The following is a 144,179-nucleotide window of genomic DNA, read 5'->3' as shown; positions in this document are numbered from 1 at the left end:
CAGTTGCCATGGTTACCTACCATTATCTTGCTGTCTTATCATGAGCTAGCATTCTGTTAGCAACCAGCAATGGGCTCTTTGCACCTGCCGCGCTGACGTCACAACAGCATGCGCAAATACGGCTCTCTTTTTTCCGCTTTGACTTACCATGACAGCTAGAAAAGACAAAGTCGTATTTCAGACGCAAATAAAACAATAATATGCACTTTGTTGTCTTCCTAATATAATGGGCTTTTAAGTTTTAATGGATTTCCAAACGGTCCTGAATTAAGAAGACAGTGGCTTGTAAATATTCGTTGCTACCAGTAAAAGCTAACGCCGCACAGTTTACAGCCTTCACTTCACTCCGGATCAGCTTCTTCAGCCTAAAGAAGGTAAAGGAGCCGTCCTGTGTTATTTCCATGGAATCACTTCTGTATTCAACCTGAAAGCGCGAGTGTATGGGAACAGAGCAGACCAGAGCCAGAGAGCCGAGCAACTGATCTGCCTGTACACTCTGCTGTAAACACTGTCCTGCTTCACAAGAAGCATGCAAAACTAATAAAGTGAATTAACACAGACACCTTACGGAACACGGCCATATTTTTCTAAAAGAAACAACTTTGAACCTGAACAGTAAGCTGAGCTAGAACTCCGACACCAGAGCTGCTCTACTGTTAAGCTATGGGCTTGTTGTGCTTCCTCATGCTTCAGAAGCAAAAAGCCCGAACCGTAAAATCCCTCGTTACTTGGTCTCTGACACTAACGACAATAAACACACGTAATATACTTGAACATAAGGTAAAAACATTGTCCGTTAGAATGGATGAAAAATGTTTAGATACTTAAATAGCAAATTTTTACAAGAAAAATGTCCGAGAATATTGCCTACTAGCATAAGCTAAAGCTAATGTTAGCCACAAAGTTTAAAGAAAGTAAAACAAACCTTCGTATCTGTGAATGTATAACGAGACGTACATCTTAAAACCTTTCTCCAGCTTACTTGTTTGGGCTTCGGATTGATGTACATTATTAATTGTTGCCTTGGACAAGCCCTGCAAATACCCAGTGTAAAATGCCATTTTCAATAGAGCTTTGGAGCTGACGTCACTGCGTGTGACGTTTACGTCGCTCGGTGCCATCTTGTATGGCCACATACCAAAACAAACTTTTTCAGTGTTTTTATTGCGTTACCGCTGTATCCTCCTCTTCCATAATGCTGAAAAGCAGTTTGAAACATTGTGGGCTATATCACGAAAAGCTACTCCCAGAAGCCAAAAAACGCTAAATGGAAAAAATAGCTAAAATTGGACATGTTGACCCGTTTGAAATAAAAAGTTGAAGCAGAGACCCTGATCATTTACCTCATTTGACATTCCCAGACATATTTGCATACCTGGTCTGTGGTGTCAGTGCTTACACGGCGAATCAGTTCAAGAATTATAAGTCAATGGAGGAACATGTCCAGTTTACGAATGGCTGGGTACATAATTTGGACATTTTTACCCCCCCGGATTGCGAATACTTTGTGGTTCGAACAAAGGTAAGTGCTGAGCTCCTTAATTTTATATACATTCTTAATGTACATTATTTTACAATCAATCAGAATGTTGCTTGGTATGAGTATTAAAAAGTGTGAACGGGTTATTATTAAAGTACTAACTGATTTGCGAAGCTCCAAGTTTGAATTAAATTATGGCAGTTCCACCTCATTTTTATTTCCTTTGAGCTTGTCTAATAACAAGATAGAAAGACTTAGAATTAATTTGTCATTTACACATGTACAATGAAAGAAAATCCAGTTGGAAAAAAGTGCAAATAAAGTATGAAATATGTACAATATAAACCTAAATATACGACCGCTGGAGATACATCAGCACCTCTCGTGATAAGCGTGTTAGAAAACGGATGGATGGAAACCCAGCACACAAATAGTGTTGCACTCACGAAACAGACTCTTCTTCAGTTTCGGCAACTTTATTTGCCCATGATGTGTGTATTTCCTTTGGGGGTAGGGGATGCCGTTACAAAGTTTCTTCTTCCAGAGCTACAACGTTTTAACTGACTACTGACACTACTTCCACTACCCAACAAAACAAAACACTGACGTAGCACGCAGTTCAGATTCTGTAAAACCTTTCCGGCTGAACAAAAAAAAAACTAGGCAAATAAAATATATTAAATAAATGAATAATGAGTGTTTTATCCATAACTTAATTTTTAAAAATAATTTCAATAAAGTACTTCTAAGATGCAACATTAATGCATCTGTGAGTTCAATGTGTTTATTGCCTTTGGTGCACCTGCAGCGTCTCCCTGAGGGCAGCAGGTTAAACAAACTTTGATTATTTTACTTCACAATAATCAGATAAATTGGGCTTAATTGATGAAATATTGTAATTTTTAAATAAGTAGTCCACAGATGCTCAAGGAAGTGAATAATTAGGTGAAGTATGCATGTAACCAATTCCCGATTTGGAAGCTACAATCAGAACCCAACTTCAGCTTTGTAACTGATAACCTCTTTGAAATTACAATGTCATGGTTATTCTTCTATAATAATTGACAATTGAAATAACTGACAGTTCAACCACCTGTACAAATGTATACATTTTTTAAATGTTTCTGTCTTTTCATTCACCATTGTAATTGCGTGTTCGCAGATTATACACTCTCAGAGACTCTCTGAGCCACCGTTATCACCGTGGGTCATGCTGAGCAACACTGGCACTGTTGAGTGTGCACATTGCACCTGCATGGCAGGGGTAGCAGAGACCTGCACCCATATAGGTGCCCTACTTTTTAAGGTGGAAGCAACAGTGAGGATACGAGGCACAAAAACTGTTACAGATGAGCCAGCATACTAGATATTACCTGGCAATCTGACAAAGATTCACCCAGAAGTTGGCCATAAAATTGACTACAGTCAATCTTCTCAAAAGAAGATACTTGACAAAAAAATCCATGCTGAAGTCTCAACACCAGCCAGAAGAAGCCATCCACAAAAAACGAAGAATCCCACCTGCAAATCTGGAAGATTTGGATCCTCTCCTTGACACGCTATTAGAGCACAGTAAGGCTGTTTGTAACCCAGTGTTAAAAACACAAGTAAAACTTAATTGTTAAAAAGTAGGAAAGTTGAAAAATAAGTTACTAAATATGTTCATAGATGTAGGTTGAAAGTGCTATTAATCTTTAAAAACTGTGAAATATTCCTTTAGATGATTACCGTTAGTGACGGGTTAAACAACTAATGGCTGGCACAGTCTGATTTCACGTGAGCCAATGAGGTTGATTGTCCCGCCCCTTTCAGCTGCTGTGCTTAGATTTTGCTCAGAACGCGTCAGACACGCTCGAGAGCTCACAGCTGACAGTTGTTTCCGTGAAGAGCTTGTCGAAATTTGATGAATCTGGAAATCGGTAAGAAAAACTATTAATATAAATTCGCAAAATATATAATTAAAATAGTAAATCCGCTTTTGTTAGATCTCGGAGGGTTTTCCTTGTGAGCGACTGAAGCCCGGAGAAAGCCGTTGGTAGCGTCGGAGCATCGGTGGGTGACCGCACGCGCTCGGCAGTTGGCTTGGTAAATTTGTTGAAAATTGGCTAAAATACGTAATATCTGATCAAATTTATTAAAAATATTTTTTTATTGTAAGATTTTGTATTATTGTTATTGTGGGTGTTTTTTTTTCTTTGTGTAGTTGTACTTGTTTTTTTATTATTAGTACATGTTCTGGTATTTTAACGGTGCTATTTCAGTTAAGTGCTTTATAAGTGCTTTTCCGTTGGCATTGCAGGGATCTTCTAATGTTGTAGATGTTCTTCATTGGTACCTTTGGATTTAAATATATGTTACTATTATTATTATTTTCCTTTACCACATATAAACTAATTTCTTTAGTTTGCTAATGTGTTGGTAACATTGTATTCTGAAGACTTGGATATTGTTGTACAACATGATGAAAAAAAACTTGAGAAAGTATGCAAGATCTCTTTAACTATAGCTTAAGCTTTATTGATATTGGCATTTCATTTTATATTCTAAGATGTTTTACTTTGGCCTTGTTCCAGGTCAGGTTTTTATTTTTGCCATGTTATGGTGCAATTTCTGGCCTGTGGTGACCAGAGACCCAATGATCATCCTCATCTGAACTTAAAAGGCGAGCCCCAGCCCAGAGAATCAAGAGAACCGGTAGACAGTGACCCGACTGGTCACTAACTGTGAAACGTTGAATTGACAGACACATTGGAAAAGACTGTTATTTATTTTATTTTCTCTTTAAAAAGGACGCAATTTTGATTTGTTTATAAATTTGGATCCACAGCTGTTATTATATTAAATGCTGTATTTGCCACCTGTTTGGAAAGCCCAGCACTAACAGTTGTAAAACAGGTGTGCAACACCGTGTCTACAGTGCAAACAAAATGGGGTATGAATCATGAGGGTGATGCACAAAAGGCCTACATTAAAATTAGAGCTTGTCACAAAAGTCTAAAAGTTAAATCATGTGGTTTCATCATAAACACTGACTTCCCTGAACTTGGAGCATCTCCTGATGGACTCACAATGTGTGACTTCTGTGGGAATGGCTGTCTTGAGATAAAGTGTCCTTACAAATACAGGACATCCTGCATCCAGCAGGCCGTGGATGCAAACGACAAAAACTTTTGCCTTCAGCTGTTTGGCAATGAACTTCAGCTGAAGAAACATCATCCATACTATACACAAGTACAAACTGAGATTTTTGTGACAAAATCAAACCACTGTGACCTTGTGTGGACCCAGAACGACATGGCTGTCGTCCTCGTCTTTCCAGATCAGGAATTCTGGGAACCACGTCTACAAAAAGCACAAAGCTTCTTTAAAAATATTTGCCTTCCAGAGCTTGTAGGTAGATATTTTTCAGAGCACACCTATACTCCAGCGTCAAGGGAGACATAATCTAACTGCATGTAAATCATGCAGTTAGACTAATATTTGCACTTAATTTTGTGTAGCAATTTTTCTTCATAACATTTATTTGTCACCTTTATTGTTCACTCTGAAATGTTTAATTACACATCAAATGTTTAAAGCTGGGCTCTTTCATCTGGTTTGCTTGTTACATGAAATTTACTGCAAACTGATTTTACAAGCGTTTACTTTAATCACATAAAATGTTTATTTAAAAATGTAATCTATTTCATTCCATGTATATTTATTATATGAAATATTTTAATTAAATTTTTACTTAAAATGTAATCCATTTCATCACCTGTTTACATGCAATTTGAAGTGCTTGAATCAAATGTTTTACGTTTACCACATTAAATTATTAAATGAGAGAAAACAGCCACTCCTATGTTGTTATTCAATTCTACACATATTTCAATACAAAATCATGAATGGAACAAATGCAATTTTCTTTTTTACTGTCTATATTTTACATAAAACAGTACTGACTGTACAAATATTTCAAAAGAATGAGTGCAGAAAATCTTTTTTTCAATCTGCATTTTAATTAATATCAATGCAGCATTGCAGTTTCATATTAACACGTGCAGGTTTCATTTGCATTAGGTTTCACAACCACACTAGAACACATGTTCACTAAGCTGCAGCACACATACACAATCTTGTCAAGACGTGTCACCTCTTCACCCTCACATGTAAGCAGCAACTTGATTGGTATAGTTCTGTGTAACATTTTGTATTTGTTCCTCGTGCAACCGATTACTCTTTCCACATGAATTCTGAGGTGAGCTAAAGCTCGTGTGTCTTCGACATCTTTAGCATCCAGTTGACATCTCCCTTTAGTGAATGACGGCATTTTAACCTCAGCACACATCATTCCTACACTGTCTTTAATATCAAAGCCTCTGTCCGCTAACACAACGTCCCCAGGTAATACATTGGAGAGAAGGCCACAGTTTTCTGTTATGTGCTTGTCTGATGCACGCCAGCCCCATCCCTTAGAAATAAAATAAATCGACCCATGTGGTGTTATACCAATAAGGTATTTCATAGTGTGTCTGCCTTTGTATCGGGAGAAGGATTGGTGCTCGTGCTTTTAAATTTGAGGGTCTTTCTGTGCCTAATTCAAAACAGTCAACAATAATTGCTACACGTTTTCCAAATGTTTCCAAAAACTGAGGAGGCATTGTAGCTTGTAAGCAATGCCTCTCAGGCCAGCTTACTATGGGCTTAAGGCGTGCATACAGCACATCAAGGGTGTCAGCAAAGGCATTAGACAGAGTTTTATGTGACACATTAAAAAGATGGCAAAGATGCTGAACAGGTAGATCAAGTCTTAGACGCATTAATGCAAGTAAAACCATTTGAAACTGGGAAAGATTTTTTGATGCTGGCAGAAAAGGCCTAACGTGTTAAACAATGATAACAAAATGACAAAGCAAGGAAGTCCTGTATAATATTTTACTTTTTTTGTGTCATCTTTGAGAAAATCTGTGTCCAGCTGTTTTTTATTCAGCTCTGACCTGACCTGTTCTCCTGTAACAGGCGGTTTATTTCTTCTCTTCTCTGTTCACACAAGTGACATTCTATTTGTTGCCTTTTTGCTGCTGGTTCATGTTGCTCTTCAGAGTTTGCACCCTTGCTGAGCTCCTCTCCTGGGGTTTCCTGTTCAGCCTCTCAAACTTGCTCCTCTTCTACAGCCTCCGCTACTGTGTATTTATTAATTAACTTGCTCCACCACTTGTTGATCTACCATGGTTTTTGCTGCCTGGCCTTCAACTGCGCTGCTGTATCGCCTCTTTAATTGACGCGCACGTCGGTCCGATGTTGTGGCTTTTACTTCGCAGTGACCCATATTGGAACCCAGTCAGGATTGAGCTCATCCATTTCATAGGACAGTTTGCCGTGAAGAGGACATATTAGAACACACATCAGTATTAATACTGTAAATTATAACACTAGAAAACTTAAATAGTTTACTTTGTAAAAATGGAATAACCCAAATATCCACTGACAAAACTCGGACTATGCTACATAAAAAATATAAGCCCGACCTAAACAAGGTTGGCCCACTTAAATGAACTCAACGTAACTGAGCATGAGTACACCCGGACAAAATCATAGCAAAAAATTATGACACACCAACAAAGCGAATTTAGACACTCACCAGAATGGAAATGTCTGGAGCAAACTTTTAGGTATCTTGGGATGTTGGAGAACGTAATATCAGGACGTCTCACCGCGGATACCCAGGACATTCGTCTCCTTCTCGTAAGCTCCGATAGCTTAGCCCCCTCGCGTTCTTTCCAGGCAGGAAAACCGTGAAACGAAAGTCCGTTTTCCATCGTTGTACCTTTTCGGTCGTGTGATCGGACATTACACCCAAATACGCAGCAAGTTTGTACCATTGCTAAATAATTTTAAGTAATTTATATTCAAAATATCTGTGAAACAGTTGTTTTTGTCGGTTGTGTTTATGGCCATGCAAGATGGCGCTCATATCCCTGCGCCTAGAGCAGTGACGTCACGTTCCAAAGCTCTTTAGATCGGAAACGATTGAGCCCCCCCCCCGAACGCTGAAGCTGAGGTGCAAAGAGTCCATTGAAAAACAAGCAGTAATTCAAGAACCAGTAACTCCAGAACAACTAGTAATTCAAGAACAACCAGTTAAACCAGAACAACCAACAATTCAGTAATTCAAGAACAACTATTAAGTCACAAACAACCAGTAATTCGAGAACAACCAGTTAAACCAGAACAACCAGCAACTCTAGAACAACCAGTAACTTAAGAACAATCAGTTAGAGTAAGGCACCATTTTACCAGACTAACCAGTGGAATTAAAAGATCCAAGGTGGCACCCAGTATCTAAGCGTTCCTGTCTGGTACATTGTCTTTAAAGTGGTACCTACGCTCTTACCGAGTTTTCTCAGAACTGACTGTGGTTGCTGGTTCTCCTCCTGTTCTGGTTCACCCAGCCTTTCTCTGAGCAGAGCATTTTCCTTCATCAAATCCACATTCTCCCTGTACAGGTTCTGGATTTCTTTACATGCTCTCTCATGTTGGCTATTCAGATGGTTCATTTCATCCCAGATATCCTCCCTCTCTCCACACTGTCGGTCCATCGTCGTCTGCGCCTTTTTCAGGTCTGTCAAAAACTCCTGGAGTTTTCTCTTGAGAGATTTTTGGACGACTTCATAAAAATGCACTTCATTTCTCGCATCCTTGTATTTGCGCTCTGTTCCATCAAGCTCTGCTTGCAGGTCTGGTCGCCTGCAAGCACTTGCCCGAGACTTGGAGCGCTTGATCTTAGATCGGAGACATTCAACGATCTGCTTCAGCTCTTGATTTTCTTTCTCCATTGTCCTGTCCATCCTGTTATCAGAAGTTTTTTCTTTTGAAATGCCGTCAAGCTCGTCAGTCACAGGTGAGTCATTCCTTTCTTCAGCCATTTTCTTTACTCGTGTTGCTGGAAGGTTAAGATTGCTGGTCTGCAAAATCGAATACTGTTCTTCTGACATGGAGCGCAAATGGATTGCTCTGGAAGTTGGGGTTTAAGGGAAGTGGAACACAGTCATCAGTTATATCATAGAGCATGAGTGAAATCACTGGTTCATCAAAGCCACTAGAAGCCTGTTGTGTGTGTGTGTGGGGGGGGGGGGAGGGGGGGGGTTGTGACAGAGGGACAAAGTGAGCATTTCTACACTGTGTGCCTTTGTTGAAGTTCTTTGGGCAACCAAGCAGTCACAAATAGGGTAATTTGTCTGATCGGCCTGACTGGTCTGCAGCAAATAACTCACTACAAGATTAGGGGAGTAATTCCTGGGAAAAGAACAAAAGCTGGAAGTGCTGGTCAATGAAGCTGACTCACTGGCAGGGTGACATTTTGGCTGCTTGACCACTAATGTATGTCAGAGAGAGAAAAAAAAACAAGTAAGTGTGCACATGCCCATCTGTGTTTATGCGTGTGCAAATTTGCTGAACTTGACAGTTAGGGCTCTTTCCGAACATAATGCGTGATTAATGAGGCTGCTTTTAGAGCATCCAGCAGGAGCGGGCGGCGTGGACAAGCCAACGAGTTTGGGGGCATGAGCGGGTTCCAGAGTCACAGGAGCGGGACAGTATTGACATCTCCATCATTTACTGAGTGATCAGTAAAGCCAGAGGGCTGCTGATTATGTTGCACAAGTCCTTAGCAGAATCTATCTATCTATCTATCTATCCAACTAACTAACTAACTGTACTTGTTCCTGATCTTTTCTTGGATCTCTGACTCACCGTCCCTCTCCGTCTCTCAGATCGGCGTCTCGTCTTTTGGCAGACATTATCTTAGCTCTGTTTTCTTTGCCTGCCTGTGATATCACGGGGGGATTCTCGGGGGATCCCATGTTCACATCACTCTCCTACCACATGTTCAACAACAGCGACTTCTTTGTGTACAAATAAAAGGGGGATGTCATTTTCATTGTTTGCTGTTGTAAGTGATGTTTTCTTCTGAGCTTCTCGCTCCTTTTGATTCCACGTTGCCTGACTCTCCTGCCTTTCAGCTCGTCTTTGTGGTTTCCTGTCCTTCGTATCCCCTGCGGATTCAGCCTTATTATGACTGTCTTTTCTCTCTCTCTTTTTCATTGGTTCTCTTTGACCAAGGCAGCAGCCTCGGATGTTTGGTAATGGCCACTTAGAGTAATCAATGGGCCTCTTTGAAGTAGCGAGATGAAAGCAGAGTTTGACAGCGAATGTGTGCCTGTCCTGTGCCGTGAACGGCATGACAATACATGCTTTAAAGGCACCAGCATGCTTGACGTCCAATTCATCTGACATAAACTTACCTGGGTTGGAGGAACGACGGAGGCGCAAGACTTTGCTCTTTGACTTCCTTCTGCCCAGATGTGGGTCTCTGCCCTCTTGTCCCACCATTCTTCCTCTGTTTTACCTCAGATTATTGAATTGACACAGCAGTGTACCACTTATAAAGCTCAAACCAGCTCCTGCCTTATGGCCTCCCTCAGAAATCTGCTCAAGTAAACATTTCATGCTTGAAATACTAAGAGGAAGTGGCAGCAGCAGGTATGTGACGGGCAGAGAACTGTCTGTTCTCAGGCCTGCCGATGTCTTCTTCTTGCTCTTCCGCTTTTATCTTGTAACTTTTCAACACAGGGGAAATTAAAAAAAAAATTCTACATACCCCAGAATGCTGGGTTATTGTAATTTAAAAATGAAACCAAAGGAAAAGATGAAAGAATGCAGAGAGCTTCCAAAGGACCGGAGGGATTTCTCCTGCATGAGTCAGGAGAAGGGTACAGACAAACGGATACAAGATGGAACGCGGCTAAGAAAATCATCTTCGAGTGAAATTTCCAAAAACTGAGAGTCCCGCCAAAACTGAAACCAAAGACGAGTTAGAGAGGAGGCCAAGAGGTCAACAGCAACATCAGGGAAGCTCCAGGAAATTTTGGCAAGTACTGGCTGTGTATGTGACACACTGTATGTAACACACATCTCCCTTTCTCTTTATATGTGGCAGGTTGACAGGATGGAAGTCGTTTCTTATAAAGAACATCATTAAAGCCTGGCTAAGTTTAGCAGAAGTCTCCCTAAAACATGTGGGGGAATGTGCTGGTTGGATGACCCAACCATAATTACCAGTGTGTTTGACTCACGAACAACACAGGACATAAACAAAGGAACACCATATGTTGAAGCATGGTGAAGGCAGCATCATGTTTTGGGAGTCAAGGCTGACTGAACTGGATTGAAGTCAAGCTTAGTCATCGTTGGTCAAAGTGGAGGGAGTTTTGAGCAGCTCCAAAATCAGTCTGAGTTGGCACAAATCCTTTATGCTTTTGCTTGAAAGCTGGAGAGGAGAAGTTTCATTATTCAGCACAAGAACAAACACAGCATACAGACTAGAAAAGAATGGCCTGGTCAGAAGTTCACATTTCCCAGAACGGAAATCCTTAGAAAGTGTTTGGGGTGACCGGAAGGCAAACATGTAGAGGAGATGTCCTCACAGGCGGACAGACTTATAGCACTTGTGCAAATAAGACTCGGCATACATTGAGAACTTATTTTTCAACTTTGCTACTTTTTAACTCTTAAGTTTTACTTGTGTTTTTAAAACTGGGTTACATAAAGATAACATTTTACAAGATTTGTAGTTTTAATGATAAAAGATGGGTCAACCAAAGTAAACATTAAAATTTTAGAAAACCAAATCTGACCTAAAAACAAATATTTCTTTTTTTGTTTTCTTGCTTTTATCTTATTGACTTGTGTGGGATTGATTGAAGCACAATTAAAAGCTTGAATCATTTAAGGTCAAAACTACAATATAAGCTTTTATATTGGATTTTGGGTCCTACATCTAAAACTAGACGAGTCGTGCCTGGCCATGCATGAACGTCACCGCACAGCACTGACTCTGAAGGTCAATAATTTCAAGAAATCTGCCTTCATGGTGCCTATTTGTGGTTGGTTTCCATTTTTACAATTTGTTTTCTGCTCATTGTAAATAGTACAAAGTCTTTCTTCAAGTGTCTAAAAACGGCTCAACATTGTTGGTGCATATGAAAGGTCAAATCTGCTGTTTTGTGGGACTTGTGTTAATCTGTGAAAACTTTAAAGACTCTTATCAGAAATTCTAGTCCACCCCCACAATAAATAAAAAAGTAAATAAAATCTGTGTCAAAACATGGCTGTATAAGCTCAGTTTAAATAATAATAAAGAAAGAGGAGAGAGAGTGAAGTGAGACTTTTTGGTGTTCCTCTTTTCTCTGCTGTTCTTAATCAGAGCCTCTCTAAGTCATTGGTTTGATCCAGCTCCACCCACCACCGCCACCACCCTCTCTGGTAAGCTCTGCTATGTAAAATATCTCTGCGCCAGTAACACCACAAAGGCTTACTTATCTAGGCATTACCTATTAAAGGTTTAAACCCCCGCGTCTCTGATAAACACTGCCTATAAGGCTTTTATCTCCCCTCGGCCTTATCACGCTCTTGAAGGTCCTTCTCCCGAGGCGCGGTAATTTGTTTAATTAAAGTGTCATTTTGGGAAGGAAATATAGCCACAGCTACGGGTGAAAGATGCAAAGGAGTTTACAAGTGCCACAGATGTGGAGCTATTCTCTACTTCACTCTGACTGCTTTTCATTCTTTACGCCACTCGCTTTGTCCAGGGCTTAGATTTAGATTAACTAACTGGAGTGTTTCTTTTTTTTTTTTTTGATTATGATGATACTTACAGACTAAAAGTGACGACCAGCATTGCTGAAACTTGTGAAAAAAAAAGAGGAAAGAGAGAGCCAGAGCCGGCTCAGCTTGTGTCTAAATGGGGTCCTGAGAGGATTGACTTTCTGGCCCTGGAGCTTGTGTTGTCAGCACTTTGAGCGCTTTGTGTGTGATTTCATTAGAAACCCAAATAACAGGCAGATGTAGAGTAGAGACAAGAGCATCGTATGCAAAGCGGTAGCGCATTGCTAAACTAAACATTGCGTGCACTCATCCCAATCTGTCTTGAGTTGGTCCTGCCTCATAAGAGCACATGAAGCAATCCGTCACTGCACACATGACTTGCAATCATCTGGTAATATGAGAATTGGTTTGTGTGGGTGTGGATATGCTACCTGCAGTCAGATCATGGGAAGACTCAACAGAATACTAGAACATGTAATGTAATGAATCGTTTGCTGAATTTCCATGTACTCCCTTTTTTTTTTTTTTTTGCTCTTAATATTGTTGACGTTCTCTGCATCAAATTGGAAAAGAAATGTTGCAGAAATGCACATCAAATGCACCAACTGAGGAGATCTCAAAACTGTTTAGTCATGTGTGTAGAATGAAGAGAATAGATGATAAAAAATAACCTACAATAGTTTCGTTGAAGTAATATGAAGCTATATAATGTGGTAAAAAGTCATTTTTGCTGCTAAACTATTGAATAAATAGATATGTATATATTTGTTGTTTTTAATCTGTTATTTAGTCATTTATTTTTACTCAACCTTACTCAGCCATTGACAAACTTAAGCAGGCTGTCAATATTTTCCATTAAGGTGACATTTCTGTATTAAAAACTTAATTTTTGTTATTGGTCAGAAATAATATTCTAATTTTAAATGGCTTGTTTTCATAAGCTGTAACTAGAAAAAACATCATAATTAACAGAAACAAAGTCTCTCAGTGATCCAACTACGTGTTATTAGTCTGTAAGTCTTCCACTTAGTGATAACGTTCTTGAATGAGTTCTTGAACAGACATATACCCCAATAGAACAATGTTGATTTTTTTGAGTGTTTTGCAGATTTACTAATAACAGAAAATCAGACAAAAATCACATTTATATGAGAATTCACAGCCTTTGCTGATGAAGCTCAAAATAAAGCTGTTTCCACTAATCATCCTTGAGATGTGTCTACGGTTTCAATGGAGACCACCTCTGATAAATTCCATTAACTGGACCTGATTGGGTTCTACAGGAGAGGAGCCTGATAACTAAAGGATCTCCCTCTCATTCTATTTGTAATAATTCTTGGAATCAGCAGTAAGCCTGCAGTGTGGGGGCTAACGCCTTGCCCCACATTCCTAACCCTTAACCCCATGTTTCTAAGAGGCAGGCTGGAATGTTTACAGGCATACTTAGAAACCCAGCTGGAAGACGTGTGCTTCCACATGCAATATGTTACAATTACCAGTGTAACATGTTTTAATTGCTTCTTATATAGCATGTTTGGTTAATTGTTGCTATTAAATTATTTCTCTATTGAAAATGTTTGTTTGTTGCCACAATCAGGATGTGATTTTAAAATTATTTCTAAATTATCTAAATTATTATTATAAGTATATTACCAATGCATAATAAAATGTTAGAGTAATAGATTTTTGCTTCTCTAGGCACATTTTCTTTTGCTTCCATAGCAAGCATAATGTGATGATGACATCTGCTGCAGAACAGGAAATGGTTTACTCCACACATAGGGACATGTTAGTCAGTTACATGGAGTGTCCCGATTCTCAGTGGAACACTTTAACCACAAACTAAAGTTAGCGCCAAGGGGTAGGAAGAGAATTGAGTTGTAGCAGAGGGGAAAACTCTAGCAAATAGGATTCATCCTACATGAGTCAGAGTAAGAGTAAAACAGAAACTATTAAACAACTGATCGTTACACTGTAAGAGTGGCGCCTCTCTTGTGTCAGGAATGTGACCGGTCCAATAATAGATAACATGTTCATGCACTTTCATACTGGCTAACATGTCAGCATTCTTTTTTTTGTTATGGCTTAGCAGACCTGAATATTTGTTATGATCAACAGCCAGGAGATAAACTTTGAATTTCTTGAGTTTGATTTAATTTCATTATGGCTTTATGTTTTATGTACAAAGTTTGATTTGAGGATTTGAAAGCAAGCAAACTGGTGTGAAAGTCTAAATTATAGAAGAAAAATAATTAAGCCAACTCATGCGAGCGTGAGTTAAATAAAAATAGATGTAGAGACATCTTCTAGTGATTGGCTATCTTACACTGCATGTTTTTAATGCAATGATGTGTTATTAATAAAACAAACTAATAGAAATAACACTGAAGTTATTTTTCAATTAGGCTCAGCATCGCAGCAATCTGCAAAGTGTGACATTAATTAAAAGTTCAATGTCCAGGATGTTCATCTGAGCCACGGACTTATTTATGGAAATCTGCCCAACTTGTTTGGGCAGATCTTGTTTTCTATGTCTAAATGGAATAAAAAAGGGAGAAACATTTGCTTTGCATCCTGTGTTCCCTCTGACTGACAGACAGACATGGACAGAATTAGCTGCAGTGTGTGTGTGCGACTTTAAGGCGGTGAGGCGGGGTTATCTGCAAAATCCATTTTTCTTCCCCCATTTCATCAAACTTTTCAAAAGGGATAGAAGTTTCATTGACCTTAGTTCAGCACTAATTCTGAAAGAAAAGTAAATACAAATAAAATAGCTTTGCATTTTTTATTTTTGGTATCATAATTATGTAGTCTCTTGGAGCTTGACAAGCCTTCTAATGAGTTCTCTCAGGACCTCGCTTTTATTTGTTCGCTAGTTATTTTGAAGCTTGATTAAGTCCCCTTGTATTTAGCAAGCACAATCAAATCAAAGGGGAGCATGATTAACTGTTTGCATTTCTGCAGCATCTTTCTGAAATTATAGTCACTGACTTTTTCTTTTTCTTTGTTTGTGCGGTCCATAATCTATAACACTTCATTACTGGAGCAACTAATACCTTCTTGTCTGCTGCCATAAATTTCAGTTGGATCTACTTTGACAAGTTGGAAGATAAAGACAAAACACATGCAATTACTTAATATCTATGTCTTACAGGAGTTTAGAGGTAAAGATTTAGATCATCTAATGTCTTAAACTACTGAGTCCTAAACTCTTTTGCAGGTGACTACCAGAGCAAAGTAGGCAATTGATTTTTTGGGTGTTTGACTTCTCTGCACCCAACTATTGACTGGCAGTGACCTTTCATTGAAACAGAAAGAAGAGAAGTAAGGCTACTGACCAAATTCAGAATTCTGCCTTTAATTTTCTGAGATAAAAAGTCTAAATTCTGAGAAAAAAAAAGTTTGAATTCTGAGAAAAAAGTAAAAAAAAAAAAAGTCAGATTTATTTTTCTTTTCAGTGATTCTAGTTTACTATAGAAATGTGGTGTTGCAATGATGGAATGGTTAAATGGCAATGGCGTTTCCATGGCTCCCACCTCCACAGGCGAAATATCCCATCGTGGAACCTACATCCAATGAGCCGCTTTTGACGTTCAGAATGACATTGCAATCGTAACAACAGCACAAATGTGCACAACAGAAATGCAGCAGGCAGGACAACCAAGTTTGTTTTCTTTCTGCGTCTGTCATTTCTGTCCAGTGGGAGCCATGGTCGTCAGCGGTGTGGCTTTGTTTTCAGTCCACTTGCAAAAAAAAAAAAAAACACAATGTAAAAGCAAACAAAATAAAATCTACTTTTGGGCCAGACCAAACAAGCCAACCAGAGGACTTTCCTGATGTGAATACACTTTACACATTTATCTGAAATGTGGTGTGGCAGCTCAGTCGGATCTCTCTTCAGAGTACAACCCAGTGAATCACAGGCAGGAACATCCACACGAAACAAGCCAACGACGCACCGCCGCATGTAAAGCCCTGTACACGGCAGACAGCTTCATTCCACTGGCTGCAGGTAAAAACAACGTGATACAGGATTTAAAAAGAACCTGGGAACAAGAAGGCTTGAGAACAGAGGAGAAAGAGATGTATTAAATGATTATAATGATTGATGGTAATATCTATTTCGGCAAAAGAAATGACTCCAATAGTGTAATGGTCAAATGGTAGGTGGGGGTGACAGAATTATTAAAAGAAAAAGGATTGAGTAATTTCAGCACATTTATCAGTCTGCACATCACAGCTTCACTCTTGGTTAATACATACTGTAAATCGCACCGATCCCGCCGACTTCTCCTTTTATGTGATTCTTATATTAAGTCATAAGCTTGAAGAGCAGAGTTGATTTTAAGTCCAGGATTGCAACCAAAAAAAGAGTGTGACACATTATTTTTATTCAGTTGAAAGCAGAAGTTTTCATACGGAATAAAAGAAGATATTCACCATTTCTTTCTCAGTGTTGGATGTTAAGTCAGAGCAAACTTCTACTGTTTTACGTCAGTAAGACTTTATCTGTTAAATCTCACAATAATGAGATTTAGTAGCTAATATGTCAGAGATTTATTTATTAATGTCTTCAAAATCAGAAGTTTACATACAGAATGACCACTGTCTCTTTAAATAATGAGGGGAAAGAGCCCAGATGATGATGTCTTTGCTTTAGAAATTTCTGATAGATTGTCTTACTGAGAAAAAATAAATCAATAAATAAAATGTAAAACAAGAACAGCTGAATAGTCAGATTTACTTTGTTACATCACACAGAAAGTTGACTCAGTGTCTAAAGTGTTTCAGGGTTCCAAGGTTTTATGAATCCATATCAACTCTAAATCATCTCACACCATGAGTAAATTTAACCAGACGTTTTTGCCTCCGATATGCTTTGTTTGAGTCTCACCTAAAGTAGAACTAGCGATTTATGTCAAGTAAAAACTGGAACTCCCTATTTTAATATTTCACACATTAAATATACACTATTATGCATAAATGCACACAGTGGAAACTGTCTCAGCACTACTATTGAAGCTAACATCTGCAGTCTTACCCATTTCCGCTCTTGGGGATACAGCCAATCAGTGTCAAGGAAAATAAATGGCGCTCCTGGATTGGCTACTTTGCAAACTCCAGCCAGTAGCGTGTCGAGCAGCAGTGTGCTAAAGCATCTCAGATTTTCTTTTAAAAGTCTTACAATTGTGCTAAAAACAACTCAGTCAGTAGGCAGGGTTTGAGTAAATAATTTGGAGAAGTAAATTATAGAAAGATGAAGAAAAAGGTTAATACTGAACCTTAAATAAGTGGAGGTCCACTTGATGCAACTTTACAAAATAAATTTTGCTGCCATGTTCTTTCTAACACACCAGATGAAACCTTAACCAGGTGAATTTGGTCCAAAAATGATAGTTTGTCTTCCTGCTTTAGTAAATATATCGTTATAAACACATTCTTCATCAGCTCTTTGTGGTTTTGTTCTGTCCATCTGTTGGATTCCGTCTCTCCGTCCTCTCCACAGTATACGGAGGCTGTAATAAAGGTGGTCAGCCGTGGTTCTCTCTCAGGATCCGAACTGACCTGAAAATATGGCAGCCAGGAGAGGAGGTGGCAGATGGCTGACAGGGCATTTTTACCCATAACGCTCCAGTAAAACTTTAACTCCTAAGATTTAGTGCTAGCCTGCTGCACTTAGCAAACTGCAGCTGCTGCCATTTTTTATTTATTTTTTCAAAAGTTCCATACTGATAGTTTTGCAGGCTGTGCTTAAAGATGTTTTATGGATTGCTCTGTGAAAGACTCAATGGGTCAGTATCATTTCATGCAAAATGTTTTGGCAGACAAGTAAAAAATAAAAATAGCTTTTACACCTTAACAGGCATCATAAAGTAAAAAACAAAACAAAACAAAACATACAATAATGATTAAAATTTTCCATCCACCGTAATACTGACTGATGTTTATGGTAGACAGTAATAGGGCATTTAGAGGTATCTACTCAGCCTTTCATTCACAGTTGCACCCGTGGAGTGCTCCATCGTAGTCCAGTCTTTGAATATCCCCGAGGCAGTAGCTCAATCTAATTCAGCTTTTTTATAAATGTCAAAAGAGAACTAATGCTCATAGTTCATAGAAAGTTTTTTTTTTTCCCCCATTGATATAAAAACTGGAGTAGCAACAAATTAACATCTGGTGTTTAAAGGATGCCTCAAGTCCTATTTACTAAAAGTGAATTTTTTGTGGCGATCTGTATTCTACTCACTCTGAAAATACAGTAGCACCAAAACATGAAAATGCCCCTCTTAACGCTAATGGATGGGAGAAGATAACTACGCTGATATGCTTTACTAGAGGTTATATACTTGATTCTACATGTGGGAAATTTCAATCTTTAGGAATGGCACCCAGATACATTCAGAAACAAAGGGCAGGGAGATTCTTTCTTTGTGAATCAGAACTTCAAGATCCCTATGAGACAGTGTGTGTACTGTAGCCTGGTACAGAACCAGGTTGTGATGGAGTGTTGAGAGAGTGAGTGCGGGGGGACGGGATTTTTATATCGGTGTAGTTTTATTTACCAAACACACCTGCAAATATATACAAGGGGCCCATAAAATGTTTAGACAGAGCAGCAGGCGTAAGGCGGAACAGCAGACAGAGATAAAGAAACTTCCAGAGTGACTCCATGAACTTCTCCCTCTTCATCTGCTGGCAGCTGTCTTTATGTTGAAGAAGAAATCAAAAAATCTAAAACCTTTGATACATTTGTAGGGATGGACAATGTTTTAGTCAGTACTAGAGCTAATAATGGATAATATGAAGAGAAAAGAGATGAGAGGCAATGGTTTCTGTAACTGACACATCAGAGAGAAATAAAGTAGATTAGATAGTAGTATGAGTAAATGAGTTGTTTTTGTTTTATCTGCTCCTTATTTGTCCTACACTGTCGTCATTAAAAAATATCTCCTGTCATTGCTATGCAGATGATATCCAGTTGTATCTTTATTTTCTTCCAAATAAAGTTTTGGAATTGCACATCTTACTAGAATGCACAAAGTCTACTAAAGGTGTAAAACACTGCAAAATTCACCAAATGCATACTGTTTACCAATCTATGTAGTAGCAATAGAAAACTAGAACTAAAAGAAAACAGAGAGAACTGAAAGAGTTTTATAAAAATATATATATATATATATATATTTTTATTCTTGTGTCTATGAAATTTCTGTCAATGACAGCTTTGTATTTACAAGTCAGGTGTCTTCAAATCCTCTAGGGCCAGTGTCTGGCAACTTTTAGATGTCTTTCTTCCTCAACACACCTGAGCCAAATAATGAGGTCATTAGTAGGACTTCAGAGAACTTCACTGCATACTGAACAGGTGATTCAGAGCAGGGAAGCATGTAAAAGCTCCAGGACAACGGCCCTGAAGGATCTGGAGACCTCTGGTCCAGGCTGTAGTTCTATACATATGAAATACCACAAAATTCCCCTTGGGCACACACGTTTCAAACCTTTAGCTTGTGGTTGACATTTCTAAATGAAGATTTTATTTCAGTCTGATGTGATATTTCAAAGGAACATTGAAAACAGAAATGTTTTCAATGTTCAAAAGTAATTCATCTTTCTTTTGTTGAATTACTTGTGGGAAGCCATTCATGTCTGGGGTTCAAACCTGAGAACCTTCTTTTGATTGATAATCAGAAAAAAACAGAACAAGGTCCTTCATTAGGTGAACCCAGCACCCACTTTACCAAAGACAGTTTTCACATGTTTGCTAGGACTGAGCAGAAAACAGCACAGAGTTTCAGGATGAACACCGTGGCTTTATTGAGCTTAGAGCTCCATCTTGTCACAGCATCAGGTTTATTAATGAACGAGGACACTGACCCTGTCAGCCTGACAAGACTGGCAGCTTAATGTGTTGGAGAAAAATGCGAAACTATAACTATATAAATAAATAACTTACCACAGTGAAAAGGTCCTGTGAGGCCCAGCTAAATGCAAATCATGGCTGATTAATCAGGTCGTATTTCCACTGAACCAAATACGCTTACCAGTCAATTGTGTTAAAGTAGCCCTTTTCTCACATGTGCCCAGTACATTTAGTGATGCCAGGACGTTATGATGCAACAGTAACTCAAGAAAGTTTAGTCTGAAAGCTTACAGCTGTCATGGTGGACGATTCTCTTTCAGGCATGGCTGTATTCTCTGAGGTCGTCCTACAACACAGGTTCAACATATTCGGGGTAACTGTAGAGAACGTTTTAAATACCCTGAGCAGAGAACATACAGTAGCTAAACTCATGAAATCAAGAGTTTAATCCTTCTTGGAGTTTTCTAGACAATAGTGGAACACACAAAAACATGCACAAATTACTAACGTTTTTGGGTTTTTTTGTACTGTAACCATTAAAAAATCTCCCCCTCAGTTCAACCTTACAAGTGGAGACACATTGTTGATGTTACCATTATAAAATAGTTTACAATTAAGTATTGGCAAAGATCAATGTAATTTTCACAGCGTTGTTGTTAGCAGCTGCTGAAAGTATCTAAAAAAGTTTAATGTAACTTAGTTACTTTCCAAATCAAGTAGTCAGTAATCTAACTGAGTTACTTTTTCAAGGAGTAATCAGTTACCGATTAAAGTTACTTTTTCAAAGTAACTATGCCATCACTGATCAGGACACAGTATGTTACTGTTCTGTGACATTGCTGCCTTCTGGGATGGAAATTTCAGTGATTTTTTTGATTGGTCAAAAATGGTCTGAGAATTATGAGTAGAATTAACCAAACAGTAAGTGATCAACATCTGTAGTGATGGTGGACATCTATTTACAGTACAGACCAAAAGTTTGGACACACAGTTGTGTCCAAACTTTTGGTCTGTACTGTATGTTCCTATCATGAAAAATGTATCATATCATTTTGATGTATTTTAACATAGTTAAATCCACATTGATGTTCAAACCCCCCAAAAAATATTGATAGTATTTTTGGGATTGTTATTTTTCACTATTACTGTACCTACAGCTGGTTTCATGAAAGCATCAGCAAATATCAATGAATTTGAAAACATTATTAAAAGCAGTAACTGTGTGCAGCTTGGTGACAGGAATCACTCTTTGTATCTTGTTGGTGTCATAAAGATGTTTTTATGAAATAATATTTTAAGTTTGTTGACTGCAGTGATATGCAGTTATCTGAAAACAACTGAAAATATTTTCTGATAATATTATCACTGTTACTGTTGTCACAATACAACTAAATATTGTGATAAAATTAGTTTAATTCTAAGGTGCATACCACCTATTCCTAATATGTAGCAGCCTGATTTATATTAGCAGTGTTTTATGGTTCAATACCAGTTACTATTTGAATTATAAAAACATTCTTAATGTGGTTCTTCAGATCTGAGATTAGTTAGAATTCTAACCTTTTTTCTCATTTTAATTTTAATCCTCTTCAGTAGATGGGAGGATGAAACAGGAGACGGATAGATGGACTGGGACTGCATTTGCAGTAAAGCTGCTGCTCTTGTCTGTCATGGTGAAGAAAGAGCTGAGCTAAGAGCAAAACTTTCAGCTTATTGGTCCATCTACATTGCAATGCCTCAATTATGGCCATGAGATATGGATCATGTGCAGAAAAATAAATAGATCTTATATGCAGCTGAAAAGGGTTTTTTTCACAGGAAAACTTTGCCTGGTTTGATTCAGTTTGCTTTGTCTTTGCAGGAACGTTGACTTCCTTAATTATTTTTCACATTTTTCATTTTCATTGGGTGAATTTTTACCTTCTTTATGTAGCTTTAGATTTGTCTTTAAGTTTTTATAATTTATTTTCCTTAATTGTTGCCAAAATTGTGGACAAAATAAAATAATAATAAAACAAAACCTTTTTATTTCAACATATCTTGTACGTATATCTGTGTGCTTCTGTGGGTGTGGCGTCAGGTGTGTCCTAAACTAAAATTGAATTGGTGTGTTCACTTTTGTTTATTTGGTAGCTGGTTTTTCTCCATAAGCTTTGTGATTGTACTGTGAAGCTAACTAAAAATGAATAAGTAAGCAGAGTTTTAAATAGTTAAATCTTGTTCAAATTTTTGCTAAGAAGAGTAAAAATGGCTTTCTCTGCTATTTATCAAGCCACTTACCGTGCCTTGCAGTGTGTACCTACACGGATCCTTCCTGTTGGTGTCCCTCGTCCCACTGCAATCCTTTATTCATATAAACCACTCTTATATATACAACGTGTCTGTTGCTTGCATCAGAGTCTAAGACTCGCCTTCAGACATGACAGAATTAAGTTTAATGCCACCATAAAATAAAAATCATTCACATTTTCATACTTGAGTGACATGACTTGCACAGGGTCAGGATTTAAAAGGGAACTTCTTGTGAATTGCAAAAAATATCTTAAATTATATGAGAATATAATTATTTTCCCAAACACCAGGCATGAAACTGTACACAAAACTGTCCAGCTGGTTGTCCAGTGGATAAAGCTAGCTAACTGGAAGCATCTGAATGTTTGCTAGCAGTGATATCCATATATTTATAGATATATATATGATTTATTTAAATAAAACAAATTAAAGCCAGAGCATACATGATGGTAGAATATTTAAAAAAAAAAGAAGAAAAAAAGATGTTAGAAGAAGGTAAAGACAAAAGAGAAATACTTTTTTTTAATCACTCAGATTTTTCACTTTAAATTGCATCTACTGAAAAACATCATAAAACATTACAGTTGTTTTGCATGTACCTTTATGCCAACTTTTTAATAAATCTGCACCCGTGATGTTCAGAGTACAACAGATCCGGATCCACCTGAGAGCTGTAGAGAAGCAGTTATTTTCCGAGCTTTTTCATGTTCATTGTTTTTCCATTTTGTTTCCCCTTGCCTCGCTTCTGCTTAATTAAACAAAGCAGTTTGCTCCCGTCTTTGTGAAGACGTACCACTTTGCACTTAAACCTGTACCCCTACTGGCTGGCTCCGTCGTCCGAAGCACATTTGCAGCAAACACTTCAGCACTCTCTGTTCACTTTTTAATGGCCTTCTATCCTCTGTTCCTTGCCGGATTTTATTTCACACAGGAGACAGGTGAAGAGTCTCCTCAGCATTTTTGCGGCTCCTTCCCTTAATCTCTTTGTGCCTAATTCTCTTTTAACGGTGTTCACTGGAGTCATTAACTGATTAAGCAGTTTAATTAGGCCACGCATTGGAGACACATGGACGACTCAGTCATGACTGAAACAAAAGGACTAAAATCTTTAGGAAATTAGGATTGACATAACTCTAAGACAAAAATACAACATTCTTTTAAGCTGGCAAGGTTTTACAGTGCAATTGTTATATTTACAGCACATATTATGAGGGAGATGCTTTTTATTCTTAATGGATAATGAAAATATTTAAATTTATTGTGATGTTTTATATATATATATATATATATATATATATATATATATATATATATATATATATATATATATATATATATATATAACTAATCCTTGTGTTTGTGTGGGGGTTTTGCAATTTTAGCATAAAGTATAAAATATTTTGGGTCAGTCTCAAAAAATTCATAAAATCCTCATCATATCTCTTCACGAGGAACCGTTTCCCACAAATGTCCATCCAGCTGCTGTCAGCTGGATTTTGTCCAGATAAAATACTAGAATACATTAGAATGGACCTCCAGTCCATTTTGCTTCAAAATTTAAATGGTGTAGGAGTTTTAGTAGTTTAAGAAGAATTAAAATAAACATTAACAGATACACACAATAACTTTTTGTAAGTACAAATACAAGTTCATCTCAGTAATTAAGACACTATTAAAAAGTTGATCTATGTCAGTAACTTGGTTGTTAGTGAGATCCATTATATGTTCCTGCAGACTGTTGTCAAATCTGTATTTCTACTAATTATGATGATTTTCCACCTACAGCTAATGAAACATGACATGTAAGATTAGAATATTACATCAGACCAATAAAGAGAGAAATGTGGGCTTATTGAAAAGTATGTTTAATATTTTTTTAAAGGATGTTACTTTGAAAAGCTCTTAATCTGACAAACAAGACTCTTTAGAACATGTTCTCTAATTTACTGACATGCCTGTCATACAGTATGATATTGTACTCTAATTCTTGTTAAATCTCAACTGAATCATTTTCCACAACTTACAGTTTCTTGAAAACAGAACCTAAAATGCTGTGAAAGTCTCTGCAGAATCACAAGTAACTCCATTTTATGGCTGTTTTTTTTTTTTTTTTTCACGAGTCTCCCAGATCATCAAACTAATTATATCAGGCAAAAATAATATGAGTTTCTTATTAAGGAAAGAAAAACTATCCAAACTATACTGGGGCAAATTCAGTGAAAAAAAACAAAACAATTTTTAGAATTATAGATTTTTTTACATATTTTTTTCAATCTAAGGCTTAAAGGTCTGTAAATATGTTTCCAGACATTTAGAGTTGAGACAGAAATGCCACGCCCTCCCCACCACCAGCTTATCACACCTTCAGCAGGGCTCCAGCCTCAGGCTGCAGGCGGCTGGTGGAGGTGAAACATCCTGGGTCAGCTCAGGATCTGGTGCCAGATCACCAATCAGAATCCCATCAACATACCAGGAGGGGGTCACAGAAGAAAAGCTGCTCCTCTCCAGCCAACTTTCACTCACACCAGTCCTGCTGTGCTGCTTTAAGGAACACTTTTAATTGAAACACGGCCTTTAATCAAGCTAAGCTAAGGTAAGCTCGTGATACGATTTGTGACACACAAATGCAATTCATTTTGTTTTACAGTGTTAAAAATTCACTGGAAATGTGATCTCAATTCAGTTTGCAAAAAAAAAGCAGAACCAAGACATGCCTGATAAAATTCTGAGTTCAAATTGCATTTAGAATCAATCCAGTTCATTAAAGCAGTCTTACAGTCAGATTAAAATACATTCATTTAGACTCCAACTCAGTCATAACTGAGAACACAAATTCAGTTCATAATACAAATGGTGCAAAAATGACTCAAGAAATCTCAGCTGATCACAATGAATCCATCCATCATGGTGTCCAAACACATGGCGACAGTGGAGAGGAACAGTTCTCTTTTAACAAGAAGAGACCTTCAGCAGAACCCGGTCCAATGGAGGCCTTCATCTGTCATGACCAGAACACGACTGGATGGCTAAGAAAAGAAAAAACACAGAAGCAGTGAACCAGGAAAACTTTCTATGCTAAAGAAAATTTGCATAAATATCAACAACTTGGAAATTGGATTTATTTTAAAGCGTTCCAAAAACTTTGATGAAGTCTGAAACTGATTTCATTCTTGATTTAACTATGAATAAAGTCATTAGGTAGAACTGTAAAAAACATAGATCTAAATTGTTTAGATCTGCCTGACGGTTTGTCCACCCTGATTTGATGTTTGAACTGCAACATTTCCTTGTTTAACATAACCCTTCCTCCTCACACAGCTGTGTGTTCCAGGCGGTCAAAAAACCCCAAAAAAACACCTTTTATTGTTTCTGTTGCAGGCGATCGGTTAATCAGGTGCATCTGGGTAAACCTTTCAAAACACCTGCTGGCTATTTCCTTTATTACAGCTTATGGAAGCAGCAACAGTGTAATTAGTTTTAACACAAACATTCACCATTTGACTTAATGTTTGCTTAATGAACGACAGAAGCAGAGGGTGAGTTTGAACTCTTTCATTTAGGGCTCTTGAGGTTAGATATGAATCATATTCAAACTTGTGAAGACCAAATCTTTTTTTATGTTCTGAGTGTAACATTCATAATTCTAAAACGGCATATTTTTGTTTTTCCTGCCTTTTTTTTTCAAAGCAAATATTTTTTAAAGCAAATATGGATATTGTCACCTGACTAAAATAAGTCATTTTTTGCCAAAAGAGTTCAACAACAAAAAAATCACCACACTCTTTCTTTCCACAAGAAAACCCACTTATGACAAAAAATGACATGGGCCATTATTTTAGGAAGGTGACAGTATGGAAATGTCATTTAGAGTTTTAAGCTGTTATTGCTGGTAGGTTTCGCAATTAAAGTTATTTATTGAAATAAAAAAAAAAAAGCCAATCGTACCCATTGCTTAGACAGGAATGCCTGGCAGAGTGTCGGTTTGCTGTGGAACTGGGGGATGTTGAACATATCTTCCCATTTGCTGATTCTGTGATTCCGGCTGCATGTTTGATTCCAGCAACGGCATCAGGGACACAATATAATTTATGGTTTCCATCTTGCTGCAGATGAAAAATAATCAAATCCAAATAAAATGCAAAGAGGAGGAAGTGATTATCTAAATGATGGCTGCTGGGCTCGGGGAGTTTTATCTGACAGCTGAGCGCACCGTCTTTATGGACATCTGGAGGATCCAGGGAGGAGAGGAGGGGAGGAGAGGCGGCGGCAACACAGGCACAAAGGGGCGGTTTAGGGATAGGATGGTGGAGGGGGGTCGGGGTGGGGCGCACATTCGAGCACTTTACAAGAGGAAAAGATCAATTCCACAGGCATGCATACACACACACACATGCACACACACAATTGCTGTGACAGCCTGAGACAGAGCATGACATTTAAAAGGAAAAGGCTGACATTGACTCCATCACTGTCAACCTGACTGCCATAAAGCAGCTGCAAATATTAAAACATTTTTCATCTGTGCCGCTCGGGGTTATTGGCACCAGAAATTGTTTTCCTCTCCGTCTGCTGCTGGCCTGTTCTGCTGCAGCCCTCCCCCGAGACCCTCGCCTGTTACCGCCGCTGCACAACATATTGGCAGTTGATGTGAAGCTATCCATGTACACTTGCCACTCACAGAGTCTTTATCGCCTGCTACTCCCCCCTCTGCAGCAAAGAAAAAAAACAAAAAAACCTCCTTTGCTTGGACACACATAAAATGAGCAGAACACACACACACACACACACACTCACCCACATTCATTCTCTGCTTTCTGGAATAAACGGTCAGACAATAAAAGTGTAATTGAATCACTCAGATGGGAAGCGTTTTCTGTGTATGTGTGTCTGTGTTGCTGACTTGCATGTTTGATGATCCTGGTAATGATGCCGTTTTTGGCAATCAGCAAACTCCCTAAACATTCTGACTGATTGCTTTTGTTTCCAGTTTTGGGCAACATCTGTCCTTGCAGTTGTGTTTGATGTAAAACTTGATACACAGTTTGATCGCCATTTGCCCACCATCTCTATTTTACATTTGCCAGAAAAACTTGCAGGCCAGCATGCTGTGTGCACCTTCATATATTTTGTGCTGCAATGATTTTCTTATTAAGTGTAATTCAGTTTCATTGGTTTGTGAGCAGAATGGTTCAATGTCTCTTCTTTGATAAAAGTGTTTGCTCTTTCACAGAACCTCTCACATGTGACTGTTATCAAGATTCTCTGACACATTTTTATTTATTCATTTTTTATGAAACATACTAAAGTAAATATGCTCATGTAAAACAGTCTTGGTAAAAATCTGTTAATGACCAAAAAACCAATGGTCAATGACTATTGGTTTTTTGGTCATTGACCACATACAACAAATGGTAACTGGAGGTCAGGAATGGCTGAGAGTGGCTCATCCGTTCATCTCCAAAAGTTAATTCCTTGAATAGCATGATAGTTTATTTACTGCTGCAAGTCAAAACTTCTTCTATTTTGTTTGGTGCTATCTGAATCTGATCAGATGTCCATTTTTAAAGGGATACTCCTTGTTATGGATTGTGATCTACTATGGGCTTCATTGTAAAAACCCAGTTTTATAAAAAAAAAAAATTAAAAAACCTGTAAAAACATAGAGTGACACGAATTTCAAGCTCACATCAGATCTGTTTGCTGAAACCCCCAGGAGATCTTTGAGACTCGAGTTGTTAAGGATTGCTAAGAAAGTTTCTTGCTGCACAGTAAAGATTATTTGTAATCTCTTAACAAAACCCTTGTGAAAAATCTGGTCCTTCACTTAAACAGATTTTATAGGAGATTCTACAGCTGATTTCAGTGGTCTTCCACTGCAGTCTTGCCATGACCTGCAGGTGTTTAGCTGGTATGAGATGTAGCGGCAGCTAGCACATGGTGGTCATTCTCACTCAGCCTATTGACTCTAAATTTGCTGAGTTGGCTCGACCTTTCGCCTAAGAGAAAACGTAAACCCAAATCAATGCACCCTATAAACACTCAGCAGTGAGACATGTGCCGTTATTTCAATATAAGCCCAGAGATAAAATGACTTATTCACCTTTTGCGTTTTACCTTGATCTTTATAAACTATTAAAGCTTATAATTTATTCTTATGCTGTTTTAAGGTTCCTTTAAGACAGTAGCTCAATCCATTTAGTCACCAAAGTCAACAGCTTACATCACCTTGGACCCAGTAAGGAGCACACATAACGCTGCTCTCTCTCTTTAGCCCTTCAGGCTGTCTTTGGACCTATAGGAGATATGTGCTGCTAATGCTCACCAATGAGAGGTCCAAATGGTCTTATTACAGCAGTTCCCACAGCTCAGGCCGTACATCAGGTAGAAACACACTGCAAAATGGAGACCGTGATTGTTCTGGGAGCAGCAGCGCTCATTACTCAACATGCCTCATGCTTCCACAGTACATGCAAGTCTCCTTCTCTCACAACCCCCAGTCCCTATCACACGTCTTCTTTCTCTGCCTCTGCTTGCTGTTTTTATAACTTCCAATTGCATTTAGTCGACATGATAAGGCTGTCTGCAAAAGGAACTGGCAAAAGGAATCCACCATTGAATTATTTACATTTGTGAAAATGGCCGGTGCATTGATGCATTCCTTGCACATTCCTAACCATCTAAGTAGAAGAACATTTAAGCAAGAGAAAACAACTCAACCAAATTTGAAGTTTTCTTTCTTCCTTTCCTTTGTTCATTTGTTGCTGTGCTGGTGACCTCTGGCATTTTTCACATTCTTTCACCAATATTTTTAGACAAATCATCACAGTTAGGAGAGATGCCTCCACGCTGGTGTCTACAGTACAACTGATAATACCACCGTTCTTTTCAACTGACTGTCTTAAAAGGTCTGATATTGTCAATAATGGCTCATAGTGGAGATATTTTGTGATTATCTTCATATGCTCTACTAAGGTAAATTTGAAGCATAGGAGATGCACACACTGTTTTGTCCTTTAATTTTTGTTGTTTCATAAAAATTAAACAACTATGAAAAATAATATCATTGCTTCGACACATTAAAGAACAAAAGTCTGAGAAAATTTGCCTAATTACGGGAGAAGAAAGTCATTCCATCAAAGCTGTTAGATGATGCATCACCAAATGTGTAAAAGTTTGCAAACATTTTGTAAGGAGGCTAATCGCTAACCTCAACCACAAAATCCAATTTGGCCTCCATATGTGATAACTCTGGAAATTAAATATTTCTCGACTGTTCAGGAAGTTTGTGTATTAACAAATCATTCACCCAGAAAGAGACCAAACCCTGTTCTTCATGTTTGAATATATAGAAAGAAAAAAGAAAAGACAAACTGAAGACTAAGCTGTGAAGAAGACTTATCGACTAACAACCCTTACTTGCTTTATGTGCTACCACGACCCGGGTTTGTTTTTCAAAATAATGCTCATGTCCTTTCATTTTTTGAAAGAAAAACCTTTGCAAATTATCCTAAAATAAGCAAAGAACTGTGGATTCATTCATCCTTTAACTTGGCTGCAGTGAGAAAAGGTACAGAGATGAGTTTGAAAAGAGAGTGTTGGTTTTCCATCCTGGTGATCTTCTGACCAAATCACACCGCACGCATTTTCTGAAAAACCACTGACAATTGTGCCAGTTTAAAATAGCTCAGGGCATTTTCTTTTCTCTTCTTTTTTTTCATGTGTTCAAAGGGAAATCTTTTGTTAGAAATTAGACTGACTCAGTAATTTACATACAAACAGTCTGTACTGACTGACTGCTCTCTTATCTCTGCTGCCAGGCATGTTGGTAATGTGACAAGATAAGTTTTGCTGACCACATGTCAATCAATAAAAGTCAAAAAGAACATACTGAAAACAATCATTTAATAGTAATGTGCAGGAGGTGTGTGTGTGTGTGTGTGTGTGTGGGTGCGGTTAGTCCAAGACAACATAGCCATGAGGACGCCCTAGTAATTAATCTCGTCCAGCTGGTAGATGACCACCGGCGATTCACCATCGTCCTCTACCTACGAGCTCACACAAACAAATGTCCAGAACTCCATCACCAGAGGTTGCATTAATGAGTGGGGGAACAAATTTGATTAGCGTTGCATTAGATACGGGAAATGATTTCTGTCAAAGCCATCTTTATCGCAATTATGATATGATAATTATGTGATTCACTATTGATGTAGGAAAGATAACAATACTCGCAACTGAAGAAAAGAGAGAAGCAACAGTCCAGGGTAGGTGGACAGCACGGAAATTACAAAACTAAAAAGATGTGAGGGTGGTAATAAATACCTTTACTGCAAAAGAAAACAATTTCTTAAAGGCAGAAATTGTCTTTAGAAGTACGGTGACATGCAGTTGTCAATTTCACTGTGTGTGTATTAATTTAATATTACAAGCTTGGATTTCTGTAAGTTGAATAATAATCACTGATGAGGGTAAGTACATGTGAATTAAACATTATGTCTTCATTGAGAAAAATTCTCCGTCTCTTTTCTGTCCTGATGGAATCTCTCCTCCTGCTCGTCACTCATTGATCAGACTCTCAGGAAACTGATCTAAATGTGAGAACAAGTCATGCATTTTGATGCTCATGTTGCTCCATAGTTCAGAAAGTTGACCTGATTGAGCAAAATCAATAGGATTTTTGGATTCAGCAAATCAAAATGACCCTAAAAGAGTTGAAAAACCACAGACAATTCTTTTGGTTGTTGAACAGTGTTATCTGTGGAGAGCAGAACTACATGACAGACAGGTTTCCAGTCCATCACAGGGCAAAGTTTCAACATAAAAGTTCATTTGTAATCACCAATTTAATTAACAAGTGTGTTTGTGAACTCTGGAGTACCCAGAGGAAACTCAAGCATGCACAGGGAGAGCTGTCCCGCAGTCAGGTGTCCCGGCAGGGTTCCGGCCTAAAGTCGTTGTCAATGTAATTAAAAAGCGCTAGCCAATACACCACCATGCAGGCACAGAATGAAATCTCATGCCACCCAAACACAGCTAAACTTGTGTTGGACCATCAGCAGCTGACAGCCTCGGCTCCCTGTGGAGTTCAGCAGTGGTTTAGGGAGCGGTATATTCCAATTACCTGGCAGGATTCCCAAGCTATGGAGAGTATTCAGAGGGAGTCACATTCAATTACAGTCTGTGTCCTCTGTGGACATTGTGTGTTTTTTACCTGTCCTCATGCATAAAGCAAATACTTCTGCTCCCGGGTGAACTTGTGGGTGTGTGTGAAGGGTAGTTCTGCCCAAATAACTGTATTTATTTTTATCTGCTTGCATTTATAGACTTCTCATCACAACATCCTTTACATTAAAGAGGCAGTATTATGCAAAGTTGTCTTTCATGAGCTTTGCGACATGTTATCATTTTAATCCCTCATCAAAAACATACCTGGAGTGTTGAGTTGATTCTTTTATTTATGTTTGAGAAATCCTTCAATCTCCATAGCAACCATTCAGCTGTGCAAATCATCCAGTTGGACCTAGCACCGCCTTTGAGGATGAAGTTCTTCCTCAGAGCTGCAGGCTCCAAGCTTCTGAGTTTTGGCCTCAAACAGCAGCCCTCCCCCAATCCTTCAGACTATCCTGCAGCAATTAGCAAACACCTGTTCTCAGTTCAATGCTGGTATGCAGATGAATGTGTAATCTACTGTTGTTCTAATTCAATTGATCAGGCATCCAAATGTCTACATGCTTAATTATTCATAAGGAGATTTCTTTTAAACTTCATGTGAAACATATAATCTCCAAATTAAGGGTGAAGTTTGGGTTTTCACTACAGAAACAAATCTTGTTTCTCCCTCAGAGCTCAAAACCTTTTGATCACAGCTACTTTTTTTTGCATGTACCTGATTATGGTGTCTAAATGTATGCTTCACACAGCTGTCTGCAGTCCTTGACTCCAGTATCACTGTGCTTTAAGATGTATCACTTCTTGTTCACCCACCACTGTGATCTGTACTCTCCAGCTGGCATGTCTTCTCTGCATTATTAGGTGATATACACACTGGAGATGACTCTGGTGGAAGAGTCTCTTATTGGCCTGCTTCCTAATTATGTATGCACTTTCATTCTGAGAACAGACAGCACTCATGCCTTACTCTCTAAGGATTGTTTGCACCTCTACGTGTACGAACAGAAAAAGAAAAGAAAGATTTTAGTTTTTCTGCCTCCTCTACTTGGAACGACCTGCAAGCTGAACTCAAATTGTCAGAGTTTGTTTCACTGAACTCTTCTTACAACCCTGACTCTAACTGAAGTAACTATATTCATAGTTACTTGAATATGCCATGAAATGGCCATGCTGTACTATGTGCCAGAAACACATGATACTTCTTCTCTAAAAATAATGCCAGCTACATGTGTAAGACCTTCAGTCTGCAGACTACATGCAGAAATGTCTGCCTCTTGTGAAGGAAGGTCAACAAACTGTATTACAGCTTTTCTTCAGACATGTAAGGAAAACCGGAAGCCAAAAAAGTATCTTTGTTACTCCTTTGCTCTTAATAAAAGTTTGAAATTTCCATTCAACAGAGACGTTGGTTTCTGAAAAGACATGAGACGGGCATCTCTCAAAAGACAATGAACAATGTGAAATGTTTCTGGTTTCATTTGCATTTTATTAAAAACAGAATGTTGAAAAACAGGGGAAAAATAGTTTTGGATTTGCAACAATCAAAATATTTTTTGTGCCTTTTTTCACCTGTGTTTTGACGACCTATCGTTGGCAATAAGCTGCAAGTCTGAGGGTGGGAGGCATCTTTGCCATTGCACTAATCTGTTATTCCATCCACAAATTCTCAACTTGATTTAAGTACAGACTCTGGATGGATCACTCAGAAGTATCAATATTACTTCTTGTAACAAGAAAAATGTTGGTTATGGTGAATAAAGGCTATTTGCACAATAAAACCTTTACAGAAAATACTTTTGCTCAACACTTTACTGTTGTTTCTTGATCTTTGTTATCTTCAATGCTATTTAGAGATTCAGAAAATAAATAAATTGGAAGAGTTTTTGTCTGACAGTAACAGAGTTCATAAAGAACGTTTATACAATTTAGTTTATGTATAAAGAAAATACCAAATCACTCAGTAGCCTGTCTGTCCCCAAATGAATCATAGGTCAGACAAACACACACATTCACCTCTGGCATTTTTTGCTATTATGCCCAAAGTGTAAATATGCATAAATATTGCATAACAAATGCTCATGGTGAGATGTGGTTTATTACAATTATACACAGATCATCCTTAAATTAATGACTCAAGTCATTTTTTGCTAAAAGTGATTTTTTTTTAACCTAAATCATCTTTTGGCAACAAAAAATGACTTATCCCATTATTTTATGAAGATGATCATTTTACAAATAACTGCTTCCTCTTTAACAATCTTCTACACTGCTCCAATGTTACATGCGTGGAACATTACATGCATTTCATTCTATAAAATGAACTGGTTGTGAGCCAGTGATCTGTGACCTGTCCAGGTTGACCTCGCCTCTCGCCCAATGACCGCTGGAGACACCAGCCCCTCATAACTCAGCAAGGATAGCTGTGTATGGATAATGAATGAATGGGTTTACTGGGGCAATGACGGTCAGAAATTCTCATGTCTATTATTATTTGTTTTCCAGTATTTCCATAGCTTTGAATTACTGCCACCACCTTCCCTCTCTACTTCTGAACTTGGAGCAAAAGCAGTTTAATTCACAGGGCCAAACTTTCCCTTCTCCAATATGTTGATTTGATATACTCCAATAGAGCCTTTCTCCCAGACACCATCAATTGCCTATAGATTTTTCTTAGCTCTCTTCTGAAGAGAAACAAAAGCAGACCCTGAAAAGCCTCAGGCCTAAGAGGGTTTATTGATATCGATGTTGGGAGAATATCGCCTATTTTCGCTGGGGGATCAATCAGGCCGTCACCACTTGCTTTACGATCGGCAGACTCTCTGCTTGTGGGTTCATGGGGTGTGTGTGTGTGTGCGTGTGTGGCTTTGTGTGAATGACTGCTGGTCTTTATGTGTGCTTCCAAATCTGTACACGAGTTAGACACAGATGGAGATGTAGTTTTCTAAATAAATTTAGGAGTTTGGATATTAATAAAGAATAGATATGATTTTCTATGGTCTATTCTACACAAAGTCTTACATTGTCAACATCGAGGATCAACAAATGTGAAGAAATTGGAGCAAAAATTAGGGTGGGGTTGTACTAAAAGAAGCTGAAGGGCACAGTTTAAGTAATCAGGGTTGGCCCTGCTGATGAAAACTTTCTTCAATTTTAAGACGGCATCTCCCCATAAATAGACTCAAACTGTAAGTGATGCACTTCTCAGTGCAAAAACATTATGTTCAGATCAATTAAAAGCAAACATTCAGTATTTAGTCCATCTAAAGTATGCATTGACACATGCTAACATCATGGTACAAACGATAAAAAGAGAGTTCAAAGAAGTTCTCAAAAGCAAGGAGACAAGTAAAAACCAGATCATAGTTGATCTGGTAGACGAGAACTTCACAGACCTGAGAGGTGAAATAGCAGGACCACCTGGTATCTGGTGACAAAATAAAGATAGGCCTTTATTTTGACCTAAAGGCCTATCTCTCAGAGAGGTTTAATTAATTCACAGCTGAGCATTATGGGAGCGACACACAATGCCATCTTTAAAAGGCTGGAAATAAGTGACAGAGGAAAAACAACACAGCCTTCAGTTACATTTGGCTTGAGTGCAACATGTGGCCGTCTATTGGCAAATTGTGCCCACCTGTGTAAATCTCCACCCACAACAAGAAGTCAACAAGAACACCTACAATAAGCTTCAACAGGGAGCAACCAACAATAGAGACAAGGGAATTTTCTGAGTGGACAACAAAAGTAGAACATTTTCAACTTTCTCATGTTGCTTAGGCCTCGTTTGCACATTTATGTGTACAAGCTCAAAATTTCACATATACCAATTACACCAGTCGCTTGGCTGGGTGAGGACAAATGATTGTCACCTCACAAGTTCCATAGGAAATGAATGGAAAAGGACATTTCTAATTTACTGATTAAAACAAAATAAATTCCTTTAAACCTTCCTGAATATAAAAACCGGGAAAACTGAAAATCTTCAGACATGTTTGGTTTGAGGAAAAAAAAAATGCATACAGTGGCAGTTTTTGATATGGGCAGTTGCCCAGGGCAGCAACAGAAAGGGTTTGAGGCACCCAAGAACTGCAAAATAAAATATATCTTATCTGTCAGTTCTCCCATGAACAAGCTTGCTGCTACAAAAGATTTTTTTTTTATTGTAGGAGGAGCTTGTACAACTACAGTATATATATATATATATATATATATATATATATATATATATATATATATATATATATATATATATATATATATATATACGGAGTAGATAACATCTTTAGCAGGAAGGCAGACCTATTAAAATTTGTATGAGCGCATATATTCACAGAGCACTGCCCCCTGATACCAGTTAGAGCGACAATGACTGTTGGCTGTTGCTTTTCCTGCCAGCTGGAGGGTGCTGATGGAGTTTGATTGTGTGTGCATTTTGTGCGAGAGCGTCTGCGATAAAGAGAGAGAGTGAGAGTCTAAGGGAGTAGAGATGGGGGGAGGTCATTTCATAGGAGTAGACAAGGGAATGGAGGAGAGGATGGTTGCACACCTGGCATCTGCCACAGATGGGCATAATCATCCCCCTTGCTAACCACACCCAACGAGCCCCCTCAATAAACACACACACACACACACCCCTACACACACACACCCACACACACCCACACCCATGCACGCCTCTGTGTGTTTGGGATAATCACACACACACATATCCCCACTGTCAACTTATACACTCTGATTTGAACAGCAGTCATGCCACACTCTGAATTGGTCCAGCTGACAAAACCAATTACCATCCAGTAGAGTTAGAAATTGTCATGTTTGTTTGGAATCCAAATTAAATGAAATATTTTTTTATAGATTGTAAAAGATTGTTTTTGTGTGACAAGTTGTATGTCTTAAGTTAAGCTAATTATCTTAAGTCATGCAAGTATGGCTTTGAGACTTGGTGAAAAGCTTATAGCTTAATGTAAAAAGACAGTGACAGATTTGCACAGTTAAAATACAATTATTTTAGACAGATATCAGCAAATCAATTATCAGACATTTCTGGCAGCAGTAAAAACAAATCAAAAAGCAAATGAACACGATTGACTCATGTTACTCTCTGTAACAATCTTCCCTTTGTGTAGATGCAAACACTGACATTACAACATTTCAAGTTTTTGCTTTTGTTGGAAAGATCTTAAACATTAGCATTTGCTAGTTTTGTGTGTTCAGTAATTGACAGACTTATGAGATGCTGGAGAGGCTGCAGCCATCTTGAAAATTTACTCTGACTATTTATATGTTAAGCAAGACACCTTTTTGCAAAACAATATGAATAACAAAACAGAACCCATTAGAAATAGGCACTGTTAAGCCAGATGAGTGATTTTTATACATCAAGTAATACCCTGTTTCTTGTCCATTTGAAAACTGACTCCATTGATTTAAAACCAACTGAAATGCATCCATCCATTCAGTTAGGAGGCTGGGCATTAGCTGAGTGTTCATTACAAATGTGTGCAAAACTTTGTCAATATTCCGCTAGTGCCAAAAATACAATTTTGCAATCATGTTGTTCCCATTAAGTAAGAACTTATAGTTTGATCTTGTGATGAGTCATTAAAAATTATGCTCTGCCATGATCCTCCTACTGCTTCCTGTCTTCTTCCTCCTTGTTTTAACCAGCAGTACAATCAGGTTGTTGATCACATGACTTGTGTGATGCAATAATAGTGTATATAGTTCTCTGTGGTACAATAAACAGTCAGATTGGTAACGGTATTGTCATAAGGCAATAGTCCAAAATCCATGAGGTTGTAATCAGAATCAGTTAACAGGAGACAGTAGAGAGACTTGTTGTAAGTCTTTGAACATAGAGAAAAAACAACATTGTTATAAGCTAGTTGAGCTAAATGCAGCTATCCTGGATGCCGAGTCCAACATTTAGCTTTCTACGAAAATACAGTTAAACAGGGAATAACAGAGTGCAGGGTTGTTAATCCATTTTGCATAGGTGCAATGAATAAACTGATCAAGCATGTACTGTACTGGCTAGGATGAATGCGAGATAAAGCAAAAAGTTTAATTTTTTTTTCCTTTGCACTCGTTAAGTCTGACAAAAATAACCTCAGAAATGAAAGCAAAAACATCGAAGGGCAATAAATAACTACAAACTGTTTAATGGTTTATTTATCAAAAGAGAGAAAAAAAGAGTGTTCTAGAGGAAGTTTGGCAGGCTTGAGAAGGAGCATATGTGATCTCACACCCGCCCCTTCCTATCCTCCTCTTTCCCTCTCCCCTCGACCACCCTGGAGAGCAGGAGCCCGCCCTTTCCAGGCAACAAAAGCGGGACATGGCCTGGAGGCTTTGATGTTTATTTTAGCAAGCCCCTCTCCTGCTGCTTGCCCCTCTTTTGTGTCTGTCCAGGTACAACAAGCTTCCCATCGCAACACACAATCCCCCCGCCTTGCTACTGAAAAACAGGCGGTGGCGGTGGTGGTAGGGGCGAGGTTAGATGTGAGTCTTTGAGCTTGACCGAGGTCAGGGAATGTCCTGTACTCAAACCCTTAACCCTTCCATACCTTAACCCCACCTTCTCCCATCTGGAGGAGCACGCTCTTCTCCTGATTCTCTTCATCTCATAGCCTCCTCTCTCACGTGCGCAGTCTCATGTAGATATGATGTGTGTCTCTCCTTGCATTTGAGCCATAAGGAAGCAGTACACAGGAGCGCATGGAAGGTGGGGAGTCTGGACATAGTTTTGAAAGACTCTAGGTTTGGAGGGGGTGGAGGAGGTTGTGGATGGGGAGCGGTGGAGGAAGGGGGGTAAGTTCCCTTTCACTGTCTGCCAATCCATCAAGGCTCAGCCTACTGCTGTGCGGTCCGACAAGCAGCGCAGAAAAGAACAAGGCCCGGCAACAGAGCCCCCTTTCTATGGCTATCACTCATCTCCCTGCAGACTCTGAACTCTGCACGACCTTTTCCACAATCTCTTCACCAACTTCCACTCCTTAGCACCTTAGCTTGTCTTAAAGCAGCATGCACACGATTGCTTTGGTTGTAAAACTAACACATATGGGGATGAAGTAGCATTGTTGCTCCGTCTCAGAAAATACATGTGCACACGAGTCCAACCTCTCCCCAGACATCAGATTGTCAGATAGCCACAAGGAAGCATCAAGTCTGAGGAGCTCCAAACACCGATCTGCACAGATGCAGTGAAAAGGTTCAGTTAGAGGACATCTTTATATCAGCAGGCCAGACACATTTTTTTGTCATTCTCACATGTCTGAATTTAGCTAAAAGCTGACTGACTCTTGCCGGGGGATTTTTCATGTATTCCCACAGTCTTTCTCTTGCTCAGTTGTTTAATTCAGAAGACAGATTTTGGTGGAGTTGTCAGGATTACACTTTGTGGTTGTGTAGGTGTTAATAAAAGAAGCAAATATCCAAACAGAAAGTGTCTTGTAGGTTCACAACTTTGTCAAAGAAGGATTTAAATGTCTTTACTTTTTGTCAACTTTTTTTCCCTGTTTGTTGAAAGCCATGCTGATTTCTCACCCCTTTGCAACATTGCTTTCTGCCTGTGTGTCTGTGTGTTCACTGGTGGTTTCCTATGTGTCTCTGTGCTTAGAAACAGAATGTTAGTATTAACAGAGCTCTTCCAACCTGACTAGGATTTCTGGTTTGAGACTTTTTATCTAATGTCTTGAAGAGTGAAAGGAAGACTCTAGTTTCAAACATCTGGGGTTCCTCTAACTCTCCATGACAGTAGGTTAGGATTCTACACTATTTGCTGATGGGTCAAAATTTACACATGAACATTCTACACTTATCTTTAAAATAATTATTTCGCTAAACAATTGTATCTTAGTTTTTGACTATTTAATTCAGCCATTAAAATCTGCTAAGGGCTGATTTTTTATTGTTTTAAAAATTTATCAAATGCAATATTTACCTCATTAGAATATAAATAGTCATCCACAAGCTAAGAAAAATGCAACCAAGCCTGATAATAAAAAACCTCTTAATGTTGAATTTCTGAATGAATCACACACAGTGTTTTTTTTTTTGACTTTATAACAGCTACGTCACAGCCAAACGCTTGTGATCGGACAAAGTTTGAAATCTCAACTGAGTCCACGCCTCCAGGCAGCAAGGCTGTTTTTCTTTTACCAAGTTTATAAAACCCTGAGAGCAAAAATGTCTACAAAATTAAATCACCCGCTGTCATTAACATTTATTTATTATATTTGAATCAAAGTGAATTAAATTGTGAGTTTTATATACAAGACAAGGTATTTCAGATATTAAATTAACTATGTGTCACGTTCTACCATTCTTTTGATCTCCTACAAAAAATGGTTAATAGGAATGAATGGGAAAGGACACTAAGAAAGTTGATTACATACATGATTCTATATTAAAGACAACTCAATCACTGTGTTGGTGATCAATGAACCAGCTATGGTAAGCAGAACATACTGTACATTGGGTTTGAATGAGACCAGTAGTAACCAGTAGGCAACTTGTGCTCAACTTGGAGATGTAAAAGAAAGGTTGCAGATTCGGCTACAGTAGAACTGTTCAATATGAATACAGCAAAAACATGTGATAATCCTGGGTTTTAAGGAAACTTAAAGAAACTGACCAAGTGGTCAACTTGTCAGGAGGTGAGTAATTAAAGCAAGGGTAGATGACTAAGGAAATACTTGACAAAAAAGAACTGAAACTGGCAATGTAACTGACTGTGAACCCAGAAAAGTTACAATTCATAAAAAAAATCAAATAAATGCAGGCATGGTACCAGCACCAGCCACAAATACAGTAAAGAGATGTAATACTGCTGTAAAACACAGCTTACATCTTTGTGTTAGTTCGCTGACTCTAAAAACATATTTAGTGCAGTTAAAGAACTGAAGAGTGGAATACCATTTAATGAATCATTCATGTATCAAGAAACACGTCCAGGCTGCACATTTACAATCCTCAGATTGTAACTGATGATGTTTGGTCAAAAAGTCACATCTGACCTAAAACAACTTTTTATGTGTATTTCAGCCAGAAGACAGATGTACCAGTCAGTGTGGCGACTGAAGAGATGGATAACTTAGTAACATCTGGGCCTGTGACAGTAAAAGAGGGATTTAGTGTTTGCTCCCCCAAGGCAGAGGGAAGCTGTGTGTCCATTAAACACTTTATTACAGAGCCAGCAGCCTCATGTTAACTCACTTAGGCCAGTGTGCAGGAACCACTGCTCAGTACTTTGACTGTCTGTCAGATTACCTGCCAAGCACTACACCATGCTGACTATGCCTTACACACGCTGCTCAGCTTGCTCCGTCTTATTGAGTTCTTTTTCGTCATAATCCTTAAAGTTGCCTGCACTAGGTTGTGCAGGACAAAAACAAACGTTCAACACTGGGTATTTTTCCGTAGTAGAACATAAAACACATACAGCTTTGTGTGTTTAACATTGTCTTGTATAATCACTCCTATTTGTAATAAACGTCTTGTGTTAGTAGAAAGCATTTTTAATAGTATTGTAATTGGAACTTTTAGATGCTCCGATTCATCTTATACTTGAACTTTAGTAGTACTTTTTCTTTTTTTTTGTTACTAATTTACAGATAATATTGTTATGTGTACCCACTGTACATCTGATTTGAGTGAATGCTGCAAGTCGATGTCTCGATGCAATGTGATGGGTTCTGTCAAAGCTGCTGTGTGTGTGTAATTTGTTTTCCTTAGACAGCAAACTTTTTAAACCAAATTCAGAGATTAACATAGCTTGAGATACTATTTGACAACTAGGATTAATTGGAATACATTTGTGACTGAACTGAACTGAAATGATTTGTTTTTATGAAGTGTCTTGAGAGGACATGTGTTTTGAAATTGTGGTATACAAATGAACAGAACTGAACATAATTGAATTTGGTGATTTTGGAATAGAGCCAGCTTTTCTGCACAAATATCAGAGCAAACTCCTCCTAGATCTTTCCAATCAGAGGCTTAAATTTTGGTCAGCATAGTCTTTCAGCATTGAAGATCAAAAGTTATCAAAAGCTTTTTGCTGCATTAAAGAATGCAGACATATTTTGCTATGTGGATATGTTGGTCTCTAAATCGCACATTCACGATCCCATTAGCTCTACACTGTGTGAATGATCTTATTAGGATGTCATTAAGATCATGTTGGACATTGAATCAATGGCACCCCCTAGAATATTGGAAACAGCAAAATCTCCTTGACGCATTATCAGATCCATACTAAATATTGTGAGTTTCCTCTTTGACAACTGTTTAACACATTGGTTAGTAAATTGAGGAGATCACTTTAGCCCCACCCACTGAGAAAAAGGTCTCAGTTTTCTGTGGTGAGTAAACTTTCTAACCTTTTGTCATAGTAAATCATTCCAACTGACATTTTCAAAATACTAAAAAAGTCTTCCTTGATCCTTCATGAAGCTTCACCTAAGGTTGAATTTTCGTCAAACTTGGAATGCTTTGACCAGAGACGACGTTACTCTGACTCAAAGTAATATCAAAGCTCACTCTTTGCACTGCCTTGTGGCAACATGCACAAATGATCATAAGGCTCGTTGAAAACATTGAGGAATGTCCATGGTGATCTGTGTGGATCATTAGCGGCTATAATCATTTTTTATTATTTATTGGATTATTGTGTATTTAGCCCTCAAAATTTAGCCCTCAGAATTCAGAGCAGATCTGAGAGCTGCTTTAAATGGGATAAATAATGTTTTTTTAATATTTAATAAACTATTAGGTTACTTGAGATCCCCTTTGTTTGTGTATTGTTTATGGTTATTGAAGCTGCATGATCTTCATTACCATCCAGTTACCAAAAGCAGACATGCAAACATGGAGAGGCCCCAAAAAAATATGGAAAAATATTAGCCACTGACGTGGTTCCTGTGATAATATGTAACTCCAGCCAGAATCTGTTTTACATCGTATTTTTTTGTCCAACATGTGGATAGATCCTGTCTTTTAGAGCATGTTGCGGGTTTGTGAGCCATCCTTACTGTCAGTGTGGGCTGACGTGCTAGATACACTGAATATGGAATCTGCTTGTCTGCCGTGCGCTGAGGCTGTCTTTGACAGTGTAGCGCTGTCTGTGTCACACTCTAACAGACAGCCAAATAACCCCTTGGCAGTGTAAACAAAGAGAGATTACACCCTGGTGAGTGGAGGGAGTCTGCTTATATGCTCCCACCACTGAGGGGATAAACTGACGATGGGTGGTTGCAGCAGAAAGTGAGAGAGATAAAGCAGAAAAATTGAGAGAAAGGCGGTGATGAGGGTAGACTGAGCATCAAAGATGGAGGACAATAGTTCAGACGTACACACTGCACCAGTGGGTCTCATTGAGTCATTTTGAGGGATGATCAGGAATTACACATTGAATGTTATAAGAATAAGGTGAATATTTATTCAGTTGTGTCATAAATAACCGGTTAAGAATTCTAAGAATGTGACTTGATTGACAACATAATATCTTATGTATAATATAATATATAATATGTATTTTTATAAACTGTCATGTTTGGTATTGTAGCAATTATAATGACACATTTGAATGAAAGACAAGGTTTTCCCCAGTCTATTATTAGCCTGGTGGGTCTCCAGACTTCACCTGCCCACCCCTCCTGCCCCGCCAGGCTAAGCATTGCTTGTAGTGTCCACCTGTAACACACCAACCAGCCCTATAGGGCCAGGCTGACAGCAGTAAGCTTCGTCTAGCTCCATGAAGCCAAGGCAACAAAAACAAACAGCCGTTTATTAAAAGCTCAAAAGTCACAACATGGAAAAGCTTAGTCCCTACCAGCACCACATTCATTATATTTCACTGTCTGTATTTCCCATGCAGCAGAGAGGTGCAGTACTGTGGTGCTAGCTCATCATGCAAGGCCAGTCCAGTGTTGTATGGGGCCTTAGCAGAATTTGATTTTGGGGCCCCTCTTCCTGCTCAGAAGACCAGCACCAATAACAACGATTCAATACAGATTTAGTGGAATCTGGGAATACATCTTCAATTTTAATTTATCTCTGCTGACTTTAATTGTGACTAGAATGACACAGTGTTTTAGATCCACTGGCTGATTGCTTAATTGGGATTTAACAAAAGAACAAAAAATGTATCTTTATTTTAACTGTCTGTTTTTGATTGTTGCTTTAAGACTCTATAATTATGTGTAAGTATTGTCAACAATGTCTTCCAGTAATTTATAATTATCCAGTAAGATTTTTACATTTCCTGCCAATTTAACATCTTTCAATCCAAAAACACAGCAGGCCGTTGTTTGGACCGCCCTGGTGCCCACATCATCGCCCTCAGCAAGTTTTCTGGAGGAAACTCTGAAAAGAATATTTTTGTACATCCAATGCTTATAAAAAAAGAAAAAAAAAATGTATGTTAAGGTAGAATATGGTAATTGGCCTGTACTTCTATAGTCCTTTATCAAGTCCATAGTGTTAGTCCCAAAGCACTTTACACTACATTTCACACACACATTCACATGCTGATGTGGCAAGTTACTGGATAGTAGCCACAGCTGCCCTGGGCAGTTTGACTGAGGGGAGGTTTCCATGCACCGGGGTCACCAGCAGTTAAGGCAGGTAAAGTGTTTTGCCCAAGGACACAACAATACAGGTGGGCAGATCAGAAATTAAACCGGCAGCCCACCAATTATGCAACAAATTCCTATCACATCACCAACAATCGTCCCAGTCGTTTGAAAAAAAAAAAAATTCTGTGATTTTTATTTTATTTATTTTTTTAATAAAAATACCTGTACATTATCTTTTAGTTGTTTGGTAGAGCTCTGCATATTGCTACATGAGAAACAACCAATCTGCTATCCGGGGTGATCATAAGTAATTTTGAACTGAGGTATACTGTATGTATATGTTATCTGTGCTGCATATGTTACCATAATGGTAGCAATTTTAACAAAAAATGTCTCATTTTAGGCCAAGTAAGGATAGAACCTTAGGGTGAAACTCCAGCGCTTTCTATTCAATAATATATTGTAGTCTCATAAATGGATGACATTGATAGTTTTCACTCCTCCCCCATGTGTGGGAACATTAAGAAATAAGAAAATAACCTAAATTAACGCAGCATTGCTTATTCTAGTCTACTAACCATATTTCTAGATTAGTCATAATTTCTACTACTGTATCACGTTACCATGACTCCAGCTTACTTTTTTAAAAAAACAATAATTAATAACAATTTTCACAACCAGCCGTGACGATGGAAACGGGAATCATGCAAAAGCCAACATACTAGTAGAACATTACTTACATGTTGACCCTGCCATCCTGTTCCTATCAGAAGCTTTCTGTATCAACAGAAAGTAGTTGCTCTACATCTCCCCTTGTCAGAGGCTATCAGTGTCAACACCCCTCATCTCAGTTAATAGCTCTGTCAGCTCAGTGACATCGCTGGGTTCAACCACATCATGACACTGGACGTCAGAGCTGTCGCCCATTAGTGAACATGGTTTGCTTTCGATGTCAGCAACCGTGACATGCCCGACTCGTTCCCTCGCACACCAACATGATATCATATTAATCAAGAGGTCAAGGAATTTTGTCGATGGAATCGCAGCCGTTTGAAATTTTCTTGTGAAATTTTCACATTACCTGCATTTAGCAGAGGCTCACTGAGGTCAGAAGAAGCTCTAACAAATAGAGGAAGAGTCAGCAGCAGGATGATTAATTACCGAACAATTTATATTAATGTTCATTGGAAGACCTCCACTTAGTGTGTAATTAATTCCAATTAAAGGAGTTGCTATGGTTATGTAAGGGGAAAAACTAACAATGTAATCAAGCTAATTAAAGAGGGGTGGTCTGGAACCCTGCCGTTATCACGAACCGCTGATGCCTGAAAAGCGAGGCTGATCTGTGTACTTATGCACAAAAACATGATGTAAAACAGCTTCCTCAGCAAACACATAGCAGCAACTTTTCCTTCTTATTCTGAGTTCATGAAATAACACAGAACAGTTGAAGCAAACTTAATGCATTCTCAGGTGCAATGACTTTGTACATAATGTTAGACACAAACTTTAAAATGTAGTGAATTGTTGACATTCTTTTCATCACTTGGGTTTATGTCTCTACTTGTGTCAGTTAAAAATTCCTAGGGAAAATAAGCAAATGTAATAAACTGGACACACCATAAATCCTTCAAGGTTAACAAAAACACCATTTTGCATGTTTTCATCCAATTGTCAAGCAGATTTTAAGGTGAATTAGCCATTTTTCTATCTACAGGTTTGGAGCGAGTTAACCAGGCTATGTGTTGACATTTAGTCAAATGTTGACGCTACACATGGCCGTCATAAACATGTAGAATGGACCACATATCTCAGATGTCTGTTCCTCCAAACTGGAGGTTTTGAAATTTCTCTGAGTTTTGTGCCTCTGGTAAGGCACAGACAGACTCACCAGTGGACGGGAATGTTTGCTACATCAGAACGGATTTTGCAAATGTGTGTCCATCTCGCCTTTAGTGCATTGTCTTTTTCAGCAAAGCCAAAGACCACCTCAAGAGAGTGTAAGCATTTTTCTAGATAGTAATTTAATAAAAAAAATACGTTTTTTTTATTTTTCAAATTTTGCCAGTCCCATTAACTGTTTCTAATGCAATACTTCAAGATATGCATAAAAACACTGATGCAAACATGGCTACAATGAGCTTAGCTGTCGCTGTGTGGATGTCTCCAAACCTAATGATCACCAATGTAATCCTCACAAACGGTGTTTCACAACAGAAATGACACATACGCAGTCAAGAGGAGCCATGTTGTGTTGTTTCATCCAGCTGAGCATATTTGTAACTTCCCATGTGCGATGTGAGTGGTGCTAGCCAGGTGTCAAGAGGCATGTTCATTTTTCACCAGATGTGGGGTAAATATGTGGAGTATTGTTCTCTCTGTGTCACTTCAAAAAGGCCCTGAAATTAACACTCACAAGGTCGAACTATGTAGAGTTGTATGAGAAATGTACTTCCGCTAGATTATTCTTCCGCTACAAAATCTTAAAGATCAGCAGATTGTCTCCAGATGCAAATGTTAACACACAGCGAGAAATAAAAACAAACTCTTAGATAAGACTCCATGCGCCAATCAAGCTTCAGTCGATTTACTCACTGTGACAGGCCAGTGTCTGTCAAATGCCACGACTGTCGCATTGCTGTCACCTGACGTCTGATGGTGTTAAGTGTCACACAGCAGCTTTGACTTGTCACACTCCATCTGCAGCCTGTTACTCCACCATGGCCCACTTTCAATCAAGCCCGTCAGTCAAAGTTTGCCCACCACCAAGCTGTCTTTTTTTTTCCCCCGTTCATCAACGACCAATTTAATTTGTCTGTGATTCATCTTTTACCGGAGCCTTCTCAGGGGACCTTCTTCAAAACAGCCTCACGCTAACACTGAGGCAACGTGATGGTTTGCTACCAGGTAGATCCCAGTGATTGCTGACATCCCATGACTGACACTGCTCAGTTGTGACATGTCCCAATAAACCTTGATCTCATTGATGGAATGATGAAAATGGATAGGAGGAAAACTCAACATCATTCTTTTTTTTTTTTCCTCTAGCTTTTGCTCTCTCCTAGCATCTCATTTTTAATATAACTTTGCATGTCAAAATGTCAATTCACCACCAAGGGGATGTGACAAGCTCCGGGGCCTGGGGGAGAGGGCTCTGAATTGAGGGTCCTGGTTCAAATTGATTGTGATTTTACTCCAAATCAGTCAAAGTGTTTAGCTTTAATGTGAGCTGATCAGAAAGTCACTTGGAGCACGACAGAATGTGGAGAGAGAGACCATGACTGGGTTGTTAGTCCTGTCATTCTCCTATCACTGTCAATCAATAGTGGTCAGACATACAGAAATGGATATTCCTATTTCTTTTATGTTCAGAAATACATTCATTGTAGAAAACAAAAATCCAAAATCTGCTGCTACACTGTAAAAAAAATATGTCTCTAATTTATGGGAAAATACCATTAGGAGTGGTTGCCAGAACTTTACTGTATAAATGCGGTAAAATACACAGAACTAGGTTGTTGTTCAAGAAAAATCATGTTGCAGAACATTAAGAGTTGGTTTACGACTGTCCATCCCAGGAAGCCAGTGGTAAAACACATTCCATTGCAACATTTTGCTTGCCTGAATTAAAGTATGAATTTATTAAGCTAAGTTGCTGGGTTTTGCTTTAACATCCTCTCCATGTACAAATGTTTCTGTTTGTGATTCAACTATGCCTATGTTTCTGATTGGGGTCCTGATCAAGGCATTTTGTTATCAACACATCCCACTCCTGCTCCTTATCGCTGGCATGCTGTCAGTAGTTTTACATCAGTGATACAAAAACGCTGCAAGGTCACAACAGTGACATGCCAACCAGACTGTCTTCTAAAACTTTTTTTTTTTTTATATTACAAAAAGGTGAGCAGCTCAGGAGGAACTGGCAACACTTATTATTCCGGTAACTATAGTTCTATTCACAACTACATTTGATACAGTGAACTGAATTTAACATTTACGATTCAAAAAGTTCCCAAAAGAGAAGTTCTTTTGTTCTTTTTTTGAAAATATGTGTACGTAATGTGAAACAAAACAAGAAGGTGAAAATCAATATGAACGTAGAGTTCCTTTACTGCATCTACTGAAGTTTGAAACATAGACATGGTATTGATGTTGATGCATTTCACACACTTTTATGTTGGCATGTGGTGAGCAATATACATCAGTGATACATATACATACATAAAAACATCATTTTTAGAGTACTCAATCTTTAATCATTTGGATTTGGGAGTGGGATAAAGTCTTCATCAGCATGTGGCAAAATAACACAAATTTCCTCCTCTCAAACGCTTGCAGTAATGCCCCAGTTAACACAATGACAGTCAGTCATCTTTTATATGATTGTATGTCCAGGAAACATCCCTAATTTTGTTGTGAGAAAGTGGTCTGAAAATGCACTTTCATTGGTGCCTTTGGTTTGTGCAAAGAAACTGAAATTTCCCAATTTAGAAAAAAATGAATTTCCTCACCAGACCTTGATTTTACAATCCAACATAGCTACCAAGAATGCAAAGAAATAGCTTTGATAAGAAACACTTTGTTTATGCTTTTGTATCTCATTAAGCACACATTGTACTGTATAACGTCTGTTACTGAACATGTTGCTACAGTGTTTGAAAGTGCAGAATGCTGAGAAACAGCTTTATCACTGAACATAATAACTAGAAAATCCAGCTGATTCTGTAACTTGTAACTGGTTCATAGTTAAGTTTGGTGTCCCACCATTCCAAGACCACTGGAGGATGGGCACAGTTGAGGTTAACATATCTTAAGTTACATATCAGTTTTTCCAACAGGACTTTGCAGGTACCAAAGGCTGGCTCATTGATCAGGCAGTTACTGTGTCGGATCGATGCAGCAAACCAACTTTAACTGAATCTCAAACAGATTCTGTGAAGTGTTGTCAAGAGGAAGGTGGGGAGAACCACACCTAGCAAAACAGATGACCTGAAGGCCGCTGGGCTTCCATTACACCCCAGCTGTACCACACAGGCTCATCTCCTCCATACCACTCTGCATTGATGCAGTAAGTCATACACCAAATAAGTATTGAGTACATTGAAATGAAAATACTTTTCATAGTCTGACACTTTTATTTAAAATGTCGTTTTGTAATTGTAATATTGTAATTGTCTCAGGTGCTGGATTTTAGAATTTCATTATCTCTGAGAGAGTTTTCCATTTATCTTTTCACTAAGTCTGCCACCATGCTAAGCCCTCGTCTGCATTTTAGTCTTTCTTCCAATTTGCAAAACTTCATAATCATCAAACAAATCAACAAACACCTAATAGCAGCTATCCACAAACAGGATGGTAGTAGAGTGATAACTTGGTTTTGCACTCAGAAGGACCTGATCATTTAGCAATCAAAGAGTTGACCAACTCGAATTTAAGAGCTTCTGTCCAACTTCTGAAGACTGGCCTAAACTGGGTCAGAACAGTGATCCCACAGACCGCAGCCAAACTACAAGAGAGGTTGAAACAAAACCAAGAAAAAAATAAGAGAGAGAAAAGCATTGAGTCTTACAGCTAGGTGTGCTTTTTTATAACTGTGCTGTTTCATTCAATCAGAGTAAATCTGGTTACTTAATGAGATGCTATATGTAAACCTAATGCTATCATATGCTTTGCTTTACTGTGCAGTTTTTGCGTTTCGAGCCTCTAAAACTCGACTTTCACTCCAGAAGTTGTTGTCTAACAAAGCTTAAGTGGGCTTTTAAGCACTCAGTTAATCTCCCTGTGCTGATGACTGCTCATTTGAAAGAACTTGATGGCCTTGATCTCTGTGAGTGGATGGGAAGTGACAGCATCAAAGCCATGAACAGAGCCAGTCAAACTTCACAGCTCCTCCTGTCAGAAAGAAAATCCCACTTGGAGGGTGGGAGGCAAAGAAAGGGAGAGGGAGAAAAGGAGAGCAAAAGATGGAGATAAAGAAGTTTGGAAGAACTCCACTCAGTTCAGGCCAACACTGTTCCATTACCATGGATCACGTCTTGTAATTTGTCAAAACGAAGTAGAAAACTGCATTTTGCATTGCTATCATGCCACATCACATATACATGCAGAGATACGGTCACATAATATGTTGTTCCTGATTCCAGTGCGAGCCCTGTTGTGATTTTATGGACTTTAAAAGGCTGGAGAGAGGATCAGAGACCTGTTTCCCATGAGGTCAGCGTTTTCCTGCATTGCTAGAGTGGCGTTTTAAGGCACCTTGTAATGTGTACGGAGACAGGACCTAATAGACTGATACACAGGTTTTGACATGCTATTTGAGCGTGCAGGCCTGCTGTAATTGGCCACGTCATCATGCATTAAATGAACAATATATAGAGTAGTGCCCTGAGACGAATGTCTTGGCCGGATCCGTCAGCCATCAGTGCAAAGTGCATGTGACAGTCAGCTCTGAGGGGGAGGAAGAGGGCGGTCAGGAGAGGTGGGGGGAAATACTTTAAAAAAGTATTACTGTGACGGACACTGCTCTCACTCTATGAAGCCATCCAGCTATCAGGGGCGAATTTACACAGTAACATGGTACCAGGTTACTGTGAGGAGTCCACAACTTCAGTTAGTTCAATATCTACATGTCCCCCCCCCCATGTACTACAGTCAGTCATGTGCAAGTTCACATTTTAGACTTAGTCCTAAATTGATAACGCACTTCAAGACTAGAACAAAATTAAATATTGAACTAATTTCCTTTCATTTTTCATCTTTTTTCTAAGGATTTTAGCTGGCAGTAGTGGCCTTTATTGATCAGGAGTTAGGCAGGAAGTAAAGAAGAGAGAGAAGGGAAAACATGCAGCAAATGGTGAATCTAACCCAGAACAACCGCGTTGAGGACCACAGCCACAAGGTACACACTACTGAACCACCATGTACCCCATTCTTTATCTTTATGGTATTTCTCTACAACGAAGTGTTTTAAATTTTAAAGTTTTTAAAATTTCAAAGTAGTGCTGCCCATCGATTATTGTTTTATCAGATTAATCACACTGCAGCCCTGTAATTAATCACAATTAATCACCATACTTAACTTTGTAAGCATTTTTTTTGAAAATGCACATTCAAAAAAATGCTTGTCTCAAACCAAACATCTCAGTTTTCCAGGTTTTCAAATTCAAGAAATTTGAAAACCTGGAAGTTTAGAAATGTTAATTATAAAATGGTTTCGCTTGAATGGAAGTATAATAAGTAGCTTGTCAGGATCTGTGTTTTCTGTGTTCATTTAGAGTTTTTTGTGTCCTTGCGTCTCTTCGTTGTCCTGTCCTCCCCTTGATTGTTCCCAGGTGTGTCTCGTTCTGTCATTACCCTCCCATGTATTTAACTCCACCTGTGTTCCTTGTTCCTCGTCGGGTCCTCGTCAATGTTACGTCAATGTCCAGTCTAGTCGTTGTCAGTGTGTTCTTGTGCCTGCTGCTCGTTGTTTGGACTGTGTTGTTCTGGACTTTATCCATTAAATCATCTTATTCATCATACCTGGGTCCGCTGCGTCTGCCTCACCACCCCTCACCACACCGCTTCATGACATAGCTACATAGTACCTTGACTTACATCGCTATGTTTTTGTTTTTTTTCTCTTAAGAATTTTTTGGCACTAGTGGATTTTATTTGACAGGAAAAGGGAAAAGACACGAGTAAGGGATTCGAACTCGGGACGGTCGCGTCATGGTGTCCTGTCTATGGGGTGCTTGCTCTATTCAAGGTGTGTTTTTAAAGCAAAATTTGCCGCTGAGCACAGCAGTCTGTCTAACCAGGTGGTCACCAGCCCAGTTGCACCACAGTGGACTGTACTCTCACTATTTCTCTTCACTTGTTCCACATCAGACTTTCAGCCCAATTCAGAGTCCTGTCATTTACAGAAATACTCTGATGACTCTACAGTCATCGGATGTATCAGAAATGGACAAGAAGCTGAGGACAAAGATCAGCTGGATGCTTTTTGTGGCATGGTATGGAACCAGTCACGTAGATTTGAAAGGAAACAGGAGTGAATGAGCTCTTTTCCATCTTGGGAAGTGGAAGTGTTTGAGGAATATACTGTAAATACCTGTGTAGTCCCAGGTTGATTGTGTCCTCTACCAACCGTTTTGCCTGGTAAGCAAATTGCAGGAGATTCTGCAAGAGGGCTGTGATTTTTTTAGAGGCTTCAACATCAGTTCCTGAAATGTCTTTATGGCCTGCAGATGGCAGGGAAAATCTGAAGCACCATGTTAAATATTAATATAAACAAAAAAAAAACTCTGATCAATGTATCTGACACCTTATAAACCCTGTGGCATGAAGAATTTAACAAATATAGGGTCAAAGTAACAAGGTGTGTAATGTGAGTTTATGTTGTAAATAAATGTTACAAACTTCTTTTTAGCAATTATAATCACTAAAATCTGTAAGATTTCTGTTTCACAGAACAACTTTAATTCTATCCCCCTTATTGGTTCCTCAGAACCAACATTGCATTTTAAGTGAACCTTACATCCTACTTTCTAGTGCTGAAGTTTATTTATTCCATCAATAGAGAAAAAGTCCAATTTGCTTAAGGAATTAGATTTGAACTTGACCACAGATGTGCAAATTGTGCGTTGAAATAATTAAACCGATCTTACCTTGGGTGTTGTCACAGGGAGATAAGTTAAGCTTTGAGGAAATTCAAACTGACCCTGAACTACTGCAAAGATGTGATCATAGATACAACAAAATGACATACAATTAATTATTATTCATAGAAATAATAGATAATACAAAAAAACAAGTGCATCCATGCTCATTCAAATGTGTGTGTGTGTGTGGACGTGTGCAGGAGTGTGTTAGTGTGATGGAAACACTGGCTCCTCTAATCTTTAAATTACCTCTGAAAAAGAGAGTGCTGACCTTTACACAGAAGTTATATAAAGTTCAATTTAACAAGCTTCTCCCCTCTATGATTTATTAACCTGAAATGTGAAGTGGAGCCCATTGCTTTACTTATCTTCTTGGAGTGCTGAAAAAAAGGAAACTAGTGAGGTATCACCAACATATTCACCCCCTCTACTCTGATTTACCTAAAGAAAAACCAATGTAGCCTTCTTTGGTTTGATTTTGTCTCAGAATAGATCCTGTTTTGCACCTCAGAGAATAATACTCAACAAACTACATGAAAGACCAAGCAAAGCTGCAGACGAATGGGATAGAGATCTGAGGAAGTTTAAAGCAGGATTAGGTAATACAAAAAAGGTTAGTAAACCAAATCCAGAGCGTTAACCATCTCAGAGTTCTATTTAATCCATCAATAAAATATAAACCCTATACATCTACATTTACATGGATGCAAGTAATAAGAATTTGAGTAAAATTTGAGTAAAAAATGCACCAGGTAAAATTAGAATATTCTGGTTGGATTGTAGTTCAATGAGAATGAAATTTAAATCCGAATGAGACAGATTGGTAATCCAAATGGTGAGCATGTGTCATGCCAACATGTCAATGTGATGTCAGTGAGCCTTCAGTGGCTAGACGCTGTCAAGGAAGACAAACTGCTCTGCTAAATAAACTTTGAAGGTTTATTTCCTGCCACTTTCTCATGCAGTAGCACAGTGAGACCAACAGCATGTGTTGTTAGTCTGTAGCTTAATTAGGGAGTGCATTTGACTGCTAATAGAACATGACATGGGTCAATGCAGAAAACCCAGAATAGACTCATTACTGTTTGTTTTTTACACTCAGCACAGATGCAAGCACAGCTTTTTCTTCTGTGTTTTTTTTTTTAAGTGGACGGTATAATGTAAAATCAACTTTGTTGAGCTTGGTTCCATGATGTTATAATGTTACTCCCTCATCAACCTTTGAGAAATCCTTGAGTCTCCCGTGGCAACCATCCTGGTGTGCCTACATGCTAGCTCTCACAAAGCGCAACCTGTTTCCACAAAGCTCCTCCTACAGCACTCAACCCCTCCAGACTAGCAGAGGCAGCATTTAACACCTGGTGGAATTGCAGGTCTGCTGAGTTCATGATACAAATTACTCCTCCGTCCAACACTCCTAGGATCGGTTGTAAGCAGCATAATGGAGAAACGTTGTTGTGATGCTGTGCTGTGTCAGAAAGAGCAGGAGCTACTTAAGGAAATTTAGGCCAATTTCAAGTCATCAAATTGAGAAATCAAACTTCTTTTAAGCCATGTTCTACATATACAGCATTATTTCCATAATAACTTAAGGAAAAGTAGCTACTTAACTGAGTTATAAAATGCCTGAAAAATACATAACACCATAATAGATGGGATAGATCAGTCTGTGTCATTTCGGACAAAGTAAACTCCTCTGAGGTATCGGCGGGTTTAAGTGACTTTGAACTTTAGAATTTTCTGGTAATAATATAAATAAAGTAGTCATGAAAAATATGCTTTTTTTCATCATCAGAAATAAATAGACCTTTCACTGAATTGTGGAAATTGTTATTGAAAGTTTTGTTGTTATTTTCCCCTGTCCCAGACTTAACTGTTTGCGATGGTGCTTTCAAGTTAGTGTCAGCTGAAATAATTTGTCTTTTAAAATATAGTTTATGACCCAAAAACCTGCTAAAACTTGACCTTCCACCTGAACTGACTGACTGGGGATGGAGAGGCTGTACAAGAGAAGCAGCTAAATGGGCTGCGGCAATTTTGGAGAACCTGAAGAGATCTACTGCTTAGTTTGAAGAAACTCCTTCTATTAGCTTCACAAATCTGACCTTTATAGAAGAGTGGCATGAAGAAAGCCATGGGAAGAAGATTTTTTTTTTTTTATGTGCACAAATGCTGTATGTTGGTTTGTCATATAAAATCCTAATAAAAAAGACTGAAGTGACAAACTGTGGAGTTCAAGTTCAAAAGCCTCTAGATACTTGAAAGGCACTTTACGTTTCAGTTCATATCTCGCTCTTTGGTCTTTTGTTTTCATTGGTATCTGACGCTGCTTCATTCTCTCGCTTTTCTGGCTCTTTTGCTCAGGGAAAGGAACGCCTATCACTCTTCTCCCCGAGTTCAAAAGAGGAGGTTTATTTTCCTTCAGCGCGGAGATAGGAGGAGCACATGTAGAATCCGGTTAGAGGGATCCAGTCAGACCTAAAAGACAAGAGGTAAACAATTGAGATGAGAGGCCGAACGACAGAGCAAGAGAGACAAAGATGGAGGAAAAAGACAGGATGAGAAGGGAGGAGGGTGGATGTTCAGAGAGCAGCCAGGCTCTGTGTTTGAAGCAGGAAGCTGGCGAGACAACAGAGGCAGCATTATTCCACAGACAAAGAGTGAAGGCAACAATAGGAGTCATGCTGAGAACAGGCCCGCAGTACACCGAGCCTCACACACAGGATTAAAGCAAGCACACGCTTAAAGATCCACCTCATAAAAGGAACGGGAGGGAATGTGTCTGACTCACAGACACCAGCAGAGAAAACACCAAATGCTGCTTGGTTCCAAAATTCAGTTTTTTTTTTTTTTGTTTTTGATGAAGATATTTTGTGAAAACCGTTGTGTTCGCTTCCCTTTCAGAGCAACTTCCTCCGTCTTTGTTATTTCTGAAAGATTATCCCAGCGTTACAACACATGTACTGGGAGTTTGGCAGTGAGGAACTTCTGTTCTGAATCATCTGTTTTGTCACGAGGAGGTGATTTTTTAACATTTCTTTAATATTTACTTCTGTTTCCATCTTCGGCCCCCTCTGTGCGCCCGGGCTCTGGAATCTCTTCCCCAGCGCTCCACGTTCACCGGCGTCGGGGTAAATTTACACGGAGGAGCCGTTTGCATATCAAACAGCTGGGATGCAGGTCTCACATCATCTTTCATTGATTTACAGGGAGATGTAGGTTGCGGTGACAGGGCGCAGTGAGTGTCCCCTTTACCTCCATCTGCCCTCTGTGGGCATATCTTAAACCATCAGCTGAAAGCTGAACGACTGAATGACACGACGGTGCTTATTTGGCACCATGTTCTGTTTGTGCAGTAGTGATTGTGTGTGAACACGCCCAGCAGATCTGAACTACACACACAAACACACATATGACAATGCTGCTGGTCTGCTATGTTCCTGACATGGTGCAGGGTGGCTGGTAATAAGGGTATTTGTCACGCAGCATCTCCCCATGACAGCATGGTGTGACTGGGTTCCACACAACCATCCTACAAATATGAACTTATCATTTAATTACACGTTGAGGGAGGGGCTAGGCAGGGATGGGGTGAGCTGATTGCCTTGTCAAGATGCATGCTGGTTAAGAGAAGAGCGATCTTGGCGACGACCTCGGCGTCCTGACAAGTTTCAACCCCACATCTGGAATTATCTTGCTCTCATCAGCTTCGTGTTTCCAGAAACATTTTTGTTTAGTTTTCTTTAGTTGTAGTCTGTGTTTGTACACTCATAGTAGAAGGTTCTGTCCAGCATTCTGAAAAAAAAACTATTATTTGGCTGAATTTTGTCCAGAACCATAAAATCCTGAATCAAACACGGTATCAGGAAGTGATGTGGATTGCTTTCAATCTCCTGTGCATGACCCAACAGTTCCTGGAGAAACAGGTTCTTTCAGTACAACGTCCAACCTGGCATGAGCTGAGCCTTCACAAATGGAGACATGATGTTTTGAAGAGCACAACTTCTTCTCACTTTCAACTTTGAATTTTCTCTAGAGGTATTACAGGAGTCTGTGAATAATTGGATATTCTTTTTTTACTTCTTTTTTTTCCCTTTCGTCTATACAATTATCCAGTAGCACTGCCTTGCAGCAAGAAGGTCTTGGGTTTGAATCCCAACCTGGGATTTTTCTGCATGGAGTTTTCAGGATGTTTTTGTGAATGTTTGGGTTCTTTCCGAGTCCGGCTTCCTCCCACCGTTCAGAAACTTGACCGTTAGGTTAACTAGCGCCTCTAAATTGCCCCTAGTGTGTTTGTGTTTGTTGTTTGTCCTTTGTGTCTTTGTGTTGCTCTGTGATGGACTGGTGATCTGTCGATGCTTTACCCCATCTTCTTACAATGACTGTAGACGACAGATGTAACTTATGTGTATATTATATCAGTTCTAAAGCAATGGATACCTTAATTATGTTACCGGTGAATACTTCTTGGACATACCGTCAATGGGCACTTTATTAGGTACACTTTGAACACCTTGGAACTCAGTTGGATCATATTTTGCCTTCAGATTTGCCTTAGTTCTTGACATAGATTCAGTTAGGTGTTTGGAACATTCCTCAGCGTTTTTGTTTTTCCATTATTTGGTTAATTTTTGCCTTGATTGCATCACACAGTTTATGCATAATTGTCAGCGGCACATCCATGATATTAGTCTCCTGTTCCACCACATCCCAACTCTGCTCTTCTGGACTGAGATTGGATGACAAAAGAGGCCATTGAGGACCAAAGAACTCATTATCATGTCAGATTAACCTGCTGGAAGTGAGCATCAAAAGATGGAAATGGATTTGTGAAGGCTGGTGTTTAAAAGATGCTCAAAGACCCAAAGTTTGTCAAAAGATATTCCCCACACTATCACACCATGACCACTTTCAGCTGACAGCACAAAGCATGGAGTCTGTTATTTCAAGTTGTTTCTCCTAAATCCAAAACATCCAACCTGAATGTTGAAGCTTAAATCTAGCCCTATCAGACCAGACAACGTTCTCCCAATCTCTAATTGATGTAATTTGGTGAAGGTTTGATGTGTTGTCTTTAAGTTCACAAATGAAGTTCCACATACCATGCTTGTAGCTAGTGATATTATGAAGCTCTAACCAGTCTCCAAATTCTACTTTTATGACAACAAGATATTTCCAGTCACAGAGCTGCCTCTCAAAATTCTCAGTTTTCGACCATTTTTTCGTAATCTCATGGGCCACTTACCAAGTATTTTGAAAGACAAACTCATTATCACTTTTTTCTATCATTATTATTTCCAATAATCAAATCTCTTTTTTTCCCCAACCTACCATGACTGTGATAAACCTTGTAATATGCTGCACGTACCATATGCACAATTCCACGCCAGCGTTGCATTCTGATGTGACAACCGTGGAGGAGTAATTGATTACATTAATAGCTAATTGCTGGTTCATAATTGGATCTGACTCAATTAAAACCTGTGGGTGATAGTAATGAAACAGGGCGCTGCAGCTGAGTGGGTAAAGGTGCAACCGCGCCTTCCGCTGTGCCACAGGCAGAGGAAAAATAGAGGGAGAGAGGAATAGCAGGCTCTTGATACACCTGCAATGCTAAATCATAAGTGGTTCACTAGATAGAGGCCAGCCAGGGAATGCTTTGTGCTGTTTTTGCAGTTCCTCAATGCAGATTTATATCTTTTGCATTGGGAAAGGTTGTAATATTTCACTGGATGTGCGGCGGTGGGAGTGCACACGAGAGGATTCAGAGTGGGGGCAGTGGAAATATGGTATCAGCATATATTGTAATTTCATTTTGATAAGGCTATGCTTATGGGCTGGTATGGCTCATCTTGAGCAGAGTGGAGCGACTGTTATTTTACATATTCCCCGAGCCCAGGGACACTGAAGTGCCATCATTAGTAGGGCTGCGCTAAAAGTGGATAGGATCTGTAAATTAGGACAGGTGCTCCGGCTAGCATTGCTAACACAACACGCTGGAAGGCCGCGATAACATGAGCAGTCAGTTTACGTCCTGGAATGCAGATTGGACGTGCGCTGATGTTTGTCTCTGTAGGTGTGTTTGGTTGAGTCTGTATGCAAATAAGCACATATTAATATTCCTACTCAAGAACGTTCCCTATTCTGTGTGTGTGATTGTGTGTCCGAGCGTTTTGGTGTATTGGTGTGTGTTGTTTTTTTTTTTTGTGTGTGTGTGTGTGTATCTTTGGCTCTGTCTGTGTGGTTGTATGTGGTTGTGTGTATGTGGGGTACGCTCCCTTTCGCCGCCACCACATCAGAATTTCCACTCAAACCTGGCTGATCGGGTCGAGGCTCGTCAGCCTGTCACAGAGGCGGCCGTTTCATTAGGGCTGCTGCTCTGTGTCCGTCCGCCCCGCCGAGCACAAGAGCTCAAACACATGCACAAATTAAATCGACATCCAAACTCGCTCCCATACACAAAGTAATTTAAATGATATTCATTAGAGCGATGACAAGTCCTGATGAGCCTTTCAGCGCTACAGAAAGGCATGAGGAGAGAGACAGAGAGAAGAGATGGAGGACTCTCCCTCACCCCCTTCAGCCTTATGCCAACTTTGTTTTACAAAGAGGTAAATCGCCCATCAGCACACCTAAAAAACAAAACAAAAAAACAACAACTTTGTAATATACAGGAATGTAAACAACTTTCTTTCACATCTTATAAAAAAAAAATATCAAGCGTTCCGCATGGTCGAGCTGAACTGCCGAAATCAGTTCTCATTAGCTGTGTTTCCATTAACCATAGAATTGCACAAATTGAAATTCTGAAAATAAATATTCTTAATGAAAACAGACCAATTTAAAAAGAAAACTCACATTCTTCGATAGAAAGTTTTTGCAACGGGAATACAAAGCCTTTTTCACATAACAATAGATACTTTTTTCAAAGGTGAACCAGTACTTGCTCCACACTCACGGCTGATGTTGATGTAAGGAAACATCACCACTGTTCTCTCATCTTCAATTACTTATTTTTATTTTAAGGCACGAGATAATTAATGCAGGTCTCTTCTCTCAGCCTTTAATTAACCCCTTCAGGATTGAAATTATGCTTAAAACTTGCTGTTGCTGCCAAGCCTAAAATTCCCTGTCCTGCTCTTTTATATTGACAAGATTCCTATCCTCAATTACCAACTGTTTTTTTATTTGTGGGGGTGTGTGTGTGTGTGAGAGAGAGAGAGAGAGAGAGAGAGAGAGAGAGAGAGAGAGAGAGAGAGAGAGTGTCTCTGCTTGGCTTGATTAACACAAAACTCCGTTTTTTATCTGCATGTGTTTATTTCCCCTCTCTTCTCATCAACACGTGCAATAAAGAGACATGTTCCTGATCTTAGATGCATGCAGCGGGAACACAACCTCAGATTGTGTGGCATATGTGATGTTTCTGCTGCCATTAGAGCCCCGCAGGCCCCACTGAGGGCCGATTGCCTTTTGTTGCTGAAGAGGCTGGCTACATACACACACACACACACACACACTTGCACCCCCGCACGCCTACGCTCACACACAAAACGTCTCTGATGTTGTAATCAATTTGTGTAGCCAGACATAGTCTGGACATGTGTGTTAATTAACTTTCTTGCGGGAGGAAATAATTTAAGTGTGATAATGAGTATGAAGAGAAGCGGTTAGAGGGGTGTGATCTCTGAAATATCTGCAAAGAGAAAGGGAAAAAAAATCCTCGTCCTCTTGCTGGAGACTTAAAATGATCCTAAAGGGGGAACTAAAGCATAAATGTGACGTTCCATAATAAAAAATACTTCTGAAAAGACTTAATATAATCATCAAATCAGAAGGGAAGACAAAGGATAGATTATTTCAATATAGTTGAAGGGGCAGTGTTATGTATTTTCCAGTAACATAGTGACATTTTGTAGCACAAGTTATCATGTTACCTTCAGTTTTATAAAAATTATTTGTATATCAGATTTGACTTAAAAATAAAATTGACTTTGTAATTGAATGCCTGGAAATTGGGCATCTCTCTCTTTAAGAAACTCCTGCTCTTTCTGAAACTCCACCTTCAGCGAGTCATCACAACATGGCTTCTCTATTATCCCTTTAACATTTTTACCAGTGTTGGTCTGAGAAGCAGCTCCTATAATGAGCTCAACAGATGTGCATTTCCACAGGATGGTTGCTAATAGCTGCTGGCTAGTCTGTAGGAGCTCAGCAGTGGAGTTGCTGGGAGAGTTGCTCTTTTGTAAGAGGAAGCTTGGAAACTGCAGCTGCAAGGAGCTGCACTCGATCCACCCAAGTGTTTCGCACAGCTGAATGGTTGCCATGGAGATGAAAAGATTTCTCAAACTTGCATGAAAGATTCAAGGCAAAAATCCTGGAAGGTTTTTGATGCGGGAGTAACATAACGCTGCCCCTCTGATAACGTCTTTAAGTTTGTAGTGCCTTTGTGGCCAACCCCCGTTTCTTTACTACCCTTAAATAAAATCAACTTACCTTTAGAAATAACCTAAATTGTTAATAAAGCCCTCCTGTCTGTAATCTTTTGTCAGTGTAAATTGTGTTCTGTGCAGGCGACAGATGTTTATTGGAGACGTTCAGGCTACGCTCACACAACTGGTCTTGAATTTTTTACTGAAATCTGATTTCAGTTCGTACTGCTGAATGATGTGACCAAAGTCAGACTCCTGAGTCGAGAGTTTACGACCCCAAAACGACTCGCATGCGCAGAAGAACCTAGATGTCACACAGCAGAGCTCCATTTATGGAGGTAATAATGAATGCCGTCATCTATGGATCAATTTTAAAGTTATAGGCGCCAACAGAATTGTCACAAAATCATAATAAGAAGAACGAAGTTAATAAAAAGAAAGAACTAATAACAACAGCCTTATAGTGGAGCATTGACTGCAGCTTCTCTAGAGAAGTCTGTTTGGATGTGGAGTTGAACCAGAAGTAGTGGGATTGTGATATGATGCACTTCAGTGGAATAGACTTCATTCATAATTCCACAATTCTGGTTTTGTTTCAGCCATAGTTTATGTCCATTCTGGCATCTTCTTGTGCAGAATTATGGTGCAAATCTGACATCAATGACAGAAAAGTCGCATTAAAGGCGAGACTCTGACGGCAGATTCTTTGAAGACCTGATATGTATCTGATTTAGCTCCACATGCCAAACTGGATTTGGGTAAACCAGATTTGGAATTTGATCCAATTTTGCATCCACCTGCTGTGTGAAAGTAACCCTAGTGAACAAACAGCATGTTGAAGTTCAAGGGACACATGGAAGGTCATCAAGAAGAAACTGTGGAGAAGATGATAAAGTAGAGTTAGGTTATGTCTCAAGCTTCTTTTTTTACATCTCTGTTCAGTGTATCCTCTGGAAATAGAAACCATAACTGCTCAATTATCAGGGCCATAGTAAGACAATCCTCAAGTAGCCTTTAAAATGTAATAAATAAAAAACCCCATCGTCTAGAGGAATTTTTCTGCCATAATCAAAGCGTACACATTTTCATTTTGAAATCAGGACTTCATGTATTTCTTCTCAAAACGTGCAATGCTTGTACTCAAAACTTCTCCTCGAGCTCAGACTTAGTCTCTGCTCGGACTCTCTGCTCACTTATGAAACATGGAACTGCCGTTTCGCACAGTCACCTGGCAACCTCTCAGCCAATAGAATCAAAGTGTTGTACTGGGTGCGTCCATTTCCTTCTAGCAGGTGTGCCTGTGTGGCTACTATTGATTGCAGCAACCTGAATAGACGTGGACAACACACTTTTCAGACTTTTGTACTGAAAACTTTCTGAAGCAACGAGAAGCAATAATTTTGTGCTATTTAGTGTTGGTCTGTCACAAAGGTTATGAAGTTTTTCACACAAAGGTCTATGGTTGTTTGTAATGTTAAAAGTTATAATTCAGTTCTGCAAAAAAATACAATTTCAAATACATTTTGAACAATGTGACACAATATCTATCAAATGGACAATGAAGGCAGAGCAAAAATATATAAAGTTGTGCTTGCTTAAATATTTTTCATTTTTGTAAACATTTGCATATGTTTTCTGTTTTTTTCTGAAGGATTATTTAAGCTCATTTAATGCCATCAGATCCAGGAAATGATCTAAGATCATACTTCCACTTAACCTTTAGACAGATGACAGTTTGAAGGTTCCCCAAAAATGTCCAACTTTTTTATTTTTATTTTATTTTTTTAAAGATTTGGCCATGAAGTGATATACCACATTCCTAAAAAACAGACACATTCCCAGACTGCACAACCTCGACATCTTTGGGTGCAGTAACTGGAACCTACTTTCTAATTACATGAGTGAATGAGGATTCTGTGTTTATTCATATAAAAAATGTGTAAATATAAGCTGCCACTCAGGAAAAATGAGTTTATTTCAGCCTCTTGGTGATAATTACTAGCATGGCATATGGAAGTACTTACTTGTCCTACTTGGCATCTTGGCTTACAGAAGTTTGCAGTACTGTCGTGCAACCATTCTGCTACTTCTGGCAGTTTGTCTTTGCCAAAAGTGTAACTCTTAATTATATTTGCAACTAATTGCTCACTGTTTGCATGAGGTTGATTTGAAAAGAGATTAATGTCATAGCTATTGTTGTTAAAAAGAAAATGATCTTTTCTAGACTGACAAAATAATTTCATGGCACACGGATTAGAAATCAAATGGAATATTTTTGAAAGAAAGGAAGAAAGAAACCTTTTACATCATTTTATTACTTTCTGAAAGCCTCTTGCTTGTTTATCCCCCTGAGAAACTCTCCCAGATAGATTACCAGTCCTTTGATTTGTTAATATCTTGATGTGGAAAAAGTTATTCATTTGTACAACCACTCATGTCTCTGATCATGGGACTGACATATGGAAATTGTGTTTGGTTGGAGTTCTCAGGCTTCCTTCTGATGACGACTGGAAGTGTGCCTTGGACCGGGAACCTGCACATCAAAGTCTCACATCAGAAGCAACTGGAAGGTAGAATTATGACATTTATCTGCTTTTTAAATGAAATATTTAAAAGATGTCTCACAAGGCTTGACTTTTATATTCTAGTGCCACTCTGAAATTTCTTGCTGTGCATAAAATAGAAGAGCGCAGAACGGGCTGCTGCTCCTCTATTTAAATACACAGGGATCCACGTTTTATATTATCCACACATGTCCAGAATTTTCCCTCAAAATAGTTATTTGTATTTTAATAAGGTGTTTCCTGAGGTAAAATAGTGAGTTTTACACACAATAGTTATATTTCAAGAGTGTTACTCATGTTCTATGAGATTATAAGGCCTTTATTTGCAATTTAAAATAGAGTACAATCTACAACATACCCGTCATTCCAGGCGATAGTAAGTGTTGACTTGAACTAGTAGTGCAGTGTGTATGTTATAATAAACATTCAGAGTTCTCCTTGAAATACAAGACTGAATATTTAAGCTGGAATCATTTTGCTTTCTTCTATTTTGTGATGAAATTTCCATGGCGATATGTTTGGAAAAGATCCATCACTACAATTTTCAGAAGATATACCTTTATCTGCCAAGAATTAATCACATTGTCAATTTACGACAAAGTTTAAAAACATGTTCACTACATTATATCTAAAAACAGACTAAATACATAACAATGTGGTTGAATTACATCAGTTCTGCTTAAAAGACTGGGTCAAAACTTGCAACGCTATAAAAAAAACTCACTCCAAGTTTTCACAAACTTTTTCTTGCAGTTCCTGTTGCTAAGCAAAACCCAACCAGCTGTTAGGTTTTAGGGACATGTAGGCCACCATGTAGGTTTAATTTTTTTTCTCTCTTTTTAAAAAAAAAATCTGCATGTTGTCTTCGACTAAAGCTTAAATTGGTTTGATGCACTGAAACACTGATGTGTGAAAAAAATGCAAAGAATGAAAGTTTGACCTTGTCAAATCTCTGAATTATTTCCTTTGCATTTTGTCCTTTTGTTGGACCTTTGGATTATTTTCCTATTTATTGTCCTGGAGGAACTGAACTGATTGTTCATGCACTGAGTCAGGCTTTACTAAACTTTTCTCTGCTAGGACCTGAAATGAGATCACTTCCTCTTCCAGCACTCTGCAAAACAACAGGAAAACGTTATGACCTGAGGGTAACACTAGGGGCAGTATTGTATACAAATACTTTAAAATGAATCATGAGAGGCGATAATATTATTATTATTTTTTACCTAAGGGAGTTTAAAATAACTTTAAATTTAGAAGTGAAAAGCATCCTAAAGAAACCTGCAACTTACTGCAGAACAGTAAACGATGTTTCCTCCCTGCAGGGCAGGATCCAGGTTTATACTATGTCTCCATGTTACACACATCAGCACAGTGTATTGCTGTCTTGGTTCCTGCTAGTGCCAAGTTAAGCCAAACTAAAATCTCAGGATAGGCCATCACAACAGAAACTATATGCCAAGCTGTACCTGAATGGCAGCACAAGATTGTTGTGAAATTTGCTTCTGTTCTCAATTGTTAAAGCAACAAAGCTCTTCTCAGTGAATACAGTAAATGAATACAGAATGTTGCATTTTAACTAATCAGAAGCAAAATACAAACACACTTGAATGCTCTGACAGTAGGTTAAACTGGCAGCTATTCTGACAATTATTTGCTTTTAAGACCCAAAACAGAGAATTAGATCAATTCTGCCCTTGATACAGGAGAAACAAACTGATGTGTAAAGAATAGACAAAAAGCAGAGACCAGATACAATACAGTGATGTACAATACATTGTGATAAGTCTTAGTGCGTGACATTGAAACTAACACAAAGCCATGAAACATAGATAAGCAAACAAACTTATGTTCCAAGTAGGAATTACACTGAGAAACTATACTGTTTACCTACGAGATGAGATTAAATTAATTGAGTTTGACTTGCTTACACTGAAATTTGAGCTCATCCTCAGTAAATGTGAAATTTCTCCAACACTCTAATGGGTAGTACTGAACACTGGAGGGATTTATTACTTTAGTACCAAACTATGTAGTCTTTTTGCATTTCTGATGTTTTGCCAAATAAATAATTTATTGTAGGAACTGCAATGACAATAGCTTATATAAGCGTCTTCTTTTGTACGCCTATTTAAAATCAGATGTCTCCGTGAGATTTAGCTTTGTAAATACAGAGGAGATGAACATATATAATATTTGTATCTATCATATAACACCTTCAAATAAATAAAAGAAGCCGTTATTTAAGTTATTATTATTGCCAAAACTGGAAAAGGCCCTTAAACGCTTTGTAGGAAAATATTCTCAAGAGGGATATTAGCATATCAAGTTTTCTTATGCTAAACGGAGAAAGAAAATTTCAACTGTTAATACTAGCAATAGACTCTAAAATGTTTAGTAAATCAATGAACAATTGCCTTGTGAGCCTTCTGTCAATAGGGAAACACTGTGTCTGTGACTGTGGTATTGTGTTCTCATATAAAGAACAGAATGGAAGGAAAGGGAACATGATTAAAAAAAGAAATCAAGAGGAACTCGGACAGACAGGGCATTCTTCCTGTGTGTGTTTGTGGAAGGAGTGTGTTTGCTTGTACCTTGGCTTTATTTGTGTTATGCTTCGTGATTCCATTGTGAGGAGTGGATCCACTGAGCTTGTATTCCCACCCTCCCACCAGTCCTGTTTTAGATGAAGCCATTTGAATCGGTAGTACACCTTCTGCAAATGTGTGTAAGCAGCTTACTGTGGCGGAGTCTCTCACCGTGTCCCTCGGAGATTCTGACGGTTGCATTGTGCGAACCACAATGAAGATGTGTTACATTAGCAGACCGAACCTTCTCCCAAACTCATGTTATATCACCAGTGTTCAATGGCAGAGCCGGCTTTAAGCAATTAAGTGTTATTGAATCTTTTAAAGCGCCTGAACTTTTCAGTTTTTCCGTCACCTGAAAATTCCACACAGCAACATACTTTTGAATAAATATTTGGAGGTTGTTTCCAGTTCAGATTGAACTCTACCAGGGTTGCCTGCTGTCATTAATTCGGTTTCTTCTGTTTACATAGTAGATCTCAAACCACAGTCATGGAGAGGAGGAGGGAGATTTTCTCTGGGAACCTCAGGATCTTTGCTTTTTGTTGATGGGGTTATTTAGTGACCATGACCTTCTGTGTGCCCTACAACAGTTCACTACTGATGAATCAGTTTGATAAAGGCTGCATTCACACCAGCCCTGTTTAGCCCACATTAATCTGACTACAGTTTGTTTGAGTTGAACAAACTAGAACCAACTAGACCTTTTCATTTGAGGAGGTGTGAATGCACCATCCAACTCTGTTGGGGATATAAAAAAAACAACCAAGACCTAGGCCGACAAACCTCCAATTAAAGTGAACTCTGGTTTGGTTTGAATGAATATGGCAGACCAGATATCGCTCTGAAAGCACGAAGCGGACTATAGCGCAGGGCATTATGGGTAAATACAACCAAAACAAAAACGTGAGTCTAACGCTAGAGGGTGAAATGTCTTAGTGTCTTTAACCAATAACAAAGAGAAATCCTCCAACTGCAAAAAATCTGACACTGCTCTGTTTTAGTTTGCATTTTGTGAAGAAGGAAGTTGCTCTTGTGTCAAAGATAAATTTAACACTTTCTCAAAATCCAATATAAGTAAATTTATTTGGCAAACTTAAGATCACCTGTGCTGTGATCTGAGTATTGTTCATGTGCTAATCAAAGTGTTGATGCTAAAACAACGTAGCATTAGTAACCTTATTGTACGTCTTTTATTCTAACATATAAGATATCAATGATTTGGGTTCATTTCTTACTTGACAAGTTTTAGGGCACATCATGAATATGATGCAAATATGATTTGTGGTTTGTTTAAGTGCTTAGCTGTAAGCACAACCAGTGGTGTGCCGACTGCTTCCTGCTTGCTTGTTTCTTACCTTAATAAGTCCTTGCTTTTGCTCAATGGGTGTGAGGACAGCAAGAGAGAAAATGGCTTTTTTACACTTCAGTCTTATGCATATTTTCTTTGAAGCTAATGAGAGCCTTAAATACGGTGCCAGACTTCAGGCAGCACTGTTGAAGGCTGACATTTTCACACACTGTGGCACCTTGTCACTGTGGATGAAGTCCCTGTACCTGGCTGTTGACAAAAGTGTGTATGTGTGGGGGTGTGCGTGCGTGCGTGTGTGTGTGTGTGAGTGCCTTCTTTGTGTCTTAAGTGTGTATATTTGGAGGTTTCCAGACCTGTAGATTGGGTGCTATTGATGCTGTTTGCATATGTAATTTGTGTAGTTGCCCATGCATTAGAATGTTTTTGTGTTAACCTGCAGAAAAGAGAGAGAGAAAAAAAATGACTACAGAATTCACTTCTCATCTCCAATCTCCAGTATTAATCTATTTTTTGGAAACAATTCAGGTCCTTATGAATTCATTTCTCATGTAATCCAGATAAGTTATTAGTTGGCTTTCATTTGACAGTGAAGCAGAGAGGATACTTGATTTCTGTAATAAATGTTGTTTTTAATAGTCTAGTTTTTACTAAATATGTTGTGTTTTTATGAACTGTAAGTGGAAAATTGTCATCACTAACAGAAATAAAGGCTCTCAAAATTCAATCTCTGTGCAATAATCTATATAATGTATTTCATTTAGTGATCAAGTTCTTGAAATGAATGTTTTTTTCCAGTAATATTCTAATTTATTGAATGGATTCTGTATGTCAAACAAAATGTTTTGATTTTAGTCAAATTGAAAGTCTTGCAATACATTTTTTTTGCAAAATAAAAAAAATGAAGTGTTGAAGATATTTTGATCTTAAATTCATGCAAGAAATCCATATTTGAAAAAACAAACTTTTTAGTGTTTAACTGAAAAACCCAACTGGTTAAACACAACAGATGGGCTTTCAGGATGATGTGTGTATCATTACCCCCAACCATTTTTGAATTGATTTTTTTATATATATGATATTGTACACAGTGGTTTGTATATGATATGAAAACTTGCGATACCTGACCTAGTGTCTGTCTGCACAGCCTGTCATATTGTCTAACTCTCTAAGTCATCATTGTCAGTAACTGCAGTGTGACTGTATCATGGTGAACATGTGGAGCTGCCAGGTCCTGGGTTTGAATCACAGAGTACAAAAAGAATGCAGTCATGTAAAAGTGCAGTTACTTTGATAATATTTTACTTAATTAAAAGTAAAGTTACCAGTGTAAAATGTTGCTCAAATAGAAGTAAAACAGAACCTAAACTCAAAGTTTACATTAAGTAAAAGTTACTTTGTTACTTTTCTATGAGCAGAAGAAAACGCTGCTTGTGGTTTTCACAAAGGAAAAGAGGAGATAATGCTCAAACTATTTTTAATTAAAGGAGCAACTTCATAAGTAAAACTGCAACACAACCAGAATGAAATATCTCAACATATGACATTATGAAGATTTTGGTGGTATTATGTGTAATGTTAATGGGAGATAAAATTCCAATATCCTGTGTCTGCTGCTGTCATTATGGTTCTCAGGATCCTTCACTACATCTAGAAGCTTCTCTCAGCTTCTCCTCTTCCTCTGTTTTAGCCAATGCAAGTTATAATCAGTAGTACCAGAGAAAACCGATATTTACATTTTTTTGTTGAAATATAACTCTGAATGTTTACGTCAACATAAATCAAACTAAGTTTACACTGTATGATAAAGCTGCTGACTTTCTCAGACTTATAAACCAGTCCCTTGAAGTCCAGCCTGGGTTTTCTTTCTTTTTCTCTGAGGTAAATCTGAACTAGTGTGTCTGTAGATCAGGAGGATTCCAGCAGAAGGATCACTGCCATTATTATGGTGCTTTTTAAAAAAAAATGTAATTGAATATTTGTTTTTACTCATTAAAACACATGATTTCAAACATAACTGAGTAAAAATATTTTAATCAAATCAAACTCCAGTAAAAGTTGAAATTCTTGCATCTATCTATCTATCTATGAAGGCATCTGTTGGCATCTCACAGACTAAGTCACTAAGACAATAGAGGAAGCTACAGGCAAGTCAAAAATCACAGTTTCTGTTTGCATGTTTAAATATAAGTGTGTGTGGCTTTGTGGGTGGGTGTGTGTGTGTGTGTGTTTGTGTCCCACACGGCCCCGCTGCTGCCACTCACTGTAAACTAGTCTGCAGCTCGTCACAGACAGACGCTGACACACTCCCAGTCTAATGTGCTCATTAGGGACTGCACAGCATACACCTAATTGATAGCCATGACACACAGAATGTACACACGCACATTATTGCAAAAAACAGTTTCTTTTTTAATGCTGCAGTAGAAAACAAGGTTATACGAAGTCATATAATGGGGATTCATTGTCAAGAACAACAACAACAGAAAACCAAAGAATGAAATGGAAAAAAGAGAGAGAGAGAGAGAGAGACAAACGGCACAGAATGCATAACAGTGTCTGTGCTGTTTACATGCCGATATTTTACACATAAGTACTTTTTTTATATTATTATTATTATTTCTCTGGCAGATGTCAGTTACTTCAGCAAATGAACTGCCAAAAAATGTAGCAGAACTTGTCACTCAAGAGGTTAGTGTAACCATGGTTACCTTTCATATCGCAAAAAGATAAAGCTGCAGTGTGGAATCACTGCAGAGTAATTAGACAGAACAAGAAAAAAAAAGTAGGACCAATCAAATAGGCATTCAACAATATGAAACAACCAAGAGTGCTTTTAAATAACAGTTTATACAGGAAATATATTCATAAAGTAAGATTTTTTTGTACAACTTTTAATATTTTTAGTGTTCATACAGGGGGCTTGTGTAGAGCAGTTTCAGATCTGTTCTTTTTTTTTCCTCAAAAAAAGAACATTTTAATCGTTTGAACATGAGCTGGGAGTAAAAAGATTTGCACTTTTACCTCCATTTTTGCTGTATTTTCAGATACATAACACATTTATAAAACTATTGTGCAAAACAAGTTTGTCTTCATATAGTGTGCACCAGCAAATAGTCATAATCCTTTTAACTTAAAAAATATAGAAATGATGCATAATTTAAACAGGAATTAACTGAATGTTTTTTTATTATTATTTACATATAGTACACAGACCTGAATTATATAGGTCCCTGATCAATCAAAGCAAAATATTACATTTTATTTCTTCTCCATACAATGTTTGTATTAAGACCTGTTTTAATTTTCCAGTCAAAAAAAAATGAAGCTTAGGGTGAAATTCTTACACTTAAAGAAGAATCTTCTTTTTAATAAACTCATTACTGTGGATGTTTAGAAAACAAGCAATGTAAAAACAGTGTACAGTAATTCTTATATTTTTATGCTTTGAAGTACCCACAAGGTTTAATTTTAAATGTTGACTCATGGATTAAAAAAAAAAAAAAAAATCGCAGACAGGAGTTTAAAAACACAAAACATAGAAATTGCACCAGATGTAGGTATAAAATATTTAACAAAACTGTTTTATTGATATGCATGCAGCTAAGCCAAAAATATCAATAAACCTAATTTCTTTTAAATAGAGAAAAACTCATCTTGCCATTTTAGAATCTATTTTATACTTTCATTTAACTTTATCCTTTTAGTTAAAAATGCTTCAAGTATGAAACTACTTTAGTCAGAGAAGAGAGGTCAAATCAAGAGATTCTGACTGGAGTAGGTCTTCCTCACATGTAACTAAAACAAAAAGAAACAAAAAAACCTCAAGTTTAAAAAAACAAAACAAAACAACAATGTGCCAACACTCTTAGCAGTAGTTTAATGGCATCGTTGTGCAGTTTCATCAGTTTTAACTCAAAAGAGTGGCACAGCAGTAGGTTGAGCTGCATTGTAAAAGTCTTGCATCGTTCCAAGCCAGTGCTACTGTTTTTCCAGCTCACACACATACATCAGATGGTCCTCGGGGGATTTCCCATGTGTCTTGCTCAAGTGAAGTTTAACAGCGTGCTTACTCGCAAATGTCCGGTTGCAGAGCTTGCACTGGTAGACCGCGCCGCATTCATCATCATCAGGAGAGGAAGATGGAGATTCAGTTGATGGCATAGACGTTGTTAAGGACGAGGAGAGCGAGATCGGTAGTGATACTGGTACAGAGGTCGGGAGGGAGGATGGGAGCGGGTGGCTGGATGGGTGGAGATTGGAGAAGAGTTTTTCAGAAAGTCCTTTGGTGTGGCGTTGATGTTGGTGATGGTGTTGCTGCGATAATTGACTGAGCAACTGCTCCCCAGAAAGCTTAGCCAGGTCGCGAAGACGAAAGCCTAAGTGGGATTCCAGGTGGCTGACGTAGGTGGACGGTGAGCGAATCTGGGATGCGCAGTCACTGCAGAAGAACACTGGGTGGCCTGAATCCAAGTTTTTTAAGAACTTGGTGCCACCAGTTCTTCTTAGCTGATACTTCACATTGGCCAGCCAGTGGGATATTGTAGTCATTGACAGACCTGTGAAACGGGAGATGTGCATCCTGTCCTGTGGGCTCAGGTCAGACATCATGTATTTGCCATCATTTGTTTGCCTCAAGCTGGAAGCAAACTGGGCTTGTAATATAAGGAGGTGTTGAGGGTTCCAGTTGGACTGGCGGCCTTTGCGCTTCTGAGCAGGTGAAACATCTTCGATTTCCTCTTGTGTGGCACCTTCGATGTCAGAGCGCTCAGACTGACTGGTTGGCGTGGAGGACTTGGACAGAGCTTGGCTTTCTGTGAGGTTTCTCAGCATGTCGGAGATGTCTGACAGGGCATTTTCTCTCAAAGGTGACGTGGACATGAAGGAAGCTATTGTAGCGGAGGCCTTTGTCATAGTGACAGCAGAAGAGGGAGAAATTGATGGGGTGGAGTTAGTAGAAGAAAGTGTAGTTGAACCCAAAGAGCCACCATTACTTCCTTTATCAGCATGTTTTCCTTTAGTGAGATCTATAGGTTGGTCGTTGTTGAGATGTTGCTGGTAGAAGTAGCGATCTAAATGACCATTACTGGTCTTTTTGGTGTGTGCTGGTGGGGTGGAGGAAGCCACTGCTGCTTTTTCTGCCAGACTGTTGCTCATCTTAAACAACATGCTCATGGGGTCAAGCGAGGGCATGGCCGGTTTAGCAGCCTTCCCCAGGTGGACGTTCATTACTGACTGCAGAGCGCTGAGAGGGTTGACAAACGGCTGTTCAGGAGGTGGATGGTCTGTGATAATAGCTGTGCTGCCACACAGAGAGGCAGGCAGTGGGGGTGTTACAGCAGTGGGCTCCACTCCATTCTCCCCAGACTCCTTTGTGGAAGCACTACTACTGGAATCTTTTTCATTCGTTCCCTTTCCATCTTGTACTACCTCCCCTACACTTGTATTTTCTGGGGTTTTACAGTCTCCTGCAGTGTTTCTTTTGGGCGACTCTCCTCGGATTAGATCTTCTGCCTCACTGACGCAGGGTGAGGGCGTGGTTCGCCTCAGAGGTAAATCACTCGCAATCATACCGGGGTCTCTCATTTTCTCCTCTACCTTAGCTACTTTCTCTGTCACTTTTTTAACTAGCTCTTCCATTGCTTGAAAGTTGTTTTTAGGGAGTGGAGAGGTTTGGCAGCTGGGAGGAGAAATCAGTGGCTGACTTTTGCCAGTAGGGGAGAGAATCTCCCCTCCACTAAACATATATTTAAGGGGAGAGCTCTTTCCAGAATTGCCAAGAGAGAGCTTCATTATGTTTGGAAGCTGGTAGGCTGCATGGATGCTGGGGTACCCACCCCAACTGGGAGCGCCATTCTGGGCTTTGTTGATGGCTGAGGTCACTGTGTTCTCCAAGGACTTGAGAATGTCAAGGCCCCCCTTTGGACTTTCATCCAGATCCTCTTCAGTCAGATAGGTGTACTTTGAAGAAATATCAAACTTCTCTTCAGATTCATCTTCCACTTCTGTCCTCTTATCTTTGTTGTGGTTATTGGCATTGATAATGTTGGACTCTTGGGTACATTCTTCTTCCTTCTCCTCTTTTTTAATTTCCACAACCATTGCCATGGGTGAGATGCTAGTCGGAGGAGGCACAGGGGCGGGTGGAGAAGAGAACGTTGTGGCAGCCAGGGGAACTGACTGGACCTTTTCTTCAACTGAAGAGTTGGATGTGGGGGCCTGGGACTCTAAAATTGGTTTGCCCTTCTTTATGGCAGAATTGGTAACCTTAATAAAGTGCCCTGTCACCATCATATGAGCAGTTAGTTCCTGCAGTGAGTCATGTGAGCTGCCACACTCCATGCATTTGAGGATTTGCGACTTCCTGGATTCAAACTGCCAGGCGTAGCTGGCACCATTTTGGTGTCCATAGCGATTGTTAGGTGTAATGTAGGGGTTGCTTATTTTCTGCAGAATGTCATTAGCATCACTGAACGAGGTTGGCTTCGGTGTGGTGCCTCCGTTAGAGTCGGGTGAACTAGGGATGTCCAGGTCAACTGGGGCCCTTTTTCGAGCAGAGGAAATGATCTTGGCAGCTACGGGTGTAACAGGTTCTTTCAGAGGCACTTTCTGGTAGTGTTTTGTCTTGATCATGTGGACGCTGAGATCCTGAAGGGATTCAAAGGAGTGTCCACAGTACATACACTTAAGTACTTTTTGTGCATCTTCCTTCCCTTCCATCTCTAGTAGGGAGCGCTTCCTGGGTTTGGACCAGCGCTTAGCCCCCTCGCTGTCTGTCTCATGGTTATCATCACGATAGTGGCCCGTCTCGTTCATGTGCACCGTGAGCTCCACCAGAGTGTCGTACGCAGCACTGCAGTCCTTACAGCGAAATTTGCTGGCACCAGTGAATATGGAGCCGTAGAGCTTGGAGCTCTGCCGGTACAGCTGAACAGTGCTGAAGAGGTTAGGTTCTGTAGAAGCTGTTGTCACCGCCACTGTGGGATGTTGCACCAAGCTCAGTCTGTTGTGGTGGTTCTGGGAAGCCTGCTGGAGACTTTTAGCCACAGCAGACTGGTGCCAGTCATAGCCTCCGCTACCACAGCTGCTGCTGCTGCTGCTACTACTGCTGCTGCTGTGACTACGAGGGGGCTTTTCTGCTGGTGGCTGACTCAAGTTCAGATTCAGTGTCGACCAATAGGAATTGCTCAGGAAGGAAGTGTAAATCGCCTTCATTTTCTCGAGGCTGTCAGCCACAGAACTTGTTGCAGCCAATATGGCCTCATCTCCGATTACCGAGGCGGCAGCATTGGTTGCAGCCATGACTGCTGAAGAGGAGGAGGGGGACAGTTCGTTGGAAAGGTCTTTAGAAAGAAGGACGTCATCCTCATTTTTCAATGAGGAGCTTTCAAAATCAGACATTCTGTCTGAGGATTCACTCAGGTGAGACTCGCTGTCCAGGTCCTGACCAGAAAAGTCCGCCGCATTGGGGGAGTCGTGAATGCCAGCGGATTCTGGCCTGTCCTTGAAAAGGAAATCCTTGTCCTGACATAGGAGCTTGCTTGCAGGCTCCTCCCCTTCTTGAGCAGAGTCTTCTCCATCAAGGTCCTCGTCCAACAAGGCTACTTCCTTCTCATCGTCGGGGACATAAACTGTTCAGACAAAGAGAGCAAAACAAATACAGAACTTTGTTAGGATCTTCTTGAAAACACATATTTCCTAAGTATTTATTTTGTCACACTTTTACACAGACATTATTTTCCAATCATTTAGAATGTCACTCCCCTGCCCTCCCATTCCCAACCCCTGAATTCTGTATTACATGAAATAAACTGGTGAGAAAGGAATAAAGACAGAGAAACTAAGGGATAGAAAAAGAATGATGAAATGTAGGAGAGGAAAAAAAATGTCTTCTCAAACATAACTTGCCACCTTATTCTTCTCAAGGGGCAACAGCTTGAAATTAAAACTAAATTTGAAATTAATGAAGCACATTCTGGCGGTGGCATTCGTTTCTGAAGTAATAAATTACTTGTATCAACCTCGGAGACAGCGGTTCCTGTCTGTCAATTAATATGTCTTACGCTTCTTCTGCAGACTCTAATGCATTCCCTAACAGACACACTCGCCATTTAAATTAAGCATGCATTTTCACTCATTACAGCGCTCAGCCTTCGCCTCCTCGTAAATAATAATATATAAAAAAAATGTATGTATGTTTGCCTAAGACAAATCTCTCCCTGTAAAACCCATTTGCTTCAATTACCAAAGATTAGAAAAAAGAAACTTTAGGTTATTATTTACAGTTTAGCTTCAGGGAGAGGGCTTGAAGCTTTCAATTTATATTCAAATCCCTCTAGTTTAAGAATATTACAATGGAAATCACACAGAAAAAAAATATGTATCAAGACAAATCACAGTCTCACATGTTGGTAAATCTCTGGATGTTCACTTTTGTTGTTAGGGCTATAAAAGTCATAAACAGCATCAGATGAGAAATGATTTATGCTCATGCAATAAGCAAACAAACATAGTAACATGCATACCTAAAACTCTGTATGTCTTAGCACTTTGAAGAAGTGTTTCTTCTTCTTCTTAGCAAAAGGATGGGCATGTGGACCCAATGGGTTTGTGACCATCACTGGGTCCTGTTACGGGTCATCATTCATCTAACCATATATGTAAACATGGAGGAGTGATTTCACAATATTGTCTGTGGGTGTTAAATGTGTATGAACCAGAGGTTGTGCATGTTTCTAATTCTGAACAGAGATGCAAAACCAGAACAGCTCCGAGGATAACTTCAGAGCGCCAAGCGTCTCTATGTTTTGATGCATTTTATCCACATTTACCTGTATGCATGGGCTTATATTACTGTCAATTATAGCTAGAGCCAATTGCATGCCATTGTGGCAGACCAGAGATGCTTAGGTTATGCAGACTGAGTGGGTCAAAAAATTCCATATGTTGAAAGCAGATAGAAATGTTCATGCAGGAAAATGGTGATAAAAAGACCAATCTAAAAATTATAATTCATCCTCTGCTCATCTCGTCTCACATTTCTAAATTAATCAATTTGAAATGTACACATCATTCCACTATTTTACAATCTGCAGCATTACATTGGTTTTGAAATGCTGCTCTGATGAGTCCTCCAGTGAGATGTGCTTAAAGTTTTGATAAAAGTGGGCAATTAAATAATAAAAATAGTACTCATGGAATATTTTTTAATCACTTCTTTGCATCTGTCATGTCTGTGGTGAAAAGACTGAAGAATAGGTGCATATTGCTTCCATATGCTGCACTTGATGGACATGTTCCGCATTTACAAGGATTTAAATCATTCTGCTGGGAACGCAGCCTGGAAATAAAATAGTGGGAGATATACAATAATATAAAATTATTTTTAAAAACAACAGATATAGATTTTTCTTCTGCTAACGTTAAATGAACATCGCACATTATGGTTCTTCCACTCAGGATTTTCAAATGGTTCCAGTCTGATTCCAGATGTGTGAACACACAGTGCAGTGCTGCACTTCAGGTTGTGTGAGGTTGAACATGAGCTGATGCTGCATGAGCAACAAAACAGAGACGTGCCTTTGTCATTGTCAGGTCCTCCGTTGCCAACGGCGATAATACAACAGCGCCGTGAGATAAACAGATGCATACACAGACAGATATCCCAGAGTCCCTTACATGTCTCTCACACACACACCCACCCCTGCGCGCCCGCACACGCACACACACCCACACACACACACACACACCAGTTGTACAATATGTATTGTACTGTAGCAACTTTTCGCCTCCAGGCAAGCATTCGGTTTCTCTGTTGAACATGCAATCTGTTCCAGCATTCAGTCTCACAATGAGGATCCATCTGAGAGGCGTTAAACACGCCACTATGAACAGCTTCTAAAAAATTGTTGGGTCACATGACACATCATCGGCTGGATGCATTTATGTAAATTTTCTTTTATGGCATTGAAATACAGCTTACTCAAAACAGCAATGATCCATTTCTGCTGGATTTTCAACACTGGTGGAGACAATACACAGATTACCGTGTTTTCATGCTTCACCCTGTTCAGGAGCTCTCTTTCTCTCTCCATCTCTCCATCTTTCGCTCTCTCTCTCTCTTTCTCCTTCTGTCTCAGAGACACATCCGCTGCCTGCACATACGTGCAGCGGAGGAGACCCTCATGTACACGCCATCTGTTCTGCATCAGCCAAAACGACAGCTGTTTAAGAGAATAACGCTGTGACTGAGGAAACAGTGGAACGCAGTGGCTCGGCGCTCCAGCTGAGGACAAACATCACTGCGGAATCACCTTTAATGCTCACAGCGCAGCTCCAACGAGCGACGCTTGTGTGAAGAGAACAAAGCATGGGTTTATTTATGTTTGTGCAGCCATCTGCATTCTTGCAAGTGTGTGATATTTAAAAGAAAGAAACAAGGAGGAAGTCAAAAGTATGATAAACTCTGGCCTAGACTTAAAATTGTTTGTTAAGATAGATAAGCACGAGTTACAAGTTATGTATTAAAATTCATAGTACAGTGGTGGCATTTGACTTATTCCTTCTGAAGCACTCTGGAATATTTTGTTATTTTATTAAGTATATAATTTTAATCCGCTGTGAAGGTAGAATATGTTTCAGTTAGAAGACTGATGGTTCCATTCCCAGTCGTCCACAGTTTAAATGTGGAAGGTGTTTGCAGATTCGTGACGCTCACACTTTTCCCCTTATTTTTGAGTCCCTCTGTATCAAGCACTCTGCCCCACATTGCAACGTGTTATTTTAGTTTTATTAGTTTTACAGAAATAATGCAGGGTAACAGAACATAAATGAACTACTACATGACTTGCCTATAAACACACATTTATGGAAATACAGAAGAAGTTTAAGTTTTGTTGTTTTGATTTTGAGAGATAAAAATATACAATTCAGGTAAAATCTATTAGAAATAGTGACAGGTCTGACTTGAAATTTTCCATTGAGTTTACTTCAGTCTGTAATTAATCACAGTTTTTCGAAAAGGATATAATGGCAAAATAAGGAACATTTTCAATTCAAAAAACCTTTTTGTTGCTAAAAGATAGAATAAGTAGACATATTAAAAATATATATTTATTGGTTCTAATCTGTTATTCTGGTTCAAAGTGTTATTCAAGACATACAGCTTTTTAGTGTTTCAGGAACTCATTCAAGTTCATTCATGGAACTTCTTCAGATATTTGAACTATAGACGCTGACGTTAGCATTGGGGACGTCTCTGCTGCGGCTACATATTTAGCATTGAAATGCTGCTTTAGCCTTGAATAGCTTCCCTGATAGGCTAACTCCTTTCAACACAACTTGAAAACATCAATAGTCTTTTCCAGCGTCCAATCAGATCGGTTTTTGAAGCAATAATTAACCTCCACTGGGCCAAGTAAAGTGGCTTTATCATCAATCACTGTGGTGTACCGGAAACATGTGAATGCAAAGGTTCCTCTCTGGACTTTTGCATTTATAAAGAGAGAGAGAGGGAGAGATTATAGTGTTAAAAATTTTAATGTGTTAATATCTATGTGATTAATTAATCAAAATTAATGTGTTAAAGTCCCAGCCCTATTTAAGAGAATTGGAAATTAAGTCTTATATCTGATGTAAACTTGTGTAAACTTGAGTGTTTAATGTAAAAATAATTACAAAAACTTGACTGAAATAAACTGTTTGTATTTTTGAAATAATGTTTCCTTTCCATATGAGAATAAATCAGATGTTCAACTATAACTAGCTGAATTTACTGCAGGAGTATTTTTCAAGGCATGTGAGGATTTTGGGTCTTAGTGAACATCTCTGAACTGTTGCAATAATCTCTGTAATGACAGATGAAGGCCATGAACGGAGGCTTCAGCGATTAGTAATCTATGTAATTTGAAAAAGGACAAAATAAATTTATAGGAATTTTGTTTCCTTCACCTGTGCTTGTTTTTCTAGTGTTAAGCCTTTTTATTATTCAGTTAGAAATCCAGTTTATAAAACGTTTTAATTTCAAAACCAAAACAGGAACCAGGTTTGCAAATCAGCCGATGACTGGAAGTGAAGGCCCAACTGTTTACTGTTTCTGACCAAATGATCTGATTGTTTTTTACAAATCTCTGACATTTAACTAAGCATGCACTGATGCAGTCATAGATCAGTATCAGCCATCTTCAGCAGATACTGGCAGATTAAACTATGAAAACAATAGATTTATTTTCTCCTGTTCTGCTGTTCCTCGTTCAGTCATTCACACATTAACAAACTGTTCACTAACTACAGATGATCAGGAGTACATGCTGTTGACTGGTGTGTTTATGTCCAAGACAGATGCTTCAATAATGCTCTGTTGCTGCAGTTTTGTCAAAAATGAAAAACAAAATAATGATTTTAAAATATTGTAACGTGTGAAAAATTCTTCATTAATAACAATTATTTCAGATTTCCCTATCTTTCACCCATCTGACTGTTTTTCCAGGATTCCTATCCATGACATATTTCTGAGAATTATACAACATAGACAGACTAAAAGCACCTTTTCTAAATAACAAACTTTAGGCAAGTATTGTCACTAAGTTCACATTTTTGTATTAATGTTTTTTATAGGTCAGGTGTCTGAGAGCTCAGGAGCTGCATGTGGTTCTACAGACCCTCCACTGTGGCTGGTTAGAATTAGGTAATGTTTTAAACTACGAAGATTATTATAAAATGTTATCTTTATCAGTTCTTCATATGTATTTTCATGCAAGATTCTGCAAAGAATGACACCAAAGTGTAAAGAACATTCTTTTTCATTACCGAAAGTATTTTTCATGAAAAAGTTTGCAAACTAACTGTGACACTATTTTCTTGAAACACTGACTGTCCCATTAGATTAAATATATAAAGCTTGAATGTAGAACTAAAGTTGTTCTTTAGTTTAAATACAGTGATGTAAGGTTTTCCTGGTGTTTGCTGAATATTTTTTTTTATTTTAAACATTGTAGTAGATGGATGGTGTCTTTAAAATCCCTTGTCCTGGAGCAAAACTCAATACATTATAATAATTTAAAACAATTAAAGGAATACTAAGATAATATATTATGACAATTAGGGTTAGAATTCAAATAAATAATTATAAAAGCATCAATAAATTGTATTAAAAAATATTTTTATATATTTTCCAACTCCATTGAAATTTGTCCCAAGTTTTTGTCAACACCGTCAGAAATAAAAATAATGTAAAAAAATCAGGCATTATTGAGGGACATCAGAACTTCTGAGGACCTCTTCCTTTCTCTTCCTTTGCTAAGAGGGCAAAGCAGCTCTGGTTAGCTTATGTTATTATTTAGTTTTTTTCTTCTGTATTATTCCTAAGTTGTTGTCACAACCCTGATGTGTCAACACCATAACTGACAAGTTACAAAACTTTGATGAAATTTTGTGAACTAAATGCTCATTTTTAGTATACTGTAAAGATTTCATGGACCTGATGAGCTACAATATGGCCTCCTTCAGAATAACCATCCATCCATTTTCTAACACCCTTGTTGTGGGGTCAGGAGGGTTGCCGGTGCCTATCTCCAGCTAACGTTCCGGGCGAGAGGCGGGGTCACCCTGGACAGGTCGCCAGTCTGTCGCAGTGCAACACAGAGACAGACACAGGACAAACAACCATGCACACACACACGTAGGGATAATTTAGAGAAACCAATTAACCTAACTGTCATGTTTCTGGACTGTGGGAGGAAGCCGGAGTACCTGGAGAGAACCCACGCATGCACAGGGAGAACATACAAACTCCGTGCAGAAAGACTTCGGGCCGGGAATCGAACTCAGGACCTTCTTGCTGCAAGGCAACAGTGCTACCAACTGCACGACTGTGCAGCCCCCCTTCAGAATAACATCATATAAATTGAGGTAGTTTGGCATTTTGTCAACTCCGTCAGTTTTGAACTGACAATCTGACTCTCTCAGTGATAGTGTTGACAAATCTCACTTAAATGTGCAGTTAATTCATTTTAATGTCTTTTACATAAATGGCATTACTTCACATGTATCAAATATTTCTTTTTACTCACTAGTTTGTCACCACCTTCAGCTCTGTGTCAACTCCGTCATGCACTGTCAACTCCGTCAGATGGACTTTATGTTGTTTCTTGTTTTAAATAATATTTCTTTTGTTTCTTGAGAAGCATTTGTCTGTAAAAGTGAGTAAAAATATAACTAATAGGGTCATTAAAAATTTATTTTTGTCAGATGATGATGACAAAGTTCTAGGTCACGTCCATTAAAAATGTAATTTTCAAAAAAATGTTGCAACTGAGAGCCTGCACCTTGGCATCTTTACATTTCCAAAACATTATTTGTCATATTTGAATACATGAGCTTAAGGAATAATTTAAAAAATTTGTGGGGGACATTTAAACCCATTTTGTCCCACTTCTCAAGAATCACTGCTAAACATATCTCTAATAGTGCGTCTCATAAAAATAACAGTTATGTTGAATTTGTGGCTCAAATAAATTTTTGGTCTGAAGGCAAAAGTGGTTCTTATGGTTTTAAAGGTTGCTGACCTAAAGCTGGCCTAACATAATACTCGTATCTTAAATGTTGTGTTTTCATCAGCTGCAAGAAGAAAATAACCACAACTAACAGATTTAAAGCTTTGAAAAAATAAACCTGTATGGAATTAAATAAGGCAACATCCACACTGAACCGTTTCCCAAAACGTTTCCGATCACACAGCAGACACGTACGCAAAATTTTCAGTCTGAAACTCACAAGTGGTTTCCATGTGGACACAGGGCACAAATGTTTAAAAACCTTCACATTTCAGATGAAAAATGAAAATAAAATGAATAAATAAATAATATTTCTGTGTGGACAGATCCATAGATAGTAAGTTCACCCATCTTTACGAGTGTGAGAGCCAAAACTAAGCCAGTCACAACAAGCAATTAATCGCATGATAAATTAAAGTTAGCTCCATAATTTCTATTCTGATGATTCATATTTTTTGAAGCGCAATTTTGTTTGTAGTTTCGGTTGTAAGTGGATTTTACTTCCGTTTTATTTACTGCTTTTGGTTGTCCTGTTTTATTTTGGATATTTCAGATATATTTCCGTTCTACTCTTGTGTGTTCTTTAGAAGATGAAAGTATATTGGGCTTTGAGAAGCCAAACTTGCACTATTCTGCAATTATCATTATATTATTTGAAAATGGCCTCAAAACAACATTTTCTTTTAGCACAATAATGACTGTGACAGTTTATCGTCCAGCAAAATATGTTATTGTGTCGAGCCTGGCCAAAACAGTTCTGATGCTCCACACCGGAAAATGCAACACGGATAAAGCTGCTCGTTTGTCACAAAGTAGTGAAGTGTTCGTTCAGAGATTTAAACCGAGAGAAGAAATCACAGATGTGGATACATGTGAACACTGAAGAAGCAGAAAGACTTGCAGAAATGATCCCCTGAAGGCATCTGGCTTTGGCCCAGAATGAAAGGTTCACAACACCATGGCCCAAAATCCTGAGCTAAACATGGAGCAGCAGGAGAGCGAGCCGAACACACCAGGTATGCAGGTGCTCTTTTAATTAGTGCAAAGAGAGATGGAGTGAATTCTTGATGAACAGTCAGCAGGAGAGAGGATGAAGGTTGGAGCTCAAACTCAAGAGAATCAGGCTCAGCAGAGCAAAAGAGAAGGCAAAAAAAAGCAAACTCCTTTCAAGCTTCAAGGATTGTAGTCAGTTGTACTCAAACTACAAAGTTGACATCTCTGCTAATTCTATAACACAGAATCCAACCTGGAACAGTTATGAGTTCCACTGATATCAAAAATCCTTGTAATTATGATGAAGCTGAGTATCTTTGTGTTCCTGTCTGTCCATAAAGGGAGGAAATCTTTTAGCATTCTGCAGATGTTATGATGTTAGGAAACCGTTTATCATGCTTATATAACCACTTAACAGCCCTATCAGACATACAGGCACGTCAGCGCTGCCTGTTTACACTTCAGCTTAGATCGAGCTGTTTCTCTCAGAGAGTGTGTGTTCCACAGAAGGAGAAAAACCAGAGGTGAAGAAACATCACTCCTTTCTTGTGAAACAAAACCCACAACATTCCAGTCACCCCGAGACAAATTTCCTCACACCTTTCCCAGTGAATTTCTGTGTTCTACGCTTCAAGTTGTCCAACCCGCTGAGATCTTCTAATCTTCACCCTTGCTTCCCCCCCAGCCCTCTCTAATCACCAGTGCAACCCACGTTAATAAAGTTAATTGAATCTGAGATCAATAATGCTTAATTATGGTGATTTGACATGCGCAGACATATTAGTCGGGGGACTTAATGGGTGTGTGTGTGTGTGTGTGTGTGTGGGTGTGTGTGTGTGTGCGGCTTGGTGCAGCGGGAGCCTCAGGACTGATGAGGTGTGCTGCAGGTTGTGAGAGGTGTTGCATCGACCCCGATGGCTGACGAATTGAATCGCTTCTTTAAACATGACTTTCTAAACTTGCAACGCAGTTTTAGCATCACTGCAGTCGAACGCAGTAAATCCTCGTCCACTGCTGGGTCGTGTTGCTGTAAGCTTTAGGATTTACTGTGCTTATTTTTCAAAGACGCACCAATCTGTCAGCTGATCAGGGTCAGTCATGTTTCCCTTTAATCAGCTCCCATCAGTAATAAGCAGGTCAAAACAACCAAAATGTGGAATGAAACATGTTCAATAAACTCATCAAGACCATAAACTCTCATCTTTTATTGTCCATAAACGCACCAGCCAACAGTAGGTACACTGTCAAACATCTCAGCCACATTTACAGTAGTTGTGTCTACTAACTTATATTCTTCAAGTCAAATACATTTTTCCTGCTTTAGATTTAAATGTGTGAGCTGATGAAATAAACTTACAGTAGTAAGCTGTTAAGTTTTTATTCATTTTGTTACAACTCCAAGAGTTGGGCAAACAAGGATTTTTAAAGGGGAAGTATTATGTATTTTCTAGGCACACAATGCATTCAGTTGTTATAAAAAATGCTCTATATATCAAACATGACTTAAAAGAAATTTGAGTTTGATTAGTAACTCCAATTCTAACCATTTCAATCAATATTTGTGTAAAATGATCTTTTTTTATTTCTCACAGATAAAGGATCAATGACGACAACCTACTCATTTACTCATTTGGACATAAAAAATGGAATTTACATTTTTTATGTCCACTGAAAAAAAACCTAGACACAAAAAAACTATAATTTCCTTGAAATTGACTTTGGTAAATTTTTTTATATTACACTTTTTTTTTTTCCAACGGGTGATCTTTATAATTAAATTTGAGACACACATACTGTTCTGGGTCAAACTGACCCACTGATTAAAATCAAGATAATCGAGTCATGCAGAGAGTATTTATGTTTTCCTCCACTTCTGCTGAGTTTCCTCTCAGTGTGGGTGGAGTTTGTCCACGTGAACAGAAAAGATTCCCGTCAAAAGTTGTATGAACACCTGCTTTCTCGCAGTTTCCTAGTGAAATAAAGAGAATAGTGAGAAAGTGGGCTTGTGTGTGTATGTGTGTGGTGGTGTGTGTTTGTGTGTGTTGGTGAAATATGGTTCATATCTGCAAGGAAACATAGATTTGGACATTTTTTAAAATCTTTTTCTGCACTTTAACTTGACTGCCGGTCAAGTTGACCCGAACAGTATCTATGTAAAAAGTAGACCTAGGGGTTGGTACAAATGTGTAAAATGAATACATTTTCAATTTCTATGTAGAGTGCACCTATTAAGGCAAATAGAATAAGTTCCATGCAAAAAAAATACTTCCAACTATTTTTTAAAAAATTTTAAACTTTAAAACGGGTCAATTTGACCCGCAACATAACAGGAGGTTTAAGTCAAGTGTTAGGTCTAAATTTGGTCTTTATCTCATATAGTGAGGGGAAAAAAATTGCATGTTTTTATTCAGTGTATGTAAACTTCTGGCTGTAGGTATGTAAACAAAAATAAAACTGAATATTAAAATGCCATTTAAACTTCTATCTTACAAAGAGAAGTACTCTTATTTCTTCCATAACAGAAATAAAAAAAACTTCTCAGGTGCAAGTGTTGCTATAAACCTGGAGCTTTGCTCTGGATTTGTCTCTGCGGTTTATTGTGGATGTTCTGTTTCTAAGGTGGTAAATAGTAGCCATGCTGGCAGCATGTGCAGCAGCTCAGATGCGGAATGGCAGCAGAAAGCGCGTCTGTCTCTGGTTCTGATTATTCAGAAACACAGATGTAGCTTGTTGCCCACAAATGTATGTGTATGTGAGAGGGTTTAGGAGGGAGGGGGGGGGGACATGTTAGCCTGGCTAATCATCTCCCCATGCCACTCAGCTGGGGGTTCCTGACAACATATTCACATGCTGTCCCTACATTGCCTACACAAGAGTGCATGTCTGGGTTAGAGAGCTCCTGACATACTGGGGTGTGTGGGGGTGTGTGTGTGCGGGTGTGTTCATACAAGAGCAGCGTTTATTTTTAGTACAGTTGCTATTTTGTAAAAATGCCACATGCAGAGTAAGAAGCATGCTGCTCTATATAAGAATGCTAGAGTGCAACACTAGCATGCTGCCTCTTTAATGGATCTGTAGTTTTTAATTCTGTCATTTTTACACCCAGTAGTAATGAGCCTGTGTGAGTTTATTTGGGACTAAGAGAGAGAGAAAGAAAAGAATACAAGTTATAGTTTAACAAATAAAAAAGAAAATATATACATTTATACTCACACAAACACAGAAAGGTCATTAAAAAATGTTATTGAAGCAATACGGCCATATCTTTTATATTTATTTACTTAATCACTAATGTGATTTATTACAGTTCAAACTTAAAGGGAAATATTTCGGTGAGATTTGAATAATTGTACCGCTCATTTGATAAAGGAGATCTAAATGTTTATGTGCAGACCTCTCACTCTGACTGGTTCTGCTGGAGGTTTCTTCCTGTCATTTGTTTTTTTTTTAATAAACTCTACAGATGTTTGTTCCATAAACGTTTCAGGGACAATGGACAATACACATTCACAAAATGCTGTACATGCTACAGAACTTAGCAATTCATAAAAAAGTCTTTTTTTTTTTTTTTACATTTTTTGTTGACTTTTCACAGACACCCGTAAACAGGCTTTCTAGATCTGCTAACGTAGGTGGCAGAATATGAGACAATGGAACAGTGAATGTGTCGGTTTTCTGTCTCAGTTTCCCTGTGAGATAAAATGACGCCCAGCCTTTGTTATCACCAGCGGCTGCATCAGAAGAGGAGGCCGAGGTAAGTAGAGGCTGCAGCGGATCTTCTGCTTTACTTTGACAGCGTGGGAAATGTTAAACACGGACTACAATTTTGACTATTTGTCAATATCATATTTTTTCCACTGATACATATGTGGTGCATTGACATAAGCAGGTTATATCAGTGAAGCATGTTATTTTTCAAAACCAATTACATACACGCAGAATATCAATGATGTGTTGAAGACATTTCCAGTTCCAATGGTGCCTGAACGCATCAGCTGGGACTGTGTTTCCAGCTTTTGTAGTGAGCGGGTCAGTCATGTTTCCACGCCCCCCGCCCCCATGCCAAAACAGGACCAAAAGTTTGAAACTGCGAAGAAAAAAAAAAATAAAGAAAAAAAATCTTAAACTGAGGGGGAAAAAAACTTGAATTTGAAAAGTAGTTTTTGAAAATTTCTTCAGTTTTTTTTTTCTTCAGTTTCAAATCTTTATTTTCAGTTTGGGTTTTTTTTCAGTTTCAAATCTTTTCTTTTTCAGTTTCATTTTTTACTTTCTTTTGAACAAACTTTACGGCCTCAATATAGCTCCATACATGGTACATTCTTGCTGCCGGACAATAACAACTGGACCAGCAGTTCAGAGAATGTTACACAAATAGACATATTTTCAGGCACAGCTAGAGAACGGTCAGCTAGAAACAAGGTCAATATTTTTCACAAACCTTCTGAGATTGGAACAACTTAATTCACTTCTTTTGAGATGACAATCAGTCTGTTAGTATGTGAGCACATAGACGGTATGTTGCCTACGCTACATAAATATTATTAGGGGGTGAATGATAGTAAATTACCCTCTGGATCTTCTTTGTTATTCAGATGGCTCGCGCTCAGAGCAGTGTCTGTCTGAAAGGGTTTGGGGCAACCTGGGGTCACGAGCATTTGTCACTGGAGACAGACAGACGGACGGTTGGATTTGAGTATGTGGCTGTGTTTGTACTTTGGCAAGACGAAATAGACAGTAGTGGTGTGCAGAGTTAGCCAAGTAGGGCAGAGGAGCATTTATCATTTCCATCATCTCTCATTTGGTTATTTTAAAGCCCAGCTCTGGCGCTTTTCTGCCTGGTTCTCTTTAATTCATTCTCCCACTGACTTTACCATCTCAGATCTGCTTCAAACACACACACATGCATTTATTTGACCTCACAGTCTTTCTATTCATTAATTTCTTGATCTTTCTCACAGTTCCTCCTCAGTCTCATTGACAGTAAGCATGATTGGCCAAAAGAGAAAGGAAGAACACATAAATAACAATTTGCACTTTATGCTTTTAGACATGTAAAAAAAAAACAAAAAAAAACTGCAAGGAAATTTCTGTTTTTCTGCTACACGTATCCATGTGTGCACCTTTTTGAAAGGACACACACTCTTTGCAGAGCAGTCTGGTTAGTTGCTGGGTATCTATTGCCTGCCAGTCTGCTCTGATCTCTTTGGACAGCTCTGATCAAAAGATGTCATCCAACCCAGCAGACCGGGCTCACTGGGAAAGTCAGGAATGGTGGGAGTGTCTGCGTACGTGTGAGCATGCGTGCGTGTCTCGGAGTAAATCGTACAGTGGTCTGGGTGTAAATAAAATGACAGGATCAGTTTAAGGTCCTGTCAAGTAGGCAGCAGGCGATTATGATAACGCCCGGTCTGTTCCAACGCAAACGGACACCCTTAAATTTACCGGCCGGAGGATAATATACATGATATAGCTCTTTTTCCCCGTGTTTTTCCTGCCGCCTGCCTCTGCGCTTCGTCTTTCATTGCTTTATTTTGCTCCACATATCCTTGTGCAACATGACCTTTATTTTTTTTCCTTTTGTTCTGAGAGTAAACAGAGTACTACAGGCTTCAGGTAGAGCTGCGGAAAACTAAAGCTAATTTAGGTTATTCACATCAGATTCATGTAAAGTGCTAAATTATACCTAATGTTTCAGGAACTCCTGATCATTCATGAAGCTTCTTTCAAAAACTCCTCCTTTAGAAATGTGGACATTGATATTAGCATTGGTGACATCTGTGCTGCCGCAACATGATTAGCATTGAGATGCTACATTAGGCTAGAATCAATCAATTGTCCCGAGGGCAGTTAAAAGTTGTTTACATAATAAAAACACAAAAATACAAAGTCATAAAACTCAACATACAGTCAACAACTGAGAAAATAAGCAATAATTATTATATTTTGATGAGTCTGCTCTGCATCAACAGAACCAGAAGACCTGAGAAGTTCTGGAAGGTTGATACAATAACAGCAGATCTTTAATGTGTTGTGGTGCTAAACCGTTCAGACATTAATAAACTAACAACAGTATTTTATGTCTTCAGTAAGTCTACTCTCTACGCTGACAGACTAACTCCTTTTAGGACAACTTGAACACAACAGTGGTCATTTCCAGAGTCTCATTAGATTGTTTTTCTTTTTTAAGAAAAAAATAACCTCCAGTATGCCAAGGGAAGTGGCTTCGTCATCTATCTCTGTTGTTTGAAGGTGTGCCAGGTTTTCAGGTGTACCAGAAACGCGTAATGGCCAGAACCAGTGTATGTAAAACAACGAAAAATTCCACAAAGCTTTTTAACGCATTAAAATCTATGTTGTTATTTAATCAGAAGTATGGCATTAAATCCCAGCACTGACTAAAAGAAAACCATCTGCACCGACAAAGAAAAAGGAAACAAAATTAACCCGATCTAAAAGCTTGTTTGTTTTAAGAAGAGCAAAAGAGAAATTTGTAAAACAGAACAGGCCGGGCTATAAAAAGGTGTAAAATGTGAGTGCTTTTGGAGGAAAGAAAAACGGCTCCCAATAAAGTGGGAAAACAGGGCTGCTCTGAGGCAATTTAGACTGCAAAACACAAACCATTAAGTTTGTGCATTATCTTTTAATTTAATCTTGAATGATTTATAATCCATCACACAAGGCTTCAACCATATCCAATTATTCTCTGCTGCTTGATTGACAACAAAGGTGATTTATTAATCTAATAAAAACTGATGTGCTCTCCACTTGCTCTGAAAATAACCAGCCGGATGGAGAGCTTTAAAACACACTCGTGCGCGAACGCACCTACACACTGCCTTTCTAAGAGCTATGGAATCAATACGTCGTGTATTTATTTTGAAGTGTATCATTTTGTGCGCAAGGTTAAAGTATGTGTTTAAACCCTTTGAGAAAATCACTTAAGAATCTCTTTGCTTAAAAGAGAAATCAGTCTCCGTCCAGCCTGCGTGCCGTGCCAGAGATCGGAAATCAAAATGTCGGGCATGGTGACGAGTGATTTTTATTTTTTTTTTTTTCCCCTATGCAAGGCCGAATGACTATATTAGGCTTTAATTCCTCCATCTATGGTGTATATGTCATCTTAGTCTCAGCTTTATAGGCTAATGTTACTTTCAATCTCGGGGTATTAATGGAAAAACAGAGAGCCGATACCCTGCAGTGGTGGCGACCATTTGTTGATGAGCAGCAGGATGGGACTTCGGGGGTTAACGGTCTACAGTTCACATGCATATAAATGTAGGAGAATGTCATTAAGAATTATTAGCATGTTTACAGCACCAAGCCATGTATGAACCTCATTTAATGAGGCTTATAGTTAAAGGCGCATGTTTTTTTTTTTCTTTCTGGCTTTGATGTGCAAACACACACACACACACACGCCCATACACCCCCACACACACACACACACTAAAGAACCTGTTTTTGTTGGGTTTCAGTTAAAAAAACGTGTTGCCATCATTTAAGCTGTCACACAGTTATGAGCTTTGTAAAGTTGACTGGACACTTACACCTGTAACAGTAAACATGTTTAAGGACTGAAGATGATTAACGTTACAAAGATTTTAAATTTTAAATTAACGGACAGATGGATGGATGGATGGATGGATGGATGGATGGATGGATGGACGGACGGACATTAAAGTATTAAATGACCATGAAGCGGAGAACCACCAAGTGGTTAGATAATTATAAATTGAATTATTCATACGGTATGTGATCATGTTCAATCTTATTTTCAAGGCTCTAGCATCCAGAGGTGAGTAAAGTGGAAAGTGTAGTCTTAAGTGCTGTACTATTTAATTAATAATTTTACCTTTGGGTCATTAAATATGTTTTAAGCAAACTTTTGAAATGTCGCAAAAACAAATGAATAAATAAAATGCAGATTAGGTGAATTTTGAGAACATTTTCAAAATATTGCAAAAAGAAAAAGAAAAAAAGCAGATTAGGCGTGTTTCCATCTGCTGGTTTGCAGCAAAATAACCAGGCTACATAAAGCATGATTTCGTCAGATGATGACGTTATGACTTTAATAAACAAGATATAGAGGTGGCATACTAGCACGGACCACACTTCTCAGAGTAATGGAGAAAATTCTAAGTCCAAACCTTCAGCAAGGAAAGGAGGATTTTGTCAGAGTTTTGTGCCCATGGTAAGGCACAGACCCAGCAGTGGAGCCCAGCCTGGAGTGTCTCTCACCAGCCACTCTTGGCTATCCTTCTCCCCTCTTGAAGGGTTGGACTTTAAGAGTTTCATGTGTCTTGATCGGAGAGGATGGAATAAAATGTTATACTAATATGCTTCTTAAAGACAATCAACAATACAACAACAAACACAATACATCACAATACATCGAACTAGACATTCCTGTTTTCTTTTGATGCTTCGCTAATTGATAAACCACTTTGTACCTACGCGTTACCATGTCATCAGCTCCTGCTTTTGTTGTTTTCCAATAAACAAACCACTATGTACCCATGTACTTAAACATTGCAAACACTTCCTTTGTCTTGGTAGTAAGGTATTTTAACCAATTTTCTGAACAAGTTGTGTACAAAATGACCAAAGCTGCTAAAGTACAAAGTAACTCTCCGCTGCTTCAGGTGTATACACAGACACAAACCATTTCCTTGTGTAATAGCTTGAATGATGTGACAAAGAATAGGAGTAAACCTGGGTTTCAGTGTATGGATAACTCCAGGGAATCTCACTATAATTTATGTTACAAGGTGCAATTAAAATGAAGCTATTGAGTAACAACGTTTCTGTGTAGTTTTACCATGTGGCTAGTGTCAAGGTACCATTCAGTATGGCAGCAGACATGATAGATTTCTGGTTCTTGTGAGGCACCAGAACCTTTCATCTTAGCCACAGGGTGCCATGTGTGTTTTAGTATGGTGGGTATTCAGTTTCAAAGAGCTGACTATTGGTGTCTTAGACTAGCAGCGGGATAAACATATAAAAGCAGTAATGACTTAAGTCATTAAGGAGTGTGCCAATTTTAATCAGCTAATTAAGCCAAACGATCATGTTAAAGTATGAAAAAAAAACTAGTTTATGTTAAGCAAATATTGTCAGAAGTACATCAGTAAAGTGTGGGAATGGGTGTGTTTCTTCACCAGTATGTCTCAAAATCTACCAACTCATGCAGAACCTAAAATTAACCAGGCAATTCATGCTCTGATTCATTCCGGGAAGATTTTCCATGTGAAAACCCGAAAGTTTTATTCACCATCAAAACCGACAGTATCTGGTGTTTTAGACACACCACTGGGTGCCGCAGCAGCTGTGTGAAAGACGTCACGTGACAGCAATACACACATAGGCACGAACACACCAGAACCCCGACCAAATGGAAAACAGACAGGTCTGGCATGCCTGGACACAGGCCACAATTGATTAGTGCGATTTACAACATACAGTACACCCAAACACACGCACATATGCAAACATACATAGAGCACACTTACTTTCAGAAGTCTGGTGGGGGTGTGTGTGCGTGTGCATGGGTGTGTGTGTATTGTGTTGGTGCTGGTTTCTTATATGTCTGTGGAATCCATAAACACTTTGCCTTGTCAGGATTTTGTCTAACATTGTTTCTCCTCTGACAGCAAGACACGAGCTTTCACTGTCTGGCTAACTCTGTCTCTCTCTTTCTCTCGCTCACACACCCACACACATGAACGCATACACCAAAGTACAACTGCCAAGCAATTTTACAAGAATAAATAAATAACAAATTATGACATTATTTATTTTGTGGTAGGAAAACATATTAAACTGACGAAATTGTGTTTCATATAAATATATTTATACCCAACTTAAAAGTTTGAAGGTGTGAAGATTTGACAGAGCGACAGCTGGAAGTATTTTCAATTTTATGCTTTGTGCACTACCAAACAAAACTATCTCAGGGAAAATGCTCATTAATTTTAATATACTAATATTTACTGTACATCCACAATGATGTTACAAGGCCTTAAAGCCTTGAGATGCTCCATCATTTCAAGGAAATGGGAACATAATTTTTCATTTTTGTTCATTTTTGCTATTCCAGAATGACACAGCCTGGCCATCCATCAACCCTAGCAGCAAAAAAGTCATGATTGTGATACATAAAATTGTCACAGTATGAATGGAAACAAAACAGCTTCACATAGTCATGGTATTTAGCACAAAACCTAAAACTATAATGTCTAAGATAATGTAACTGCTATTAGTTTAAAGTCACTACTACAATTAAATATCACTACAAAATTACCAGAAATTCTCCCAACTGCTAAGCCACTATAAAAAACTAGCTATAGCATTCAATCATGCTTATTTTGATACGCAAGTAAAATAAATACCTGCTTATATACACAGACAGGACAACAAGCTGGTATTTACGGTATTTGGGTTGATACTTATTATTAAAACTCATTGTCTTTCTTGATTTTGCACCAGTAGCTGTTATGGGTTGGTAATGGTCATGTCTTCCATTGTGGCGTTTTGTATCAGCTTTGACAGCCAATCATTGTAGAGGGTTTTTTTGTAATCTGCTCTGTCTGATGTAAGGATATGTGCCTATTAGTGGGGGAACTTGATTAAACTGTTTTAATATAGTTAATGCCAAGGTCTGTAATTAATTAATAACATTTAATTGAAATCTACATATGGGCAAAATGAGCAACATTTTCAGTTCAAGAACCCTTTTTGCAGATAAACTATAAAATATATAGACATATGATCTCAACAACAAATATATTTACTGTTTTTAACTTGCTAATCAAAAGCACAACACTTTTGATTAAAAGTGCTATGATCCTCATTCAGCATTCAAGTGTTTCCCTGATCATTCATGGAACTTTGAAAAAAAAAATACTTCTTTAGAACTGTGGATGCTGACACTAGCTTTGAGATGCTAGGCTTGAATAGCTTTGATGACAGGCTAACTCCTTTTAGCACAATTTGAACACAACAAAAGTATTTTTGAGTGCCAGGAAGTAGAGTGGAAAGAGAAGGGAAAGACATGCAGCAAATAGCCTGAGACCAGGATTCGAACCCAGGAGAACCGTGTCTAAGTATACAGCCTCTGCACAATGTGTGCGCTCTACAAACTGACCCACCCAGTGCTCCCCGAAATTTCAGAAATTTTAAGAAAACTCTTGTCACTTCAGTACTTTTTCTGGAATCTTATTAAAGGACTCTAGCGTTAAATCTAAGTAACAATTTAGTAGTTTTGAAAGTGTAACTTATATGAAAACTTAACTTGATTACAGTAATGCCAAGCGCAGACCTTGTGATGGGAGGACAGTGAAACCAAGTGAAATTAAGCCCATATGACAAGAGAATAGATACTTAGCACACTATTGATTTGTCTTTTTTCTTCTTTCAATGATTGACAAAAGTTCCTGAAAGCTCAGAAAATGTAGAGTAGGATCATATTTCATTTGGGGTTTGACCTCTGGTGACAGACATTTCAGAGAAAAGAGAGAAAAGAAAACATTACTGTAAGCTGCTCTGTTTTCAGACATTCAGATGTAAGTGGAAGCTAATTCGATATAGATTTCACAGTGATCGTTGTAGCTGTGTACAGGGAGGACTTCTTAGCATTCTGGCTTATATTGGTCAATGAATCGATAGCTACATGTTGACCAATCAAGTTTGTATTGACTGGGTTATAAGTGATAATGAAAGGCTGCGGCGCATACACACTAACACACACCGGCCCCCTCTGTCTGTTCGGATGTTTTCAGGGTGATTGCAATCACATCTGTTTTTTTTTTCTTTTTTTTACAAAATAATAAAATCTCTCCACTCTGTGTCTGTGCATTGCATAATGACTACAACATTAAAAAATGAATGCGCGCTTCCCTCTGCGTGTGTGTGAGTGTTGGGTGGTGGGAATCGTTCAGTGAGACTGAATATAACCCGGGGCAAAGCTCGAGGCTGAATCACTCCTGGAAGAGTGACAGAAAATGTAGAAAGCAAAATGTTAAATGCTTACTGATACTCTGTCTGCTGCATCCGTTTCCACGGCTCCAATGCCTGCTCCCCTCTCCCCCTGTCCAAACCTCCCCCCACTTCTTTCTGTGTTTCTATAGTTCTGCTGGTTCATACTTCCTCAGGAGGTATCTGTCAGGTTCCTGTGAAGCCCTCTTTCTTTTCTGCCTCTATGTCTTTATATGCAACTTTCAATCTGTGTCTTTGCTGTGAGATTTTGGATGGGTGCTTTGCATGAAATAATTTAGCCTTCTTACTTATTAGTTCCACTTTTGTTGTTCCTGTTTGAATAAACTAAGAAATGTTATTTTCATTGAAGACCTTGTTTATGCCCAAAGCAAGATTATTCTTCTAAAAAACCAAAACAGATAATAGTTATGTATTACAAATCTAATATTACGCTCACACTGCTGAGCATCTGCCTCTATTCTGTGGTGTAGGAAGACATACTGCCTTGGGTAAGAGCCTCTGCTCTGCCTTCCTCAGCATCTGATTCTTCATCATACACAGTTTGAGAACCCAACTGGTGATAAATTGTCTCTTACCCAAGAAGGACACAAAAAAGTTAGCTAGCTAGCTGGCAAGGATATAGTAGTTGGTAATATACCCTTGCTAGTTAGCTAGCTAACTTTTTGTCTCCATTGTGGGTAAGTGAAAATGTATCATCAGTTAGCTAGCCAGCTTCCAAGCAAGTTAGCTAAAAGTTAGCTGGCTAGCTGGCATGGATGTATTAGTTGCTAATATTGAATACCCTTGCCAGTTAGCTAGCTAACTTTTTTGTGCCCTCAAGTGGTGTTACAGAATTCTTTTGGCATTAAACTGAACCTCTGATTGGCTAGTAACACTGTACTTGGTGTAATGACAAACAACCCACCAAAAAATACAACCATCCATTTTATTAATGCAGTTCTATTCAGTGGTCAGACGGTGAAAGTCTAAGTACATGTGAAGCAAATCTTCTAAGGTCTAGAATATCTGTTCCCTCTAACACATCATGTTTCTAAGCTGTTTACGCACAAGGAGCACAAGCCAAATTCAAACTGAGAAAAGTGCAGGTCAAGTTACAGATGTTCTAGTTGTAATCTGTCATTCAGTACATCCACATACCTGCATGACCCATAAGACATCTGACTCAGATGACCTCACCGTAGACTGAAACCTAAGGTTAAGATGCTAAAAGGAAAATAATAAAGAAACCTGAATACAACAATCTCTGATATCATTAATTGATTCTCATACATGAGCTAAAATAATCAATTTAAATATCAATTTAAATCTTTCTTTAAACTGTAAATATTTCCTTTTTTTCCTGACATATAGATATTACCTCAACTTCATAAATATTGCAAATAATAGTGAAAACGTGAGGGAGGTGAAAGGACATGGGATCAAAAATATGGCATAGAGAAGGATAGAAAGGGCTCTGTTCCACATTCAGACTTCCTGACACAAGAGAAATACGTCAGAACAGAACTATCCAAATTACACTAAAAAATCATCCACAGTTCTTGTCTTTCAGAATGTAAATACTAAATACTAATACTAATACTACTAATACTAAATATGAAAATATATATGTATTATTGTTAATATTCTTTTTAGTTAAGGAGAAACTCATACAGGAACATTTGCTTTGTTTTTAAGATCTTAATTCAAAATGTAATAGACTCAGAAAAACATTCTGTTTCTGTATTAATAAAATTGTGGTTCAAAAGTGAGAGGGATTTCTAACAACATTTTTACAATGTATCAAATGGAGTGTTGTAGCCAAAGTCGTAATGCTCCACTTGTGAAAGCAAATCTTCTTGGCCCTCAATTTACGACAAAAAAGTGAAAGGATGGAACATGTCTGTAGAAGTCAAAATGTGGTTAAAATGTATTTGTGGTTTGTGAAATTAGCCAACCAACTCTGACATTTGGGCAAAATTTGGACAGGACATATGTGCTAAAAGAAAGTCAGTGTTGTCTTTCTGAGCTACATAAAGACATGAATGAGCAAATTCAAATTACTCAGTTCATTTAGCAATTCAAACAAATTTTGTCAGTCACTTTGACAAGATTTCTATATGTTTGGAGAGAGTACTGCATATCTCCCTCCCTTCTAAATAGCACAGAAAGACATAATTCCAAAATAATAATGTTCCAAAATTACTGTCAAGAAATTTCTGCCATATGACCAATACAGATTTCACATGTACCAAACATGTACAAAAGGTATTGCAACTTAAATATTGCATTAGCAACCTAATAATCTTTATTATTTAACAAAATGCTACACTTTATGCTTTATGCAACATGTGGGAAACTGATTACATTATGCACATTCTGATTAATGTACCTAATAATTATCTGACCACTTGGGGGCTCTTAGAGTATTGACAATTAATTCACAGATTGTCAGTGGATTCTGAAAGTAAAAATAACTCACCCTGTCCTGATGCAACTGAACACTGTGAACACACACACACGCACACGCACACACACAGAACTGAAGTCTATCAAAACTGATACATGGATACAGATGCTTTAATGTTTTATCTAGATGAGACACACAGTTTTTGTCATGTGTCCACATTTCATCTACTGAGGAGTAAAATGATAAAGTAACACTTAACTCCCCAGAAATAAAACAAGGCAGGTGATTTTCTCTGTCCGTTTTTTGCATTTTGCTGTGTAAGTGCAATCGGGGATGACGGATAAGTTCACATCACTTCGTGGAGCTCTTTTATTCCCTCTGCCAGACCTTCTTTTTAATCCTTCCTCTCATTTTTTCCTTCCCATCTTCTCCTAATTAATTAAATGTGTGCCACTTTTAACAGCACTAACTTATTCCACTCCATCACGAGGGAAAGAAGAGGTCAAATACAAGATTGTGTGAAGAAGGGGAGTTTTGCATAGCTCTTAAAGAAACTAGAACAAATTTGAACATAATATTGCAAAGCAGTGACAATGTAAAAGTCCTCCACCCCTCAACACCCTCTGCCCCAAACTTCCCCTCTTCTCCTGGGCAAACCAACGACCAAGTCAGCGAGGGTCATATCTTTTTAATTATCTTTCCCGCCCTTGATTAATTATTCGGCGTGACAACGTCGTGTTGGTAATGCTTTTCACCTGCCGCCTCTGACTGACGGCCCCTCCGTCGAACTCAAAAGCAAACAGCTGCTGCCATGATTGCCTAGCAACCGGCCGGTGATGGATGAGTGGAAGAGATGGATGGCCACAATAAATCACCACGTCTGCCTGGGCGCTATAGAAATCTGGGAAGCGGGAAGAGGATGGAGGGATGAAGCTGTGGACAGGAAAGAGGGAGAAAATCTGGGAATCCAAAATGTTTGAATTTCAAAACAGCTTCATGCTGTTTCTGTTGGTGACAAAAGCTCTTTGTTCCTTCCGTTTGACGTGATCATACGCCGTCTTTATTCAGGAATTGATTAGGTTTTAGGTGAAAGCATGAATCAGAATTGCAAAGGCTTTATGAAGGGGATAATTCAGTGGCACTGTCAGCACTTGATAATCAACAAAATATATTATTATATAAAATACCCCAAATGGAGAAAACAATATGTGCATAATTAAATTAAGCAGAAAATGACTTGTTTCAAATATAAAACAAATATTTTCTGTTCAATATATACATCAATAATAATTCAAAATTAGTCAAATAGTAGTAAAATCTTCTTTTGGTCTTTAAATACTTTGAATGTCAACTTAGCATTACAAACTTACTGTGAATGTGTACCAAAGTACAATTAATATAATTTAAAAATAATAATAACACAATAATTGTGATTAATCAATTACTTTTATTCTAAAGCGCTAAAAATTTTCATTATTGTTCCAGGCAGAACATTTTTATTCATATGTTTCTGATAAGGTCGTAAATCTGATGCAAAAACACAAACTACAGAGATGGACAACAAAGCTGTTTCTCTTGGTCCACTGGGGTTTAATTTCAACTTAATAAACCAATCGGCAACGCTGGAAAAGACTACTGTTGTGTTCAAGTTGTGCTAAAAGGAGTTAGCCTGTCAGCACAGCTATTCAAGCCTAAAGTAGCATCTCAGTGCTAAACATGTAGCAGCAGCACAGGCATCCCCAACGCTAACGTCAGTGTTCACATTTCAAAAGAATGAATGATCAGGCCTTCCTGAAATGATTGGAAACTGAATGGGTAGAATAACATCCATCTATCCATCCATCCATCCATCCATTTTCTTCTGCTTTATCCAGGGTAGGGGCGCAGGGGTAGCAAACTTAAGAAGGGAGGCCCAGACTTCCCTCTCCCCAGCCACTTGTTCCAGCTCTTCCGGGGGAATCCCAAGGCGTTCCCAGGCCAGCCGGGAAACATAGTCCCTCCAGCGTGTCCTGGGTCTTCCCCGGGGCCTCCTCCCGGTGGGACGTGCCCGGAACACCTCACCAGGGAGGCGTCCAGGAGGCATCCTGACCAGATGCCCGAGTCACCTCAACTGGCTCCTCTCTATGTGAAGGAGCAGCGGCTCTACTCTGAGTCCCTCCCGGAAGACCGAGCTTCTCACCCTATCTCTAAGGGAGAGCCCAGACACCCTACGGAGAAAACCCATTTCGGCCGCTTGTATCCGCGATCTCGTTCTTTCGATAATGACCCAAAGCTCATGACCATAGATGAGGGTAGGAACGTAGATCAACCGGTAAATTGAGAGCTTTGTTTTTTGACTCAGCTCTCTCTTCACCAAATAACAGTTTGCACCAATCTGATGGTTGAATAACCTAAATAATTTAAAATAAAATTTGAACTCATAAAATCTGTCTATTCAGTAATTTAGCTGCATTATATTTTTTTTATTATTATTATTGAAATTGTTGCTTAGGTTGTTGATACATAGTTATGAATTGAAATGTGAAGAACTGGTATTAACTGATTGATTACAAACCTGTAACTCCATGAAAAAAATTAATAGAGTCACGTCACCAATTAATACTGATTCCTGGTACAAAGTTCTTTAGACGCATTTAGGTGTAGGATCAGAAAATGAGTATGAAAATAGTATCAAAGTTACATTGCTAAAGCAAATAAACAGACAAACTGAAGGTTTTAGACACATGATTTTACATTAACAAATTCTACAGACAGAAAACTGTACACATATTGCACTGGAGTGGAAATAAATGTGTATATTTCTTGTAATCACTCACCATGCTTTAAAGATTAAGATGAAGAAAGTTCCACAGACAAATCCATGAATAGGTGAATCAGTGAATACAGAACCGGATCTAGGTACGGTGAGGTGAGATTACACTGATGTGGATTTGGTCTGTATGACTGGATCGAAATAATTGCTATTGAAAGCCTATCTTCCCAGTAAGAGCCTATTATTATGCAGTGATGAACTTGATTTATTGTTACGTCTTCAGATCCACCTCTGGCCTACTGTGACCTGCAGGCCCCTCAATGGTGACCGACTGGGAACAATCCAGGCTCATGGGACTCTCTAACTCCCTGGTTGTTCTGTCCAGTGAACCTACAAGGTGACTCTATCCCCTGACTCTGTTGACTCGCTGCTGGATACTCGGACTCACACTGCTGATGGAGGAGTGTGCATGTTATAGATATACAAACATTTACATACCCCTCACTGGCACAAATGTGAACCGATTTTTCTACAAATCGGTTCACATTTGATTCTTCCCATCTGCTTAACCAGAATATGGTTAAGCATGTTTTATTTTTTTTCTGCACGTTCTTTGATCTCTCTCTGTTAGTTCAGACCCCAACCGTCTCCCTGTCACATCTCCTGCCTCTTCCACACACACGTAACACACGCACTACACACATGTTCATCGTGGTGGCTCAGGTTACAGTTGTGGTGCTACCCGGTCTAAATAACACAGCTGTGATGAATGGTGGGCCAGACTTATATCCATCAACAGGCTCTTTTTTAAGGAGCATCCATCATCTGTAAGGCTTCCCTTTGAATCATGGAGAAGTGAAGAGAGCGAGAAACCGACTGACCGCAGGACCTGAACCCAAACGGGAGACTTGTACAAGGAGTTGGAGGGGTGTGTGTGTGTGTGTTACATAAGACATGACGGACGCATGCCTCCAAACACCCATTAGGTCACAAAAACATGAATGTGTATGCATTCGAATCAAAGAGATTATCGGAGCCACAATCAGGAATCTATATTCATTTGTCCTCTGAAATATGAGTGTGAATATTTAAAGTTGCTGTACTCCAATCGCACACACACGTACAGTACTCTGTAAACATGGGCCAGTATGAGATTCCCACTGTACATTCACGTTGAGTAAAATGCCACAATGTAATGGTATTCATTTTAGTTTTAAAAATTTAAAACAAGAAGCAAGAAAAGGAAATATTAATATTGTTAAAAATGTTACAACACAAATAAGCATTATAACTGTAAAATGTATCTTGAGCATGTATTTCTTACAGTATAAAGCAAAGATATTGATCAAACCCTTAAACTTACTGCAAATATATCAATAGATAGATAGACAGACAGACAGATAGATTTTTTTTTTCGAGTATCTCTTTTAAAGAACTTTCAAATATTGGAACAGCAAACTGTATCTTTCTAATACTGGATGATATGGCTGAACAGCATATCACAATACAGGCATTTCATATCAGTCGATATAAATAAAGTATTTGACATACAGCCAAACTGCTGGTGCAACCTGTCCTGTTTTATCCAGTTTTCACTCCACACCGTTGTTGTTGTTTTTTTAAGTCAGGTTGGTGAAACCTCAAACTGCTGCTGCGTAAATTACACAATGGGTTGTTGCTAGGTAACCAAACAGTGAGTGAGTTAGTTGATGCCACCCAGTTAGTTTAGCTGGCTGTGAGAGGTTTACTGGCCAAAGCCTTTTCCTCTGCCTACATCCCCCAGAATGCAGTGGGGATGTAGGAACGTGTTCTGGATCAGAGTTCAGTGAATATTCCATATACTGGACAATAAAAGTTCTACCAAACATATTATTTATTGAAACTGATCACGTCAATCACAATATATATTGTTATTGATTTATTGTCGAGCTGTTCCTCCTTGGTAGCAATATTTAAACATGTAAAATCTTCTCTTTTTTTCATTCTCCTCCCAGATCTCGAACAGGCGATAAAGGAAATCAGTTCTGTGAAAAACGTGTGACGGATTCTTTCCTCTCCTCCATCCCTTCTCATTCTGTTACTCACGCATTCAACCAATAATCACCCTCTTCCTCTCCATTTCTCTCCCTCCTCCTCACTTTTCATTCCTCACTCCTCCCTTGGAGAACCTCAGAGGCAAGAAGGGAAGACCGCTAAGGCACACATATGTGCTAATGTGCGCACACACCAACACACCCCTCCCACCTTACCCACGCACACGCACACATGTGAGGCCCTGGCAAGGCCCTGTTTGATAAATGACACACGTCAGCATGTCAGAAGAGAAGGGTGGGTCTGTGATGTATGGTGCCGACGATGAGAGGGGGAAATCAACTGTTTGGCAGAGTCACCGCTTGTCCGCCGCCTGCCCTCCTCTTCTGGTTTTCTGGAAAACTCCAAACACACGCAACAAACAGCCACATCCAGGAACACACGCCGCACCAGAGAGGAGTCTAAAGCTGTGCGCCAGTCCACACCAGACACACACCCAGGGAGATCTTTTTTTTTTCTTTTTTTTTTTTACCACGGCAAGTTTTGGTCTCTCAACACGGATTCTCTCTCCAACGCCACACACCTCTGCTCTCCGTTTATGTGGCGTCCTTTGCACTCGCTGGCTGAGCTGGACAGGAGTTGGTGAGGGGAGAAAAAAAAAAGAAAAATAGAAAAGGAGGGGATGTGAAAAGTACAGCTTACAGGCCCATTTGGAAACAAGGTTACTAGTATTTCAGATAAAACAGACAAATAGCCTCAGTTAAAGGCTGTAACCTGAACCTCCCCCCTCCCAAACGCCAGCCCACCCCAACCTCAAACTTCTCATAAAGTGGAGAAACAGGGCGCCCCCTCCACCCATTTACTCACACACATTTACTCACTGACTATCTCTCTCCTGACTCTTTTTCTCTCTTTGTCGCTACCAGGCGAGGTGGCTGACATCTGCAGAGTGCATTTACAGAGAAAAAAATGTGTCAGAGGAGTGTGATGCACTCTTTTTCAGGCATGCACACACACATAAACACCCCCACAAGGACACGCACGCACACACGCAGACAGTCCCCCCATCCCCCCCTCCCGCTCGGTTTCATTAGCTCACTGGCAGGGTGGCACTTCTCAAGCTCATTACTGAGGAAGGATTTATGGCGCGGCAGCCAGTGGCGGAGAAAAGGCATCTGTCAATAATTGCAGGGAGCAGCAACTCCCATCTCCACCAGCTTTGAAATCTCATTAGGTATGCAGTTATCAGGCATAAAGATCAAAAACATTACTCAGCTCCGACAGAAACCGACCAAGAAACATTAATTAGCAACAGGCCCTCACAGTATAAAATAAAACAGCCTTCTTCCCCTCTTCTCTCATCTCTCACACTTTCTTTTTTCTTTTTTTTTCAGCCGGTCGACTCTCTTCCTCTCTCTATCACCTGCCTCCCAAAGAACGCAGAAATCCACCTGCAGAAGTAAGCAAGCCACTTTCCTTACGCACACATTTCATAGCACAGCCTTGTGGGGCCAAAAGATTTCCAACACAACCAGGTCTGAAACACACACACACACGCCCCCACGCACACGGCCACAGAGACACACAGGGCGAGAAGATTCCCAACATTTGAAACAAGAAGGAAGAAAAGGATCTCTGGCCTACGGCAGAGACTAAAAGGTGGCATTTATATAAAGAGTCGTGTGTGTGGGGGTGTGCGTGCGTAGGGGCGTGCATGTGTGCGTGTGTGTGGATGCAGAGAGAGGAGGAAGGAGCTGTCAGTCTGAGAAGGATGTCAGCTCCGGCTGGCCCTGATTACCAGAGCCTCATATGGGTTCTCGTTGGCTCCCCTGCCTTTCATCACAAGCACTGTTACACACACACACACATGCACGCACGCACACAAACAAGACTGATGGCTGCCAGTCTTGTCTGGGTTCCACCAAATCCTCAGTGGGAAAGCGAGGTAAAGCCTTCTGATTGTCTGCAGAGCGTGCGCTGATACACACACACGCTCTGTAGACATAAAGGCGACCCCCACCGAGGGGAAGAAGAAGAAAAACCCAGACCTGGAGTCAGGCCCAGATGACACTCAAAAGATGCACACACACACCCCTGCACGCACACCCCCACACACACACGCTTTAGGAAAACTCATGCTCCAAGCAGCACTGCTGTTTCTTAAGAGTTCATGAGTCCCTCTGTGTGTAACTCCCTCTCTGCTGAACATGACAGGAAGTACATGGAACAGACCCGAGTTAACCACAAGCAGAGGCCGTTTGTCTTCTTAAGAGTTAGGAGCTGCTACTTGATGGACCACCAAAAAGATGCCTCTGTTTTTAGAAGTGATTAAAGCCAAAATGTTCCCAGTATTTTATACAGTACGAGCGCAGAAATATCTGGTACGTCTGATTCTGCCGCGCGCCTGTCATCAGAGATTCACAGTCCAACTGGCCGGTGATTAGAATACCTGGAGGACATTAGCCGTGTTTCTACCAATATTTTTTTATGTGCACATTTTTCAATATCACATTAGAAAAGGTTGATGGAAATGACAAATTCAGAACAACTTCCTCAATCTTACAAAAAAAGCTTTAAATCTCACTTCAGGTGTTTTTTGGATTTTCTGAAATATTTAATGCACAAAAGTAGAGAAGGAAACTCATTTGACAAATAAGTTCTGATGCAGCAAACTGTCCCATCCACTGGTGGGTCTGAGCCTTAACAGAGGCATGAAACATTTCAAAGTCCAAATGCTCGGCTCAGAGAGGACAGCTCTCTCCATTTTTCTGAGCTGTTTGGTCCATGCAAGTTTTCAACCTCTATATCTTGTTTATTACAGCCATAAACAGATGGAAATGTACCTACTTCTTTTTTTCAAAATTTTGCTCAAAATTCACCTGACAATTGGATCCAAACACAGGGTGTGACAGCTCAAATATAGAAATACTGAAGCAAGAATGATTAGATATACAGTATGTTAGGTGAAAAGAAACATGGTGACAATTTAAAACAAAATTCAGAAAATGAAAAATACAAAATAAACAATCTCTGGAAAGAACATGATGGATTTAGTTGTGTGCTATATCTTATAGATTTAACATGGCATAATCAAAAAAATAATTAATTATTATCAATCTGTTTAAAACTTCCTAAACTTTGTACAGTAATGCTCCGCTTACAAATCCTTCTATTGTTTTTAACACCTACATCTCTGTCTTTTTAATTTCATTCTCCTTTAAAAAAAAAAAGCTTTATCCATAAACGTATAATTGATGTCACTTTTACTTTCAAAGCTAAAAAAATAAGGTAAACTGTTTCAATATAACTAATATTAGAAATGACACTTCCACATGCATGCTTTTATTTTCATTATTTTAGTTATTACATGTAAAAATGAAATGTTTCTCGATAGCATAAAAAATCACAGACATGAAAAAACTCCTTATAACTTGTTTAAAAGTCTTACTTTACATTTTTCTGCAGCTATAAATGTTTAGCTTTAATGCAGTGTCACTGATTAAATACAACACTGTTTTACCATACATGGCTTCACACATTTTGACACATTTATTTCTCTGTAGCTTGAGAAATGTTGTGGGTTTGCTGTTATTTTAGCATTGATGATTATGGGAGATAATGACCTACCAAGTTTTCCAGGAGGACAAGAGAGGCGACTTCTCAGTAGATCTCCAAGAGATAACAGGTGATGATGTCCACCTTAAGATGAGTGAATCCTAACACCATCTCTTGCCTTCATTTTAAAGGTCAAAATTATTTTCTTTTCTTTATGGCAGCAGATCATAATAGGCATTATTGAAGATGACCTTTTAGCCTTATGTAATATATCTTATTTACACAATGGCATGTCATTTCTGCCTTTCATTGGTTCCACACTTACAATTCTCCTCTGTTCTCTGCATTGCTCTAGAGGGCCAGGTCCCATGTCGCAATTTTAAAAACTTGTGTGTTAAAAAACATCAAAAATGTTCAGCATACCATACTCATAGATTAAAGTTGCTTTAATAAAGAAAAAGAGAAAGTTCTAGAGCAGGGGTCTGCAGCGAAGAGCAATTTCTCTCCTCAATCCAGCTAAACAAAATGGGTCTAGAGCAACAAATATTATCAAGCCTATTGAAAAAGACATCTTATAATTTCTGGTATATATCTACTGCATTAAATCTGTTGCAATTATTTAAAGAGCAACCATTTTATTCCTATTTTTAGTTGTTTTGTAGGGTGAAAACCATAACACTTTTTCCAAAAAGATGATGGCTACATTTTCTAATATGGGATGTTGATATGTGTACATAGTTTGCAGCTCAATAACAAGAAAAATCGATATAAATAGTGTCAATCTGATGTAGAAATTAAATGCAATTATTCCCTGAAAAACACCGATTATGTCTATTTTCAAAACTTTTATTGCATCTTCATTGTTTTTAGTCAAAGTCTGTAAGAGCCATTGTGGAAGGCCCAAAGAGCCGGAGCAGGTAGCAGACCCCTGCTCCAGAGGGACTGTACCGGCAGTCAGCATGTGTTACACAGTAGAATGTAGGCTAGCATGTAGCCTGCTAATATTATCAAATTCGAAATAATATTCTTCACAATAACTGCTGTACGTTCGCCTAATGTTTTATCCGACTCTGAAGAATACCAGTTTTCTCTCTGCCAAATGTTGTTATAGCCAAGTGCTGTAAAAGCATTTGGCAAGGGTAAGTTTTATGAAAGTTTTATAAACACAGTTAACCCTCCAATTATTCATATCCATGGGAGATTAAGGTTTTATTAATTTTTTGTAATATTTTTCTTCTGACTGGAAATAACATAACTGCTTTGGTGTGACCCTGTTGAATTCCAGAACTAAAAATGATAAAGAATCTGTGGAGGGAGCTAAAGTTTAGGGTTATGGCTAGGCGGACTTCCAAACTCAAAGACGTGGAGAGTTTGTGTTTTTATGATGTAAAGCACCTTGCCTTGCTGCCGAAATGCATTATACAAATTAACTTGACTGTCTGATGAATCTACAGTAGGTGAGGATGTTAATGAGGCTGAGCAGAAAGAGAAAAGCCAAGTTTAGTGTGTCCTACATATTGTCTCGTTCTGCGCAGGCGTTTGGCTCGACATTACATCATAAAAGGCATGAGATGAGATGTGAGATTTTAAAAAATGACAACTTAATTAAAAAATATATTGTTTCATAGTGTCAGTAATATATAGCGTATAGTATTTAACAAAAATGAATTATTATCCAATTGGTCTTAAGCACAACAAAAAAACACAAGCAGTCCCACTTCAACTCATAATAATTATTATAATCATACTTTTCTTACTCATGAAATTTATGTAATGCTATTTTTGTATACAGTACTATTTGGTAATGATATTCAAAAAATAACATACTAAACTTTGTAGTTCTCAAGAGCTTGTCACAAAACCATTGTAACACTTTTCTGTTCTGTTTCTGAAGTATTACAAACTGATAAATAACACATAATTAACAATGGCACTAGTAGATTTTCAATCTTTTTTCAAATCCAGCTTTAACTAATATGAAAGTGAGCGATGGTGTTTCTTTAGTTTCCAAACCATAACAGTTTGTGATTTTCACGACAGGTATTTGCAAAGAGCCAACTTACGGCTCTCCCACACTTCATCTAATCTGTCGAAATCGTCCCTCATGCATGTAGTTATGTTGCAGGAACATAGTTGAAGCCGATATTTTGCTTTAACTAGTCCACTTCCATTATCCGGTTGGTCTGGGTCATTGTATGAAAGGTGCGTGTGAATACAAATGGTCTACAACCATGTGACTGCGCGTCGACTGCTTCAGATGAAGTATAAGAGAGCATTTAGTCATCCTACTGAGAAAGTGTAGTAGTTTCAACCAGCTGACCTGCAGTGCACTACAACCAAAGATGAAAGGTCAAAGCTCACTAAGTTAAAAACAAAAAGAACACTGGTATTTTCTCCGGCATCTCATTCAGAGGACTATAGAGACGAGGAACAATATGACAGAAAAACCTAGCTTTCACAGCGTAACTTTTCGGTAAGTTGAAAATGCCTAGACAGGAAGTTGACGTTTGTTTCTTTCCAGCTTTTAAACCCGAGAGATTTACTACAGACTTTAAATATCGCTGGACCACAGTGAAAGCTAACACAAGTTTATTTCTTGTTTTTTTTTTTTTTGTTTTCAAAAGCATATGGAGTTATGACACTTTTCACCAAACTTAATTCCACCAATTTAAACAGAAATTCATAAATCACAAAAAAAAAAAAGAAAAAAAAGTGTAATTGGAGGTTAGTGGTCTCTTTGTGATGACAAAAACAGAATTATTTGCTCTTACCCGGATGCAGCCACAATCCATAGCTCTCTCCTCAAAAATAATGTTTGGGGAAGAAAAGGAGAACAGGGAGGAGGCAGACAGAGCAGAGAGGGAAAAGAACTGGGGGTGAAGGGGCGGGGAGGGGGAGGGGTGGGGGTTTGAGAAAAGGATGCAGCCTTGTGAGCCAATTTAAGAAATAACTGCTGATGCATCAGCTATTGACTGTTTGAGCACTCGTGATAACGCTCAAGGCGAAACTGGGAGCGAAATGACAGCATCAACTGCCTGCAATAAAGTGCAGTGCGCCAGACCAAGGGAGCTCTAATTGACAGCTGTCAACCTAATGGGAGCCATGACGGAAGATTCTGGGAGAGGGAGGAAAAGAAACACTGTTTATAAACCATCAGCCACTTATCCTCAAGAAATGGAGGGGAAGGGGGAAGATATGAGGGAGCTCTAGAGCCTCTCCCTCTTCCTCTCTCTCTCTCAATGATTGTCGTTTGTCTGCTTTTTCATTCACTTCTACCTTCACTTGCCCATGCCCATAATCTTTTTTACAATCTCATTCCCATTCTGTCTTTTGCGATGATAGAATATTCAACCATGCTAGAGTTCTCCCACTTCATATCTCCTCTCTCTGTCTTTGGGTTCAGAGTGGCAGAGTGGGGCAGGAGCGCTGAAAAAAGCAGAAGAGGGGCATAACAAATCACCATGTCAGTTTGCTGCCTGGGAAAAAACTCACTCTACACAAAGTAAGGCTGAGAGAAGGATTCTGGCACATCGAGGCGGAATGAATAGAGCGTGTTTTTAGCTAAAGATCTCTATGTAAAGCTATCATTAAATACAATAAGTTTCAGTAAGCGACAGATGAAAACCAGAGATGGAGTTGTTTAATTTTTACAATCTGTCTCTAAACGATGTTTATTTTAAATTTGCCACTAGAACAAGCAAAGGTCCAGCTGTTAGTATTAGGTTAAACCTCGGGGGGGTTAAAAGTTACCGTTACTAAGCTGCTAAAACTGTCTGTCATATTGCTGACAGAATCATATTTCTTTTTGTCAAAAGTTGTCTGCGAGCTGTACGCTGCACTGCCGCTAACTCCACTTGTTGATTCCTGTTATCTAACTGAAGAAAGGCTGCTACATTTCCTGCTGGTTTAAATAAATCAGAAAGTTCACTGGAAATATGTGTAGTAACACAAAAAAGTGATTTCTTTGATACTAGAGACACACATCTCAGCCCTCTTATGAAGGCTACACTGTTTCCAGTTATCGTGCGGGGCTGGGGGGGGGGGGGTTGCTCAGCACAGTCCTGGCCGGAGATGAATAATTACCTAGCCTAGCTAATGCTAACTTGTTAAACTCAGTGTTTACTACACATAAACTTCCAATTCATAGGTCAGAAAAGACATCACACTCTGAGCAATACGCATGTTATTACTAAACTATTATTTGTCAGACTTAAACTAATCAACTTTCAATTCATTTCATTATTTTGGTGTAGGGAAGATCTGGAACTGTGGCGTATTAGCCTGGTGTTCTCTATTTTCGGCTCCATGAGATTTTTAACCTTGATAATCCAAATATCTAGAGCTGAAAATTATATAAAAAGAACTTTTTTTTGAGAAGTTGGACACAAGTTGAACATTCATTTAAAAGTGAATGTCAACCTTCATACTGTGAGCTTGTTAACTCTGTCTGTATGGTTTAAAATAATTCTAATAATAGAGTAGATAAAGTGCTGGACTGCCCAGAGATTTCGCCTACCATTTGTAGCCCTCCCCCCTCCCCCACTTGTTGTTGGGCACCGTCTGTCAACAGGCTGAAGAAAGTTTAAAAAAAATGTCTGCTGAAAGTATTTCAGGTCATAAAAACAAATCAATCATTTATCTCTCCTTTTAAGGTGACAATGTTGGATGCATGTTTCCAACAAGCTACGCACAGAAGGACTGAAGCTACAAGTTATTGAATCTCACAAAATGGTTGGTCATCTAGCTAACGTTAGTTTGTTAGACACAGAGTGTTTACTTAAAAAAGGTAGAGTGACCGAGCACAGATAAGTAATAAACATTAAGCATATTTAGCAAAAATTATTACTAAATTGGTCAGGTTTTTCTTTTCTTTCCTTGGCTCTGTTGTTTCAGCTGAACATTGTCTTTAGATTGAATCTAATTAATTTAAACTTAGAACTTTGCAAAAAGAAAATATAGATCTTATGAGTAGTATGATAGTGAGCCTGAGTGTAGTATATTTATGTTCCATTTAATTCAAAAGTAAAAGCTCAGTAACTAAGGATAATGTGATTGTAGTGTTAATAATAAATGATAAAGAGATTGGTGTTATTTTAGCAGTTGTTCTTTCTGATATTTAGTTTCAAACAAAACCAATTAGATCATGTTTTACATTTTGATTTTCATTTTTTCAGGGTATAAAATAATATTTTTCTTTATGGTTATCATAACATTCGATTGCTAAGGAAGTTCCTGTCTACTTTAGACTCACTATTCTTTATAATATTCTTTTCTACATATTTAAATACTGAAAGAACAAATATATGAAGGATTTGATCTCAAGATATTTTAATTAAATGAAAACAAATGTAAACATTTAAAAATACATCACAACTGTTAATTTAATATCATAACACAAAATCTTGTCATCACTTGATATCTATCAAAGTTTTTTCATCAGAATTCAATTACATTATTAAGTCGAAAATCAATACATTTTATCTTTGTTTAATCAGTATGATAAGAAAGCCTGTAAAAGTCCAAATTATATAATGATGTGTAAAAAGTGTTTTATAAATGCGCACACACAAAAATAATATCTATTTTTCAGTTCATTTTCCACTAAATAACAGCATGGCTTTGTGGATTTTAAATCAAATTTTGAAGAATATGTCATTTGAACCTAGACATAAGAGATAACAAACACTGTCTCTAAATTTACATCTCAGAATCATCCCACAGTTAATGTCAAAAATGTAACAAGGGAGATGGACTTTTTGACTTATTTATTTTTACACTTTGGAGCAGCTTTGCTTTTAGCAGTCTCCTGGAACACGTCCACTTCGTTAGATACTGCAGCACACGACTTTCTTTTCAGGGATGAGTAACCTCTGAATTTCATTACTCCACGGCGGACTTCTACTGCTGTGCTTTAAAGGTCATTTCTTTGAAATGTAGAGGAGCGTTAGGGAAACCATGAAAGAAACAAATCATAGCTTGCAACATTTTTTGCCTGATTGAAAACTGTATCCTGAAAAGGCTAACTTGTGTTCCAGTTCCAGAGACCGAGTCGTTTATATTTAGAATTTCTTTTTTTTTTTTTTTCCAGCCGGAAAGGGAGATATGAAAGGCTAAACTCGAAAGGTACGTTTTTGAGGCAAACGTGTAGGCTGCATCTATTTTACAGGAAGCAGATTCAGGTGCCAGTATTGCATATTTGCTCAATACAACTGCTTCAAATAACAGAAGATTTCAAATTCTGATGTGTTTCAAAAAGCCTCATTTGAATTCATGTTCAACTCTGAAGCAAAGTGCCGCCAGCATCCAATGAGAGCAGTGTTATTCAGCATTTTTCCGGAGAGCCAAAAGGATTCCCTGTCCTGTCTCCCTGTTAGGAATGTGTTCCGGTTCCTGCCGAACCGGGAGAAGATCCGCCGGTCTCCATGTGTGCCGGCGTTCCCGCTCTCCCTCTGGTGAATCTGCGTGAGGGAGTGTATTTAAATGGGCCACTGCATCTCGACTTAGATCCACCGTGAGTGCAACGTTAACACATCAAGCATGATTAATCTCCCACTCTCATCTACAATCAATCAAACACACTTGTAAATGTACACACACACACATGTGCACCCACTCAGAGGCAGAAAAATCACAGAAATCAGCTGCTTTCCCCCCTTAGCTGCCATCTATCTCCTGTTGGACAGAAGCAAATCTGTCTCGATGTTAATATTTACATAAATCATGCTTAGCCCTTCTGGACACCATGCTGATGATAGGTGTTTCTGGGAAATCAGCCTGGGTGAAAAATCTTCTACATAGGGGGAAGTGTCATTGAGCAGCTAATAATGACCCATGTCAACGTCATCAATCTATGGTGGGTCTGTGTGAGGACGGAAGGCGATGGCGACGTGCCGAGACAATCTATTGCTAAAACATTCTTCATTTGAAAGACCTGTGAAGCCACAGACTCACATGGACAGATGAAAGCGGAGCAGGATTCCTGAAACAGAATGTTCTAGATATTTGATGTTGGAACTTCCTCCACAGTAACAATGATCTGTTTGGTCTCGCTTGGCTTTGAAGCCCAAGGACAGAAGTCCATGGGTGCCTGAGCTTTTTTTTTTTTTCTCCTGTTCTGTCAGGAGCACTGAAACAATAAATACCCCTCCTCATGAAACGGCATGTGTGGGAGCACATAATGCGTTTCTGTAAGAATCACCGTGACAGAACACAGAACACGGTCTAAACAGAACCGTACCGGCTCCATGCAACCAGCACCACTCTTCCTGGGACTGGTGTTAACTTGGTTTGTACGCTTTATGGAAACTGTATATTTGGAACATCTATGTCAAAAGTTGAATACTGCTCCAAAATAAAATTTCAAGATTTTTTCAAGATTTATGTTTTTTTTGTTTGTTTGTTTGTTTGTTTTGGTTTTATCATGAAGAACTGACTACTATAGAGGTGTTCTTCAGATCATGACACAACACAATGCTGCCAAACTCATCACTGTGGTAAAGCTAAATTTTATTTGTTTTTATCTGGAATAATTAAATCAGTTGTATTAAAATATCTAACATTTATCACTGTATTAAAACTCTGTTAATCTATATAGAGATGAAAATATCTCAGTAACTCTAAAAACAAAACTATTACTTAGTTGTGTGATGTAAATCAAAGCAACATTTAAAATTAATCAACATAAAGATATTATTTCACAGAAATTAAAATGTACGTATATGGTCTAGGTCTTGGAATAAGAATGAAGCCTAAAATTCAAATCTTCCAGGCATCCAAACTTAAGCTTCTAGGTCACTAAACTCTACAGCAGGTGAGGACGTCAAGTCCAAGCAAAGGCTACCAAACTGGCTCGATGGAGCAGCAGTGTGCAGAAAGTCAGTGAGTTCTGCTTGAATTACAACAGCATAAAATGTATCAAACAGGACATCTGCAGTGACGATATATTGTACAGCTTAAGGTGTTCTGAGCAGAGCTGCATTGTGTCCGTGTTGATAACAGCTGGATGGATTCTAATTTACCTTAAAGACCAAACTTAACTCAGTGGCTCCTAGAGCTCATGGAAAGCTGCGTAAAGACACTATCATTGTACAGGCCCAGTTTCCACACATTTTTCCATTCAAGATTCCAAACCTTTTCCAACTCAGATTTCTAGATTTTTGTATTTTTCATTACTATTATTTGTATTTGGTTTTGTAGATTTGAATACAAAACATTTGGCTTGAAAATGTTCAAACGGTTGTTAGCTTTGATGGCTCTGAATTTGGCACAACTTCTGCATTACAGCACCGTTTATGATCGTTTCTCATGAATTCTGTTCAACCGGTTAGAAACAACAAAATTTATTTTAAATACTCTGGCACTTTTCTGGCATCTTAAATCAAAATTACCGTAAGATCATGAGGAAACTAGAGGTCAAAAATTGTGACATTTGTAATTTGTCTTGAAGAACCCACAGATAAAATATACTCACTTCAAAATTTGACAACCAAAATAAATGAAGTTACACAGCGCCACATGAAAGCTGAACAATCATATTTGTCTATAAATCCAGATTTCTTGTTTAAAAAATGTAACAATTGATAAAGTATAGAATTTATAAAAACATGATTCATTATTATTTTTACCTTATTCAAATTCAATTCTTTTTCAGACTTCTCAAGCCCCAACCTTCACCTTTGTCGGAGGGAGCAGAGTAAGGGCCCAGATGAGGGCGACAGAAAGATGCAGTAGATTTCATGGAGACATGGAGTACACTTAATTGGTGAGCGTGACAAGTGTGCTGAGCCTGTCATCTCCAATCATTAGGCCTGTCGGAGAACCATCAGACGCTCGGCTAATTAGGAGAACGCTAATAAAGCTGGCAAAACAACTTCTCTGTTTAGCTGGCTGGACGCGCTGCGACACCTGGGCAGGAAGTGTGTGTGTGTGTGTGTGTGCGCGTGTGTGTGTGGTGGTGAGGAGGTCCAGCACACCACATGTGGCCAAATCTAAAAATCCGAACAGCTCTCACATGAACGAGCAGGACAGTGAAAAATCTAAACAAACAAGAAAAAAAAAAATCCTAATCAAGACCTATCATTTGCATTCCTTTTCTAACTGTTGCCATTACTGAAGCGCAATCAGTTTGTCATCACTTCTTTGTGCGGCACAAGCTTACAGCTTGCAGCTGGGGTGAGGGAGAGGAGAGAGAGAAAAAGAAAGAGAGAGAGAAAAAGAAAGAGAGAGAGAGAGATGAGGAGTAGAGAAGAAAGGAAGGCTTGGAATGAAACTCCTCCTTTTGCCTCATGTTTCCCTTATTTCCCTTAAAGAAATCCTCTCATTTTCTGCCACTACACTGCAGCACTCCTGCTGCACATCCATCCATCCATCCATCCATCCATCCATCCATCTATCCATCCATCCATCCATCCATCCTTTCAGTCATTTCTTCATCCACACCCACTGTGTCCATTAGGACTAAAACATTTTGATCAAGCAAGTCTCCAGACTGACAATACATAAAACTCCCTCAGTGTGTGTGTCCGCGCGCGCGCGCGTGTGTGTGTGTGTGTGTCTCCGTGCCAATGTCTGATTGACCATTAGGGCCGTTGATGAATGTGGCTGTCAGAGGGCAGACAATTAAATCAAATATGAAACAAAGTCTCTGTGACGGCTCCTCTGATGGAGCAAAAGCAGTCCTGCTCTTTCCACTGACGCTAATAGTTGGGTTTTAGTAGCAGTCTGAGTGCTCATCAGCGTGTAGCGGCCTACATAGCACAGGACTGTGGGACACACATAAAGTAGAGAAAAATACAACAAAATAATAATAAAAAAAAGATGTGCTGAATTGGAAGCAACTGACTGGACCCGAGAAGGCCCCGTTTGTCCTGCCGGGGGGAGTTCACCAAGGGACAGGGAGGAGCGAAGGCTGATTTATTAACACTTATTGGGCAGGAATAGATCAAAGGCACAGACAGATGACAGGCGATCAATCAGACATCAAGGCAAAGGTGGCAATTGGTCCATTAAAGGCCTCCACCTCCCCCCAACCTCCACCCTGTTTACTCTCCCACCCCTCAGGGCGGGAAATAATCTTTACTGGATTAAAAAAAAAAAAAAGTACTTTCTCGGAAGCGAAAGAGAGAAACACGAAGATCCTGAAATATCAGTGTGATTTTGGATTAAATTAGCAATAAAGAAAATAAAATAAGGTAAAATATTTCTAAAGGATTTTATGACCTTAAAATATAGTAAAAGATTTCTGTTTAAAAGAAAGAATAAAAAAGTTAATTTTCATTGAAAGAAAGCAAAGAAATAGATACAATTTGGAACAATAACTATCTTCTTAAAAGAAATCCAAGGATCAAAGAAGTGTGTTTAGGTTGAGCCGAGGGATCCAGCAAACCTCTACTGTAGATCCTTCATCACTAAGTCAATATCTACAAGCAGAAAAACCCCAAACTGTAAATGATTCCAACTTTCTGTGGGAAAAGAGAGAAAGGTGGAGGAAAAAAAAGAAAACCGCTCTGAAAAAAAAACTACCATCACACTGGGACTTTGGAAAGGACACATGCTCCCAGGTGACCTGTGACCTTTTAGGAGAAGCAGTGGGGCAGTTGCTCTATAATTAACAGTTCTCTAAACAAGCCATGATTTCTGAATGTGAAAATGGAAAAAAAAAAAACTAGCATCTGTTTGTTCAAACTGTTTCCTTAAAACATAATGAACGATATAAAAAAATAAATAAATAAAAATGTGAAGAAAAAAAAAAAAAACAACGTCCCAATGCAGCATCAGGTAACATCCGGAGCCTCACCTCGTCCAATTAACAGATTCTCACCAAAAAGACCGGAAATGCGTATTGTTTCATACTTTTTCATTTCGGCGTAGTTTTAGAAAGTCTGACCAGTGTTTCCACAAAATACTAAAAGAGAATTGTGTTGTTTTTTTTTTGTTAGTTTTTTTTTTTTTTTGCTGTTATAGAGTCTTGCTAAGCTACTCACAGTTGAAAAAATAAATAAATACATGAAAAGAAAGTGAACCCCAGAGCTGTGGAGGGGGGGGGGGGGGGGGGGGGGGTAGAAGAGGTGTGTGTGTGTGGGGGGGGGGGGGTTGTGGGGGGGGCTAATAGTTGTAAAACATGCGAAACAAAAGCCAGCACGTACCTGCGGCGCGCCGGGGCGCCTGCTGCTTCCTCCGCGGCATGTCGGCTTCTGGGGCCCGGCAGGGAAGTCGTCTCTGGCCACGATGAAACGAGGCTGCGGGGAGGTGGTGGCGTGTGTGCGTGTGTGTGTGTTGGGGGGGTGTGGGTCGGGGGGTTATCCGAGGGAGCTTTGATCCAGTTTCTCCCCCCGCTTGGCTGCGCTCTCACGGCTCCCACATAGATCGAGGTGGGAGTGTGTCTGAAGGTAGAGGAACAGGCGCAGTTTTCGAGAAATAAAGAAGAAAAAAAAAAAAAAAAAAAACAGGATGAGGAAAGAGCGCCCCAGCAGCGGCAGCAGGAGCTCCGCGTGGCGGTCGCTCGGTCGCGCTGCCTTCCCCCCGCCGCCGCCTCGCTCTGCTCCGGCTCCGGCTCCGATGGACCTGACGGAGCGGCGGATCCTCCGGCGGTAGGAAGAGGGGAAAACGGCGCTTTGTGTCTCCCTGCGATCCTCCGGGTTTACTCTGTGTCGGAGGCGGCAACAGGCGAGCTGGAGGGGATAAAAAAACAACAGATGATTGCGTCAGTCAAGAGTCCGCAAACAAGAGAAGCTCCACACATCAAGCGCTGACACAACTGAAACCCTGCGCCGCTCCGCCGCTGATAGGCAGTTCTCCGTCTCTCACTCCCCTCTGCCTCCACCTAGTAGGCTCTACCCCTCTCACTCTCTTTCTGACATCTCCTGTCTTATTCTAGCCTCCGATTTATCCCTGAAGCCCCCCGGCCCCCTCCCTTCCTCGGACATGCACACCGGACACAATAATACAGTTTTATTCACCAAAAACACACCGACGGCTGAGCAGCCTGAGCCGGGATTCTGTTGAAGAAGACATTTTTAATCTCATTGGGGAAATAAAGGTTAAATAAATCTTTTTATTTTCTTTTTTTTTTTAAAAAAAGAAAAGATAACGGAGATCCACACTTACTTCACAGGTTGATCCTCTGATTCACCGTCCATAGGTTTTCTCAGGTACAGTCAGAGTCAACAGCTGGAACATGCCTGAGAGCAGCTCGTACACATCCATTCATTCAGAAAAAATAATAATAAAAGGAGCCACGTGAAGCTTTTTTTTTTTTTTTTTTCCTGTTTCAGAGGACAGAGGAGGTGGCGGTGGAGGCAGCTCCGCGATTTTGTCCGAAAGCGCTTTGAAACATCTGCCGAGGGGCAAGTCATTCAGTCAGCATGGGCGCGCGCGCCCTTCACAACAACGTGTGTCTGTGTGTGCGCGTGCGCGAGTGCGCGAATCGATGAGATACGCGCTTGATTGGGTCTCCCTTGTTTGTAATAATGTACATGAGGAGGAGGAGGCGGCGGAGGAGGACCAGCCTGCTTCCAGGCAGCGCACGGATCAGCCGAGCGCCGGCGCCGCGCTGTCAGGCACTTCCCCGGCTGCCGGTGATGATTTCCTTTCCTTTTCTTTCTTTTCTTTAATTTTCTCTCCGTCTCTGCTTTTTTTTCCCCTTCTTCTTCCTCTACGTAGAGATGAGCTGTTTAGGTCAGAATCAGACGCGTCTCCCGCAGCGGCGCGCTGAGCTCTCAAAAGGCGCAAAACCTTTTCCGACTTAAGTGGAACTTAGTAAACTTACTTCCTTTTTCATTTGTCATTATAGATATTTACAAAAAAGTTCAAAACTTTTGTCAGTTCAGTTTTATACAGTTGAGTGCTTTTTTATTTTCTTATTGAGGAAGTTTTTTTTGTTTTGTTTTGTTTTTGGAGTGAGGCAGAAATCTTCTCCTGTGTTTTTAGGCGGCGGTCTCCGGATCAGTGGATGTAAGGTTTTTGTGGAGAAAACAGAAGATCAAGGAAGGTAAGGGTGAGTTGCCAGAGGCTGTCTCTCCCCCCCTCCTCACTCCTTCACTCTTTTTTGGCCCTCACCCTCTTCTCTTCCCGTCTTCCTCTGAGTCAGATGTGCTGCTGCACCTTCTCACTTTTTGGTCAATAGAAGGAAAGAAAAGAAAAAGCGCTTTTCGTAAAATCCTCCAATTTGCGCGCATCAAACCGAAGCAGTCCCTCCGCTGCGATCGTCAGCCTCCGTCCGCAGAACGACGTTGTTTCCGCTCGCGATCTCTCCGCGACTGTGCGCGCCGCTCCGCCGCCGCCTGCCGTTAGATCCGCCCAAGCATCTGTCCGTCTTTCCATTGGTGCATCCATCAGTGTCACACACACAGAGAGAGAGGGAAACACACACACACACGCACGCACACCCCCACACGCACACACACAAGGTACTAAAGTACCCCTCCCAGAGGATAACGTGCCATTCATGAACACCTCGCACGCGCTCTCATCCGCTCCTTCAGCCCGAGTCCGCTTTGTGTTTATGATGTTAGATGATCGTTTGAATCATTTTGCACAACTAAAAGCAGGATGAAAACAACAAACGACGAGGCATCATTAATAATTGATTAAAGTTATTTCAATAATGTCAAAATAAGAGGAAGGAATGACCAAAAATAAATGGTGTTCAGGCGCATAGAACGTTCTCTTTTTCATCATCAACTATCCTCCCAAAATTGTCTTGCTGCGCTTTAAAAGAATTAAAATGATTCAAAAATGAACAAGATTTATTCCCAGTTACTAAATACAAAAAAAGTAGTTGTGAAATATTTGTTCAACTCCCCAAAACGGTGAAAGAGTGAAAGAATATGTCAAGCAGTCATTTTAAAACATGTTGTTTTGTTTATTTGATCTTTTTATGTGAGACGTTTGGAGAGATTTATTTTAATTGCCTGAGTGTGTTTTGCTTGTTGGGAACGTGAAGAGCTGACCCCAGAGGAGGACAGGGTTGGGGCGGGAGGCTGCAGGAACATCCCAAATAATCTCCTCGCATTTCTTGACAGTGGAATTGTTAGAATCGACTCCATATTTGGGGTTTCTCTCCACAGGTCGCCAAAAAAAGTAAATAAAAATAAAGAAGAAGAAAAATAAAAACTTATTGTCAAAACCAGTATGCTAGAACTCCTGAAGCCACAGCGGTGTAGAGGAAATGTAAAGATGCTTCGCTCAAGTCAAACTTTTTGTTGAACAGCGGTAGAAAATGCGTCTAAATCCGTCTTTCCTCGAAAACAACGTTAAATTGTGTCTGAAATGTTCTCTTGGTCAACTTTGGACAGGAAAAATCAGCTTAGAAGTCATGTTCAACATATTTGTGAGGGGAAAAATTAAGAAAAGTCAAATAGTCATAAAAAGGCGTTTTGGCAGTTGAGGTATTTGGAGAAGTTCTCCTTAACTGTCTGTTCGTTCTCGCTTCAGTTATTTTGATTATATTAGAAATAAGGATATAAAAATATATATTTAAACTTAAGCTATTAAGGCAGCAGTTTGTGTGAGTCGTGGGGACGTTACCTGGAAATGGGCCTACTTAAAGCACGCAGTTGACCTGTGTAGCCCAACAAACGCCGTAAGGATGTATTCCACAGAGGAAAGGCAACTGGACCGCCTCATAAAAAAAACTTCCCGAACAGACTCTGATGTCTTGCGCGCGCCCGGATCCAACGTGAACTCTTCAGCTGTGATTCCAGCCCTTATTGCAACTTTTCCTCCATCAGTCATCCTCAGTATCACCGTCCTGACCGGGATTACCTTTATTGCTGCCAAATAAGCTGAATTGTACTATTCCTCCCCTCCCGCTCCTCCTATTCGAGGTGAAACTATTTCAAAGAAGCCCAGCCCTAGGAGTTTCACTGCAGGATTTGGTGCTGCTTTCTTTCTCTCCCCCTCTCTCTTTTATTTTATGGTTATTTGTAATAAATGCGAGCAGCACAAACTGTAACCATTTAACGGGTGTCTGCTTGTTATGCGCTCTGAGGAAACTCCTGCGCCGCAGAGCGAGTAATAATTCCAGGAGGCCTGTGCGTAAAGTGTCGCTGTGAATCTCCAATGTCCTCCAAGAAACTCTTGATTTTAAAAAAAATATTATTATTTATATTTTTAATCTAATATTCTCTGAACGTCGCTAAGTGAGCAGATTTTCCTCACGGCACGTGCTGCAAAACAAGCCTGCAAAAAGATCAAGACAGAAAGAGACATATGTATGCGCGCGAGCGCGTGTTTGAGCCACGGAATGAGCGCGCATGTAATTCACTTCATCACTGATTCCATCCGCAACTAACGAACAAAACGGAGCTTCAAGCGCGCAAACTTTTAGTGCCCCCCCTCTCTCGCCCCCTAACCGAAACCTCAGCGGTGTTTGCACTCACTCACTCGCCCTGGTGTGTGTGCGTGTGTGTTAAGAGGAGGCTGCAGGGAAAGATTCGGAAGCCCACGGATTCCTGTCTCACGCGCAGTAGGTGCCCCAAATGGCTCTCCACGGAAGCACGTCGAGACAGAGCGTGAAAAATGCCCGATGCGCGCAGATGTGGTTCTAAGGTGTCTATGTGTCAATGTCGCCGCAGTTTTATTTTATAAAACACAATATTTGAATTTTCCAAAACTTTTGTTTTTCTTCTTTTTTTCATCGTTCTTTCCACATCATAACGCAACAAAACAATCTCCTAGACGCGGAGAGGCGACAGAAATAGAAACCCAAAAATCTGTTCAGGAAACAGAACAGGAGAAGAGTGGTTTGGAATCGACTTTGGATTTGGCAACGTTTTATTTCAGCAGGGTTTATGTTTTTATTTGATCAGAAACTTTCATTTTCACGTATTTACAGTAAAAGTAAAGATTTATTTACATGAAAGACCTTAAGGTCAGAATTTCTCCAGAATCCCCCTAACTCTTTTATTTGTGTGGACGGGACCCTCCTTTCAGAAGCTTGTAAATCTACCTAAATGTATTTAAAATGCTTTTAGATTTTTTATTATAATGTGTTGCCCATATTATAGCAGAAAGCTTGTTACATTTTATACAGCTGCTCCAAAACAGCAGATTTACTGATTTGACTTTCAGACAGTTGAAAGATACAGATCAACTGCAAATGTACTTAAATATGTCAGACTTTTATATATCATGTGCATAGATTTTTTTAAATAGAATAATGCATTATTCTTGTCACTTTTTAAATAATTACTCTCTTAGTTTTGCTTGTTAAGAAGAACTGAAAAAATATCAAACAAAAGGGAATGAATTTGGAATCAAACTTTGTATTCCAGTGGCTGTTTTGATAAACCACTTCAACTGAGAAATATTTTTTCAGTACTTGACTAAAAGTATGACATTGGAACAGTTTAAACTAGACTTTTGAGCTGTTTCTCTGCCATTCAAACATATCAAATGAGAGAAGACTGAAACATGTGAGAGAGATTAAACGCCTTCAGTTCCAGGTTTGGCCTTTAGAAGTTCTACGCAGCCTTTTCCTTTATTCCAATTTCTACTCTGTAGAAACACTTAAAAACTTGGTACCTTCCAGAGCAACTATTTGAATTAAAACGTTGAAAGAAGGGAGGAGAACAAATAAAAAATAAGCTGCCGTTTTGGGGTCTGACTCTCCTCAAATAACCTCAAAAGTTACAGACTTGCAGCAAAAAGCAGACGATGAGAGGGAGAAGAGATCCGGTGCGCCTCCCTTTCTCTCTCTCTCTCTCTCTCTCTCTCTCCTTCCTCCCTCTGCAGCGGAGCAAGCAGGGTTGAGAGGGCAAGTGCTGACCAGCCCTCTTTCTCCCTCTGTCTGCTCTTAGTAGGTCACGACACACACACACTCACACACACACACACCTTTCCTTGTGGTCAGTGTTGCCACCAGGGAGAGGGGTAATTTAAGCCCTCCTTGATGCAGCCTATTCATCACTGTCCTGTGATCCGGCCTTCAAAATTAAGGTCTGATCTACAAAGTTGGACTGAAATGAGATAAAAATTGGCAGAGGTCACCAAGGCAAAACAGCAGCCACCAGGGAGAACAGAAGGAAGTTTATGTAAATGCTCCATTTTATTTGTTTCGCACAGTATTGGGGATCATGTTTAATTTCAGAAGAAAGAAAGTTGAATTAGTTGAGCAAACTGTAACCTGAAAATGTTCCTTAGCTATTCTATTCTGATTTTGCTTTATAGATATGTGTGATTGCTAAAACTGAGCAGAGCTGGCCCAAGTTTGAGCGGGATCTGAAGCGCAAACTGACTGTCAGTTAAGCTCATAATAAATGTTTGGGGTTTTTTAAAGCATTTTACAATCACAGTAGAAAGGTGGTGCACAATTTATTTTTAGCTGCTGAGCATTCATGTATTTTCCATACTAAGAAAACCACAAAAACAGTTTTTTTTCTGAGTGTTTTCACAAATAGAATAAAAGTTCAATGAATCTCAATTTATGTTTTAAGAATCTTTGTAAAGCACAGATTACATCCAGATGGGTATTACCAGTCCAGACTCGTTAAAAAACAGAGACAGGTCTTTAATTTAGCAGCAAAGCATTAGCTCAGATTAGGTATCAGGCACTAGCTTCAGCATCAGTAGCTGCCGGAGGTGTCCAGCAATATTTTCTTCCAGAGTGCAAAGCACTGAGGAGCCCACTCCCTAATGAACCACACATGCAAATAAGCAAGAGGAAACTGGTTCATAGTTCATAGTGCATGGAGCTTCTGTAGTTTGTTTTGTTTTTGGCATCAAATAGATAGAGCGTATTACATCAAGGGGACATGAGCATCAAATAGAAAGCAGTATGACATAGCAGTGGCGCCAGAGAGGGCACTGACCCTATATATACATATATATATATATATATATATATATATATATATATATATATATATATATATATATATATATATAATAGACCACTTAAATGTATCAGTTTCTCTGATTTTACTCTTTATAGGTATATGTTTGAGTAAAATGAACATTGTTATTTTATGAACTACTGACAAGATGTCTCTGAAATTCCAAGCAAACATTTAGCATTTATTTGCAGAAAATGAGAGATGGTCAAAATAATGAAAAACATGCAGTGCTTCTAGACCTCAAATAATATAAAGAAAACAAGTTGATATTCATTTAGAAATGACAATACTAATGTTTTTACTCAGGAATAGTTCAGTAATCAATATTTGGTGGAATAACCATGAGGATTTCAGTGGAGTTCAGTGCAGTGGGCTCTTCATTTTGTCGTGTCCTGGGCAGCATTAGAGAGGCAAGTGCAAGTAATAGATGAAAAGCAAGAACATATAGCTTATCCAACAAGTTTTCTATTGCTTTAATGCATGTTCAGTCAATAGGGAGGAGAAAATGGGGACCAGTTTCCTTGCTTTGTCTTGTACTGCACTGCATTTGATCTCAGACCGCAGTCTCAGATGAGTTCCTGCAGTTTGATTGGTTGGGTGGACGACCGAAGTTGAGGGCTCAGCCCGGATGTGATTTGTGCAGGAACCACCAAACTGCTGTTTCCCATAAAGCCATTAAATTTGTCTTTTGTGTTTTTTACTTAATGCTGCCTTTGTTTACATGTAAAGTAAATTTGAAATTAGAAATAATTTTATATCTGTGAATATGCGCAAAGACAAAACATGTTAAAAATTGGACACATTCTAGATAAAGAAAAGTAAGGAAAAGAGAAGTTTTCAGATCTATATTTTTTCCATGTCCTTTCTTAGCGGCCTTAAGTAGGATCAAATGCACTCAGACATAGTGGTTTATAACTTATGACGTTATTCCATGAGGCCGTGACACACCAACACCAATACCAGACACGGAGCATGTGAAAGTGTCTCATATTTAACCTGATTTTACAGTCGGATGCTCCAGATCCAAACAAAAGAGATGCGTGTTTCAGACATCCTGCAGCACATAATCAGTTCAAGCTTGCTCTCTGCGCCCAGAGCATCTGCACCACCAAGAACAGAGAATTAGCATTCAGTAAAATACAAACTGGGCCTCTTTCGACTGTAAAAAAAAAGAAAAAGGGATTTCTGAGGGCAACAAAGAAATAAGCAAACACCGACGGTATCGCAAACGTTGCTCTGCAAGCTTCCAAGCTGTAAAACAACATAAAACCACAAACTACAAAGTAAATTTGCAGACAGATCTTTTAAGCAGTGGAGACTTTTTTTTTAGATCTCACGTCTGATGAGCAGTCTGATGAGCTGCCCTGTTTACCGGCGTACAGTATGACGGCACACTGCTGGGTGACTCACTGCTTCCTCCTTGCAGCAAGTGTGTATGCGTGCGAGCTCATGTGTGTGTGCTTTTTTATGTGAATGTGTGTGTGAGGAAGCCACGCTGACAGCTGCAGCTCATTACAGGCACTATTACTGATGGGGACTGCTGGGGGAAATTCCTTCTTCCACAGAGCAAAGCAGCCTGTTTACCACACATACACACACGCACACCCCTACACACCCCAACACACAGACCCAACGTGGAGCTGCAACATCTGTACCTGAAACTAAAATGATTCAGTTAAAAAAAAAGAATGAAAAAAATGAGGGAAAACGGAAGCTTCTGTAATGAGGAGGGGAAACGCATTACGTCTGTAAAGTCGCCCGGCGACTTCCTTTAGATTCAACATCCAGAACACATACATCCTAGAGGTGTGTGTGTGTGTGTGTGTGTGTGGTCTTGTATTTGATACATCATAAGCCCAATATGTCCAACAAATACCATCTTGTGGGGACCGACTGCTTCGTCTGGGGCCCGAAGCGCCAGAAGAAGAAGTTCTGTTTTTGGGTTTGGGGTTAGATTTAGAACTAAAGTATGAATGAAGCTTAGATTAGGCTTAGCCATACACTGGTAATGGTTAGGTTTAGGGTTAGGGTTTGAGTTGGGCTCTAGAAATTAATGAAAAACAAATGGAAGTCAGTGCAAAGTCCTTGTGAAGATAGAAAGACGCGTGTGTGTGTGTGTAAAAATACACACCCTTTCACAGCCAGAGGGGGAGCACTTTTAAGGGCAGATGAGATCACTGGAGTGCCCTAAGCTTTGCCGTCCTGGCACATACACCCCCACATGCACACGCACACACACCCATTCAGGCACAAAGTATACAGTGTCCAGTGACGTTAAGGAGAGGGCTTAAAGCCAGACGCACATGTGCTAGAGTCATTAGAGAAGACTTCATAGCTACACTTCAGGCCACTACACTCCATTACTGCACTTCATTGGTTACACTATCGGAAAACAGTGGTAAAGTCAAGTTCAGAGACCACCAGAACTACTGACACACACACATGCACCCCCACATGCACCCCCCCCCCCCGCCCCCCCACACACACATATCTATATATATATATATATATATATATATATATATATATATATATAATTTCCCTAGATTTATGAGAGAAATTAAATAATTATTTTGGACTAGAGAAAGCCCGATGAAAACAAACAGCAGCAACAATAATAACATATCTAACAAACTGTTGACAATTATCACCAAATACATCACAACCTGTAAAGATATAGACCTCACAGGTAACGTGGATTTCTCATCAGAAATAAAACAGTGAGAAAAAAGGTTCATTTGAAGAAATTAAAATACCGTGACAAAATAAAATATTAGAAAACTCATGGTGTCACACCCTAACCAGCTAATTAAGTCCTAATGGTTTCCTGAGACATGATTGCTTTTGAATTGATTGCTTTTATTTATGCCAACACATTGGCATAACCAATACTTATAACCAATCTGAGGTATATAAAATTTGTTACAAATGTCAGATGTGTTGAAATAATTTCTACATAAAAAATGCACTAGTCCCAAATAAAGACGTTATGCTTGGTATGTATCATTCTTAGTTATTGATGGACCCTAACGGTGTCTAAAATTATGCTTTAGGTCCAACCAAGAAGAACTGTTGTATTTGATTACATAATGTTCTCATTCAGGACTATATTCTAAGAATAACAGACAGAGGGAAGCCTTTGTGACCTAGCTCCTCCTCAGAGCTGCAGCTTTACGGCATTAAATTATGAAGTCACAATGTTTAAGTCAAATTTGATACATATAACATTTTTACAAAACTGAAGGTAACAGTTTCTAGATTGTGCTTTAAAAATGGCACTATCAGTTCAAACTTTGATAATGAATGTGCTAAGCCTGAGATTATTATTTTAACTTTACCTTCATAGTATTTAGTATAATTTAAGCATAACATATCAATTGTGTCATCGTTGAATGGATTGACTCCATATCAGGCAACAATTACGAATGCAGGTAGAAGAAGTTAATTGAACAGAGAAATTGATTCTCGAGATGATTTTTTACAGTGTGGTCTGGATCCGCGCTGTAGGTTGTTAGTGACTGCAAGTGCACACTGAACTAGTTCTTGGCAGAAGAAGGAGTCTAGGATGTTCTTACAGTTAGAGAAGATGAAGATGATCCAGGAGGGGCGGTAAATGCATCCACAGATATTGAGGTTGGCTGATTGTGGTTTGCTGTTGATTGGGTTTGTTCTGCTGTTTCTCCACTGACAGAGTTCGAACGTCGGAGGGCGGACAGGTGGTCGAGTGCTGGACGAGCCACTGGTAGGTGCTCTTTCTAAAGGAGCAACAAGGAGACATTACTGTTCCACCACTGAAAGGGAGAGTCAGCATTGCAGCAAACTCAAAGTGAATCCTACGGAGAAGAACAGTCTGGTCTGCAAGGAAGGAACATAACCAAGGCATGAGTGTGACAAATGTTTCTCTTCAAACAACTGCTGAAGAACTCGGCAGTTACCATGAGTAGTAAGTTTACCATCTGGTGTCTGTCTCAGGAAACCCACTCCTCTAACTACTGCTCCTTAACGAGGGCTGGTGAAAACCAATCACATCCTGAAGAGGAAGAAGGTGAGAGATCAAACATCTAACAGCAAACAAGTCTGTGCATGGCAAAAATGAATTCATTCATTCAGTTGTTTCTGTCAGCGCTTTAGATCAAATTAGTTAGGCTGAGGCAGTGCTTCTCAATTCCAGTCCCCGGGCCCCCCTGCTCTGCATGTTTTAGATGTGCCTCTATACCAGAACAGCTGATTCAAATGATTGCATGACGTCTTCTACAGCCACCAAGTACAGCAGAAGCCTGTTAATCACCCAAAGATTCAATCCAGGTGTGTGGCAGAAGGGAAACACCTAAAACATGCAGGGCAGGGGGGCCTGAGGACTGGAATTGAGAAACACTGGGCTGAGGCAACATGGTGCTGTGATAAGTAGTGGATATGGTTTCTTTATAGCTGACATCAGATTTGGTTTGAGAACCCATCAAAGAAGAGCATACCACCAACCCAAATCCTGCATATCTATCATAGATATTCTACCGCTTCCTTCGCTTATTTTTTAACACTCAGATACAGCTATTAAGCATTCATTCATTCATTCATCCATTCATCCATGTTGAGTATAAGCTATGGTTGTGGCATGGTGCCAAGGTCAGGCTGGTCTCATGGGGTGGTTGTCACCTGCAGATTAGCGAAGTGTGCCTGTAGGTGCCCAAGTGTTAAGAATATAATCTATCACCAGAAAAAGAGCCTTTTTCTACTGGAATTAGCTGAAACATGGTACTAGTTCTTCAGTACTCAGCTTCATAAGCTTTGTGTGTAGCAATGTTACTCATAAGCCTCATTTTGAAATGTCTCCACCTTTTCTTTATTCAGCTTATTTTGTATACCTACATGTGTGTGAGTTGATGCAGACATAATGGAGTAAAACAAACATTTTAAATACCACACACACTTCAAGCCAGGGATGGAGGGATTGAGGCTCTATAATTTTTGTCCAAATTATGAAAACATAAGTTCCTTTTATATTCACTTGCTGAAGCACAACAAGCTGTATGTGAAATAAAAGCACAGCTACATCCCACCATATCAGTGTTATTATTGCTAATGACTGCAAAATCATGTTGCACGAGAAAGTTTACAACACCATTTGGTCCTACAGCATGTCTGTGTGTTCACATGCAATGTGATCTCGCTTTTGCTGAGCTAACACCTGCAGTCTAACCGCAGACAATTGTTAAATTCGCTTTACAAAATCACAAAAGAACTGAAGAAAGAAAAGGGGAAAGAAAAAATGCAGAGAAACCTGTGAATTCACCACTGGGGTTAACGATATGTAAAGTGAGCAAGGCACATCCAGTTTTACGAGACATCTACAGCAACACAAGGAAAAATAAGCAGAGATGTAATATCTGATACTCTGATTAATTGTTTTTAGTCAGATCATATAAAATATGTATTTTTTAAAAATTTGACAAATGTTCATTAGCCTAATCTGTCACTATTTGTTTTGCTTATCTTGCAATTATTATGCAATGTAAGATCATTAATTCTGTTTAGAGAATGTGTATCAACATATGGTTGCGTTTAATGAAATAAGTATTAGTTTATTTTGTGGTGTACAAAAAGCACCACAAAATATTGATAGAAGTTTTGAACATTCAGCCTCAACCTTTGTCTTGGTTCTTGGTCTCAGAAGGTCTGGTACTGACTCCATCCCTGCTTCAAGTCTGACAAAATGTTATTTCTTCAGACTTATCCATTTTGCTCACCATCAAAAGCTTTCCCAGTAACAGATTTATACATACAGTACATACATACATTTGTTTGCTTTATTAGGATAAACTTTGAATATTAGGCTAACAGTCCTCTCCGACGGCTGCATTGGAAACATGAGCCGATTCTCTGTCACACCTACTCGAAGACACTTCAGCTGCACCTGATGTTTCCTTTATGATTTTACTATCAACCCTCTTTGTTTCTCCCTCTACATAAGGTTGATATATGAGGAACTGAAAGAGAGGCCTGATAGTAAGAAAGAAAGAAAGTGGAGAGAGAAAATGTCATATTTGACATGTGAGATGATGTCCACGCCTGGCTTTTGAGAGGCTCCTGTTATAGCTAATGAGCGAACTTTATTTATTTGTAGAGTGAGACATATATAGTTGCCTATTGAGGTCAATGTGCAACTGTATCTTATTGTCTGAGTTTCAAACTCACACAAGATTTTTTTAAATTAAAATTAACCCAACAATAATAGTGGATTCTCCTCTCCACTATTTGTTTGTTTGTTTCTTGTTTTCCTTTGGTTAAATTGCTGCAGTTCCCCTCCTGAACACCAGGTGTTGTCACTAACAAAATAATGGATTATGCTCCCTATCAATGGGTCTTGAAGAAGAGCCTTTCGGAATGTTGCAGATCATATTTCAGTGATGTAAACAGTTAAAAAATGATGCATTATGATTTTATTTGCATCTTACTGTACCACAGTAAGAATCAGTATCAGAATCAGTAAATTTGAACATTCCTACTTAACTTTAGTATTTCTGACAGAGTAATAATACAAGGCTAAGAAAAAACTTCATAATATTATGATTTTATTGTCAGAATATTATAACTTTTTTGTCTTAGTTTAAAAAATAAATCTTAGTCTGGCTGTAATACTCCATTGTATTTAAGAGTAAATATTCTAATAAGAATAATTTTTAATACTTCAGACATTAAAAATACTTGAATGAGGAGTTCGGTGGACCAATTTGACCACAGACAATTTGCCAAAATATTGCTAATTTTAAAAAAAAGAATTTTCATTTTGTATAATTACTAGAAAACAGAACAAATTAGCAGTTCCCATGCAGACAAATGTACAATGATGCAATAAAGCAAGTTAAAAAACCCATAGAGAAAACAGAAGGGTTTCATGATCAGAGCAATGTGTGTGTAGGGGTGCTCTTGTATCAACACACCCTAGCAGGAACTCATGTCGACACCACACTGAGCCGGTATCCATGGACTTGTCCAGACCTCTGCCCACACAATAGATAGGAGAGTGTGTTAAATGCAGATGCAGAAGCTACAGTTCCCCAGACCCCCACACTCACTGGCAGCTCCTTGCCCTTGAGCCTCGCAAAGATGTCCAGCGAGTTGACATCCACGTTAGAATCATGTCTGCTTCACGCCTGTCTGAATTAGCGCTGCGCTGCTGGGGCTAAAGCGGCCAGCGCAGCGCCCTTCCTCCAGGGAGGCAGGAAGAGGAGGTCAATACGCTCAAATGATTTTCCACTTCTCCAAAAAGTGAGTAGTCATGGCTTAAGGACATTTGGCGACACAGATGATTTTTTCAATATGTCTGCTGCTTCTCAAACACCGAGATGTGAGGTTTCATCTAAGTTGTAGGTGACGGATGGTCAAAGAAATGCAAAGTGCTTTGCCTGACAGTAAACAGATGCTAACCAGCAGATCACCATCATCAGGCCTCCGAGCGTTTGGGGCTCTCGCAGGGATGCTGTGTGTTTCATCAGAGGTTTATAGTGTGCGTGTGTGTGTGTGTGTTTGCAGTCCGAAAGACTTTGGAAAGGCTTTCTCTCTGAAGTGTCAACCTCCCAGAGCGAGGATCAAGTGCTAAGCTCAGGAATCAGGAGCTCAGTGTCTCAGTGCGTGTGTGGGTGTGTGTGTGTATGTGTGTAACCCATCCTTGTGGTTTTAGGGACTGAGGCGGTGATATATCCTCTCTATCTCTTACTGAGCGTGACCACAAGCTGGACCGAAGACTACCCGCAAAGCTAAATCCACACACTCAAAGGTTAGCGCATTGGTTCTGTGTGTGAGCTACATCAGAGGAGCTGGACCTATTCCCCTGTGGGGCGAAGCGCAAAGTTTAAAGGTCAAACACACATGCAGAGGGTCAGTGAGCAGCCAGGCAACTGGAACCCATGACTTCCTACATGTTTTCTCCAAATATTAGCATGTATGAGAGGAAGACAGACAGAGGGGCACATTACAGTAGTATTTGTACGGATCAGCTGTATGAGGTCATTTCACAGAGGAGCCCTTCCTCCTGTGTTACTATTACATTTTTATGGGTCTAATAACTCTTGTTTTATTTTGTTGTAGTTTACTATGGTTGTTCTGACTTGACCTACTTGCCAAGAGTCATCCGTACTAAAACCTGGAAGACTGCAGTAGCTATAATTAGGGGTGTAGCGTTACACATAAATCATAGCCCAGTGGTTGTAGCATCATTGTTCTGTACACATCCAGAATAACAGCAAAGAGAAACAAATGCCTTCAGGTTTCTTTGTATTCTTTTAAAGAGTGGAGGAACAGAGACAGGAAAACAATTCAGTCACCTGTTATGGATCAATTCTTCTATGATGGCAGCGATGGTGGTAGGAGTTTGAATGAGTAGGTCCTGCAGTCAGAGGGTTGCCAGTTCAATCTCCATTCAATCTGTGTCTGTTGCTGTATCTTCACCTGCCTCACCCACAGGTGGCGCCGGTGCATGGCAGCCTCACCTCTGTCAGACAGTAGCTTGCCACCAGTGGGGTGTGAATGAATGAATGACTTAATGTGGTGTGAAGTTCTTTAATGTCGTCTGGACTTGATAAAGCCACCAGAACAGAATGTGGTGCCTGCCTGGCTTTAGAGCATTTTGGTCAAAGCAGTTGAAAAGTTTGACATATGAGCCACCTCACATCGCATCAACAGCAGCAAGTTTTCTGAACATTCTTCTGTATTCAATTCCATCCATTGAACTAACATACTGCCACCATCTTGTTTTACAATGGCAGGGGTAAAAGGTCAACGTAATTTGGTGTGATTCTTATGTTGGCCAAAAGTCTGTGTTCATCTCTTTCCATTAGATGTTTAAACAATGGGATGTTGATTTATAATGACACCCTTCCGACCTGCTGGTTGTGCTCCTTGCTCTTCATGATGCTTTGTTCACTAATGTTCACAGAGGAGCTTCACTAATACTGAGATTAAATTACACAGGTGAATCAGTTAGATGAAAGTCATGCCAGCTTCACGCGGCAAGATTTTAACATTGTTGGCTGATTTTTGAAACTTGAGAGATCCACATAGATGACAGTAAAAAAAAATGTGGGTGTAACAGTTGTACTTTGTGAGGTGTACACCATACACAAACCGAATTCACTCAACAACTTTCAGATGTCAGGTGGGAAATATTGCTAAACCTCTTGAGGCCAAACATGAGTTCAGAGTGAACAAACATGGCTGACATGGAAGAAGCCATGGTGATAGCTGGGGAACTCTATATAATAGACGACTACAACATCCACCAGACTTTCTGTTCCACCATGACAGTTGCTTTGTCTTCTATGTATTTTGAATTTCCCTCTTTGTTTCTGTCACCTCTCTTTCTGTTTGGCTGCACGTCACATTCAACGGGCTTCGGTCTCTTTTGTTCTCGGGCAACACCACAAACACTGCTATATCGGGCCAAAACAATCCAGCATGTTGAATATACCCCTCCCGCCCCCCCCCATTTTCAGATTGTAGGGGTCCTGACGTCAGTCTGAGCAGACCAGATTGCTCTTAACACACAGCAGGAATATCTCCTAAAAGCAATTTTAAAGCCATCCTGATACTTGGATAATCAGAAGGGGAAAATCAGAACAAAAACTTGTAAAAGTCTGTGAATAGGAATAAGGGGGACTTCAGACGACCCGCAGAAGAAGCTAATTTCAGCTGCTTGTACCTTGTTGCTTCACATATCTGCTGACCACAGCTGAGGGATAGAAGGTAATTGGATGCATTTGGAGTTTATTTAGGAGAAAGTGGCATGCCAATTTCTATCGGTCTGTCACATAAAACTCACAGACAATTAATTAACATTAATTAGGACAATGAATTAACATGACAAAATGTGGAAAAGCCAAAGCCATAACCAAGTTCACAATTTTTAGACGTCAATGTTGGGCTTTTGTATGACAGACTAAATTTAAAATTCTTTTACTGATTCATAAATCGTGCAAAGTTCAGCCAATCAACATGCCGTAGCAACAGAAACTTGGAGTGAGGCGATTCTCTCTGCAGGAACATACAGATGCAGGTTTGATGTGATTTTACAGCTCTAGAAGTATTTCACTGTAGTTGGTGGTGTTGTGACATGAGGCAGTACACGTTTTGGGGTTGGAGCTACATGACAATGCGGGACGAAATGTGTTAAAAGCCAAATGTTGTTTGTCACCATGTTTTCCCAGCCACAGTCCAAACTACAACAAGATGCCGTGTTTTTCATGCGACTGAGTGACTGAGTGTGCTCCCAACCTGGTCTCCTGCCTTATTTTTTCCCTGTCTTGTGTTTTTCAGCCTCATGAAGCTGTTCATCGGACACGAGATGAAATCAACATGCTGACGGGGTTTGAGACACACACGGGTACAGCTCACCTTTTCGGCAGATCAGACACGACACATCTGCATGTTAAGTGAAAGCTTTACTCCTCCGCTTCCACAGAACACTCCGGTCTGTCTCTCTCTCACAGTCTACGTCAGCCATCACTTTGTCTTCACATTCATATGGAGGCCAACTTTCATGCATCTCACATCAGATTACCTCAGATTCACACACATTGAAAACATCGGCTTTATCTTTTAGGCGACGGGAGAGAAGGGGCTGTTGGGAACAGGAGGACTTGACAGGGGCAGAGAGGAAGTACACAGGAAGTACATTAGTTATCACTCCATTGTCTTCTCCACCTTTTCAGTTCTCATCACCACCTGACGTCTCAGACTTCCCGTCCCCGTCCTTTTCTCTCTCCGTGTCTCGATTTCTCACACACATGCCTTTAAAAGTGACTGCCGTGCTCCATTTAAATGTCGGGCCTTGAAATGTAGGTGACACAAAGCAAGCTGCGGGAGCTGCAAGACAGTCAGATGAAATATTTAAATGAAACATTGTGAGGTAAAAAAGAGGGGAAGTGGAAAGAGAATAAACAAATGGAAAATATTCCATTTGAAAATTTAAATTGCAGTAGATTAGAATGTGACTGAACAAGATTAAAGCCTTTTAAAATGGGAAACTGAAATACTAATTATTACACAAGATCTTTTTTTTTTTCATTTAAGATTTTTAATTATGGTTTACTCCAAATGAGGAACCCAACTTCATTTTCACAAAAAATGATTACATATGACCAACAACAACTAAAAGGGTATTTTAACATAGAAACTTTGTTAAATGGACAACACTTTCTTGAGAAAGACTAACAGTGAAAAACATTATTCCGTGAATATCAGATGTTGCTTTTGAATTGTGGTTCAACAGAACCATTAAAAAAATAAAATAAATAATGAAACAGGCCTGAACCCAAAGGACCGTACCTTTAGAAAAAATGCAAGTTAATTTGGCTGGAGGGACAAGTTAAAGTAAATGTGTCCTCTAATTGGCCCTACAGGTGTCTTCAAGCTTCTAATCAGTCAATTTGCCTATATAAAAGGGCAGCACCACGGAAAATCTACTTTTTTGAGCCATCATGTTATAATGTTATTCCCTCATCATACCTGGAGTGTTGCCTTGATTCTTTCATGCATGCTTGAGAAATCCCTTCATTTCCATGGCAACCATCCAGCTGTCCAAAATGCCTTAGTAGACCTAGCCCCGCCTTGGAGACACAGCTCCTCTTCTGGGCTGCAGTTTCTAACCTTCAGAGTTTCCACCTCACAGAGCAGCCCTTTCCTACGACTCCCTCACTCAGCTCCTTCAGACTAGTCAGCAGTAATTAGCAAACACCTGGTGGAACTGCACATCTGCTGAGCTCATTATAGGAGCTACTTCTAAGTGCAACACTGGTAAAAATGTTAAAGGGTTAATAGAGGAGCCGTGTTGTGATGATTTCATGAAGGCAGTTTCAGAAAGAGGGGGAGTTTTTAAAGAGACAGAGACCCAAATTCAAGGGGTTACATCAGAAATTAAAATTTCTTTCAAGTCATTGATTAAGTCAGTGATTATATTGAACCACAATTCAAAAGTAATGTCTAATTTTATTGGTTAATTTTCAGAATGTTTTTATTTATTATGACTTTTGTCAGTTTCATAGTATTTCAGTCATCATTGTGGGTTTTGTCCACATTTATAAATAAAATAAAAAGATCTGAGACATTCATTTTAGAAATGTATCATTTTGACATTAATTAAGTTGGTTTAATTAATGTCAGTGAGGTGACATTTTAAGCACAATGTACTGGACTTCTAAAAATGCACGATACACAAGATACTGTCAAATAAGTGCTTCTGCTGTCAGCAATCTCCATTTTAAAAAATCTCAAAATATCAAAGTTTTCCATGTCGAGTTGAATTCTAACTACAAGTAGCAGTGACTGAGCGCAAAAATACCAGAACACACTAAAATAGACAGAAGTGTTTGATGAGTTCTTTTGCACCTTTGCATATCAATAGTCTGACAAGGTTCTGATTTTTCTCTCATTACTGTAATCTTTGGATAATATTATTTTCAGAACCATGTCTTTATAATTAATTCTGCTTAGCTTTTGCTGAGTCACTTAACTTTTGAGCTAGAATAATTCACCTAGCTTGATGAACCAGTTTTCTGACTGGACATAATCCACTTCAAGAACCTTTCAATTATATTTATCTGTGGAAAAAAAAAAATCCTCAATTTCTTTTACTGAATCTCATCAAAATTCCAATGACAACACAAGAAACAGGATTGTAGCACCAACAAGGCAAGCCAAAAACTGAACAATTATGGTGATGCAGCAGATGATATAGCAAAAAAAATGATGCTGTATCATATAAATAGAACCCTAGGTCAGAAATCTGATTATTTCTATGATTGCTTGGGGTAGGCAGATCGATACCAAGTCACTACCAATATTGGTACTAAAAGTGATGCAAGCATCAGATTCCTTTATGAAATTTTATTTTATTTTTGTGTTGTCATTTCTCTACTTTCTGGATCATTTCATTTATTTCAAAAGCTTTTCATCCACCACGGATTGGTGCTAACTTGTTTATAAATTATTTTCTTGCCCAGTTCCCTTATATTTACATACATCGTGGTCAGATGCAATGTGGAGAATTATTAATCAATGTCTCTGAGAAACCTCTGAGGGGAAAAAAAGGAAAATAGGAAACTGCAGCTTGCCTGAAACTTTTGCACATAACTGAATCCGCAAAACTCGAAACAATGCATATCTACACCAAAGGCCTGAACGCACTAATCCTGCCATCCAGTAGTGGGGAGAGAGGTATCACTTCAAATAAACAGCCAGTTTCCCAGTCGCAGCTTTGTGAATAAATGAAGCAGAGGAGGAACAGAGAGAGGCTCTGCTGTGATTGGGAGCAGATGTGAGCTCCAGGTCTGGGTTTGGTTAAAGTCCCGCTGCCAGGAATATTTGCTCCACTTCAATAAATAGAGCTGTTAGGAGTGAGGTATTTCCTCGTCACCATGTCAAGGTTTCCGAGCGGAAGCTTCACATGCACAGATTTCACTTCTAAGCCAGCAACTGGAAACGAAACACTTTTTTTTTCCTACTGTACTTCACTGTAAAAAATATGTAGTTTGATGTTCTAAATGCTTTTCAATTGCGATTTTTAAATAGAATCTTAGGTCAGAAATCTAATTATTTACATGTCTCCTGAAGATTGGTGAATTGATACCAAATCACTGTTAGTATCGATACAAAGACTGATGGAGGCTTCATATTCCTTTATGAAATTTTATTTTATTTTTGTGTTGTCGTTTCTCAACTCTATCTCACAGAATATTTTATTTTGGTTTTATGTCAAATAATTTTTCTAATTTGCTTATTTAGGGGGGAAAAAACATCCACATTTGTTTAGGACTTCTATTGTTTCTGTTTATCTTTTAAATTCTAAAGTAATTTATGGACACCTGCACACCCCGTTCAAGCTAAGATTCTAATAAAATAATTCAGAGAAAAAAAAAGCACAAAATGCCAAAATGTCAGATGTTTGATATACCAAAGTTAAATAATAAAAATTATCAGTACAATTATGAGCAATACTGGCCCTGTATTTATTAAGTATCGGATTGATACCAAAATATGCAGTATCTCACTCCTCTAGTGTTTGAATGAATCTTTTTATGCACAACCCCCCCACCGCACCCCCCACCCCCACACACACATCAGTTTGTATTTCTACCCATGTCAGGATTTGGTATTGTTCATTTTATTTACTAGATTTTTGCCTAATCCAGACATTTTTTTAACCAGTACCAGTCTATCCCTAACCTTAGCTAAAACTTAATTCACAACATACCTCTAACTCTACCTGGCAGAACTGGCAAAAAAGTGAGGACCAGGAAAATGACCTCTATTTGTTGGCAAGAATGATGAAAGTGGTCCTCTATATGTAGCATATACAAGTATAAACACACACACACATACTTGTGCATGTACACCCAAGCCATGAAATTATTCACACTCTTGGCAGATTTACATTGAAAATAATTTCCATGCAACAAAGAAATGTATTTCTGAAAGGAAACGGGGCAGGCGTCCCTACAAAGACAACATATGACATTACCTGAGGATCAATTCTATAAAAATGTTACATGTTATCAAAACATTTTTACACCAGTGGAAAAAATCTTTATTGGCAACAACAACAACCAAGCCTCTCTGAAAGTTGCTGAGCAACTTTCGCTGTCTTTCCACTGGTAGGATTCTTTGATGATGAAATCCAAGTCTATAAAACTGGAGGGCCTCCTGGCCATCACCCTAATCTTGAGCCCCCTCCAGAGATTATCTTACAGACTCAACTTGGAACTCTTAAAATGTAAATTTACAACTGGCACTTTGGAGTTCCCAGCCGCCAAAAAAAAAGAAGAAAAACCTCTCTTAGAGGCCTGCAAACACACTCTCTTTAAACGGCAGAAGCTTTCCCAAAATTAGATTTGCGCAGGTATTTGCTTTACAAACATTGATCACATAATAAATCCATAACTTTTCTTTCTCTCTCTCTCTCTTTTTATCCAAGGTTATCAGACGCTTTCCCTCCATTTTGTGCCGTATTACCAGACTTTTCTTTCTCCCCCTTGGCCCGTCTACGATCAAAACATCGTGCAGAGAAATCGTGGCGATCCAAGAGGCTCTGAGCAGAAAGGTCACAGAGAGAGTCTGTAAAATGGATGAAGCCTAATGATTAGCTCAACCTTTGCCTAATCAATAATCATTTATCCAACAATATCACCGGCAGCCACAGCCCCATTTGCCATTAACCTCAGCAGCGAGGCGAGAGGCAGTATTGTTTCCTCTGGCAGCTTTATGGCACTCCGATGAGTGGTAGGGCCGGGAGGAAGCTTAAGGTTGGATCTTGATGGCTCGGATCCTATTAAGAGACTGCAGGTATTTTACTGGAGAAGTGTCACATAATTACACTTTTAAATGATTGACGGTAATGTTCGGCATGCTGGTAAAACTGTACAGCGGGAGAGGGGGATGATCATTTAGCTCCAGGACAGAATATTAAAAATGTTTATGTGCACTTAAGTGAAAACAAAGGCCTTAAAAATTTGTTAAATTGGAAAATGTTGAATTTTGTTTTGTTTCATAACAAAAAAAAGAAACATTTTAAAAGGTCTAAAATGTCAGCTTTGTCTTTCCATGTTCTGGAGCATTTTGAAGAAGGGAAATCAATAAACGTGTTTAGGTCCGACTTAGCTCATATCTCCTTCCCCAGCAAAAAACACACTGCAAATTATCACGACATAAAAACACTGATCTGTGCCTCCGCTTCTTATTCCTGTCCCACACTCAGCCGCAAAGCATTAGCTGCGCCCGTCTCCTCTGTGTCTCTCCATGATGCCATCTTCATCATAACCTCTCCCGTTTTATTGCTTTTAATGACTCCTTCTCCCTTTTCATTAATTCTTTATCGATTCCTCTTGACGTCGCCTGAATTATTTTTCAATTACAGAAAATAAAAGAAAAAGAAGAGCCACGGAATATGCACGGCTGCCTGCGTTTGCTATGGTTGTGTTGCGGCCGCCGGTTTGTGCTCTTTATTTCCTCCCCTACATCTTTCTGGTAAAAACATACACTTTCACACCCCTTCCTACACACAATACACACGGAATATGACTACGGCTGCAGAAGAAGAGCGGGAAAGGTCACTGCTGGCTTCCAGAGGCTGAGCTGGGGTTCTCTGCAGTGTGTTTCCCAGAGAGAAGCGGAACTTGGACACGGTCCACTGGGGCAAGCAAACACACACACGCCAACACACAGAGAAAATGTCTTCCAACTGACGAATTGGGATCTTTTAATATGCTGATTTGAGAATATGAAGGATGGTCTCAAAAGCAGATAGATGCGGTCGCAAAATGAGCCTCTGAAGGCGCCGGTTTAATACCCACAGGTCGTTAATTATAACAATTATTCAAGCCCATATCACAGACACATATTGACTGTTTTTTTTTCTTCTTTTTGGTCTCTACTTGGGTTGTCTGGTGACGCACCCCAAAAGGCTCAATTAAAGAATAAAGTGAGTGTATTAAGTGTGTGTATGCGTAGGGGTGTGTGTGTGATTGTACAGGAAATGGAAATAGATTTTCACCTGCACTGTTTATTATGGGGCGCACAATGCTTTTTTGTCCCTCTGTTGTCCAATTACATCATATTATGTTGAAGTCGTGTCAGACAGAATTATGTTTTATGACCCGGATGGGTGCAATGCACACACACGCACATACACACACATATATATATATTTGGACATGTGATGGAAATCAAATAAACTTGTTCCATCCACTCACCTGTGTGGTCATCTGAGTGCATGCGCAGCACCGTATGTCCCTTAAGTGTCGTATTTAAGCTACCTTCGCCATGTTGCATGGCTGTCCTATGATGTGTGTGTTCCTCAGTGCGTGTGTGTGTGTGAGTGTGTGTTTGACCTCCACTGCCCGTCTCCCTGCCATCCCTCCTTTGAGAGCCAGTGTGATATACGGAGCTCTAATTGTCAGGTCTGGCCCCCACATTCCTCGCCTCCAACAGCCGACCAACAGTGTGTCACTTTAACAACCGCAAATTATCACCGCGATGGAGATCTCGGCTTCACCGCGCCTCTATGAGAATATAGATACATTTCCTTCAATAAATTACTTCCCACCAACCACCGACACTCCACACACACACACCTATAATCTCACACAGTCGACTCATTACCTGTCTGCCGCTGTCCTCTCTCACACTCGCCGGTCTCTGACTGACGTTTTTACCACAACATTATTGTGTGTGCCTCAGGATCTGCCTAAAAGGGAATGAGATGAAGCTAACCCTTTGTGTCACTTTGACCACGGTGTTTGATTCTTAAATATGTGAGCTGGAACCGAACAGGGAGGGGCCGGGGAGTCTAGACACAGACAGAAAAATACTGTTTAATTTGCTGCGTTCAGTTTTTATTGACTGTAATTTTTTTATTTTTTTTTTTAATCACTTAAAATGAAATGTAGAAAGTGCTTCTGAAGAATCTTTTACACAATGGGTGTCCAGGCTTTTTGTCATGTGGGCCAAAATTGTCGAGTCAAAAGTGTTGGTGGGCCGAGAAAATGAAAAGAAAAATGAAATCAAGTAAATAAAGTAGTCAGATTTTTGGGGGGTTTGTTATTTGTAGGAAGCGGATATTATTCAATATGATTTATTAAAAGAGCGGCATCTTGTTTTCAAATTCTTTTGGGCTCCATTTGAAGAATTTTATTATAAGTTTTAAAAACAGGATTTGGGACACTTCCTTTGAAAATGTTTGCTATATTTAGCTGAGTTTAATTAATAGTTGGCTTTCCAGTAAAAGTCTCTAAATAGACGTGGTTCTACTTATTATAAAGATTTAGTTGTAAAAAGATGAATACTTTATGTTGTGCTTTACATACTTTACATTTAAGAAATTTACGTCAATAAAACCTTTACCCTGATTAAAAAAAATAAAGTCTCTAAATGCATCAACCACCCAGGTGGACGGATCAAATCTGCAGCTTTCTTCAACTGCAGTTGGGGGCCGCAAAAAGTCAGCCTAAGGGCCACAAATGGCCTTTGAACGCTCCTGGTTCAGAGTATCCTTTAGCATCTTCTGTAGCAAATTACATCTGATTATCTCTTCTGAAAAACAGAAGTGGAAAAAAAACTAAAGGATGGAACAGAAAAAAATAAATAAATAAAAAGAGTAATGTCATTATCAGACTGAACCATTAGAGCCCATCCTGCCATGTGGTTCATTTTTATATCAGCACTAAACAAAATAATTCCAACCACCCAATCGGATGCAGCCTAAGTAGTTCAACATGGTCGTGAGAAGCGGAGCAGTCATCTTCTCCGGCGGACGGGATGCCACGTAAGTGTTTCAGGCTGTCTCCATAGAAGTCCCGGCCAGCTCCGCTGCGGGCTCGGCCAGAACCGGGGCTTCTCTCTAATGAAAGGCAGGCTGAAAAAGCCTCTTTGATTGATTTCCTACATCTTGATTTGATATCCTGAATTAATTATTTGAACTTGAATAATATATAAAGGGAAAAATAAATGTAAAACACTCAGGGGAAATAAGTGGAGCACTTCAGTGCTGTTGCCGCAGCTGCGTTTGATACACTGGTTCTCTATCTGCTTGTCAATCTTTCCCTGGAATACTATGGAGTTTATCTCCAACGGAGGAAACCTCGTGTGGAGTCGTGGCAGATGGAGGTTTTTATGTGACTGTGGAAGACGGTAAAAGTACAGAACCTTAAAAAGTATTCATCCCCCTTGACCTTTTACACATTTTGCCACAGCACAGATTTCATTGTGGTTTGTTTTTCACTGTATCATGCAGAAGACCAACACAAAGCGGTGCACAGTGGTGAAGTAGGAGAAGCAGGAGACGTGGGGCTCAGAGGGTTTTCAAAATAAAAATCTGAAAAAGCTGGGATGCATTCAACTCCATTCATTCTAATTCACCTAAAGACGACGGAACTAATTTCCTTCAAATGTCAAAATAACAAAGTGCTGCTTTGAGAAGACTAACTGCTGACTGTAGGCTAACCATCGGAACCTGCAGTTACGGGGCCACAAGTGGTTCTGTAAGCCTTTCACAATGGCTATTAGTAAGGGGGGCAAATCAAGCCAAAGTAAGTATTACCAAGCAAGTATTGGTGTTCTAATCAATACTTGGGTAGTAAGATAGATCCTGTAGTTTCAGATTTCCTTATGAAATGTTATTTTTTTATTTTTGTGTTGCAGTTTCTCAACTACTTAAAAGAAAAATATTTTGTTTTCATTTCCTCTCAGATGATAATTTGTTTACACAATTTTTTTTGCTTTTTTTGTTCTGTTGTTTCTGTCCATCTTGTTAATTTGTTATTAAAGTATTTTGTAGACTCCTGCACACTTTGTTAAAATTTTTTCAAATGTTTTAAGAACGTAATCGAAATGAATGAAAACAAAGACACCTAGATGAAGGAAGTTTGATATATCAAACTTAAGTAATAAAAAGTATCAGTATCAGTATTGGCAATATCCCCATTTTTAATTGGTTTTAGATCAATACCAAAATATGAAGTATCACACACTTTTATTCTTATTAACTTTGGCTAAAGATGATAAAGAACCAACTGATATTTTGAAATATAAATATAATACCATGCTGTTTTAGCAGTGGTTCAAGGAGCAGTTATATTAAATTTACACAAAATAAGGACACTAAAATTACCAGAAGTAATTTACCTGCAACCTTTGAATGTCCGGTGGACATTGGAGATGTCTTTGTACACTTTCTTCTTGTTAAACATTGTCCACAATCAAGCATTTGCTTCTTCCCAGTCGACTATGGTCGTTTACTCTGAACTCATGTTTGCTCTCAAAAAGATTTTGTGAGACCTTTCATCTGACATCTTAGTGTATACCACACACTCTCTGACCAAACCTGTTATACATCAGATTTCTTTTTATTGTTGTGTGTGGTCTCCATTTTAAAAACTCGCCACTTGAACAGGGCTTTAAAACAAAGCATGCGGATGTGCTAAAATGTCACGGTATAATTTAAAACTACGTCGAAATGCGATTTTATTTGCAAGGCTTGAAAACAGTTGTTCAAAAATATTCTCTATTTGACTGAGCTAAGCTGGTAGAGACATACCTTAAAAATCTAAAAAAAGAAACAAAAAACCCTGACATGATCACACTAAAAGACGATTCTATAAACAAATGCTCCTCAGAGATAAAATCCCTAAAAAGAGAAAAGGTTTTGAGAGAGACTGAAGAACAAGTGTAACATGTTGATGTTAACATGTTGATCAACATTTGATCAACATAAGGCCCCTAAACTCCTTGAACTCCAAGTGAGAATAAAATCAAACTTTAGTTGATGATTTTTTTATGCCTTAAAGGTTTTGGAGAATCCTACTGAAGCTGCAAGGGCTCAGGTTAAAAAGAACTGCCATTCTCCAGTTTCTAGTCAACATATTAAAAACATCTATGAAGAGAAAACATGTTTGTGTCTGAGAGATTGGAGACTGGATCGAGGAGATGATTTGGTAGATGAAATAAATTCCCAGTCATGTTCAAAATGGTCAAAACAGCT

General features: G+C 39.1%; 1 protein-coding gene and 2 long non-coding RNA genes across 3 annotated transcripts; 2 read left to right on the top strand and 1 right to left on the bottom strand.

The window, feature by feature from the left end:
• Nucleotides 1–69,952: 69,952 nt before the first annotated feature.
• tshz3b (teashirt zinc finger homeobox 3b) lies at nt 69,953–118,040 on the bottom strand. Its single transcript, XM_032560558.1, has 3 exons — nt 117,930–118,040; nt 116,969–117,493; nt 69,953–75,192 (listed from the first exon to the last, which is right to left on the bottom strand). The coding sequence occupies exons 2-3, from the start codon at nt 117,006–117,008 to the stop codon at nt 71,543–71,545; spliced, it is 3,690 nt and encodes a 1,229-aa protein (XP_032416449.1). The 5' UTR covers nt 117,009–117,493; nt 117,930–118,040; the 3' UTR covers nt 69,953–71,542.
• Nucleotides 118,041–118,307: 267 nt separating this feature from the next.
• LOC116718539 (uncharacterized) lies at nt 118,308–127,537 on the top strand. Its single transcript, XR_004338947.1, has 3 exons — nt 118,308–118,399; nt 118,752–118,812; nt 127,350–127,537. It is a non-coding gene; the product is annotated as an uncharacterized LOC116718539 (long non-coding RNA).
• An 88-nt stretch (nt 127,538–127,625) lies between these two features.
• Nucleotides 127,626–141,551, top strand: LOC116718537 (uncharacterized). Its single transcript, XR_004338946.1, has 2 exons — nt 127,626–127,703; nt 133,967–141,551. It is a non-coding gene; the product is annotated as an uncharacterized LOC116718537 (long non-coding RNA).
• The last annotated feature ends 2,628 nt before the right edge of the window (nt 141,552–144,179 follow it).

The sequence above is a fragment of the Xiphophorus hellerii genome, chromosome 4, assembly GCF_003331165.1.
Source record: "Xiphophorus hellerii strain 12219 chromosome 4, Xiphophorus_hellerii-4.1, whole genome shotgun sequence".
Classification (NCBI taxonomy): Eukaryota; Metazoa; Chordata; class Actinopteri; order Cyprinodontiformes; family Poeciliidae; genus Xiphophorus; species Xiphophorus hellerii.
Note: the sequence above shows the minus strand (reverse complement) of the source record. Positions and strands in the feature narration are given on the sequence as shown.

What these genes read in the sequence shown, in the direction of transcription:
- tshz3b (XM_032560558.1), bottom strand. Translation starts at nt 117,008, where the DNA reads ATGCCGCGGAGGAAGCAGCAGGCGCCCCGGCGCGCCGCAG. An exon ending in GGCGCCCCGGCGCGCCGCAG is followed by an intron (nt 75,193 to 116,968) that starts GTACGTGCTGGC and finishes TTGTCTGAACAG; the next exon opens with TTTATGTCCCCGACGATGAG.